Below are 144,179 nucleotides of genomic sequence, written 5' to 3'. Positions count from 1 at the left end.
GAATACCACACCAGTTCAACCGTTTGAGAAATCGAGCCCCCACAATTTGCCCTTTATCAAAGTCCGATAAATCCTTCCTTTTACCCATCACGATCGGAATTTTACTACCTACTGAACCACTGACACCTTGTCTATGCTACGCAGGTCGACTAACTGCGCACTATCGTACCTCACGTGGTCAACGGGTCGCATTCAGTTTTCATAGGGGTGGTCATAATTCAGTGACCATTCAGTGTATACAAAATAGTATAACATCCACTAATTAAAAACCAACTAATATAATAATATCAAAATATAATACAAATATGGTTGAATTCCAGTGTGCGAGGCTTACCCATGAATCTGTACTATAGCGATTCCTGGCTACTTGTAGCTCCGCCCACTGCTTCTCTGTGATTGGCTAATAACCACCGCAATTTTCTGTTGTACCGAGTATGTACAGTTCTGCAAAAGTCTTCAGCAGGCGTACTTTTCTTCCGTTTTTTCGTGTTAATTTCGCTAGTGATGCTAACTCACCGAAATCCCAGCCAGTAGTCTAATTACCCATTTGATTGTAATTTGAACAGCTGCAATCAATTGGCAGCTGCAGGAAGTATGATTGCAACAATAGAAGTATTTGATGACAAATACAGTACTGTACTTCCTGCAGCTGCCATTTATCTGAGATCTTACGGTGGTGTCGGTTGAGGTGAAGAAAAACGCAAATGACGTCAATTCGTACGGCAGATGGTTTTATGTGAAACGGCCTTCGTGTTTCTTTTAGGTATTTTGATTTGTATATATTGATTACGAATAAAAGAGCTTTTGTATTGTAAATATTTCATTGATCATTCATAAATTTCCATAATTTCAGCTGGAAGACAAGATACAATGGATTTATGATAACTAAAGCAAGAGACGTCAACTTGCGATTGCAACGTATCTAATAAATGTTTCTGGAAAACACCGTCGATTGAGGTACCCAATCTTCTAGTTGAAATTGAGAGAAAATGCGAGACGAAAAAAGCAATTGCTGACAAATACTTGTATTGTTGCAGTAATATGATAAAAACGTGTATTGTTGAAATCATACAAATGGCAATTCAACAGTCAAACGGGTAATTAGGCTTGCATTTCGCTAACCTGTTCACATAAAAATTCTTTCACACGCGGGTTTTTTTTTTTTTTTTCCCTCTTGAATCCCTCCAGAAAGTCGTATAAAGTTCTGTTGTGCCTTACAAAAAGAAGAAAAAAGAAGGGAAAAAAAAGAAAAAATTGACACCATTGAAAGTTTATTTTTCGAGAAATTAAAAACTTCCAACCCGACTTCCTCGAAAATATGACTTCCAATGAATTACAAATAATAATTACAATGAATAACTTTCAATGAATAACAATGAATACATAATTACAATGAAGAACTTTTAACAATGAATTACAATGAATTGTTTTCGTCTGACGAAGAGAATGAACAAATCCTTGGGTTTTAAAAGGTAAAAAGCAACGTGCATTTATGTAAAAAGAAAGAAATATATAAATGTACGAAGCGTATTCAAAAAAGTTCTGGGTTGAACTTGTATCTTATTATTTTGGCATCATAAAGAGTGGCGACTGTTTAGTAGGTGGTAGATGACTTTCATCAACCGGTGAAATACCACCACTTTGCTTATTGGAGGCTTGAAGTGGTGAAACCCATGTTTAGTCTCTAGAGCAAAGTTTCCGGCATCCCCCTCCCCCCATACTTCTCCTTCAACCTATGCACGGTACTAAGTACTATAGGTTTTGATACCTTTCGTGTTTGGGGTTTTCATAAAAAAAAAAAAAAAAATATGTTTGGTAATCATCTAGATAAAGTAATGCATTAATCACTTCATCTGCAGTCGTACTCGTTTTTCTCTTTCGTGAACTTCTCTTCCTCGAGAGAGAGAGAGTACAAGAAACCGAACCTCATTTAGCAATCATGTTGGCTTGAAACATGGTAATTCAAAGCGAGTTCCTATGCACCTTAGTGCCTGACCACTCGGCTTCGGCTTCCTTGCATTTTAAAATGAGCAATTCTACCGAGTAAGGAGATTTCATAAAATTTTGTTTCAAATTAGCCGGAAGTGCAACAAAAATAAATAAACAAATCTTTATTATGGTGCATAAAAATACACACACATCTCTTCAGGGTTAAAAAAAAGCCGAGTGGTATACAATCAAAGTAATATAATCAGAGATAACAAAAATAATTATATTGATAGGACAAAATAACAATAGGACAACACTTTTAATATAACACGATTAACAATTATGTTAATTGGACAATGATACATGTGAGATGAATTCTAACTTATGTACAAGAATCCACAATGAATTCTAACTTATGTACAAGAAACCCATGGGTGGATATAAACAGCTGTTTATAGTCAGTTGCAGGGGGGGGGAGCGGCGAATTAGATGATGATGCTGTTAGGCAAGGATAAAAGTCATCAGAAGCAGATGACTGGTAGCAGTAGAGCAGACTTCATTATCGTTGCATAAATTACACAGATGCTTCACCTTACAAAGAATCTCCTTCAGAAATTACTTTTGGTTGTTGTAGGGTTCTAGGTGCATAGGTCATCAGCAACTTAGGCCATATTGCGACATATATAACACTGGTCAACACATAAAATGTTATGAAAACGAAAATACCCAATCTTGACTAATTTTATGCTGCTGAATACGAAAATCACATTAAAATTTGTCGACTGGCTCTTGTTTTCGAATTACACTTGGGGTGCCATATTAGCGAGTTACTCTACATTATCAACTACGGCTCTCGGCAAAATGCATGGCAACACAGCAACTTCAGTAATACGACGCTCTTATCACGTGATCGGCAACTATCACCTCGCTCTGCATCATGTGATAGGTTGTCGCCTCAAATGCGGCTTCAACTCTGTTGCAGTAATCCTCGAATACGACTAGGTACAGCACTGGGTGATTTGTTCTCAGTTAACCGTTGTTCTCTGCGAGATTCCTACTTTTTGCGCAGTATTTTGGTCGTGTGAGGTTAATATGCCCCGAAATTGTGTGAATAGTCCGGATGACTTCTTCGGCGCCTCCGTAGCCAGGTGGGAAGGAGCAGCAGTGCGTAGCACACGCTTCTTGATTATACCGGGGTTCGAGCCCGTCACCACCAAATACGGAGGATGCGGAAAGGTCAGGGAATGACCACCGCATATCCCGGAGCAATATGGCCTTAGTTGCTAATGCTCCTAAAAACCAAACAACAAGCAAACCGGATGACTTCTGTCACTTATGTGGAAAAGTTACGTTAGCTTCAAGAAAGCGTCCCTTAATTCGAGCCATAAAAAGGCTTACTTCTTATACTTTGGGTGTAAAGTAGGCGATCAGGACAAGAACTGGGCTCAACACATATGCCACCCTACCTGTTCACCAAAACTCAACGCGTAGGTGAATCGGAAGGAACGTTTTAAGCATTTCGCAGTACCCATGGAGCGAGCCAACAAATCACGTCACAGTCTGCTACTTCTATATGGTTCCTCCTAATAGAAAAGGGAGACAATGAAGAAAAAGTAGACAGTGACGTACCCATCTGTAATTCGTCCCGTGCTTCGCGGTGAACTGCTATCTATTCCTGAACCACCCGACTGTTTTTCTGTACACTCTGACGAGCATCAACTTTATATACACGAAGTATAGAAGCCGTCTACTTCAAGGGATCCACCATTTTGTCCAAACCTGTATCCTTCTGAACCGCAAAGTGAGCCTAATGACCTCATCAGGGATCTCGAACTGCCGAAGAATAAGGTAGAGATTTTGGCCTCAAGTTACAACAGTGGAATCATCTAGAATTCCAGATCATTCCGATAGTGACATTTCATACTTGAAATGAAGACTGATAAATTCTATCAAACAGAAGGTGAATTCGCTGTTTGTAAGGACGTTGATGGACCATTAACGTCCATTAGACCATTAACAGTGCTGCCTTCAATACCTCTTGTGTATGCCATCCACAAAAAAGAAACATACGTGAACATGAAGAACATCCTCTTAGGTGTACCCTATCAGAAATATGAGTGGCAGTATGAGGTGATTCAAAGGTAATCTCCATTTTATTAGGACTACAAAAGGGTCACACTAAGTATTGTTGCTTTCTGTGCGAGTGGGACAGTCGTGCCAAGGATATACACTACGAGAAGAGGAGTTAGCCGCAATGAAAATCATTAACACCTGGAATGAAGAATATAGCATTTGAACCTCTAGTAGATCCAAAGAAAGTTTTGTTTCCACCACTCCACATCAAACTGGGACGCATGAAACATTTCATGAAGACGTTGGAAGTGAACGGTCCTCCATTCACATACTTGCAAGAGAAATTTCCAAGACTTAGTACAGAGAAGATTAAGGCATGCGTTCATTGGTCCACACATAAGGCAACTTTTCGAAGACGAATGTGCCCTTAGTGATAGCGAGAAATAAGCGTGGAAAGCCTTTCGAAATATTTCGACTGTTAAAGCCGGCAACTACAGGAAGATCTCATTACTTCTTACGAAAAACCGGGTTGAAACATGTGATTGAAGATGCTTTTCTTGCACTCATACGTGGATTTCCTCCCGTCAAACTATGGTGCCATTAGCGACGAACATAATGAGTGCTTCCATCAAGACATCGCAGCGATGGAACAAAGATTCAAAAGCAAATGGAGTGCCGCCATGTTAGCCGATTATTGTTGGATGGTGAAAAGGGATGCTCCCGAGCTGAATACAAGCGAAAGGACCTGTGTTTGATATAGGTACGTTCGTAGCTACATCTTACTGCCATATAAATGAAAACTACCTTGTATAAATATAAAAAAACTACTTTTTTCGAAAACAAGAGCCAATTTTCCATTTAAGCACCATTTTCGTGTTTAGCATCCCATAATCTATAAAGTAAACTTTCTTTCATGCTCGTAACAAGATATAACCAAAATTTGTTGTTCAGTGAATTATATTATGTGTGCATTAAATTAAACTTGCATACCCCATATTGTGAAAATATATGTATAAGCTTGTAAGTCATAATGATAATGTGCCTGTTAAGTGCATGCTATTTATAGTTTTCCCTCTTTTTCTGTAGGAGGTTTCATTCATGAAGTGGAAAACATAATTTTCGTGAAAGAAGATTTAGTTTCCTCCAAAGGTATTTTGATTGGAGATTTTAATATTTATTTAATGAGTTATACGAGAGGGATGTATAGAATTATTGTATTGAATTAAATTCTAATGGATATGAGCACTTTATTTATGGTGCTACAAGAAAACAATGTGCCATAGGTTGACATCATAACTGTTATTTGGAGCATATACTGACCAGTTTAAAATTAGATCAAGTTACTTCTGCAATTCTTACAATTCTTACTATTTTTTGACTTCAGTGATGGGTTTACTTTTAAAAAATTGTGTGCCTATGTTTTTAGTAACAAAGTGCATAGGTTGAATACTTAATATTTGAAAAAATTGTGTGCCTAGCACGCATAGCGGAAGTTAAGTGAAACTTCTTTAGAATCTTTTGAAACGTGTATTATTTCAGTGTTACAGTGGTTTAATATTTTACAATTGTTTTAGAAGTTTATTAAAGTTTTTACAGATCTCTACTTTGTAATCAATGGATGTGGTTTCAGTGGTCGTGCTTTATATGCCTTACAACGCCCACTATTACTGTTCGGCACGTTGAGTTCAAAATGTTTTATGAAATTTGGTAGATAATGACGAAAGAGACATTTTGGTTTTTAAATTTTTAAAATCGGACTGCTAGAAGCCGAGATATAGCGATTTAAAACGTAAACGCGACATGCGTGTGGTTACACCGTGGCCGCGCTGTACGAGTACTGATTGCGTTGCTGCTACGTGCGGTGCCATGTCGCTCGTGCCTGATGCGGAGTGGTAACGATGGTGGGGGCGATGAATCATTTCGTGTCGCATTTTCGTAGCGATGTTTGTCAATCCACCGAAACAGGTTACTCCTATGTGAAAACTACCTGGGGCTAAAGAAATTTCACTTAAAAAAAGAGAAGTAACTGTTAAGGATGGCAACGTATTCAGCTGAAAATTAGCACAGAGAAAGAGATTACCATGGGGACTTTCTAACTGGTCCCGTATTGTTTAATTTATGTCAATGTCCTCCTTGATGACATTCCCAATGTTAAAATGAAATATGATTTGCTGTTATATATCGTGGTACAAAGGTGGACATAATAGTACAACTTAATGGAAAGGATTTTTTCAAACTGCAGCTATAGTTAATAATCTAGTTATTCACCAATCTGAAACTAAGCAAATGTTAATTAAACGTTTGATTGGCGTTTATAATTAATGATTTCATAATGATAAATGTTTACGTGTTAATAAATTTCAACAGATGCACAGGCATCTCTTGAAATTGTGTAATCTTACAAATAAATCTACCTTGGTTGGTGGATGAACACAGTTTTCATTGATGTATGCATATTAGTTTTTTTAATTTTAAAGATTAAATTTTTTTGTTTACCTATGTTATCATATTAGGTAGAAGCTAATATGATAACTCTACTAATGTTTATTACTAATGTATTTAAACAGAAACTAAAGTATAAATTATTTTATTCTAACTTACCTTATATTATCAGAACAAATGGACTAATAGTATCTCCAATTGATTTCTAAGAATTCAGAGCTATTAGTTCTGCGATTTTCCTGTAATCTTAAATAAGTATGAAGCTAGACAAATGTTGGTAATAGTTTAATGGCATTTTGACTAATTTGAATTTTAAGTTGAAATAAAGTTACAAATATGATTTTATTGAATTCTTGACTTTGAGAAACATAATTTTTAATTAAATCTTTTCTTACTTCCCTGGTCTGTTAGAAGCAGTGTATATAATGTTTTGTTGGTTTTTTTCTCTGCATGATTTTAATTTTAACTTTTTGACAAGGGTTTTACTTATCCATAACAAGTTTCATTATTGTGTTTTATACTTGTTTGTGTCCTAATACAGTGTATTGGATTATTATGTTACCTTTCCTTGACGGGGTTCCACCTCCTGATGAGTACTGTTACCAAATGCACAGGGTGGTTGTTATGTCCTGTGTTACTGTTTGGAGGAACACTCAGGACTGTCTTACAGGTGGTCAGGATTGTCATTTTCTGGAGTTCCTTGCAGGGAGGGGCCAAAATTTGTAGGATATTGTTCTTGCGGGGCCCCTAGGGTCCTGTGCAAAAATAAATACAGGGTATTTTTGTAATACTGATTTTAAAATTTTTTTTATTTTTTCAAATTTTCTAAATTTCAAATTTTACAGCTCTTAGAGTAACGATAATGTGGATAACTAGACATTAAGACGGCGGTAGAAAGAAATGCGGAAAAGACGTGAATGATATTATTATTTAGACCATTTGACCGCGGGGCTTTTTCGACAGAACCATGTGAACATGCTTGTGGCCAGCTCTGTTTCCTTGTAAGTGTTCTCAGGGAGATCTATTGCTGCCAGGCTGTTATGTAGGATATTTAGCACCATACCGGTGGTTGACACGATAATCGGGATGGTCGTTACTTGTTGCGTATGCCACATAACCCCAGGGGCTCACATCTGGTGATTATGGGCTTGGCATACCCAGGCTTCTGAGCGCTGGATATCATCATTCTTCTTTTTCTTGATGATTCCCTTCTACTTCTGTCTCTCTCTCTCTCTCTTAGGGTAATTCAGAAATTTTTTTTTGGCTGGTGCAGCATAAGCCTCAGGCTTCCTTGCACCATATGGCTAATAATAATAATAATAATAATAATAATAATCTCATTGATCTCTGTCATAGGTCTGTGTATGTCCTGATCTTTCCCTCGTGGGTTTTCTGATGATTGCCAGTGTTAGGCACCGCTATGTTGTTCAGATAGGTAGCCTCCTCTTTCTTGTCCACGAGTGTTATGCCCGGCCTATTGTGTGGAATTATCTTGTGCATTATTACGGTGTAGTCTCTAGTATGGCCTGAGGTCCGTACTTGTGATACGGTACACCTTCTTTGATCAAGTGGTATTTTCTCACTAGCATCGGTTGTTTTATCCTGGCTATCTGGTCGTATCTACGAGTGCACCCCATCTGGGTGGTCACCCTGCATCCTATGATGATGTGTTGGATTGTTTGTGAAGACAGGTGGTATCGATATGTATCATATCGATATGTTCCCTGTAAGTGTTCTATGGGAGGCCTATTGCTGTTAAGTTCTAATGGAGACTGTTTGGCACGATGCCGGTAGATGACATGGTGATTGGGATGGTCATTACATGTTCCATATGACATATATCTTGGACTTCCTGTCGTAGGTCTGAGTACTTCCTTATCTTTTTCTCGTATGTTTTCTGTAGGTTGCTAGTTTTGGGCATTGCTGTGTCGATCAGGTAAGTAGAATTTCCCTTCTTATCGATGAGGGTTATGTCTGGTTTGTTGTGTGGGATCGGCTTGTTCGTTATTATGACACGGTCTCTAGTATGCGAGACTGTATACTTGTAACACAGTAAACTTTCTTTGATCAGCTAGTACTTTTCCACTAGCTTCTGATGTATTATCCTGGTCGTGTCTGTGAGTGTACCCTATCTGGGTTATCACCCTGCATCCTGCGGTGATGTGCTGGATTGCTTCTGCTGCGAATGCTCCAGAAAACCTTTAAACAACCAACCAGCATTCTGCGGCGCGGTGGTGGCATCGATGATATGGGTCCTCGTAGGTAGTACAGTTGGTAGGATCACGCCGGGTGGAAAAGACCTGAGTTAGAATCCCATCGATGATGGGAGGAAGTTTTATGGGCATTTTTCCCAACGTGGCTGAGTTTTTCGGCGCCTCCGTACCCCGGTGGGCAGGAGCAGCAGTGCGTAGCACACGCTTCTTGATTAGACCGGGGTTCGAGCCCGTGACCACCAAATACGGAGGATGCGGAAAGGTCAGGGAATGACCACCGCATATCCCCGGAGCAATATGGCCTTAGTTGTTAATGCTCCTAAAAATCAAATAACAAAACATTACAAACAAACTGAGTTATTCGTTCTCAGGCGAGGGTTTTTCTCCCAGAAACTCTGGTTTTTCGCTCAACAAGCAGAAAATCAACCTCGGAACACACGCAATTTACAGACAATATACATGAAGCAACATGGCGTTAGCTGCCGATGACCGTAAAACCCAATAATAACCAACCAACCGATGATATGTGTCATCTGTTACTCTGGGGATTCTTTTTGATATATTTCCTGTAGTTCCTTATGTTGATTTCCTGGTCTTGGATGGCGAGCTTGAATCCTTTAGTCTAAGTAATCCCGCAAGTTATTAATCGCTTTTCTCTTGTTCTGTGATGTCAGTCAATCGATCCCTTCTTTTTAACGGGCTATGGTCAGTCTCTTGATAGCCGACTTCAGGTGGTGTTGGCGCTTCTTGGTCATCTGATAATCTGATAATCTCCAGCTTGGTGTTGGTACAATCTGTGATCCTGAAGGAGTACTTTAGTACTGGGACTACATAAGTGTTTATGGCTGTGACAATTTTTCCACTATTCAGCTTTGATTTTTACAGATTTCTCAGTCTCTGATGGTATTTTTCAGTCACGCAGGCTATGATCTGGTCGGCCTGCATCATTCTCAGATTTTGTATCTCTCCCTATGTCATGTCTTCAGTCGCTTCACTGGTCTCCAGCTGGTTGTTTTCTGACTTGGTGTCCTTGATGCAATCCATGGGTCTTGCATTTGTCTATGCCAACTTGCATCCTGATGTCAGTGCTCAATCCTTTGGTGATGTACAGTAGATGTTGAAGTTGATTCTCGGTTGTGGCATAAAGGTTGATGTCATCCATGTACACCAAGTGAGAGAGAGCTTTCAAGTTCTTCTTCTTTTCCTGTGGGGTATATCCGTACTTGCTGTTATTGAGCATAGTGGACAGTGGATTGAGTGGGGTCAGTATATCTCCCTGACAGATTCCTCTTCTGATGGCTATCAGTCTGGTTTTGATGTTCTAGGTTCGTGGTCCTCCATTTTGCGGCGCCTCCGTAGCCAGGTGGGAAGGAGCAGCAGTGCGTAGCACACGCTTCTTGATTAGACTGGGGTTCGAGCCCGTCATCACCAAATACGGAGGATGCGGAAAGGTTAAGGAATGACCACCGCATATCCTGGAGCAATATGGCCTTAGTTGCTAATGCTCCTAAAAATCAAACAACAACAACAACCTCCATTTTGCTGTGGGTGCTTTTAGGAAGTGTCTGTGACGGATTGATTTTGTAGACCTTCAGTGTCTCTATCAGCCAGATATGAGGCGCGGAGTTGAAAGCCCTGTATTAGTCGATCGAAGCCTTGCGATGCTTGTTGTAGGCTTGCTTCATAATTGCATGGTCAGTGATCAATTACTCCTTGCATACTCTGCTCAGCCATGATGTTCTGGCTCTCCAAGTTGTCTGATATCTTATTAGTTATGCAGCTGGTCAGAATCTTGTACATTGTTACAGGTGATTGGTCTGTACTTTGCCATGTTTGTGGTGTTTTTGTCTTTAGCCTTCAGATAGGGAATTCCTTGAGGCAGAGGCTTTGGGACTGTGTCAAGATGTGTTATCATTTGTGTGAACTGCTCTGCTATTTGCCTCTGTGTGTGCGCGCGCGCGCGCGCAACTGAACTTCTTTTACCAGTAGTTGATGTTATCATCCCTGGGGTTCGCCAGTCGGTAAAACTTCCTGATCGTCTGTTGTATTTCTTCCTTCTGAATCTCCCATTCTGTCATCTCTTGTGTGTCCTCATTTTCTTTCGCTCTAGGTCTGTCTAGGGATCACAGCCAGTATGGTTAACTTCATTGTTCCTTAGATTGCCCTAGAAATCCTCGATCGCCTTCTGGTCAGGGGTCCATTGTCTTCTTGCTCCACATGTCTGGTGTTCGTGTAGAAGGTTATCTGTTTTCCTCTGGGCACTCTCCCTGTATCTGTGAAGAGAAGACTCTTGCTGAGGGCAAGGAGATTCTGCTTGAGGGTGTCCAGGTATTCTTCGATCCTCTGATTATAGATCTCGTTTGCAGTGGATGTTGTGTTCCTTGAGGATGGTCTCTCTTTTCTGATCAGCTTCTTATATTACTCCGTTTGTACTGGGTCATTTGGCCTGTCTTCACCTCTTATCGTCTGCTCTTTCCTTCTTTTCCAAATCTGGTTCCTTGCATTTGTGTTTTGTTTTCTTTTGCTTTATCTTCTGTTCATCCAGTTGGTTGCTATTGCGGCACAGTAAATGGCTGTGCGGATGGTATCTAGTGTTACTACGTTGTTAGTAAGGTAATCCGGTATTATTCGCCGATTGAGTGGTCTCTGACTTGCTACAGGATCTTTTGGGTTTCTGCTTCGTGTGGTGTGGGTCTTTTTGGGGCCCATCCCTGGAATTCTGCTAGCACCTCTTCCACTCTACTTTTATAATGGATATCGCCCCCTCGTCTCATTCCACTTTGGCTGCTATGGGTTGTATTTCTTGTAGTTATTGTTGTTTCGGTTGTACCCGTGTTCTTTGTGGTTCATCGTTCACAACCTGCTTGGTTTTTTCCAGGATTGCAGGAGCTATTAGCTTCTTCTTGATCTCTGGTTTGCTATTCGGTGTTTGGTGAGCTGAACAGTCGGTAACAGTTCCAACCACTTGGTGTGTAATGTCATCCTATCATATCGGTCATATTATCCTGTCATCTTGTCATATCGGTCTCTGGCTTGGTTACTTCGTGGTATGCTCGCATGATGAACGTATTCATTTCGATGCTCCACTTCGTGTGTTGGCTTTTTCCCTTCCTGGGTTTGGAAAAATTATTATTATTTCATGTGTGAATGCTCCAAGCTTCATGAGCCGTGAAGACTGTTTACAAGCAAAGGTACAAGGTTCTCTCCTTTGATAGCAAAGTACACTAGAGAGAATGATGGGTTATAATATATAAACAATAAAAATGGACAGTAATATGCTCACATAGTTTTTATGACAATATGATGCGGCATGCAGAAGACCGTGATGTGGCGAGTCTTTTGCTGTTTTCAGAGGTTTAATTTAAGGCTAATCGAATTAAGAAATTCGGCAATCAATATAGGTGCAAGGATCAGTTTTTTCATTCTATTAGGTTTTGAAGATTCCTTAAGTCATTTCTGCAGCAACCGGGAAGCTTATTATTTCCTGTGATTGATCTCGACATATTTTCACAAGTATGGGCGAGAGGTTGCCATTATATGGTTTTAGCCGGGTTCCTTTTTGAAATATAGCAACTCTATAGACCTTATTTGTCACAGTTAGTTTTGGAATCGGTTTATGATCTGACTTGTATTTGACGGAAGCATCCTATTTAAACTTTTCAACGCGGTTAACATGGAGCGTAGTGGTTCTATTTGCAGATCGCCGGGATGTCTCTGACTTTGTGGAAGCGAGATGCCGGAAACTACTGCAGCATCATATCTAGATGTCAGTAACTTGCCCAAGATGTGTATATTTGTCTTAATAAAAGTGAACTTCCACGGTGTCCACTTTATTCGCGTAGAAAATATTTCTTGGCGCAGTGAAAGGCGAAACTGATGACAGTTTTTACCCATCTAAGTAGCCGGTGTTCCAAGCTTAAAAAGGCTTTCACATGGGTTTTTTGGAGTAGATGGCAAAATCATCGAAGCATATAATGCTACTTGGGCAATATATTTAAAGAAGCCTTCACTACTTTAGCATCATGTGCTCTAGTCAGTTCTTGTATTTTCTCCATCAAAACAGAAAATCGACCACGAAACACTCGCAATTTACAGACAGTATATACGAGCAATATGGCCTTAGTCGCTGATATTCCTAAAATCCTACAACGACAACAACAACATTTCTTGTATAGAACTCCACATGGCGGCAAAAGATTTCTTTCCAGCGGTGGTGAAATGTTCTGTGGACAGCTTGTCCACTCAATTTATCCCCAGTTCCTCGTGTTGTTTGAATTTCTGGATAGACTCGCCATTTAGGAGTACAGTGATACTGTATTTCTTGCTCTTTCTGGAGGAAGATATTTTGCTGTTTTCAGAGGTTTAATTTAAGACTAATCGAATTAAGAAATTCGGCAATGTCAGTTATCTGCTGTGTGGCTAGTAGGGCAATTTTATGTACACCAGCACCGTTATATGATGGTGACTGATATATGTCGATTGTAAATGACGCCGGTTCCTTCTATTGCTCATTTTGTCTCTGTGCTACCGCATTGCTGTCTAAAATATTTCTAACCAACAGTTTGTAAAGAATGTTATTGGGTAGTGTTCGAATAAGTTTGGTGAAACAGTTACAATACTTTACATTTACAATACTGTTAGTTCAATTTCAGCTCAATAGATGACAGCACCATTCTTCTGGAGACTGCCTTTGTTTTAGTATCAGAAAAGCAGTGGTGGGGACTTTGTGTACAATATACAGTAAACTCCGCTAATCCGGATGTCGGATAATCCGGTTATCTTACCAAGAAGTCAAGAAGTCACATCATGACCGTGGTTTATGGAAGCACAAATTATTTCGATTAGCCAGAAAGTTCAGTGCAACTTCCGCAAAAAAAAAAAAAAATAAAATAAATAAATAATTTTAATTTTAGTAGCCTTTCTAATTAAATTGATGTGCATCTAAACTGAATGACAATCTAAGCCACTGATATTCAGGTTAGATAAACATAAATTTAATTGGAAAAGCTATGAAAATTATTTATTTATTTTTTTGCAGAAGTTGCACTAAACTGTCTGGCTAATCGAAATACTTTGTGTTTCCATAACCCACGGTTATGTTGTGGCTTTTTGGTAAGATAACATGTACCTTGGTTTTTCATTATCTTTTATTTATTTATTCATTAACTATATATATATATTTTTTTTTTTTCTGTCTTTTGTTATAATTCATTTCAATTAACCTTCACTTAGCCCACTGCGCATTACATATAAAATATACAATAATTTATTTCATTTTATATATATATATATATATATATATATGTGCCGGATATATATACACTTCCCTACCAATAATATACGGACACCCCTCCATGGATGGGGAAACAAGTCCTATGCATGCAACACGTTACAGAATCTGCTATAAATATGCACACTGGGCTTCGAACAGACAATTGCAAAAGTGGGCATGCAAGATGACGCGTTCAACAGAACTACCTCAACAGTTCAACAGAATTGATCACTCAACAAATGCTAGAAGCCGATTAACATGGTGCAAGGAGCGCGAATCCTGGATTGTAGAGCAGTTGAAAACAGTCCTATGGACAGAAGAGTCGAGGTTCGCACTCTACCAGTCTGATGGCCGTTCCTGGGTGTGGCAAATGCCAGGGAAACAGTTCCTTCCTGATTGCATCCTCCCAATAATGAATGAAGTTTGGTGGTGGCAGTGTCATGGTATCGGGTTCCTTTCATGGTTTGGCTTGGGCCCATTAGTCGTTATTGACAAAACCATGAATGCTGTGCAATACCAGGACAGCCTGGACAATTATACACTTCCAACATTATGGTAATACTTCGGGGACGGCCCATACCTGTATCAGCAAGACAACGCGCCATGCCATACTGCTCGGGTCGTAACAGAATTGTGTGAGGACATCGTCCTGGGAAAGTTTGGTTGGCCAACCCATAGTGCTGATCTGAACCCTATCGAGCATCTTTGGGATGTATTGGATCGTCGGATACGTGCAGCTCGAGATCGCCCAAAGAACAAGGCCCGAACTGGTGGCTGCGTGAAAGGCCGAGTGGAGAAACACATCATCTGACATTTATGAAAAGCTGGGTCAGAGTATGCCGCGAAGATTGAAGGCCGTCATAAAAGCAAAAGGTTTCAGTACAAAATATTAAATGACAAAATAAAAGCTCTTTTTTTTGTCTAAAGGCAAGTGTCCGGATATTAATGGTAGGGCAGTGTACATATAACATGTAACGATTTTAAAGAATTGTAAAGAAATTAACATAAGCCAAAATATCATTAGTGGATCGACACCGACTGAATCCGTACTGGCGATTCTAATCAGAAGGAAGGTTTCTATATAGTTTAAGAGTTGGCCTTTAATTGATTTCTCCATTGCTTCAGAAAGGGTAGAATTAAGTGCAATGGTACGATAATTTGATGGGAGGGATTTTTCACCCTTTTTAGGAACTGGCTAGATATGGACAAATTTCCAAGCAAAAGAGAAAACACCATTGGAATAAGAAAGTGAAAAAAGGCGACATAAAACAGGAATAAGTTCAGGAGCACAGATTTTGAGTGGAGAAATACCATCAGGACCTGGAGATTTCTTGGCATCAAGATTTTTAAAAATATTTCTGACATCCTTTTGATGGAAGGCCACAGGAGGCATTGAATAGTACTGGGAATGGTAGGAGTTAGTTTACCAAGATCGTCAATACAAGAGTTGGAAGAAAAGTAGGATGCTAGCAGGTCAGCTTTATCTTTGACTAAAGTGACAATAGAACCATCTGATTTGCCAAAGGTGGAAACACAGAAGGCCAAACGTTTCGGACAATAGTTTTGGCAAAAGACCCGAATACTCGACTAACATTTGGACAAGAAGCAAGTTTTCTACTGTTAGACTGTTAAAAATGTAGTTTGGACTGATAAATAACTGTTTTACAATTGCTGCGACCTTTGATATAGGTGGAAAATGAACTTGAAGATTTGGACACACGTCAGGGCGAAATGCACCATTCTTATTTGAACAGCCTTAGCACATTTATTGGAAAACCAAAGTTTAGATGAAGGACGAGATTTTAAGGTGGAGTGCGGAGTAAAGGATTTCATTCATGCAAGAATAATTTCGCTGGCGTGATCTAAGCAAACCTTGACATCAGAAGATTTGAAATAGTAATCCTACCAAGGAAAATGACTAAATTCATTGTCTGAAGATATGATAATTACTTGTGCGAATCTAATGAATAATATCCGTTTATATACATAGACGACCTCCTCTTGAAACCAGGTGAAAACCAGTTGTAATCAGCCTTCTGCACTGTTGGACTCTGCTATAGTCATCTTTCCTCTTCAAAAGCATCTCCTCGGATGCATGATGACTCTTCCTATGATTAAAGCTGGCACTTTTCAAAATCGGCCATGTGGTAGGCAATGGCATACCACCACATTATTTGATGCCACAGAGACCATAACAAAACCAACTCCAAAAACTGCTGTTAAACGAAGACCTGCAACTAGGTGGAAGGATGGGATCAGTGAACTTTTGGGCGTGACATTTTGCGATGTCGCTCGTATAGCACATGATCGATGCAGTTGGGGGAATTTGTTGGTGGGCACAACAGCTCCTCAGGGAACTATGTGATTGGAAGAGGAAGACCAAGGAAAAGAAGAAAAGAAATCTCAGATCATCCCATTTTGCGTTCTTATAATGCCAAATAACATGAGGTTGAGAATGGCCACGAGAGAAAGGCTCCATTCGAAAAGCGACCATCACCAAGTTGTGATCTGAGGTGCGTATAGGACAACTCACCTCCACCGTGTACTTAGAAGGGTTGTTTGTGAGAAAAAAATATCAAGCGGTTTGGCTGCATGGTTAGGACTCTGGTATTCTCGTAGGTTAATAAGCAATCTGTGCTAGGTCATTAGCAATTGCAAAAGCCTCAGCATCTCGACCAGCTGGGTTTGTGTGACTACAAAACGGAAGTCAGCTGGAGTTGTGAACATTAAAATCGCCAAGAAAAATTACTTCACTGTTAGGAAAGTTGGACTGGCAAAAGTCCAATTTCAAAGAGAGGAACTCAAAGAGTTCCACGTGATTAATGAAGTTGGGAGAAATAGAGGCAAAACGTTGGGAGAAATAGAGGCAAAAAGTTGGGAGTTGGGAAAATAGAGGCAACAGATGAAGTTGACAGAATGTAAGATTTTAAGCTAGAGAAGATCAAAAAGAGGAGAATCCAAATTACTAAGTCTCTAACAGGGAATATTAGAATGGACATATGCACAAGTACTACGTTTGAAGCGAAAGGAATCATACATAGAATAATTCAGATAGTTGAGATGAGCAGTGGTTGAATCACCCGATAACTGGGATGCTGTCAGAAAAAGTACATGTGGTTTGGCAGATTGCAAGTGGAAATGGAAATGACTGAGATTACAACTGAGACTATATATTAGCGAAATGAAGGAGGAGGTGTTTAGGAGGTTATCTTTTCACAGATAAGTTTGTTCTAAGGTGAGGAGTACATGCTGTATGAAGTCATGAAATTTTTCGATATTGCGTACGACAAGTGTTATCATGTTTATGATATGGCTTACGCAATATCGAAAAATTTCGTTACTTCATACAGCATGTACTCCTCACCTTAGAACAAACTTATCTGCGAAAATATAACCTCCCAAACACTTCTTCCTTCATTTCACTAATATATGGTCTCAGTTGTAATCTCAGTCATTTCCATTTCCACTTGCAATCTGCCAAACCATATGTACTTTTTCTGACAGAATCCCAGTTATCGGGTGATTCAACCACTGCTCATCTCAACTGTCCGAATTATTCTATGTATGATTCCTTTCGCTTCAAACATAGTACTTGTGGAACCCATGTGTAAAGGACTACACATTTGTTCCACCACTTCTAGCCTCCAATAAGCAGAATGGTAGTATTGCACCTGTTTATGAGAGTCATCTACCACCTAGTATTGTTTGGTAACACAGAGCGGCGGTATTCCTCCATATTATGTGGGCACCACACCTCAACACCTGGTTACGTTGATTCGCACCTGGATAGTCACCTCCAGTATGCTAAGTTCCTATTTCAGGACTTGCACATGGGGTTATATAAAATGGTGTGGGAATTTTGCCTATCAGGCACACTGCGAGTCGGGCGATCGCTAGGATGGCGACCTGCCTCCACATAGGGCGCCCTGGCCCTATGACTTTATTAATTCTCACACTATGTATAGTTTCACCTCTCCCAACTAGGTCCTCCCCACACCGGGTGGAAAAGGCCCGCGTTCGAATCCCGTCGATGACGCGAGGAACTTTAGTGGGCTTTTTTTCACTCCGTGGCTAAGTTAGTCGATCTCAGGCGTAGATAGCACGGTTTTCCCCCCAGAAACTGGGGTTTTTCCGTCCAACAAACAGGCAAATCGACCAGAGAACACACGCAATTTACAGACAAAATAAATATATGGGTAGATGTAATCATTTACGGGGACCCTAATATCATGATTTGGGTTTTTTTTTTCTCCCAACTAGGTTGGAGAGGTGAAACTACTTTAGCTTCGCCTGAAGGTGGGGGCCATAATATGTTCCCACCTCTACTTCCTTCTCCCAAACCCCAATTGGACGATGCTATTCCGTTCATTTACCCCATTATAACTGTAACCCCCTCTCCCATTCATGTGCTTTCCCCATTGCACTACTCTTCAACAAGGACTTCTACAGTGTAACAATGCAGAGATTGCAAAATGATGTGTGCCCTGGTGGTATTGCCCTGGTTGTTACGATTGTGGGCGATGTCTTTTTAAGCAGGGGGCGTCCAGAATGTGAATTTGATTATGTGAACAGAAAAGGCCAAATTTCGATTGGGATTTTTGTGTTAAAATCTGGCCAATGATTGAAAAAACTGTATAGATTGTTTCGGAAATTTCATTATTTTTCGTCTTCAGATACGTTTTATTTTGATTTTCATCCCTCGAAATCACTTCCTCTATTCTAAATAAATTGTTTAAAATGCGTAAATTAAATTAAATTAACATAATCTTCAATGTATTCTTTTATGTTTAATATATGTATTGCACATTAGTAGGGAGCTGGAGTTTGTTTGTTTGTTATTTGGTTTTTAGGAGCATTAACAAATAAGGCCATATTGCTCCGGGATATGCGGTGATCATTCCCTGACCTTTCCCCATCCTCCGTATTTGGTGGTGACGGGCTCGAACCCCAGTCTAAGGGAACTGGAGTGGTTATGCTCTTATTTAAGAGGCATATTAAATCTAAGGCAGTGCATCCAATCACCATGGGTGACTAGTGCAATGTTGAGTCAATCTGGGTGCGATATACACTGGGAAAACAAAATTGAGAGTAGGAGTGTGTAATAGGTCTAATGACTGTGATGAGTATTCCAAACAGCTGTACAGAGAAATAAAATGGGTCAGTAAATCAGAATGTCTTATAATGAGGTATTTTAACTTTCCAGATGTTGACTAGAATTTGTGGATTTCTCAATCACACACTAGCATGACTTTTGTAGATTTCTTAGATGACTGTTCTCTACAGTATCACGTTAAAGAGGCAACAAGAGGAAGCGGTACTCTTGATTTGGTTATAAGCAGTGATTCTATGGGCATTAAGAATTTGCAAGTAAAAGACACACTGGATAAGAGTGATCACAGTGTGCTAATGCGGAATTTAAAGACATTGATGAGAGATGATGAAATATAACTACTGTAAAGGAATAGGCGTTTGCTTTCATAAGGTTAACTACAGTGGTCTCAGATAATTTTTAAATTCTAAGCAGTGGGACCAACTGATGATATTACCAACAGGAAATTCTAAATGGGAAGCATTCAGGGACGTAATCAAAGAAGCTACTAGGCTTTTCATACACACGAAGAAATACTGTTCAAGGCTTAGGTCTAAATGGATGTAAGATGAACTATTGAGACACGTGGTATTGATATAAATTAGTCTGTAATCAAGTCACAAAGGAGATTAAGCAAGCTAAGGCAGATTATGAGAAGTCTCTGGTGAAGAATGATAAGAAAGAAAAGCAGCAAAGATTTCTTTGCTTATATTAATAATATAAAGGGAAGGGGTTGAATCACATTGGGCCATGATGTCAGTGGTTAACTGTCGACGACCCTGCTCAGATGATGGCAATTTGAATAGATATTTTGCCTCTACATCTATACATGAGGATGTCAGAAGTTTATCAAAGTTCAACGGGGAACTAAATCACTTTGTGATAACTTAAAGGAAAGAGGAAGAGAAATTGTTGAAGCTGTACATAAAAAGGCACCTGGGGGGTAGAAGGGATCTATCCAATCATAATTAATGGAGGTAGCAAAGGAGGTATGCAAACCCTTAGCCATAATTAAGAGCGCACCCGTGGATTCAGGGGAGGTCCCTACGGACTGAACATGTGCGAATGTATCCCAAATTCATAAAGGGGATCAAACGGCGACATGAGTAATTGCACACTTGTCAGCTTAATATCTGTACCAGAGAAAATAATGAAGTAACTGGTTAAAGACCATATGGATAAGAATGAAATTATACTGCAGTCACAGCATGGATTTGTTAAGGGATTGTCTTGTTTAACCAGTCTGATAGGTTACTAAGATACTGTGACCAAGGAACTGGATGCAAAAAAGAATTTTGATATCATATACTTGGATTTCAGGAAAGCTTTTGATTGCACATAAAAGACTGCAGTATAAACTGGAGCAATATGGCATTAAGGGCAAGTGACTGCTATGGATAAAGGGATAGTTAAATGGAAGAAGACAGGGAATGGTTATCAATGGCACTGCTCATTGAGGACTAATGTTATGAGTGGAGTCCTCCATGGTTCAGTGCTGGGCCCATTGTTGTTTTTAATATTTATTAATGATATCGATGAAGGTATATCAGGCTTAATGTCAAAGTTTGCAGATGGTACAAAAGTTGCCAGGGTGGTTAACGATAGTAATGACGGTATGATACTGCAACAAAATTTAGAAAAATGAAGTCAATCGGCTGAAAAATGGCAGTTGAAATTTAACATTGATAAATCCAAGGTACTGCATATGGGAAACAGTATTATCAGAGTAACTTATCAACTGCGTGGAACTACACTCAGAGTAGCAGAAAATGAAAAAGACATATGGGTGATTGTGCAGTGCAAGAAATGAAATTTTCTGAGCATTGCAGACTTGTTCCCAGGAGAACTCATGGAGTTTCGTCAATGATATTCAGAATATTTGCTAGTTGGGATAGGTGATTATCCCTTTGCACAAGACCATGCTTTGGCTGCATCTAGAGTATTGTATACAGGCCTGGAGGTTTCACTGCTGGAACGAGTGCAGAGAAGGGAACAAAAGGATGCTCTTACCTAGAAAGGCTTCAGTTATGCAATTTGCAGCGTCTGAAGCAGTGTGTATTCACAAACGGGAAGTTATTTCTGTTGGGTATATTTAATAATACACTTGTTATTTGTGTAATGTAGGTGAACAGATCTAGTACTAGGAATCAAAATGTGACTTCACATTGACCGCAGCAAGGCACTCGTATCGGCGCAGCATAAATAAACGAATTTTTTTGTTTTAATTAATTTTTATTATAAAACTTGGCTTTATTAATTTTTAAAAATTTTCTTTTCCGCGACATACTTGCAGCACACAGGTTGAGAAACATTGGTCCGAAGACTAAACACCTGAGGGGTGATCTGATTGTGTGTAAGGCCTTGAATGGATTGAATAAGCTGAAAATAAATGGGTATTCTTCCTCTTGCTGAGACTACACACACACACACACACACACACACACATGATGGGGTATAAGTTTAAGTTGAGGCAGGTTGGTTGCTCGATGGACGTGCGGAAGTTTGCCTTCAGCCAGAGAGTTGTTGTTTGTTGGAACAGGTTTCCATCTGTTATGGAAGTGGATGGTTTAAATAAATTCAATTAAGAACTAGGCAAATTCGCATCATTTGCCACTACTACTACTACTTGAGGCACCTCCGTAGCCAGGTGGGCAGGAGCAGCAGTGCGTAGCACATGCTTCTTGATTAGACCGGGGTTCGAGCCCGTCACCACCGCATCCTCCATGCGGAAAGGTCAGGGAATGACCACCGCATATCCCGGAGCAATATAGCCTTAGTTGCTAATGCTCCTAAAAACCAAATAACAACTACTACTACTGCTGATTTTTCATATATTTTCCTTATGTTAATTGTAAAATGTTTTGTTCTGCTTTTCTGCGCTAATGCAAAGAAAAGTTGTGAGGTGTGAATATATCGGGGCTGCAAACTGCATGTATTTATGGTCTGTTTGCTTAATAAAAAAAACCCGAGTTTCTTGCCGGAACGAGTCAGGAAACACCTGCAATTCTCCCTCAACTAACTCGGTTGTCGAAAGAGCCCACAAATTCCTTCCGTCTTGAATGGATTCGAACCAAGGCCTTCTCTATACTATATATTGAGTTTTATTGTCGCAGATTGGCGCTTGAGGTTGTTGAAAAGTCAATACTGAAATCGTTTTGCACAAGGATTTTCTATTATTTCAAATCCACAGCTGACGAGCTGTGGATTTGAAATAACGCAGTTTTGTATTTGTATACCATTTTTTTAAAGGCATATGCAATTCAATCCGGTGTCCTTAAACTATAGAACTAACCTCGTAGCTTTCGGGTTTACACTTGTTATGCTTCCATGATCGGTAATCATAGGGGATGAAGAAAAAAATATGTTGTATGACCATTGACTTTCCCACACTGGCTAAAACTAATTTTATTATTAATTACAAATAAAATAAACAAGTAATATGTGACGTAAGTAAAGGTTATGAACTGTCAAGTGAAAATGATAACCACCGTCTTAGATTACATCTTACTGATACTAAATGCATTTCTGTTGAATATATTTTTCCTGTGAACTACTTCATAACTGCTCTTATGGATTGATTTTTAAAACGGTTGTTTTAAAAATACCAATTCCGAACTTACACGTCTCAGCTTATGATAATGATTTGACCCTCACTGGAAGGACTTCTTTAACGATCACTAATATTAACACCATTTCCTTTTAGTGATTCTTTCTTCTAACGTGGGTACTCGCATGTTTAGATGTTTTTTTTTTTTTTTTTTAATCTCAATTTAGCATTCTCTGACACAGCTTTGAACACCAGAAATGAAATTAAAATTTCTTCCCTCCCCATGAGGAAAGCAGCAAAGAGGACAATTGATAAAAATATACTGGGGAAATGGAGACCGAAAAGGAATTGCCATCAAGCATGTAGGTTAAAAGATACTACCCGACAAACAGGTTATTCAGGAAACAAAACATATATGTATAAAGAACAGATTAAAACAGTTTAAATTACGATAGAAAACAAAAGTAGTGGACGAAATTTAAGGTAGTGAGCGAAGAAATGCATGGAAGGTAGACAGATGAAAGAAGTGAGGAAAATGAAACGCTTTTTGATAGAGGGGAAAACTCCATTTCCCCCTCTATTACAAAGAGGGGGAAATGGAGACCATGAAAAGGATAAGAACGGATGCCAAAAGTGGAGAAAGAGTATATAAAAGAAGAGGCAATTCAAACATAAAACAAAAAAATATATATATAATTAAAACGATTATGGAAACGGGCGACTTGTATAGTAATAGAAGAATTGAGAAAATATGTGTGTGTATATGTGAGAGAGAGAGAGAGAGAGAGAGAGAGAGAGAGAGAGAGAGAGAGAGAGAGAGAGAGAGAGAGAGAGAGAGAGAGAGAGGTGTGTGTAATTCTAAATGTAGCAATCGTTAAAACACGAAGTACAAATCAAAAACGAGATACAAAAATAGTTTGTATCTTATTTTATCAGTGAAATAGAACAAAGTAGAGGACATGATAATGGAAATTGATTTATTTTTTTTTTTAAAATGTTGAAAATAGAACAGAAGCGAAGAAGAATTTCAGAAGAGTACTAGTGAAGGCAGTAAGCGATATTATTATGTAGTGTGTTATTATATTTCTTTTCCTAATTTTAATTGTGAAGGTAATAAAGGAAAATAGAGAGAGCGTTGGAGAAGAACTGATAAAAAGAAACAGAGATAGTTTATGACGTATACAAAAGAGGAAAGGGAAAAAGCGCATGCCAGGAGAGAGAGAGAGAGAAAGAAGAGGGAAAGGCGGTGGGCTTGCACAGGCCAAAGAATATCGGTCAGGCCATGTATCACTCTTTTCACTAGAAAGGGAAAGTCCCTTTTTCAGCTGAACTAGGGAATGCTTATTCTTTTCTTGTCCTCATTTTTTCTTTTTTTTTTTTGTAACATAGAAAGGAGAATAAAATTCAGGACGGGGAGAGTTGACCTCAGAGTGGTAACAAGGTCAATGGCCTTTTTTTTTTTCGTGGGATAATTTGAGGAGAGGGACGTTTGCCGCAGGCAATATTTGAAAGGTAAAATTTCGCGAAAGGTACATTTCTAGAGAACTCCTCCAGAAGTCCTTAACGATCACAGGAGATCTGTGGTTAACACCAACAACACAAAAAGCGAGGCAACGCCCCTTCCTAAGAGGTCACTGCACGTTCTTTTTAGAATCGGCCATTACACAGCTTCGTATGTCTAATGATCGGGTAGCATATTGATCGGGTAGAAATTTAGCATAGACACCAGAACTTCGTTACACAAAACGAACAGTACTTTGTTATTCGATCGGCATTAAAATACACGAGTGAAAGTTCAGATATATTCAGAGAGGAAGGACCAACTGATACACCTGGTAAAATTAGCTATAATTGGAGGAGGAAAGCGGGCCAGAACAAGGGCACGCTTTCGTTGAGATATAGGTCAGTGGCATTAATGATGTTGGGTAATTGGGTTAAATAGTGTAAAATATTATAGGTGCAAAATTTTGTTAATACCGATGGAAGCAACCTGTGACAACGGAATTCTATTTAATAACACACACACACACACACACACACACACACACACACACACACACACACACACACACACACACACACTTTTCTATCAAAAATAATAGGACACTGTGGTTGGTTTTTTTTTTTTTTTTTTTTGTTATTCAGCATTGCTCCATACTATTAATAGTATCTATCATACACACTGTGTTAAGCCTTAAACACCTTTTTAATATCACGACATTCTCAGCTGGATTGACAGATTAGATATAAATGTATTTCAGATTAACTACTGTCAGATTAGATATAAATGGATTTCAGATGAACTGATAAGATTCTTGGCAGAGAATATAAAAATGCACGGGATGCATATAAATTGTCTGGGGATGCAGAAGCCGATGGTAGATAGAAACTAGTCTGCAATTAAGTCACAAAGGAGGTTAGGCAAGCTAGCAAATTATGAGAAGTATTTTGCAAGGATGCTAAGAAAAAAAGTAGTCTTTACGTATGTAAACACTAGAAGGAAGGGGAAGAATCACATTGGTCCACTTCATATCAATTATTGAACTGTTCATTATCTTTCTCAGGTTGCTGACAAACATAATAAGTATTCTGCATGTATATTTGCATACGAGGAATCCTTCAGATAAAGCAATGCTAGAAGTTTATCAAACTCTAATAGTGGGTTAACTCATTTTGTGATAAATGAGAGGAAAGTGGAGGATAAATTCTTGAAGGTAAACATGAAAAAGGAACCTGGGGTGATGGATGTGATGACCTATCAAATTATATTAAGGGAGGCAGCAAAAAAGGTACGCAAAGCCTTAGCCAATATTAATACAGCATATCTCTGGATTCAGAGGAAATGCCTGTGGACTAGCAATTTGCGAATGTATCCCCAATTCACAAAGGGGGGGGGATAAGGGTGACGAGTAATTACAGATCTGTTAGCTTGACTTCTGTTTCATGGAAAATAATGGAGTCACTGGTTAAGGAAGTAATGCAGGACCCTCTAGACAGGAGTGCGCTTATACTGCAGTCACAGCACATGGATTTTTGAGAAGCAATCTTGTGACCAATTTGATTGGATACTAAGGTGCAGTAATAAAGTAACTGGATGCAAAAAATAATTTCGATATCATAAAAGAATGCTGTGCAGATTGGAGCACTGTGGAATTAAGGGCAAGTTACTGCTAAAGGGATTGAATGGGAGAAGACAGAGAGTGATTATTAATGGACACTGCTCTTCGTGGACTAATGTTATTAGTGGGGCACCCCTGGGTTCAGTGTTGGGCCCGTTGTTGTTTTCTCTATTTATTTATTATATTGAAGAAGGCATATCAGGTTTAATGTCTAAGTTTGCAGATGACATGAAAATTGGAACGGTGATTAATGACAATAATGAAGATATGGTACTGAAACAAGATCTAGAAAAATTAGGTAGATGGGCCGAGAAGTGCCAGTTGAAGTTTTAGATTCACAAATGCAAGGTATATGGGAGGCGCCTCCGTAGCCAGGTGGGAAGGAGCAGCCGTGCGTAGCACACGCTTCTTGATTAGACCGGGGTTCGAGCCCGTCACCACCAAATACGGAGGATGCGGAAAGGTCAGGGAATGACCACCGCATATCCCGGAGCAATATGGCCTTAGTTGCTAATGCTCCTAAAAACCAAATAAACAAACAACAAACAGCAAGGTATATGGGTTGCAGTAATTGCAAATTAACGTGCTAATGTGTGGAACTACTCTAAGGTTAATGGGGAAAAAAAGTAGATATAGAGTTGCTTGAGCGAGCGCAGAGAAGGGCAACATGATTGGTGAGGGGAACGAAGGGGTCCTCTTACCAGGAAAGGTTTAAATTCTGCAGCGTCTGGAGACTAGGTACCCGCAAGGTGATCTGATTGAGGTGTATACGGCCTTGAACAGCCTCAATTCTGATGGGATTCTTCCGCTTGCTCAGATTACGAACCTGAGGGGGCATAAATTCAAATTGAGGAAAGACGGTTGTAGAATAGATGTGCAAAAATTTGCCTTTAGCCAGCGGTTGGTTTATTGCTAGAACAAACTGCCATCTGGCCTTGTGGAAGTTAATAGCTTAAATAAATTCAAGGAGGAACTGCACAAACTTTTAGAGGGAATGGATGTGTGAATTTTCTTTTTGGCTGATGCTGCATAAGCACATACTCTTGCTTTCTTGCATCACATGCCACTACTGCTACTACCTCTCCTTTGTACTCAATGGAGGTGGTTACGGTGGCCGCATCGCACGTATACGTGCTCTATACGCCTTACAACGCTCACTATTAGTCATCAGCATGTTGAATTATATGTTTTTTCTGTCGAAAGTTTTTACGAAATACGGTAGAGAATGACGAAAGAAATATTTTGGTTTTTAAATTTTTTTAAAAAGGACTGCTAGAAGCTGAGATATAGCGATTTAAAACGTAAATGCGACACGCGTGCGAGGTACACCCTGGTCACGCGCTGTAGGGGTAATGATTGCATCATGTGTCGCTTCTACGTATTTCACTTTGTGTCGCATTTTTGTTGCGATTTTTTATCAATCGACGGACGCAAGTATTCATGTGAAAACTACCTGGGGCGTGCCTAAAGAAGTTTCACTTCAAAAGACTTGGGGGTAATTGTACAGTCAGATATGAAGTTCTCTGAGCTGTGTGGACAGGCTGCCACGAGAGTTCATGGTGTTTTGTTAGTGATGGTGTATATAGGAATTTTGCTAGAAGGGATCAGGAAGTGATTATCCGATGGCATAAGGCTATGGTTAGACGGCATCTTGAGTACTGCATATAGGTCTGGAGGCTTCATTTTATATTTACAACTAATATACAGTAATAAATTTATTTTAGGAAGGACAGGATTTGTGAGGAGAACAAAACAAGATTGTGTTCTTACCAAGAAAGGTTTCAGTTCTGCAAATTGCAGTGTCTGGAGACTTAGGTACCTGCGAGGTGATCTGAGGTATTTAAAGATTTCAATGGATTGGGCAAGCTTAGTGCTGATCGTATTCTTCATCTTGCTCAGACTACACACATGAGGTGATATAAATTCAAATTGAGGAAGGATGGTTTCCGGGCAGATGTACGGAAGTTTGCCTTCAGCCAGCCATAGTTGATTGTCGGAACAAATAAGGCGCCTCCGTAGCCAGGTGGGAAGGAGCAGCAGTGCGTAGCACACGCTTCTTGATTAGACCGAGGTTCGAGCTCGTCACTACCAAATACGGAGGATGCGGAAAGGTCAGGGAATGACCACCGCATATCCCGGAGCAATATGGCCTTAGTTGCTAATGCTCCTAAAAACCAAACAACTTATTGTCGGAACAAACTCCCATCTGGCGTTGTAGATGTGGTTAGTTTGAATAAATTTAAGGGAGAACTAGAAAAATTATTGGAGCGGATGGACATATTATATGGAAAGTTTTTCTTTTTTTTAATTGGCTTATACTGTATAAACTTGCTTTCTTGCATGTTTTTCCACTCCTAATGCTAGACAACTTTTAGGATGTTATTTCCCATTCGGCACTGCCTTATATAATTATGATAATGACCATCACACGCACTTGCAGTGTTAAGCCTCAAATGTCTTTTTTCTGCCATGACATTGTCAACTGGATGGTTTGAGCTGTAGGCTGAGAATAGTACATAAAAGGTGAGGCAAAAGTCAGGCACCATAGGAAAATAGTTCAGATAATATATGAAATCACCAACGTAGAGAATTTTGCTAATAACCTTTCTATTACTGTATTAAACAATACGTAACATTTACGATACGTGCTAATATTTAATTTATTATTCTACTAATTTTTTGTAGGTATAAACGGCTACTAAATTGAAAAAAATGTGAAATTTAATTTGATGCGATTTCCAATGTAAAATTTTAGGTTGCTTTTATTGGAAATTTTTCTTAATTTTTTCAGTACGCGTGACCTTGTATATTTTAGACATTCTTTTATTCACATTTTATGGTAATCCCCTGGCATTTTCTGCCGTGAAGGGAATTTGTCATTTACCAATGTAAACCTATATTTAAATTTGGTACGACAAATAAAGATTTATTTATTTATCTAACTGTATTTACAACTGATATCTAACTGTATTTACAACTGATCAGTTATCAGTTGTAAACTGTATTTACAACTGATAACTGATCATTCATACAGGAATTGTATGAACCGCAATGACTCTCACAAATGTGTCAACTGTTGGAGGAGGAAGCTAGCCCTCTGACCATTTAGCAACTGACAAGTTGTGCCCTGAGCTTGCTCGGGAACTGGATATAGAAGAACTGATTATGGCGACTAAGAACAGATCCCATAATCTGAAGGTCAGAGGGCTGGGTGACCTCGCAGTTGGCACTTGCAGGAGGGAGGAATCTTTCCTGCATATGGTTGAGATACAAGGAGGATGACAGTGTGGAATTTAGTTAATTCTACTATGGAGGTGGCTGCAGGGTGGATGCCTTCAGTGCTACAAGAAAACTCAATCGAATGATTGAAAGAAAGGCTGAAAAGATCTGGGTTGCGGATTGGGTGAGGTTCCTCTCCCTCTGGCAACTCCAACACTGAGTGTGATCATGGCCAGTACCTGTCTGTGACAGGTGGCTATTTAATCATAGCAGTTATTTAAGAATTGTATGTTAACACCAAGAATTGTATTTAATACCAAGAATTGTACAATGGCATATCTGTTTGTCAAGAGTTGAGGCGATGCCGAATGCTAGAATGTAGAGACCTACCTCCCCGTGATGGGGACGGTAACTTGAGGTGGGGGTGTGATTGTCCATCCTCACCACAAGGCTAAAGGTCGAATTAATAATTTAACAATTAATAATCTATTGTTGTTTGAGTTGACCGGTAGGGTCTTTGTATTTTTTCTTTTGATGTTAAATTTAACAACTTACCGATTTGGTAGAAAAGGTACGAATGAGACTAAGTCGCATATGGGTGAGAACCCCGGTGGCGACTTGGGAAGGAAGCTCACTCAAATGGTGCCCTATATAATTATGATAATGACCATCGCACGTACTTGCAGTGTTTAGCCTCAAATCCCTTTTTTCTGCCATGACATTATCAACTGGATGGTTTGAGCTGTAGGCTGAGAATAGTACATACAAGGTGAGGCAAAAGTCAGGCACCATAGGAAAATAATTCAGATAATATATGAAATCACCAACGTAGAGAATTTTGCTAATAACCTTTCTATTACTGTATTAAACAATACGTAACATTAACGATGAATGCTAATATTTAATTTATTATTCTACTAACAGTATGTTTTTTGTAGGTATAAACGGCTACTAAATTGAAGAAAATGTGAAATTTAATTTTGATGCGATTTCCAATGTAAAATTTTATGTTGCTTTTACTGGAAATTTTTCTTCATTTTTCCAGTACGCGTGATCATCTCCTAACCGTATTTATAACTGATATATATAGTTTTAAATTGTTAGTAGCACCAAAATAGCTTTGAAAATAGGAGGATGGCAACGCACCTGTTGACTATCGTTGTCGGATTTTGGCTTACGAAAGCCGAAATTGAAGGATTCTTCGGAATTCAGATCCAGAAGTTGATGAATGGTTATAACCCAGTCTAAAGTAGTTTCTACTGTGAACCATGTTAAAATTTTAAGCGCACACTTAGGTTTTCTACACTCTCTTCTCGGTAGTGCTACTGACGAGATCTGAAAGGAATCAAGACTCAAGTTTAATGTAGGTCAGCGACGGACTCAACGTGGTTTTCCAATGAAGTAATGGGAACATGTTAAAGAATTCTGCTTATGTTTAGTACTAAAATTTCATCACTAGATCGTGTATTTTCCCATCTTTCCATCAGCCTTGATAATTAGATTACCGTGGATCTGGTATGAGGGTCTAACGGCTCCTGGGATTTCTCCCATCTCCGAGAATGTTCTATGTATCGGTGACAATACCCTGTCAAAGCCAGAGATTTAGAAGTGTGTGGGTCATGTGTAGTGTTGTATGTTGTGCCCATCGTTTATCCTGCTTATTGGCCGCCAGGCCCCTAATGGGAGCCGACGTTGCCCACACCTCGCCACGTGGAGGCTAGCCGGGTATTACCAGTGAGTCAGTTGTATTCTGGCAGGTCCTGCCACTTACTTTCCTGGGATTTTAGTGGCTAGGACCCAAATAAAATTGGAACGAGCGCGGTTGATTTTAGTTCAGTTACATTAAAGCGCTAATATGAGGTTTGACGCTGAAGGCCTGTTTCTGAAGTGCCTAAAAGGTCGGGCGAAATTTTTTTGGTGTACCGTATTTTAAATTTGGACGTGTAGGGCTATGCGCTGTGCAAGAGAAAGTGCTAAGGGGGAGAGTGAAGGCTGGGGGTGAAATAGGAAGAATAGGGTCGATAGGGTAGGTGTCCCCCTATTATTCAGTGAGGCATGCCCATGCCGCACCAGAGGGAAGGAATAGTGTGGCAGGGGAGAGAGGAGACAGCGAGCCGTCATCCCCCCCCCCCCCGCCGGGTGTGGGAGAAAAAGGGTTGCACTGCACAAGAGAGTGCAGAGCTCGAGCCAATATGGCTCCGTCAAGGCGGCAACTTGGAGTTTCCATGCAGTATGAGAACTTCGTCGGTCTTCTCTGTCATTAGTAGTCTTTAGCAATCCAGGTCTGCCCTCCTCAGCTGTGAACACTGGTCAGGTCAATTGTCAGTCCGTTATCAGTTGCTGTGGTTCTCTTTGTCATGGGAAGATCCTCCACATCTATCTCCCTTGGGTTATTCTTGCGTTCGCTAGGTATTAGATATTATTAGTAATGAGCAGGTTCCTGAGGGAGGTGCTCCCCTGAGTCCTCTCCACGCGTGTTCTATGTCTCATTTTTGATCTGGTAGCAATGGATGATCCGAGGAATCAGGGCCTCAGCAGATATTTAGCATAGTTGATAAAGATTGCGGGAGGCCCGTTACGAATTATCGCTTAGTTGAAGTGCAGCATTTATAATTTGGCCTCTGTCTGGCAGTATTTTTGGTGGAAATACTGCCAGAAATACAAAATACAAAAAAATAGGTAACTAGTCGTCTTCTTTCCTCTTTATCCTGCGACACCGATAACCTTTGTTATTTGTGTTTTACCCTCAGGCGAAGGTAATTCATTACTGATCTGTTTAAATTTATGTGCAGTTAACTTTACTTCTGCTTTTACGTTAGATAAATTTACTGGATGTGTGCTTGTCTTTTGATGATGATTGAGTATTTGAGGGGCATGCTGTTTCGTAAACATGTTTCCTTTTAACAATAAGCTAATATTTATTTTATTTATTTCATTAAAAAGCAACTAAAGAAATTTAAAAATTTATCCATTCTAGAAATATAATGTTATGTTAATCCTCACAATTTCTTTGAATAATTGCTTATTCTACTCTTATTCTCAATTTGTACGTAGCAACTTGCGTCATCTATAAACTGCGCTACGCAAACAATTAGTTTCTAAAGCAAAAAGCTACAATTCATCTTATCGAGGGTTTGCAGTGAAAATGAGGGCATGGGTAAGTCTGTTGTGGGGAGTGGATAATGCCTGCGGAATATGAGATTCTGGCTGATCCGGCTTCCTGCAAAACTTGAAGCCGGTTAGGTGACCTCCATTCACTAGCGAACAGAGCTTCCTCAGCTGAATTTTGAGAGATATGTATGTAGAAAGAGAGTGCAACAGAAAGAGCAACGAACTATCATGTCCGAGAGCTGAGGAAGTGTATTTAGTTTCCTATTTATTCCTATTTTTGGACGTTGTGAAGATGAATTCTTTATATAAACACTGTTTACGTTGAAAAAAAAAACAAAATTAAAGATTTGAAAATTATAAAAGGCATTAATACAAATGTTAAAGTCATTCTTAAATTACATATTCGTTATGTAATTCAAGTGTATTTGCTTTTTATTGTCTTTTTATACTAGTTTAGTGTCCGTGAGAGATAAATGACACCTTTTTCAAATTGCTTAATATAAAAATAACATAATGATAACCTGCTTATGAAAAGTTGCACAATTCAGAACATACCTTAGATTTGTTTACCTAGTGCTAAAATAAATTACTGTATATCCAACTTTCCCTACAATATTTGTTATTTTTGAGTGCACTACAAAGTACAGTATGTAAGTTAAAAATATCAAAGTACAGTATATATGTTAAAAGTATCAAAGTACAGTATATATGTTAAAAGTATCAAAGTACAGTATATAAGTTAAAAAAGTCACGCAGTACACCACAATATTATATCATATTAGCTGTTATTTAAGAATTAACAACACAAGGATGATATTTTGGGATCCATGCTAATTCTTGGTTGCATGCGGCTCAATTCACAGACCAAGTAATTGGCGTAATTTCCGTAATGCCATGCTTATTCTTCAAGAATAAACGTTACTTTTCAATCATCTTCTGATATATTGTGTAATTTAAACTTGTATAAATTTACTTCATGAATCTACCACAATAAGAATGCCATTAATGTTTGAAAATAAAAATTGTGGTTCTGCGCAAGCATCATAGATAAATCACATTTAAAGGATTATTTGGTTAGTTTCATGGTTATATGGGCTAAGGAAAGTTCATTATGCGGTTTGCATAAGCATGTTAGTTATATAAATTAAAAATATTATTTTCACGACTTTCAAGCGTAATTTATATTCGCATAGGCGTATTATATCTGTAGAAGTGTTCATGGGCTGATTTGCATGTTGTGTGGGCTGAAAAACTGGAATAACTCACTTTAGCCGATCACGTGAATCACACGAGCTGTCGTTAGCTGATTGGAGCCTCGATTGGAGGATTCTCACCAGTCATCAAGGAATCGAACCCACACCTTACCAAATGAGTGACAAGTGACGAAACTACTCTGCTGTCACGGAGGATCAGTTAGATAATGATAAGAATTATTATTATTTTAAAGATTCTCGGTTGTTACTCAAATCTCTATGTGTGTATTGTGTCTGTAGAATTATGTTCACAGGCCGATCTGCATGTGGTGCTGGTTGAAAACCCAGAGTTACTCACTGCGGAAAATCCTATTACCTCTGCTTGAGATCGGATTACTACAACCTCGATTGAAGAGGACTTTGGAAATTCCTCCAGTTATCGATGGGACTCGAGCCCAGACCTCTCCAATCGAGCAACGAGTGGCGAAATCACTTTATAGCGTAGAAGGCGCATGCCTCGGGTCTCGCCTATCAAAGCAGCTATGAAACACAGACCGTAACATGTTGTTCCGTTCATTTTAAATTTTTATCTCGTAATAATTGTACAGATACCGCGCAGTACCATTTTTGTACATGGTTATACAAATAAAAGCAAAAAAAATTACACTAGTAGCATGGTTGTACACTGCTCGACAAAATTAACAGAACAAAATGTTTTTCATAAACATTTTATTGTGAAAAGTGTCGCCGGAGGCGAATATTTGATATAATAGGCATCCTGGCATGCAAATTCCGAGAAGCCAATAGAAATCGATCTATCACGTTACAGAGGCACACATTATGCAAATTATTCATACCTATAAAACCACTCGGAGCACGTCATTTCATTCCCATTTTTTTGGCTTCAGTGGGACACCACATCTCCAGTACTCAGAATGGCAAGTCATCGTCGTTTTGATTATTCTTTGAGATGGCGGGCCGTTAGACGACTTGAAACCGGGCAGTCGCAGACTGCCCGCCTTCAAGACACATTGGCTTAATATGTCACACATTGTCGTCTCGACACTATGGAAATCTTGCTTTGCCAGATGTGGTATGCCAACATGGCGCTCTTTTTTGAAGACCTCCCTTGTTCTGCAAACTGGCTTCCTTCCCCTGGCAATGGGTGGGCCCCCAATGCCAGGGGGGATTTCTACTTCTCCCTCCCACATCTTTGCTTCACCAGAGGCCTTCCTTCCTCATCTTCCTTGTTCCCACTTTTATTCCAACCCTCCTACTATCTTCTCCATTCACTCTTTTTTTGTTTTGTTTTTTTGTTCTCCGTCAGGAAGCTCAAGCTACCCCTGACAAGAGTACTTATGGCGCAGATGTGGGAAACCACAGGTGGCGCCTTACCCAAACACTACTGATATCCAAATCTTTGGATCTTTGGATATGATATCCAAATCTTTGTTAGTGGGGAACCGGTGCAAAAGGTGACCTCTCATACTGATCTTGGCCTCACCTGGGATGTTGGACTCACTTTTCAGCCTCACTTTGCCAGAATGAGGCAGAAGACGTACGCTGCTCTTTGGGCAGTGCGTCAAGAACTCGTTGGTGTGCATCAGCCAGCGCTGCTAGTTCGGCACATCCTGAGGTGTATTTCGCCGATTCCTCTCTATGCTTCAGAAATTTGGTCATCTGCCCCTGCCTCATACCTTCAGAAGTATCTCAGTTTAGAGTACTGGTTGCTTAGATGGATGAACAGGGTGGTAGGCCACCCCCTAACTATCTCCAGATCTATCCTACAAGCAAATCTGGGCACCACTCCCTGGAGACATATCATCATGACAAAAAATGTCTTCACGCTCGCACGGCTTCTAACGAGGCGAATTGATGCTCCATCGGTATCCACATTAATCTCTGGCCCGAGGAGGGCAAGGGGGGAGCACCCCGACTCCTGTCTCCCTCTACGTCTTATGCTGTCAAACATCGATTCCCTGAGGAACATGTTTCCAGCGAACTGTCTTCGGATCTTCAATAAATTTAGGATCCACCCTGATAGGTTCTGTGAAGACAAGCCCTACAGGAAGGAAATCCTGAAGAACTGCTACCAGATTATGAAATTATAACAATCACCTGCTCCTGGATATGACAGACTGTGTGTTTTTTTTTTTTTTTTTTTTTTTATATTACTGTATATCTTGTATATTATTGTATATTTAATCCTGTAAATATCTCGGGTCGAGCACGCATGTACTCTTGTTTATTGTACATTGTGTTCCTCGCACCTTAGTCTGTAAATATTCACACCCTTCTGGCACAGAGCCGTCCCAGGGTGACCCAAGGTTTCTTGGGAAATAAACTGATTTAATAAATAAATAAATAAATAAACTATGCCACTATGGAAGCAATTTGTCTGCGTGGATAGCGCAGTAGTATCGTCACCATCCTCCCCGCACCGGGTGGAAAAGGCCCTGGTTTGAATCCTGTCGATGACGCGAGGAATTTTTATATTCTCGTGTTTTTAATAGGAGTACCGTATCTTCATGTTTTTAATAGGAGTACCGTAACTGCGCAGAGATATCGCAAACAGATTCACGAAGCATCTGTACGACTTTTATGTGGTACGGTTGGCCCAGATTTTCTTTTCATGCACGGCAACGCCACTGCACATAGAGCTCAAGTGGTGGAGGAATGTCTTGAAAATGTAGACATTTAACAACTACTTCGATCCTACTAAAAGGCACCCTTGATTTGAGAAGACCACCCCAAATCAAGGTCAGTGGTGTTACAGTAAAACTAAAAACAGAACTTAAATATCTAGGTTTGATCTTAGACAAAAACCTTTCCTTCACTCCTCATCTAGACCAACTCAGGATTAAGATCAGGAAGTATGCTGCCCAAGTCTCAAGAGTTGCCCGGAAGGACTGGGGCTTAAAGAAGAGAACGCTGTCACTCTTCTATAAGGCAGTTTTCATCCCGGTTATCACCTATGCTTCTGGAGTCTGGTACAAGAAGGCCAATACCGTAGTAAACAGATCGCGCCTAGGAACTATCCAGCGCTCTCTTCTCCTTCTGTCCTCGCGTGCCTGTCGCACTGTCAGCACCTATGCGCTCCAGGTCCTCACTGGATCTCTTCCACTGGACCTGGAGATTGTTCGTCATGGGTTGCTCTACCAAATAGCCAAAGGAAGAGCAGTTACTTGTGCAGGTTTCACCATTGACCCAGCAAATAATAGAAACGCTGAAAAGAAGAGACTTAATGAACATCTAACAGACACCTGGCAAGAAAGCTGGCAGACATCAACTAAAGGCGCTGTCACCAAAAGATTCCTCCCTGATGTCAGGGCCTCCTACCCCCTCACACCTGTCTGGTTTTCACCAGGACTCTATGCTACCTACCTCCTCACTGGACATGGCTCCTTCCAGAAAAAACTACATGACTTCAGAATTTCAGACTCACCCCGCTGCCACTGTGGAGAGGATCAGACGTGGGAGCACCTTGCCCACAGCTGTGAAATCTACGAGGACTTCAGGAGGATCCTAATAACAACACTACGCTTCAACTACCAAAATCAAGAACACCTCACCCTACAGAATGAAGAAACTTACCGAGTTCTGACTCAATTTGCAATGGACTTATTTACCAGGCAGAAAGCGCTACCACCACCTTAGTATCCGAATCAATAGGTCATAACAACCATGACTGCCAATTGTTGCTACGCATCATTGAGCCATGGATGCTAACGCCTTGGACCAACTTGCACAAGACTTGACCAGCAGTGCAATAAAAGACAGGGTCCGCACATACCTTGACAAATTCCTCATCATTGTTTTCTGGACAAACTTCTCTCGACCAGATGTGACACATATCATCAAGAAGAGGCCTAGCATCGATCCCTGGACTTGACCATCAGTCTTGGACTCCCGGTTTTGACCACCCCCACTGTTCGTTCTGATGGACTACTGGACCAGCCTTCAGTCTGGATGCGACACAGACTCACCAAATGGAGTCCCAATGACGGCACCTGAACTAGACCTTACTGAACATGACCCATCCACCATAGCAGCACTCACACTGCTGGATTTCCAGCAAGTTGTCGGCTCCAACTGACTGGCCGTGCTAGCTGTACCTACCCTGAACTTGCAGGGTATATCTCTCTCTCATTTTTTTTTTTTTTCGGCTTCTTTCTTCTGTTTCCTGCCATCCGTTCTTTTACTCCCCCCCCCCTATTTTTTTCTTACAGAATGATTTTTTTTTTTTTTTTTTTTTTTGTGGGGTGGTGGTTTTCGTCCACCCGCCACCCCCACTCCTCTCTCTGGTGAGGCACTGGGCATGCCACACTGTCATCAGGGGCCATCTTCCCTATTGGCCCCTTTCTTCTGTTTCCTACCCTCCAGTCTTCTGCCTTCCTCCCTTACTTTTCTCTTGCACGTTTTTTTTTATTTAGTTTATATATATATATATGTGTGTGTGTGTATATATATATATTTATATATACACACACACACGCATGCCCCACAGGTCTAAATCTAAAAACATCAAAATTACTGCCCGACCTATTTGGCCCTAGAACAAGTTATCAGCGAACAACCCTACGCTCTGTTAAAATTACAACCGTTGCTCAAGAAACAGCGATCATCTCATTCTCAAATCTGGTCCTAGCCACTGAAATCCCAGGAAAGTAGGTGGCAGGACCCGCCAGAGTACTCTGGCATTAGTGGTGCACCCGGTCAGCCTCCCCGTGGCATGGTGTGGTAACGTCGGGTCCCACTAGGGGCTAGGCGGCTAATAGACTGGAGGAACAAAGGGCACAACACAATATACAGCACATGACCCCCACACACTTCAAATCTCTGGCCCCGATACAATGTACACCCGCGGAGATTGGAGAAATCCCAGGAGCCGTTAGACACTAACATACCTTATACCTTAAAATTACCCTGGCCCACACAATCACTAGACTTCAGTCCGATCGAATATGTGTGGGACGGCTTTCGTCGCATTGCACGCCGACAGCTAACTCCTCGGTCACTTGGTGAGCTGAGGTTTGCGCATGTGGAAGAATGGGATTTGTTGCCACAGATTCTTATAGACACTATTTTATGATTCTATTTTATGGTAATAGATAAAAAGATAATATTTTATGGTTCACAGCATTGAACCATATATGATATGGTTCAACGCTGTGAGTCCCATTCTCGAGGGTAGCAGAGTGGTATCGTCACTGTCTTCTCCACACTGGGTATGAACGGCCTGGGTTCGAATCCAGTCGATGACGCGAGGAACTTTAATGGGCTTTTTTCACTCCGTGACTGAGTTAGGCGGTATCGGGTGTAGATAGAAATCGTTTTTCTCGAGAAAAACTTGTGTTTTTCTTCCAGCAAAGCAGGCAAATCGACCAGAGAACAAACGCAATTTATAGTCACAGTACACAAGGGTAGATGATATAACTTTCCGGGTGACTCTAATAAATACCTTTTTTTCGTTCGGTAAACGTGATGAAAGCCAAGGAGAAAACAACGTTGAATAGTGGATAACTTAGTTTGTACACTTTTAAGTTCAGTACGTCTAAACCAAAGACACTCAGCATAGGTAGTAACTGGGATTATCGCAGGATTATAAAATAAATGTAGGGTTTTGATGGTCAACGCTCAGTCTGGTCTGGTAATTCGGAGCTGCATTGCGGTAAAACTCTTTACTTTGACGGACAGGTGTTGAAGTAAAGAGATGTGCAGTAAAGGGATTTTTAGGAGTCATCAGCGATCGTCGATGATGACTCCTAAAAATTTGATGCTTCTGACAAATGGAAGGATTTCTTATCAAGTTTTACAACTGGTGATCTGCCATAGTCTAATTTGTCTTTAAAAACCATAATCTTGGATTTGGTTGGGGATAATTTCAATTTGTTCATAGAAGGCGAAGAGGACAATTCAAGAAGTACTTTATTGGCGTATAGTTCTAAATCAGATCTTGAGTTTCCATTAACTAAAATGACAAGATCATATACATATCCAATTTGTTGCACATTTTGAAATTCAGTCGTCCTACGCAGCCAATCAATAAGAACTAGGATCCAAACCAAGGAACCTAAAATTGATCCTTGGAAGCAACTATGGGAGACAACTGTGAACATTCATGATGTTATTGATGACAGTGCGATCAGCAAGATAATAACTCCTAACAAGTTTTTAAAGCTGAAGAGAGTAATGATTCGAACGATGTCTACTGGGCGCTCTCCCACCATAAGGTATCAGAGGCGCCCTCAAAGTCGATAAAGATCGCCAGAACATACTTGGAAGTGGTGCTATTAATAAGGTGGTGAAGTTATAATAAGGCGTCTTCGCAACCAAGCCTTTGCCTGAAACCATATTGAAGAGAGGATGTGGAGCTTGTAGCTCCCTGCAATGTGGTAATTTGATTAGCGATTATCTCTCTAACATATTGAGAAACTATTGAGAGGAGTTCAGTATTGACATGGGGGTTATATCTTGCATTGACGCTTTCGTGAGTAGCAGATTACCGTCCTCCCCTTGCCGGGTGGAAAAGATCTGAGTTCGAGTTCCGTCAATGACTCGAGGAATTTTTATGGACCTTTTTAAAACGTGGGTGAGTTAGTCGGTCTCGGGCGGTGTAGCATGGGTTTTCTCTCGGAAACGTGGGTTTTTCATCCAGCAAATCGAACAAAGAACACGCGAAATTTACAGACGTATTATACAGTGGCAAACAGAAAAACTGCATTACTTGTGAATTTTGCAAATAATGTGTTTTGCACTGCATTGTGGATTGCAGAAATTTTCGAAATGCTTTTGTTAGATGGGATATATATCTCTGTGAATGAAATCCAATAAAAAAAAAAAAAACTCTACCAGCATGTTAGAAATGCAACGAGAGAAGGCACCACTCTTGATCTGATTATTGTCAGCAGCTACTCTCCATGCATTAAGAATCTGCAGATAAAAGAACCACTAGGTGGCAGTGATCACTATGTGTTGATGTGGGGATTTACTTAAAGATGTAACTATGTAGTGGGACCAACTGACGATGTTACCAACAGTGAATTCTAAATGGGAAACATTCAGGGAAGTAATCATAGAAGTCACTAGGCCTTTTATACCAACTGAGAGATACTAGTCAAGGTCTATACCTAAATGGATGTCAGATGAACTGATGGAATTCTGGCAGAGAAGAAAATACATAAGATTCATATAAATTATCAGGTGAAACAGAATACTGAAATAGATATAAACTAGTCAGCAATCGGGTCACAACATTTAGGAGCTAAATCAGATTAAGTGGAGGCTATTACAAAGAAAAGCAGCAGTCTTCTTTTACTTCTGCAAACACTACAAGGGAATGAATCACATTACTCCACTAGATACGAACGGTTTAACTGTTGATGATCCTGCTCAGTTTGCTACTAGCTGAATAAATATTTTGCATCTATATTCACATATGAGGGATTTTTTAGGGATGAGGATGCCAGAAGTATATAAAATTTTAACAGGGAGCAGAATGATTTTGTAATAACTGAGAAGAAGGTGGAAAAGAAATTGTTGAAGCTAAACATGAAAAACCACCTGGGGTGGATCGGATCTGTCCAATTATATTAAGGGAGGCAGCAAAGGAAGTAAGGAAACCCATAGCCATAATTTTGAGAGTATCTTTGGATTCAGGAAAGATGACTATTGACTGAAGATGTGCGAATGCATTTCCAATTCACAAAGGGGGATCAAGGTCTGATTACAGTCCTGTTAGCTTAACTTTTGTTCTAGGAAAATAATGGAGTCACTGAATGCAGGGTCGTCTAGACAGGAATGCAATTATACTGCAGTTGTAGCATGGATTTGTTAAGGGCCTTTGAAGCTTTGGATACTGTTGTACATTTTAGACTACTATAAAAATTGAATTGTAGCAGTATGGTATTAGGGGCATGTTACTGCTGTAGATAAAGGGATGGTTGACTGAGAGAAGACAAACTGTGGTTTTCAATTGGCACAAATAACTGCTCTTCTTGGAATAATGCGATTAGTGGTGTACCCCTGGGTTCAGTGTTGGGCCAGGATATAGGGGAAGGTTGCCTGATTTGGACTCCCAAACTTTGCAAGCTAATTATTTTGAAACACGTTGGTAAAAGTCTTTGAAAATTTATCATGCGATAAAAGTCTGAAAAATTATCATGTAAATCAGCATACACACTTTTACCAAATAGTAATCAATCATATGAGTAATGGCATTAGAAAAACTTTAAAGAAATAAATTCTGAAATTGTAGAAGTGGTCCAATGTAAGAACCTTGCTCTCTGATTGGATCAGTAGGTGCCTTAGATTGTACCAGAGGTTGAATTGTTCTGGAACCATAAAATACAGTATTGTTTCTTATACACGATAGAATATAAAATACAGATGTACAATAGCATAATCTTAGAAAATAGAACATATCTTATTGTTTAATGGGCTTACACACAAAGCAATAGTACACTTTTGCTTTTTTTAACACCAGCGCATTGTTCGTGTACCTATTTCTGACCTGACTTGCATTGGATCGTATCGTGCATTTCTTGCTTTTCACAAATAAAGCAGTACCAGCTTTCATTATCTTGCTGTTCTTTAGCAGGCCACCGGAGTTCGAACCTTGTTGGTAATTAAGTTTTTTTCCCTTTAGGCTTTCGCTGTTTCATCTGAAGATATTACTTGTAAGGGCTGCTTGTAAGTTCAAGAACAGGTTGAGTGCTCCTCTTTGTTCTTTTCTTCATTGCAAAAACAGCAACAGTTGTTGGAGAAATGTTTCTTTAGGTGTACGCACATCAAATTTAGGGTTCTTGTTGGCACATTCAGGAGATATAGGCCTAGATATAATCGTTGAGACTGCAGTGAGAAACTCATTCCACTCACAGAGGCTTGGGAACTTTGAGCATGAGTGTGAAGAATGTTGCATTCTTGGAGAGAAGATCCTTCTGTTAGATTGCTGAGCACAGCAGATGGAGAGAAATTGTGATCTTGAAATACATTTATGTCAACTGGCCGAACTGGTGTTTTGGCAGATCTATTCATGGCAACAGAAATTGAAGCAGCCTTTGCTTCTCCAAACAAGCGGCATATTTTAAATTGTGTAACGCACCGGCCTGGATGAGCACGAATCCACTTCTCAGTGGCATCAGTAAAGTAGGAAGACAGGGGCTTGAAAAATGCAACATCAAGGGGTTGTAGTTTGTGAGTGGTATGCGCAGGCAATGATAGCATTATTACTCCATTTTCTCGAGGCTCTTCTAGTGCAGCAATATTTTTAGTATGGGCAGCATGTCCATCCAGTAAAAGAACTTTTTTTTTATCTTTGCACGGTTTAACAGTATCGCTGAAATGCTTAAGCTACATGAGGAATATGTCACTGTTTATACATCCACTCTTTGGATCAAGCTGCAAGCCGGCTAGCAGGGTCTTATAAAAAGAGCGGAGAAAAATTCGGTTCGAGGTAATCTAGGTTAAGAGACGCCTAAGGGTGAAGGTCAGCTCACTATTGAGCTTTTTCTAGGTTAAAGGCGATGTGGATCCTGGTTGAGGTTATTTTTAATAACCTTATCAATAATGAATTAATAAGTTACAAACATCAATAAATTTCCCGATTCATAATACTACACTGGTGTGCAAAACTTAAGGACCAACACTATTTCTAAAGGTTACACCACAAAATCTTTACTTAAGGTACTCTTTACTGATGAGAGTAGATTCAGTCTCAGCGGCGATTCTGGACGTCAGCTAATCTGGCGAGAGGTTGGCACACGGTATCACCCCGCAAACATCACTGAAAGGGATCGATATGGCGGTCAAGGTGTTCTCGTCTGGGGAGGCGTTATCTTGGATGGACCTACACAACTCCAGATACTGGAAAGCGGTACTGTAACAGGTGCACGCTACTGTACTGAGGTAATCCTTCCCCATGTACGTCTGTTCCGAGGTTCCATTGGCCCCGAGCTCGTGTTTATGGATGATAACGCCACACCCCATCGCACTGCAGCTGTTGATATGCTTTTGGAACGTGAGGACATTGTTCGTATGGATTAGCCTGCCTGATCCCGCGATCCCCAGAGCGTCCCATCGAACACATATGGGACGCTCTGGGGAGACGCCTAGCGGCACGTCCACACCCACCAGAAAATGTTCACCAGCTGAAGATGGCATTGAGAGAGGAATGGACGATGTTACCGCAAGAACTTAACAACGTTGTTCTAAGTATGGGCAGGCGGTGCAAAGCCTGCATCGACATTAGGGGTGGCCATATCTCCTACTGAGGACCACCTCTTCCCTTTGTTCCATCTTTGGCAGTGATGCATCTGTATCATGGCAGTCAGTGGTATGTTGCCATTTTTGAATAAAATCCCTCTGTACCGTTTTGTTTGCGTTGTTGTGTCGGTGTTGTTTCCTTCATCATTTCTGTACCTCACGAGGTTCCTTTGGTATGCTTTTCCCATATCCAGGCCACTCCTATGAGAAGCTACAGGTGAAAACCTGACTGGTCCCTAAATTTTGCACACCAGTGTATTAGTTTGCATTTCTGTAAAACGTAAATATATTTTTCTGAATTTTCTGTTTTTACGAAGTGCCAATAGTTAATTGACTGACAACAGTTATAGAGTATCTTTGAAAATACGTTTACTTCATTGGTCTACCAGTCCATTTTAGGAAATAGTATGTGGTGCATTCTAGGCAACAAATCAGAGTAGTCAAAATATAAGAAAGAAAGAAAATCGGCAGTAATTCGAGGAAGTTCAAATCTATTGATGAGGATTAAACAGTTAAAAAGATTCAGAAATCACCGAGAAATTACCTCGAAAATTGAAAGCCTTCAGATAAGATAAAAAGCATTAAAAACACACTTTTCAATTTCTTCAACTTCAAATACTCGCACTACTTGCTCGATGAAGACGAAACTATAGTGGCAGACTCTTACTGCTATAAACATATAACAATTCTCCATTAGATGCCAGCACAAAAGTTAAAATCTTATATTTAACTATGGTCCCATCCTAAGCTCTGGTCCATTTCAGGCAGCCTTCCTCTACTACTGCAACTTGATATACAAAAATTAGGCAGACAAGTTTAGAAGTGTCAAATGAAGTTTTTAACATTGCAAGGTACTGTATACTGGTAGCAGTGATTCCAGAATAACATACCAACTGTTTGGAATCACACTAAGGGAATTGGAGAATAACAGAGACCTGTGGGTCGGTAACTGCCGGTAAACGTCAGACATGAAGTTCTCTGAACAGTACAGACAGTTTTCTGAACAGTACAGAAAAGCTCATGAGATTTTGTCAGTGACATACAGGCAGAATTTTTCCAGCAGAGATAAAGAGGAGATCATTCCGTTGTATAAAGGAATGGTTAGGCTATATCTTGAGTACTCATAGAGGTCTGGAAGCCGCATTATAGGAAGGGTGTGGAGCTGTTGGAACGGTGTAGAGAAGAGCAACGAAGTTGGTGAGGGATACATAAGGGTGCTCTTACGAAGAAAAGCTTCAGATCTGCAAATTTCTTCGTCTGGAGTCTAGGAATCTGCGAGGTCTGATCTGAGTTTAAGCCATTAAATGGATTGAGTAAGCTCATTGCTGATTGACATGTTCCTCTTGCTCAGACTACACACACACATGAGGAGACATTAAAGGAGAACGCTTGCAGTACAGATGTGAGGAAATTTTTTCTTTATACAGCTCGTTGTTGATTGTTGGAAATGGCTTGCCTCTGGTCTTGTGGGAGTCAGTACTCACAATAAATTCAAGGAAAAATTGGACAAAGCTGTTACAGAGGATGGAGAGGTGATGGGGAAGTTTTTTTTTTTACTGGATAGTGTATAAGCTTGTATTCCTCCATCATTTTGCACTATTAATACTAATACACCATGTATATAAATACATACAAATTTAATGTAATTATAAACCTAATAACAACGCGCATCAGTTGCATAGTGTTTGCAGCTGAAGCCGTTAAGGCTTTGGCTGCGAGTAGTAATAAACTTTAAGAGTAATAAAACCATAATACGATTGAGTATCTGTAATGTGTATTAAATTATTTTATCCTAATTTCCTGTATGTAGATAAGCCCTAAATTAAATCAGTATTTCTCAATATAGTGTTCTTTCCGAAAAGTAAACCCTGAAAACAACTTCTGACCCATTCCATGAACTGTTTCCCCCCTCCCCCTTTGTTTTGATCTAAAAAAAAAGAGGAACAAATTCTTGGGTTTTAAAGTTTTTAAATCTTTAAAACCCAAGAATTATCTATATTTGCATAACAATATGTGTAATAAATTGTAAATATATTGGTATTAATTCATGTCTTTCTAATTCTAAGTGAGTTCCCTTAATTCAACCTTAGTATTTTAAACGCGCTGTATATGTCTCGACCTTAAAATTTTGGGCGTTTTTTAGTACTTCGGAAGTCGACTTATTCGCCAGTATATAGGGTAATAGAATATTTGATTACTAATGCAAGAACATCAGTTAAGTTATAAATATTACATTTACTCAGCATAAAAATAGAATATAATTCTTTTAATATATCTAGGAACGTGTGCTAATCTTAAACAACAAGATCAAATATAATTATAACCAATGTGAAAATGCTCCATAAAAATCGTGTAATGCTGTGATATGCTTCATAGAAATTCTTTCTCCCTTTTTGTTGGTGTGAAGGCCTAAACACTTAATAAAATTGGTCTGCCTAACCTTTAATAACTGGTATTGGGGATTATTATATGCCCCTCTGAAGAGGACCTTGGCTGACCCAGTAGCGAAGTGTCTACTATTATTTAACTTTATAAAATGCTACGATCAGACACTGAATAATTTATATATAAATAATAAATAATATATATATTATTTTTTTGCAATTTTTACAGCTTCGATAAATTTCATATCATCTTTAGTTTTTAAATAAATCAATCAAATTGCTGTTGATTCATAATGAATCTTCTGGAGTAATTTGAAAACAGCAGAAGTTACGTACCAAGCAGAACAGAAATGCATAACCTAACCACGTGTTAAGTAAAAAATAAAAATGTAAAAAGAGGGTATTAGATAAAATAAAAATCGTGGAAAGGAGAACTTAGTTGGGGGTTCATAGAATTAGAAAATTATAAGGAATTTAAATTCAAAAAAGGTGAAGGAGCTGAAGAGGAGAGTGATTGTTTCAGTAATCACTTTTGGTTATATTTTATTTGTACTTTTAAATTTCTGAATTCGTTCCCACCTATTTTACTGGTTTTTAAACAGAACCAATAATATAGGATGGAGAAAAATTAGATCTGTCACCAGTGCGAATACCTGCTCGAGGATGGATTCTTTGAATCTCTTGTGTGCATTCAATTCGACAGTTATTTTAAGCTCTTATGCCCCTTTAGAAACTTTGTTTCGTTAGTGTTTAACTTGATACTATTTACCTTTCTTTATCCAAGGCCTTTGACACTTTCCCTTGACTTGCTACTGGCAGAGCAACCAAGGCCTTTGACACTTTCCCTTGACTTGCTACTGGCAGAGCATCCAAGGCCTTTGACACTTTCCCTTGACTTGCTACTGTCAAAGCTTGAAACCTATAGTGTAGTCGCCTGTGTTTGGCTCTTCGTTTGTTGGAGAGTTTTTTAATTTCTCAAACGTTATCGATCTGCGTGAGGAATATTATTTCTGAATGGTTAGAAATTGGGAGAGGCATACTTCAGGGTTCTTTCTTGGAATCGATCCTCTTTATCATATTTTTAAAATGACATCACGATGTGCCAAAAGGTTCTCTCCTCACATATGCAGATGATATAAAAAATTATAAACAAGTTTAGTCCCCGGCTTCTCTCATACTGCATGTCACAGGATAACTATGTACAGTAGTTTGATTATACTGGTATTATTCTTAATCACGAGAATTTCCTACTGCGAAGTTCACAAAAATCCAGTATATATTTTAATTTAAAACTTTCCTATTTATATTTCAGCACGGACAAATCATTCATAGGCTAGAGGAATTTACAAATAGTCATTCAACAAAAATTTAACAATAATTTACCATATTTAATGGTCACATGAATTTTAACTACAATCATATGGAACACATGTACAAATGTACTTTGACGTTGATCACTGTTACTTCAGGCATAACTTTTGTTTACACTTGTTCAATTGCTACATTTGTTCTTATTGGAAAAATTAATTAGTATTAGAATGGATAAATTATGCAAGAATTTCGAATTTACCAAGCAGAAAATATTCCAACCACGCATACTTTCCTCGTTATCAAAAAGTGATTATTCAATCTATTTTGAACCTAACCAGACTCTCTCCTTCGCCCACCTTGGCAGGTAATATCAGACATAGTGTGATCCAGCCTTCTGTTACTATCTATGATTTTATATTTGTTCCACATGGTTTCTGTTTTTCATACCATTCAAAAATATACTTACATTGTTTATTCTACTGATTCCCTTCAGAGCCTTGTACAGATTAGTTAAGTTCCTCCCCCCCCAGATATCTAGTTGCCAAGCTTTGTAGACTATGCTTTCCAATCATCCCTCATCAATCTAATCACTTGTCTCAGAATCATCATAGAAACCCTATGTTTTTAGGTGTGGCCTGCAGGCCTATATTCCAAATACAATAAAAATACAATACAGTATTCCAAATGCAGCCACACATTCGCCTTATTCAGCAAGACAATGATATCCCTCTACCTACTTACAAAATTCTTATAAATCATAAACAGAACACTATGGGCATTCCTAGCCACGTGTTATTCATGGTAAATTTCACATCCGATTGTATCATAGCCTCGCACTTTTATCCCTCGTCTTTTTATAAATAACTGCTGTTTCTGTTCCCATGGAGAAAAACCTTACATTTTGGAACATTAAACTGCAGTTGCCATTTTTCAGACCATATCTGGAACCAAATCAAAGTCATTTTGAATCAGCATGGTCTACTTGTAGTTACTAATTATCCTTCGTACTTTTTAAATCATCAGTGCACTTTAACAACTTCCCCTCTACTTCATAGTCAGTATCATTAAGGTTGATTAGAAACATGAGGCACCCCAACACTGATTCCTGAGGGACTTCACTTAATATACTCTTCCACCTAAAAATGACTAGTTATGATTACCCTCTCTCTCCTGTCGTTTTGCCAGCCCCTATTTTGGTAAACTGGGATCTTACCAGTAATTCCAATTTTCTCCAGTTTATATAATAGCATTTCACGAGGAACCGTATAAAAATCTTTCCTGAAGAGAGAGTAAATAATGTCGACGTTATTTCTGGCATCCAACTGTTTTATGACTTCACTATAAATAAATAACCAGATTGGTCATACAGGACTTCCCCTTTACGAAACCAAGCTCTGATCCAGTAACGATACTATTCTTATTAAGGTGGTCCTGTGTGGTATCCTTAACTCACCGCTCTGTATATCTTTTGCCCTATCTTTGTGGATTGGGCAGACACTGGCGCTTTTCCAGTCCGGGGGGGGGGGTCGTCCTGGAATCTGTTAATTGTCTCATTAACATTTCACGTTCTAGCGGGCTGGTTCATTCATATTTAGCTGTTTTAGTATAACAGTTTTGCTTTTTCCCCAAGGCTATTGAAATGGTCTACGGACCAAGCTAAAAAACTCGCCATCTGGACTATCAGACAAGGAGTTGCTGGAATCACAGTATCTAACGTAATTATTTGTTATGTAACCAAGTGCTTCTGTATTTCTGTCATTTGGTCTGAAACTCCATTTATATATCACAAGCGATTTCTTTGCATAGAGTACCGGATATCTCTCTCTCTCTCTGTTACACTTTACATTCTTCGATGATGGTTTGTCATCATTTCCAAAATCTCTCAAATTCCAGTCATCCCCGACGCACCCAACCGGTTGCTCCTGATTTGCAGCCCTTGCGACTGCACAAATACACTGCTCACAAGAACTAGCTCCATTTCAAATATAGTGGTATTGAATGCATTGACATAATGCTTCTGACTAATAAAGTTACACTCGTCAATAGTCTTCCATCGATCTCTATGGATTAGTTCCATGAAACAAAAGAATTCTTTATAACTTGTATTAACTTCTCCCATATTTTAAGAAGTTTATACTGGGAAAATCTGTGATCCGGACCTCAAATTAAGTAAAATGCAATCCCAGACTTGATCATTATGTTGTTTTTGTTTTGATTTGTTTGTATAATTGTCTACTCGGCTCGACAACGCCAATGGCGTTGTCCTTGCTGGGTTTGCTCTACCAAAACTTATTTATGCAATCAATTGATTGCATAATTGAGTTTAATTAAACTGTACCTTTAATTTCATGATTGTGCTCATTGTCATTTGTAACTAAATTGTTTGCTCTTTCTGTTATTGCACATATTATTTGTAATTAAACCTTTGCTTACTGTTAGCCAAGTGGATGTCCAGCGAGTGGATATATTTCAGCGAACTTATTTATAATATTAATAATAGTGCCAAAATACTCACTTCCATTCATTTTATCTATATACTGTATATTTAAAGATCTTGCAGTTACTTTTTTTGTTATCAGTGCAGCCACATTATTAATATATGGTTAAGATGACTGTGCTATTACTAATAGTGCAGACAGAAAAGTTAGCTTTCTGAAAAGAATGTTTCCCGGCTTTCATGGAACCACGTTATGTCAGGATGTACAAAAATATTTTACATATCCCCAGAATGTGCTTATCCTACGTGGCCCCTAATGCATTTAATTATAGCTCTTTTAATTCTCAAATAGGACGTATAGAACAAAAAAAATTGCCTACCCCACTACCTTTTGTTTCGGAAACTAATTTTATTGTAATGATTATTTTCGCTTGTACAGATCTTTCTGCGACATAAAATTATTAATGCTGGAGTAGCTGACCCATTTTTACTAGAACGAATCAATTTCGGAAACCTGTTCTCCAGAGATTCTATGGTGATCCGCAGACCACATTTCTAGATCGTAATCCCCCTCTCCCCTCCAGCATCACAGTTTCATCATTCCAGCAGCAATGACTATGTTGCTTATATATTTCAGAAATTCATTGCAATTGGCGAATTTAAATTACATTTTATTTTGTAATTAAGTGGAGAGTGGAATTAATCAAAAAATTTTCAAATGAAGATTCAACAGTTTTCTAATAAATGTACATTTTTATTATTGAGCATAGTACACAGGTATTAATGTCACTGCTATATTTAACATCAGGGAGAGTTATGGCAAAAATAGACATTTTATACAATGGCATTTATTCTTAGTTAAATAATCATTAAAATAACTAGTTTTAGGAATTTTAGGCACTTGACAATCTCTATTGGTACGCAGTAATTTCTCTACACTGCGTATAAGGGTATAAAAACAGTTCGTTTAGCATTTCACCTTTGATTATAATGAAATTTAAAAAGATGAGAATTATTGATTTTCAGAGGAAAGCTTAAAATGAATTATTAAAAGGGGTATAAAGAACAATTGATATGGTAAAGAAAGCTTTTCTTTTAAAATTTCAGTTACTCTATTGCCGTTTTAGGAGTTTTATTAATTTTGAAGTCATTCTTGAAATTTAAACAAACTTTATATGTGCGAGAGTTAGTTTAGAACGGAATATGCAGAATTGAATTTTATGCCTATATAGAAACCAACAAATAAAAATTTGTAAGTTATTCGAATTTATTTTAGACTGTACACCTAGTATTTTATAAATATTCTAAGCTGTTAAAATTGCATATCATCTTTCCTTTAGTCAGGGCCGTGCAAAGGGGGGGGAGGAATGCATTGGATGCTACTCACCTTGGCCCGACACAGAAGAGAGGGATCCATAAATGTTTCTTAAATGGTTATAACATAGTTTAGTAAAAGAAAGGGATTTCATGTGAACTTTTCTTATTATGGTTATAACATAATTTAGTAAATGGAAGGGGTTTTATAAACATTTCTTATGTGGTTATAACATAGTTAACCAAAATAAATGGAGGGATGGTGGCTCAGATACCATTGCACGGGCCTGCCTTTAGTAACCATGAAGTGCAGGCAGAGCGACAGTTCCATTGCAAGAATAAAAACAATGAACTCTAACTGTATTACTATAAATCATGTTCGAAATTTTAAAACTCTTTCTTACAGGTATGAATGCAGCCTACAAAACCGGTTACAGAAGAGCTTTTACATTGTTCATTGTGCATAAAACTGTATGAGAGAAATAAACATATGCCTCTTCACCCTGCTCTTGCAATAATCCCTTAATGATATTATTAATAATTAACAATAATAATTTGACACAGCGGGGCTATCTTCAGCTCTCATTTTCTTCAAAAGTAGAAAAAAGAAAACAAAACATTTCCTACAGTCTTAAAATTACCTCAGTCTGACTTGGACATACAGAAGGCCGCTACAGGAAGAACGACACTTGTTTTCTGATAACAGTTTTCATTTGTTTTTTGGTCTTATCATACTCTACAAACCACCTTGAATGGGAGTAAAGGGATTTTGACTAGCTGAAAAGTCCAGTTATTCACTCAGGCTCAAAAATGCCTCTTTTAAAAATTACGGAAGATTACCAGCTCTAAACTGAGTTATTTGCGGAAACATTCCAGCAACGAAATCGCTGGATGTCTTGTAGAGGTTCTCCCCTTAATGTTAACTGTCCGGGAACAACTCATACTTGACGTAAAATATTTTATACAATTACAAAAAGAACTGCAGTATCTATCACAAGGGCAACTGGAATTCTCTGATGTAACCGCTGTTTAGGCGGGACATGTATCTGCTGAGTGGAGTTGTATCTCGGTTGGCTGCTGATGGTGCCGTGTGCCACTCCCTCTCGGAAACACCAACCGGAATCGTATTATTGTCATTTGCACTCTCCCATCTTCTTGGCACTCCCCGGTCAGCGTGATAACCGTGCATCCTACTAGAGTTGCGCGATACACCATTCTCTGAAGCTTCGTCAGGAACGAAGGCAGGATTTACATGATTTTCGCGTTCCCGCGAATGAGGCGTATCACTAGGTTGACCCACGGAGGTCAATTCGGCCGTACTGCCAGAGTTTCTTTGAGGATTATCGTTAGCTGCCTTCCAGCTGCCGTCGCTGCTCTCTTCGCTTGTTCCTATTCCAAGATCCTTTTCGGCATTTTCTGGTATCCAGTTCTTATCTTGAGCTATCGATCCGTAGTTTGGTCTTGGTATTAGGACTGCCACTTTGTTCACATTGGCAGCCATGAGGTCATCGTCTTTAGGCTGGATGTAGAAGGGATGTGAAAGCACTTCCTTAGGTGGTTCTTTCTCAGGCGTTTTCTTACAACAGCTATCCGAAATGGAGAGGAGGACGGGAAGCAGCAGGATACCGTGTAAGGCTCCAAACAGGATGACTAGAAATACAGTCTTGAAAAACACCAGGAATATGTAAGAAGGCGCAAAGGACAGTGAGATGATTCCCAGTATGGTAGACACACTTCCTTGTAGTATGGGCAGCCCCACGGAATGCAGCGCTGATTTCATTCGTTCGTCGCTCGTGTCTTTTTTTGACGTGATGAATGCGTAAGTGATGTGGGCAGAGTAGTCTACAGAAAAACCGATGCACATGATGAGGTTAATCATTGAGATCGAGTCCAAATTGACGTTCCACAAGGTCATATAACCCACCACTCCAATCTCTATGGAGAGAATGGAGAAGGCAACCCACATGGCACAAATGGTGCTAGGGATGAAGAGTAACGAGATCACCATCATTACAGCCGCTGCCACGCTCACAGCCTGTATAGAAGTGTCTTTTACCAAAATGAACTGATCAAAGAAGATAAAGAATTGGTGAAATACTGTCACGCCTACGGGGGCATTTGACGCTATCAACCTCAGTTCCAATACCATGTTTTTATCGGTTGTTGTGTCAGGAATGTTATTTGCCTGAACTACAAAACGTGTTGCAGTAATTTCTGTTTTGTCTTCATTGAATACTATATCATCTTTGAAAAATGACAATGCCGGTACTTTAAGAAAGATAGTTCGTAGGCATCGAATGAAATCGGACTTTTTTGTCAAATCAAATCCTTCGAGGAAGAACTGGGAACGTTCGTCCTTTAAAAATCTCAGATACATTCGGAGCCACGATTCTGTAAGCGATGAATCTGCAACGTATTTGGTGTCCTCAAATTTCGTTAGTATGCCTTCCATCATATTCTGGACTTCTGGATCGGCATAATTTAGAGTTTCGTTGATGACTATCTGGATTCGATACGGATACTTGCGGTAATATTTGTCTTCAAGGCGGTAATAGTACACAGAGTAGGAATCCTCTCGAGCGAGTTTGGATTTCTCCAACCCTTCCTTCACCTGCGTGCATCCCCACAGACCGACAGCCAGATAAGCTAAGAATAAAATAATAATGGCCGTTTTCACTGGTCCTTTGCTCAGTAGGTTTCCAAGTTTGTCACGTAGGAAAGACATCATCAAGTGCTCCTTATTATCCTCTGGGTTGTTTTGGTCATCGGAATTACGGCCCCCTGTACAAAACAGCCGAAAGCAGCATGATCGGTTCTCTGAAAAAAAAAAAATAATAAAATAAATAATCAATCAATAAATAAATAAATACATGTGGAGTAATAACTTATTTTATTACACTATTAGTGTTCAAAATTAAGTCTCTGAAGAAACTATCTGAAATTCTAATTATCAAGGCCCTTATATAATCAAGTCTCGATAAATGATAAACAATTGCTAATTAACATACTAAATTGTTTTATTTTATAATTAAAATATGACAAAATTGTACAGTGAGCCAAAAGTTAGAATTTACTACTCGACGCTGTTAAACTGTAGAAACGTAATAGAAACCAAACTTTTATTACTGAAATTTCAGAAGGATATTGCCAGAAGGCTTTTATTAATTTTTCTTATTAATCAGAAAAATTAATAAAAGGAGTCCAACACCTGAAATATTTAATTAGTTTATTGGTATAAAACAACAAATTGATACAACTGCACCCGTTGTATCAATGGCCGTTTTCACCGGTCCTTTGCTCAGTAGGTTTCCAAGTTTGTCACGTAAGAAAGACATGATCAAGTGCTCCTCGTTATCTTTTGGGTTGTTTTGGTCATCGGAATTACGGCCCCCTGTAATTCCGATAACATACTAAATTACGACTATATAAAATTATTTAGTTAAAATAATTTTAACTAAATAATTTTATTTAGTCGTAATAACTGAATAAAATTGACTACGTTTCAGATTTTTTATTGAATCCGTCTTTTGGCTTCGATTTTGGGTTCTGAAGAAGACTATGATGTGAGTATTTAAAAACTTATGGAGAAAAATTATTAGCTCACCTCCCTCCTCCACTTAACACAAACAATTATTAAAATAATTGACTACGTTTTTGGATTCACTGGAGAAACCTATCATCAGGACAGAATAGGATGTAGGAAGACAAGTGGATTGGTGAATTAATGAAGTTCATAACAGTTGAAGAGATCTCAAATATGAGTTAAACTAAAAAAAAAAAAAAAAAAAAGTTCAACATTGTTTAACAAAATTGGTAATTGGACAGACATTTCTTTAAATAGGAGTTTGCAACGAACTCAAGAAGTTTGATTGACTCAAGAAGCGAAACGTGCCAACCGTAAGAAGAGATTCCATGGCGTAGAACTGCCGTCAGCAGAATATAGTCTGTAGCACCGGGTTAGTAGAGTTGATGAGTAATCCCGCTCGGACAGATCCGAGCTAGCAGAGATGAAGGCTGAAGAATACTATACTAGCAATCAGTCTATTCATTTAATTGGAGTGATATTGCAACATCCCAAAATCAGTGGTGGGTATCATAATCATTAAAGGGAAACGCCAGGTGCTCCTACAATCGGGAAACTTTCTGGTAGATGGCAGAATACGTAGAATGAAATTTGTCAGAAGAGCTTGAAGCACACAAGTCAAATATCACGGCTACGTGATAACTTGTGCCAAGCAAGTCGTGTACAGCGTTGACTAATCTGTGCACAACCCATCATAATTGGTCTCATTAATGTGTTATGAAGTGCCGAATCGCTGTATATGATTTTCTGATCTGATCGCGTGTTACTCGGGTCTGGCGTATTCCCTGAGGACGTTATTTACCGGAGTGTGTCGTCCCATTTGCCAAGTTTATCGGAGGAACTGTCACCATATGGGGTTGTTTCTCATGTTTTTTTTTTTTTTTTTTTTATTCTGCTGCAGAACACCATAATGTCATGCACATACTTTATTATTAAAAATAAGATATTTTATCAATCAGCATTCGGTTTCGTAACATTTTCAGTTTCGTCTTGGATCACTGATTTCTGGAACAATGAGTGGCAAGTGGTACATTGATATTCTGGACATTTTGCTTTTCTTACACTGTGGCAGCAATGTAAGAAAAATGTGGTAGGGACCTTAACTATTTAAGAATGGCAATGTACAATGTCTTATTGCACAGACTGTAATGACTTGGATTGAAGACATGAGCTTGCATAAGCTTCATTGACCTGCCTTCCAACTTTAATCCCATTGAGCACGTTTGAGGTTAACCATTGGGGATGGACCACGCCAAAATGACCGCTGTTAGTAGCTAACTGACCGCTATATTTAAGGGGAAATGAACCAAAATACCTCCTTCCTATTGTCAAAAATTAATTCAGTCTACTGATGAGGATATACTGTGCAATTAAATGAAATGTGGGCTGACACGTTATTATACCGTTATTTAATAACATTATCCTAAGGTTGCTCAATAAATACCACGCCATTTCGCACATCAACTGAAGTGAGTGTTTTGTTTATAGATATTACATGATGTATTTTGTTATAAGTGCAAGGTAATATGTTGAAAGCCTAATTTCATATCAGTAAAGGAGGCATAAGGAGGTTTATTAGATGACAGTCCAGTGGTATGAGGTATGTTCGTGTCAGACGGCACCTGGGATTTCTCCCATCTACGCGTGTGTTCGCTGTATTAAGGACAGTACACTGTCAAGCCAGATACTTGAAAGTGTGTGTGTGGGCCATGTCTGTGCAGTGTGATGTGCTGTGCCCATTGTTTGTCCGGCTTATTGGCCGCCAGGCCCTTAGTGGGGCCCGACGTTGCCCATACCTCGCCACGTGGAGGCTAGCCGGGTGTATCCAGTATCACAACAAGTTGCTCTGGCAGGTCCTGCCACCTAGTTTCCTGGGATTTCAGTGGCTAGGACCTAAAAAAAAAAAAAAATCATACGTTTGACATTAATGTGGGATTGCTGTTTGGAATCGCTCGTTGGGGTTGAACTCTAGAGAGATGTGTTAAAAGGCCTAATAGGTCGGGCAAAATTTTGATGTTATTAAATTTAGACGCGAGGCTATACGTTAGATGAAAGACCACAAAAAAGGAGTGTACACTAGAATTTGGCCGAAAGAGATTTACATGAAAGCGCTAGAATTTAGACGTTGATTAGAATTTGGCGGCATTGTTAAGGAGTGTACCCGGTCGGTTTAGTGAGAGAGAGTGAAGACTGGATTATGTTATTTTTTTTTTTTTTAGGAGCATTAGCAACTAAGGCCATATTGCTCCGGGATATGCGGTGGTCATTCCCTGACCTTTCTACATCCTCCGTATTTGGTGGTCACGGGCTCGAACCCCAGTCTAATCATGAAGCATGTGCTATGCACTGCTGCTCCTGCACACCCGGCTACGGAGGCGCCTGAAGACTGGGTGGGAAAACAGATAGAAGAATAGGGATGAAAGAGTAGGCATCCCCAAAGAGGTCAGTGGAGACGAGCCCCACCAGGCGAAGTATGGGGGAAGGCAGGGGAGGGAGTGTAGAGTGTATTTAGTGTCAAGCGGCACCATGGATTTCCCCCATCTCCGCGTTGCTTTCATTGTAGGTGTGCTAGTTCACTGGAAAGGCCAGAGATTTAAAAGTGTGTTGATATTGTATACGTATAGTGTTATGTACCGTTGTTCTTCTGGCCATTTAGCCGCTGACCCTGCTGAGGCCCAACGTTGTCCACACTGAGCCCTGTGGAGGCAGGCCAGGTATACTAGCATTATAATTATTTACTCTGGCAGGTCCTGCCACCTAATTTCCTGAGATTTCAGTGGCTAGGACCTAAAAAAAAAAAAAAAAAAAAAAAAAATTTTTTTTTTTTTTTTTTTGATTTTTCGCGTGAGGGGGGGTTGAGAGCGCTAGGATTTGACAGGCCGAAACTATTGGGAAACAGTAATTTGGACATGATTAAATTTGGATGTGTAGGGCAATCGCTTGTGCACAGATAGAGTAGGGGAGGGAGACTAAAGACTGGGGGGGAGACAGAAATATGGAGTCAATAGGGGAGGCGACCCCAATAGGTGTCAGTGGGGCATGCCCATGCCCCACCAGAAAGAAAAATGGGGGTGGCGAGGAAGGGAGGAGACAAGAGGACAGGCACCTACCCCCTCCCTGCCAGGGAAGTGGAGTGGAAAGAAAGCCAAGAAAGAGTGCCCAGCTCGGTCGCCAATTGGCGCACTGGCAGCAAACCTGCTGTTCAAGGTGGGGAAAAGATATTGGTACAACGAAGCAGTCGGAACCTGTGCCCTGATGTCATTCATGGGCTATGTGTCCATCCAGGTAGGTTGAGGTCAGTCATGTTTATGGGTTATATACCCGACCAGGGTAGTGTCTCGTGGAGTGTCTCTTTTGCATCCCGGATGGGTCTGGTCCGTTGATCTTGTTTCCATCATCAGGGAGGGCGGTTCAGTGCCTTTTCCATCCAGTGAGCCCATCGTTTCTGTGGTGTGCGTCCTATTCAAGTAGGTTGGTAGGGTCAGACAATTTGGGTTTCAGTGCTGGTGTATTTGCTCATAGTCCGGTGTTTTCGAAGTTTAATGTCTGCTACAAGGCGTACTGTGCCCTTAGTTCCTGATCGCAGAACAGGTTCTTCTTCTGGCAAAGAGTTCCTGTGCAAATGTGGTGAGGTTCTTATATTCTTTACATCAGGTATGAAGCGTCGTGTCACCTCCCCTTTGGTTGAGTCTGTCCACCTGTTTTCCCATACTTGTTTTAAGTATGCCAAGAGCCGATCCTTTTCCATTTTTATATTGTTTGCGGGTTCAATCGTAAAGCCCGAGTAGGTCACAGAGATTCCTTTTGATACGTACTATGCTAGTCCGCATCTGGCCACTTCGAGATCCAGTGGTAAGGATCCAGTAAGAACCTGGAGCGCCTCTGTGCTCACAGTATTGCAGGCTCGGGTGGTTTTGAGCAATATTGTCCGTTGTGTCGAGTCCAGATACTTGAAACCGTATTGGTGCACCGTATGTGATCGCCGTGAGAAAAGTAGTCTTGTAGTATAGCAACATGGTTTGTTTACTCAGCCCCCAGTCCCTGCGTGAGACTCGCGCAATCAAGCCCGAGTAGTTCCTAATCTTGGGCCTGAGATGCAGTTGGAATGTGAGCTTGCTATCAAAAATGATCCCGAGGTATTTCATTTGTTGGGCGAATTTGATTGTAGCGCGATTTATTTTAATTTGCGGTGGCCTCCTTATGTCCAATGTTCCCTTAAGCAAGATGGAAGTCGTTTTGGCAGGCGAGATCTGTAGAAAGTTAGCAGGGGAGGGAGGGAGGGAGGAGACAGGTCTCTGTCTCCCCCCCTCCATGCCTGGGGATGTGGTTTTTAAAGGGAATCCGGTTAGAGTACCCAGTTCAGATCGCCATGTGGCGTGTCGGCAGCAAAGCCGCAGTATGTCTTCGTCGGTTGTCAGGTCCATGTAGTGTCGAATCCTGTAAGCAGGTAAGCTGCCCATCCCGCTCTGGGGGTGGGACATGTTAGCTGGCAGCGGGAACCCACCAGGCGAAGGGGTGGGGAGACACACATTTACTTTATTCATAATCTGTATTCTCATTCATTTTTTTTTTATTTTATACTTTTTTTCTTACATTTTATAATTTTTTTTTCCGAAGTTTTATATATATATATATTTTTTTTCACTCATTCGTCTTTTTCTCACACACCAGGGGTAAAGGCAATGATGTGTAATGTAAATTTAAATACTAATTAAAACTAGTGTTAGTGTGTACTTAACTGTAGCATTTATGGTCTGTGTTCTTTTTCTCACACACTTACACTTTCATTCATTCTTCTAGCTTTCATTTCATTTATTCGACTCTTAATTTCTGCACTGCACTCTCTGGGCACCTCAACTTACTGTAATTCTTCAGTTGTGGTGTAGGCCTAGCCGCAAGTTTTTTACAGGCCAGGGGAGAATGCAGTGTTTGTGTGGTTAGTAAATGTTTGTTAGTATATATAAAGTAATGTAAGTCATTCCTAATCTCGGCCAACCACATTTGCTCTTCCACTCATTCCCATTCACTCTCTCTTTCCCTCATGCTAGGTCACTCTTTCTTTCACCAAAACTGCCATTTATTTCCTTTTACCATAATTCCTGGTTCACTCAGTGCCCAACCTGTTCATTCTGTCTTTCATTCTCATTCATTCATTCATTCATTCTACATTGTTGCATCCCTTTGCTACCAGCTTACTGATATTTTTCAGCTAATCTGCTTCCCCGGCTGCCTGTACATCTCCCTCCCCTACATAGTATGTATTAGTGTAGAGGGGCAGAATATGACAAATTATGTTAGAAGAGGTGAAATGTTTTGTGTTATAGGAAAGCAGAAAACCTCCATACCTCCTGATATAACGTTCAGGAGGTGGAAAGAATAAGAAACAGACAGTACGATATCGGAAGCTAAAAGGAGGAAAGAGCGTAAAACACGTAAAACTGGTTTTTCAGGGTCCTATTTTCCTTCCCAAGAGCTGGGCCCCTAGATGGCATCCACGACCGGTTCCTTTCCTTGCTTTCTGTAATGGATAGGTGGATTCATAAAAAATAGTGCATATGTAATCCGAAAAAATCCAAATATATATGGTCTTTAGGACCAAACACAAACCGCTAAATATTGTATTCGAAATAGTGTATAATGAAAAGCAACTGGAAATAATGAATGAAACCAGATTTCTAGGAATCTGGCTGGATAGTAAGTTAAGCTGGGATAAACAAATGATTACCATAAATCTTTTCCTTCTGAGATTAGTCTTTCTCCCTTTAATTCAGTCCCACTTCACCTATAGGAATTATCTCATGGAGAACTAGCTGCTAAGAAACCTTTTCGAGATCAACTCCATTCTCAACGGTGGTCTTCGTTGAATTTGAGGCCTTCCCTGAAATGCCTCAGTCTGCACAAGGGAGAATGCAATACAAGAAAGAGGGACTCCTAAGCCATCTATCAACCGCTTCACAGAGCTTTGAATACACCAGACTTCCCGCCTCCCTCGAGATCCTTTTCTACAACAACATTAAGAAGAAGAAATAACGTGCAACTTAAGAAAGAAAGCAGACCTCAAATTCCATTTCTTGAAAACCCATCAAACAGAAAATCATAAAACACGGAGACTCAAAAACATAGAACAAACTTCCTATAAATATAAAAAATGGCAGTTCACTAACTTGGTCTAAGAAACTACGAATGCAGTACATTTCGAGAGAGGCTCGAATTAAAATGACCTCTATACCAACTCCTGAATTTTTAATTAGATAAAGAAATGTTTTACCAACCAATATATTAACGATGTAAATATGTTGATTTAAATGTACAGTGCTGAAAAGTGTTTGAATTCGTAAATGCGAACATTTCGTCATTTTAAATTGCTTTCGATTGCGAACTTCTTTATTTGATTATAAAAATGTTTACGAGTTAATCGTAAATAAACTCGTAAACTATGTGCATAGCTTTCCTTGTGCGTATTCCTACAGCTTTGCAGGAGGGTCTGAAAATTTTCAATATTGAAATGTGTATAAATTTTCCAATTTATTCATGGTCTCTCTGTTTTTGTAATACCTTTACAATTTCACAAATGCATAAATTTTATATTGTTATTTACACTGAGCGATCACTGAATTATGACCACCTACCTAATACTTTGTAGGTCCTCCTTTTGCCCTTAGTACAGCAGCAATCCGACGCGGAATTGATTCAACAAGATGTCGGAAGCGTTCGGGAGGTATGCCAACCAAGCTGTGTGTAATGCGGCTAGCAATGCAGGTATGGAGGTAATTGGTGTATTCAGACGCCTGATATGCCCTTCTGTAGTGTCCCCCCAAGTGTTCTATGTGATTGATGTCGGGGGAGTTCGGAGGCCAATCGATATGCTGGAACTCAGAACTGTGTTCCTCACACCATTCCTGCACATCAAGTGCCCGATAGCTCGGTGCATTGTCATCTTGGAAGACACCATCGCCATTCGGGAAAAAGTATAACATAGCGGGGTGTACACAGCAAGAAGTTGACGATAGCGGAGACTAGTGATACGTTGTTCCACATGCACCAGGGGTCCAAGTTCCTGCTAGTGAAACATGCCCTACACCATATCATGCACGGCACATTTTGATACCATGCATGGTGGATGAAAAGCCTCATGTTGTTGACGCCAAATCCGTACACGACCATCCACGGTGTGGAGTAAATAACGTAACCTATCCGATCAGCACACCTTCCAGTCTTCTAACGTCCAACTTGCATGCTTTTTGCACCAGGCGAGTCTTTTACGCCGTTGAACCTTAGTTAGGAGAGGATGCCGTAGGGATCATCTGTTTGTATAGCCCATACGTGCGACGCATGGTCATGCCATATATTGTTCCGGGTTGGCCCATGTTGTATTGAGTAGTCAACTCTTCAACAGTGCTGCGCCTTTTCGCCTGTTCCAGTCGTAGGACCCGGTGCTTACATTTAACATCAACCTTTTGGTGACTACAGTTTTGCCGTCGGGTCGTTGTTTGACCATTTTGACGCCAGTTCTGGTACAATTTAACTATGGCGGCCCTCGAACACCCCACCAGTTCAGCCGTTTGAGAAATCGAGGCACCAGCTCGTCGAACCCCCACAATCTGTCCTTTATCAAAGTCCGATAAATCCTTCCTTTTACCCATCACGCTCTGAATTTTACTACCTACAGAACCACTGACACCTTATCTATGCTACGCAGGTTGACTAACTGCGCACTCTCGTATATCACGTGGTCAACGGGCGGCATTCAGTTTTCATAGGATTGTTCATAATTCCGTGATCACCCAGTGTATATCTCTCTTCTGAAGCAATGTTACTTAAAAAGCCTTTGGTGTATGTGTTCTTCTTTCCGTTATGCTGTTATGTTCCAACAATTGTAACAGAAATGGACAACTTATTATTATTATTACTACTACTATTATTGTTTTAAATTTATTCTATTTAATTTTAATTTCCAAAAGCCTGGACGAAACCAAACATTTTTATTAAAAATGTTTAATTTTGCCCAGGCTTTTTATTATAAAAACGTTTACAATTTAATTATAAATATTCTTGTAAACTGCGTGAATAGCTTTCCTTGTGCTTTTCCTATAGTTTTGCAGGAGAGAATCCCTTTAGTGTTCAAAAAGGGATTCATCTCTTGCTTACAAAACAAAAAAAAAAGATTAATAATAAAGTCAAAGAAGTGCAAATTCAGCCAATGGAAAAATAAAGATATAATAACACTTCTAATTAAGAAAAGTGTTTTTCATACTTATACCAAGGGTAATTTTTAGGCGGGTTTGCATATATGTATATATGTATCCCCTATAGCCTAATTCCTTCTAGGTATTTTCACATTTAACTGTGACTTTGTCAGTGATTCGGTGTTGCCACGCGAATGCTTGGATCTGTTCTGTTATAATTGTTGAATGCATAAGGAGTCACCATTATTCAGAACCATTGCATTTGTGGGTCGAACGGTGTATCGGTTCAGCAATTTCAGGGATCTGTTTAGCGTTCGAATTGCAGTGATTCCCCTGACCATTATCCCCCATCCTACAAGATGCGGCATAATGATCAGTCTATTTTATTTATTTTCATTATGATGGTCACGTGTTGCAGTTGGTTTTCGTCTCCGATCTTAGTGATATTTCACGTAATTTGGACCTAGTGCTATCTTCCGGGCGCCGCTAAATTTGAATTAATTACCATGTTATAAATTCATGTTTATTATTTTATTAATTCGCTTTTTCTAAATTATCTTAGGAGCGTTCTCTCTGCAATACCCTTTATCTTGTTTACACCCCTTATTTTATTATGCATTGGTTTATTTTTCTCCCAGCTGGTACCTGTTTCATTTTCTTTCATTTTTATTTTAAATGAATTTTATTTTTATTTAAAAAAAATATATATATGCATTTGCACCGATTGTCTTCACTATATCTGTTCGTCTGCCTGTTCGTCATCATCCGTTCCCATGTAATAGAGGGACTAATATTTGTCAAGTCAGTCCAAATTTCATTAAAATTAGACAAATAGAAATCTTGCAATTATTATTTCTTTTTTATATACAAATTTTATGGAATGAATAAATTCCATAAAATGAATGAATACGGAGTTGAATGAATAAACGAGGAAGATGAAAAGTTGGTTCTGTGAGTTTCAAGTTGGACAGTAAATGGATGTTGGCAGGTGGCGGCACATTTTCGGACTAATTTGAAGGAGGGCAATTATAGAAGCCAATTCAGAAGAACAGTGCCCACGGAAGTATCTGTAGAAGAGGCATGCAACAAAAAAAACATAACATATATGAGACAGAGTGGAGAGACTCTGTTAGAGATGAGTCATTAATTAACCTAAATGCCCTCTTCTGAATGGAATCTAGAACCTGAGAGAGGTTTTGGGGACACTGCCCCAGATGTGGGAACAATATTCCATGGTAGGGCCAATTTGCACTGAGTGAACAACTGTTTGGAAGAAAAGTAACGCCGAGGGCGAAAGAGAAAACCAAATTTTTTAGATGCAGAGGAAGCAATTGTAATGCGCTTGTGCCAAGAGAGATTAGAAGTCAAGGTAATCCCCAAAAGAGATATATCATTTTGCCTAGAAATCGGAGTGTCACCAAAGATAAGCATAGGAGCAGAAGAATCCTTTTTGCGAGACATAAGAGAAGACTGAGTTTTAGAAGGGTTGAAATCAACTAAGTTGTCTTTGCCCGACTGGAGAATTACCTGGAGATCGGCATTTAAGGAATTTGTAGCGGATATTCGAGAAGTTGAAGCTGATTGAGCAGGGGCAAAGTTTCTCAAAATGGAAAGTGGAATGCAATATGCTATCATTAGCAAAACTGTGGATAGGATTTCCGGTCAATGGAGGAAGGTCATTAATATACAAGAGGGAAAGAACTGAACCTTGGGGGACACCAGCATTAGTGGAGAAGTTAGAAGACACAGCCATCTACCATCACCCTCAGTGAGCGGTCAGTGAGAAAACTGGATAACAAATTACAAAAAATAGTTGAAAACATAATAGATGGAAACTTGTTTAGAAGACCTTTATGCCAATCACGATCGAAAGCCTTTGAGATGTCAAGAGCAACTGCTTGTGTTTCACCGAACTTTTCATTGAATTTGTCCATAAATGGGTAACATAAGCCAGAATATCACCAGTGGATCGACACTGACGGAATCCATACTGGCGATCGTTGATCAGACGAAAGGTTTCTAGGTAGTTTAGGATTTGGCAGTTAATTGATTTCTCTATTACTTTAGAAAGAGTAGAAGTAATTGCAATGGAACGATAATTGAATGGGAGGGATTTGTCACCCTTTTTAGGAACGGTTAGATATGAGCAAATTTCCAAAGTAAATTTGCTCATATCATCAGAAGGAAAAACACATTTGGAATAAGAAAGTGAAAAAAGGCGACAAAGAACAGGAGTAAGTTCAGGAGCACAGGTTTTGAGAACAAGTGGAGAAATACCACCAGGACTTGGAGCTTTCTTAACATCAAGATTCGTCTAAATCCTTATGACATCCTTTTGACGGAAGACTACAGGAGGCATTGAATGGAGCGCTCTGGGAATGGTGGGAGGTGTTTTACCAAGATCATTAATACATGAGCTGGAAGAAAAATGGGATGCTAGCAGGTCAGCTTTATCCTTAGCTGAAGTGACAATAGAACCATCTGCTCTTGACTGAGGTGGCAGCAGAGATGGGCCAAAGTTGCGGCCAGTAACTTGGGCAAAAGACCAGAATGCTCGGCTACCATTACTGCAAGAAGCAAGTTTTCTAATCTTAGCCTGTTCAAATTCTATATAACTGCTTTACAATTGTTGAGAGCTCTTGATGTAGGCAGAAAATGAAACTGGAGAACTGGAAACAAGCCAACTACCCAACATATATGCAACATTCTTCTCTTGAACGGTTTAGCACATTTATTGGAAAACCAAGAGGTTTAGATCGAGGACGAGATTTTAAGGTTAAAGTGGAATATAGGATTCCATTCCTACACGAATAATTTCACTGACACGATCTGAGCAAACGTTGACATCAGAAGTTTTGAAACAGTAATCCGATTAAGGAAAAGAAATCTCGCAGGTCATCCCATTTTTCATTCTTGTAATGCAAAAGAACATTGTAATGACAAACAACGCGAGGTTGGGAGCCATGAGATAAAGGCGCCATTGGAGAAGAGACAATCACCAAGTTGTGATCTGAGGTGCCTAAAGGACCACTCAGTTCGACCGTGTGCTTGGAAGGGTTGCTTGTGAGAAAATGACGAAGCGTGTTGGCTGTATGGTTAGGATTGTCTGATATTCTGGTACGTAAATGAACAATTTGTGTGAGGTCATTAGTAATTTTAAAAGCCTCAGCATCTCGACCAGCTGGATCGGTGAGAATATAAAACGGAAGCCAGATGGAGTTGTGAACATTAAAATCACCAAAGAAAAATACCTCACTGTTAGGAAAGTTGGACTGCAGAAAGTCAAACTGCAAAGAGAGGAAGTCAAAGAGTTTCAAGTGATTAGTGGAATTGGGAGAACGGTAGAGAAAACAGATGAATTTTATAGAATGAGGTAGAGAGATTTTAAGCCAGAGAAGATCGAAAAGAGGAGATTCTAAATTACCAAGTCTCCGACAAGGAATATCGGAACGGACACATACACAAGTACCACCTTTGAGGCAAAAAGAATTATACAGCGAATAATATGGGCAACTGAGATGAGCAGTGGTTGAATCAACCAGTAACTGAGATTCTGTCAGAAAAAGTACATGGGGTTTTGCAGACTGTAACTATAAATAGCCATCATTGAGATTAGAACTGAGACCACGTATATTTGTGAAATGAATTAGGAAGTGTTTGATAAGGCTAGATGTTTTCGCAGTTTGCTCTATTAGTTTGACTATTCATGGTGTATTCAATAGTAAGAAAAAGTTGGGGGTGGCATGATGTATGAAGTAATGAAAATTTTGGATATGGGATACACATGGTAAGAATATACCCAGATCCTTGACATAACGTGGCCTCGACAATGCCCCCCCCCCGCATACACACTACTCGGACTCCCTCCAGTCTGGTGTACTAACTAGCGGCCGGCTTGCGAACAGCGTTTTAGAGCTGTACCCTCGAAATATAAGCAAGTTTGGATCTCGCCATGGTGTCGTCATAACCGCAAAAGACATCAATCATACTGCAAGATGGAAGAGATGGGGGAGGATTGACTGGAATTTAGCTCTGGAGACTAAACATGGGTTCCACTACTTCAAGCCTCCAATAAACAAAGTGGTGGTATTGGCAAAGTGGTGATATTGCACTGGTTGATGAGAGTCATCTATCACCTAGTATTGCCTGGTAACACAGAAGGGCGGCATTCCTCCGTGTGATGTGGGCACCACACCTCAATCCCTGCTTACGTTGGTTCACACCTGGGTGGTCACCCGCAGTGTGCTTGCGCATGTGGGTTATACCCAGATTACTAACAGTTCCAATATCGTGAAGGCGCAAGCAGAGGATTTGGCTGTAACATACTTTTCAGACTTCGCCGAAATTGGGTCTACTTAACTTGAGTGTCACCCGAATATCAGTTCCATCAGCGTTTTAGACTCCCAGATAGCAAGCACAGCTTGTCTGGCACATCTGAGAGAATGTCTGCGACAGCCTCAAGGACCAAAGTGCAGCTTCTCGGTATGCGGTGGGGACAAGTTTTGCACTGGTCAACTGCTTTCTATGTGTTCATAGCCAGCGAGAAGCATCAGCTGCATATTGCTGCTGTTTCCAGGGAAGCACCCTTACGTAAGACTTCTGAATGTAGTTCGCTTGAGAAGAGATAGGAGGTGTGGCTATTAAATAACGAGATTGTTCCAATAAAATAAACATAATGAAATATTTCGTACCTTACAAGTTATCCCCTTCAAAATAATTGCATTGTGCTTGCACACACACCGTTCCATACGTTTCTTTCAAGTACAGAAACATTTCAGGAAGTCATCATCTCTAAGCCGTTTTAATACTTCGGTAGTTTTTTTCTCAATGTCTTCTGTGGACTGAAAATGGGTTCTCTCAAGTACAAGTTTCACAACGTGGCTGAGTTAGTCCCTCTCAGGCGAAGGTTGCATGCTTTTTTCTCCCGTATATATATATATATATATATATATATACACGGGAATATCATATATATATATATATATATATAGTAGCATGACAAAACTGTTGAGTTTTGACATGACGGGGCGCCTGCCCATTATGGAAGGTGTGTTCGTGACCATTTGAACAGGCGTTTTGGGCGTCGATGGATTGGCCGTGGTGGACCTGTTGCCTGTCCCCCACGCTCACCTGATTTATCGAGCCTTGATTTCTTTCTGTGGGGGGGCCCTCAAATCTATCGTGTATGAATCGCCTGTGGAGACGGAAATGGCGAGACTCGTCTGCGCTGCTGGTACTGTCCAAGAAACTCCAGGTGTGTTCGACCGTGTCCGCCAATCCATGTTGCGTCAGTGTCACGCATGCATCGCGTCTCATGTTGGAACCTTCGAGCATATGTTGTAACATCATGAAATGTATCCATCTCGTACTCCATTGTTAATATTATGTCAAATAAATGTTTGCCACTAATTACTGTCTTGTGTCATTTCTGCTTCTTGTGCCTATGCTACTACTTTCCAGGGACGTTTCCGGTTATGGGTTCCTATGCGATTCACATTCCTTTAGATGTTACCTACCTCCCCTAAACGTTTGTACCAATATTTTTGAGACACCCTGTATGTATGTATATATATATATATATATATATATATATATGAGAGAGAGAGAGAGAGAGAGAGAGAGAGAGAGAGAGAGAGAGAGAGAGAGAGAGAGATGTGTGGCTATTAAATAACGAGAATGCGCGCAGCCGCCACTACACACCAAGCGCCCTGTTAAACAAAGACGCAGCAATTGACCTTGAACGTTTTGCTAGTTTTCTGTGAAGTCACGTTTCAACACGCTTTTTCGCTTTGCAGTGAGACAGGTTTTCATTACCTTGTGTTTTTGCATTTTTCGGAAAAATGACAGACAAAAGAATCGAACAACAAATCAACCTCAAGTTTTAACAAAACTAAAGAAAACACCAACCGAAAGTTATGTGTTGTTACGTCAATTTTATGGGGAAGATACTATGTCAAGAGCTCGCGTATTTGAATAGCATAAAAGATGTTTGGAAGTAAGAGAGAATGTCAAAGACGATGAATGGCCAGTTCGTCCGGTATTCATGAAAACTGATGAAAATGTGGACCGAATAACGGATAAGGATATTAATTAGAAGCAGTCGTCGTTTAAGCACCAAATACGGAGGATGCGGAAAGAGGGAATGACCACCTCATATCCCCGGAGCAATATGGCCTTAGTTGCTAATGCACCTTAAAACCAAATAACAAACAAACAAAACAATCGTCGTTTAAGCATTAGAATGGTTGCATCAGAACTCATTATGGATAAAAGAAACACATTTTAACTGAAAATTTAGGCGTGAGGAAAGCGTATGCAAAGATGGTGCCAAAAATTTTGAATGAAGATTGAATAATGAGAAGACTCCAAGTTTGGAAGACCTTTTGAAAAAAAAAATGGAGATCTAGACTTTCTGAGAACTTTAATTACTTGCAATGAAAGTTGGATGTTCCAGTACAACCCAGAAACTAAAGGACATCGAATACTGGCGCACAATCGCCTTCGTAGTCTCGGCTTATCTAAGCATCTAACCTTCATTTAAAACAGTGCTTATTAAATTCCATCTAAAATTATTGCATTTTATATGACACATTTCATCCAACAAATAAGATAAACTTTATAAATTTTATATTTGGCTCTTTTAGACAGAAATGTTCATGCCGTTCCAAAAGTTTTATTTAAAATCGAACCAACTGGTAATTATTATTTCTTTTCCTTCCAAATATAATAATTCGACTTCCAGTGACTAGATTTTCATGAGATTTTATATTTTGCTCTTTTAGAACGATTTGCTCAGCATTGTTAAATTTTATTAAAATTCGAACAGTAAAATCCACTAATTATTATTTCTTTTCTTTTTGCTAATACATATCACACAGACTATCCGTATATATATTGTAAAATCTGAGATGGCTCCACGAATTTTTCTGAACGAGCCCAGTATAAAATTTCATGAAACGCTATATATTCCAATTATTACATGCGGACGGGTGGACGTGGGGAAGACAATAGTCGCTTTACGCATAAAAATCTTTGGGAAATCTGTCGCAATTTTAGGTTCAGTACGGTCCTAGTGAACTTTCCTATCAGTTTACGGCGAATATCAAATTTAATTCAAAATTCCTACCTGGACAGAAAAAGGCAATGGCTATTTTCGAAGAAGAAAAGAAAGAAAATTCCTGCTATGAGAAAAACCTGTTTTCTTTTATTTTATTTTATTTTTTTCCCAATCAGGAAACCTGTTTACAAATTAAACAGTCTGGTGGTGAGCTTTAGTAGGACACACTTGCTTTCGTAAAGCCATTTTCCTTTACACGAAGGCTCTTTTGCACTGACGAAATATGAATGTTTTAGAGGAACACCGAGGGCAGGAAAAGAGATACTGTACTTGAAGACAATAAACAGACAAAAGAAATCTGTTGTATGAGAATTTCAGTATATATTTCAGATGATTATGTATTCTTTTCTAATGAATCAACAAGTCAGTTAAGCAAAATTTTCATTGGACAAGTTATTTTTGTTTCTATACAATCCCTTATTATTTCAATATTAGTCATATGCCTTTACAGATGATTTCAGTGATGATGTCATTGTGTCCTCATAAAGCTTCTCCACGTCATGTGTTCTTCGTCTCTTTCGACATCATCTCCCATTCTTTCTTATTAATCAGCTGCCAAGAACAGATTTCGTACTTCTAATACCGTACTTAAATACGGGTATGTTAAAGCAAATGAACTTTTTTTATTGAAAATGCCAAACGTTTTTCTTTTTTTTTAAAACACATCTACCATTTAACTTTTATAAAGGTTAAATTATGTTAACATAAAATAAAGCTATTATTGATATCTTTACTTGTGTATGTGAGGCTGTTGTCACATTGCAAAGCGATTTCAGCCGAATTCCTCATCGCGCGAAGCCTCCTGACTTGGTAGCAGCGTTAGCGATCGATCTCTGTTTTTTTAACGGCTCACGACCCACCTACTGAATATTCTTGAGCCAGCAGTTGTTTCGGCAGGTACAGAAAGCAAAATGACGGGGTAACATTCATTGCTTCAAATATTTATAAATACCTGGTACCTTAAAATGGATCATCAATTGCAATTTCTCCTCTGGGGAGCTTGTCAGTTACGACATAGTAAACAAGTTCTCATGGGTCACTGTTTCCCGTAAAAGAGACAATTCTTAGATATAATAAGGGTGGTGTATCGGTTTCTCAGGATCCTGTATACTTCGCTACAGGCATTCATCTCAGGCTGCCGCTGGAAGTCTTTCCGGAAGTAATGAACAGCCCTGCGGAGATATTGCAATTCTGGACACCACTGAACAGCTCTGTGATGGGGTTTCTTCTTTTTGATAGCTTGGTCGCAAGCGTGGATGATGATCTTCGTCAAGTTATTTAGCTGGTCAGAGGCCGGACAGAAGCAAGAGAGGCAACGTTGTCATCAGGAAGCTGAGACGAAAAATTACCATTTGGCAGATTTCAGGATGTATCGGACGATGTCTTGGAACTCTGGAGTGCCTGGTCCATAGACCCGCAGAGAAAAAATGGCCCTGTGATCACAGATCATCCAGATCTCTTGGACTTGCCAGAATTGAAAGCAATGGGTGATTGATCTCGAAGCAAGTGTGACGTCTATAGTACTCTCCCAAAGCTTTCTGATAAACGTTGGGAGATAGACAGGTTTATTGAGGACATCCAGGATGGTGGTAAGCAAGAAGTCTTCAAGCTGTTGTCGCGGTGGGATCCAGCTCTGTCAGGAGTTGTGCTGTGCCGTGCCACAAGGCCGAACGGCAATTCACATCCATGGAGGTAAGTAATTTGTCAGGTGAGAGAAGCGTGTTGACTGACTGAAGGTACTTTAATGGTGGCAGTGATATCTTCATTCGATCTTGTACAGAGAGAGAGACAATGTAAAGTGAGCCAAACTGTGTAGAGATTTGAGCACAGGCGGCAAGCGGAGAGCACAGAGAAGTTATTTTAGTGACCGTAATCTGGAAATTTCTGACAACAATTGCAGCCCAGGGCGATTCGCCATTTTGAATAGCCTTGAGTCTTTGGGAGTAAGTGTAAGGTTCTGCTGGAGTGCAGTAACTTTCAAGGAGACTTTTAAAGCCTAATAGCAGGTAATGGAAATTGGATCTTCCATTATGACCCTTAATGCTCAACACCAATCTGTGGGATGGACATATTCGTCATCTCTATCGAAGGAAAGAACCCTCGAATTTCCAGATCATCACAAAAAAATTATGGACACACTTTAGGATAGATAAGGCCCAATTTTGTTGTCTTTTTAGAGAAAAGTTAGATATAAATAGGGAAAGATATTGCCAAACACTTAGTAAGCTTATATAAATAAAAAATAAGGCTATAACAGGACAAAAAATCATGCTACACCATGATAATGCCACGACACACACTGCCCATTTGATTCTGATGAAAATTTCAGACCTATAGTGGAGAGTTTTGCCTCACCCTCACATAGCCGGACTTGGTTCTGTATGATTTTTTTTCTGTTTGGACATTTGAAGAGATATCTCTGTGGAAACACTTTTTTGAATGATGAGCAGTTGTAAAAGACGGTGGCAGGCTGGCTTCAACAGCAGGATCCATCTTTTAGCCACAGTGCATGTGTGAGTTGGAGAACAATGCAAAAATGTATTGATAAAAAAGGGCGGATATTGAATGTATACATGCTGCCAAACATTTCTTTAGTAATTTAAACTTTGTTTTATCTTGTCGTTGTATCTGCTCTGCTTTGAAAGTACAACAGATACAACAACACTGTTACATCTTGTACTTAGAACCTACTCCTATGCAGAATAACGTTTTACTAATAAGGCAACTAGTAGCCGTGTCATGTCGATACCTCATTTATAAATAATATCAAGTGATACTTCTATGAAGCAAATTTAAGTACCATCACAATAATGCTGAAATTTACATTTCTGTTGGTGGGGAATGTGAAGCTGTAGTCGTAAAGACTATGGAGAGAGAGAGACCTCAGGAGTGTTGGTTGGGGGGGGGGGGCAGCTTCTTCGGCATTTCGTTGCAGTCAACTCCGGATTTACACTTCTGACGGTGTTCATGTGTGGAATCCTGTCAATGTATCTTTTTCTTGCGATCTTTGTACGATTGTACAAAGATCGCAAGGAAAAGGCAGAGCCCATAATAGTTCAGACGGCTATCACATATGCTATCTGACTTTGCAACGTTTTGACACTCATGGTGGCAGTATTTGCTTGTAGAAGTCACTGAAACTCTTGACATTTTGGCAAGAAAATTGAAGGCACTTCAGACTTCGATCAGCTATCTGGCGTGTACCAGTCAGCCAGTGGATAATGATGCCGAGTCAGAGCACCATCCTGATCCTCGTTGGTAGCACATTTGGTATAATCACTGTCCTCCCCACACCTGAAGTGGTGAAGACCTGAGTTCGAATCTTGTCAATGACGCGAGGAATTTTTATGGGTGTCATTTTCACAACGTGACTGAGTTAGTCGGTCTCAAGCGAGGGTAGCATGATTTTTTCTCCCGTAAACTAAGTTTTTCGTTCAGTAAACAGCAAATCAACCGGAGACACAAGTTGTTTACAGACATTATATACGGTGCAATATGGCCTAAGTTGCTGATGCGCCCAAAATACTAAAACAACAACAAATACTACCAGCCTTTGCTGTACAATTCACAATTTTGGTTTAATAGAGAAGCAAAAATTGTCACATTTTGTCCCTGGTGAAAAATAACTATCTCTTTGTATAATCAGAACGTGAGAGTGAGACACTGCATGCTTCATCGATATTTTCTGGTCGTGAAAGCACTTTCCCTGCCCTAATCGATGTGTTTCTCTGGGATTGTTAATATTGTTAATTATATCCGAGTCACTACCACAAATTACAGCCACCAGAGACAAAGTGATCTGCTCAGTAGTTCCTTTAATGTGGAAAATAATAGACCATATATTTATTTTAGAGTTGGTCTTACTTGCATCATTTTTCTGAGATCAATCTTTTGAAGTTCTGTGTAAAAGAGAATGAATTAAAATTCTCTTATTCTATTCTATTATTCTAATCACATATTCTATTATAAATATGTGATTTACCAAATTTCTCGAGATTAAGATACATGATCTGAAATGATTTCGTTTAACACTTTCTGAATTTCGCATTTGCATAAATATATGAGATGTTTTCAGAATTTGTTTCCATTATGCTTCGTAAGTGCAAAACTTATCCAGCTCAGTATTCAAGTAGTTGAGCAAGTCGACGTATTTGCAGAGAAGAGTTTCTTCAATATGTTAATATTGTTCAAACTGAATGAATGAAGGTTATCGCAGGGAAGCGGGCGCATAATTGCATGATCTTCCCACAACTTATGGACTAGAGATAATGCCCTCTAGAGTAGAATGACAATTCCTTGTATAGATCTGAGCTGAGATGAGTATATTCTTAGCCAATACTTGATGTCTCTGTAGTGCTGCATTTAGGTTGATGTAAAGGATTGAGCTGGAGATGTTCGAGGGTTTCTCCCCACCCTGTTTATCTGTTGTAGCAGCCAGTATTCCAGTGCAAGAAATTTCTTTTAATATGATTCAGGTGCCGATGGCCAGATGACTAAGGGATTGATGTTTCATTGAAGTACGTATGGAAGTAGTCTTAATATTTGCAATCCTAGCACTTTCTGTTGAAATGCTACATTCTCGAATAAGCCTTGGTCTTTGCGTAGTGAATATTCCCTGGGTGTGGAATACGATGAATGTTGGCCATTTCAGGACGACAGTATATTTGCATTTTCACAGGTTAAAACGGTACTTGAAGTGACCAAAAGGAGTTTAATTTTCTGGTGATATCATTCGTTATTTAATTTCCAGCAGAGTCCACAGCTGATACATTTCCAGTCTGAAATACTATGAGATGAATGTATGGATTGTGCGATCTTCCTCTACTGAAAATGAGGCGAAATTAAGATTTTTGGCATGTGAAAAGATACCACAATAAAACAGACTTTCGGGATTTTGACTTTTTTACTATCAAAAAATTAATGGGGAATATCCCATTCTCTCTCTTTATCTTTCAAAACGCTTTCAAAGTTATTATCCCATTTTCCACAACATATCGCTGTAAGGAAAACTCTTCTATAGCGAAGAATGTTAAAATGAAGTAAGGAAAAATTAGGTCTTACCCATGAATTTTTTGTTAATATTGGCTTATTAAGAAACAGTAATAAGACGCAGCTACGTTGATACCATCGGATGTATGTATATCCATTAACTATAATAGGCACAGCAAGACTAGTTTTATCAGTACTCAGCGTCATTTATGAAAGGGAAGCGCCGAATTTTCTTTTCGCAGCTAGTTATAGTTTTTGTCAAAAGAAAATCGTGAAACTTTGCGAAATTTTTTCCAAACTTAGTATACAAATGAATGTTTATCACAATGACAAGTATGTAAGTGAAAAAGCATTCAACGAAGGACTTGAATTTTTGACAAGAACCCCATGCTTGGCGACCCAGAATGTCTGTGAATTCTGCGATGTCAAAGTTCATCTGTATTAATTATAATCAATAAATCAAAAATCAAAATTGGATTTTGATTTTTGATCGGCATCAATTTCCTCCCCGAAATAATTTCTACAGATTCGTAGGAAATAAATTTAAAAACTGAGATATCCGCTTAAAAAGTTCTCATTACCCTCGGTTTTCAGATATGTAGGTTAATGGACCGAAAATCAAGGTCTGTCGTTAAAGCTTCATTTCCTACATTCCTATTTAGACTTTTTTTTCCTGAAAACTTGGCAGCTATCTCTGATGAACACGGTGAAAGGTCTCACCAAGATATTTCTCAAATGGTAAAAAGATACCACGGAAAATCGAGTGCCAATATGTTGGCATTAGACTGTTGGCATCTCGTACAGGGAACACCAATGGACGATTATAAAATGCAAAAAAAAAAAAAAAAAAACCGACAAAATAAGTGTTTTGTTATCAGTTAAACATTTTTGTGAATATAATAAGGTTAATAGACCCATTGTTCAATATTTAGTACTGTATGTAACATTTTCTTAAAATATATGAAGTCTTTTTTAATAGGAACTTAGTTTTTGACTTAAATCTCTTCCTTAAAATTGGTGAGTGTTACAGCAATATGGTTACCATATTTGAATTCAGCAACTTCAAATCTAGAAGGATCACCCTGAATTTTAACAGAGAGCGAGAAAAAAAAATTATAATTCCTTATTTAAATTAATATTGAAAATGTGCCATGCTTGAAGTATTGTGCAGCCGTCTGGTGAGTGTATTTTTAATCGAGTCAAACGAAGAAACAGAAATTATTAGGGCAAAAAATTGTGCAAACGATGAGAATAAAATACTGAGATATATATTTGTGCAAATGTTTCTTAATAGTGGAAGACAAAGTATAATTTTTTTTTTATCAGAGCCACAAATTGACACTGTATGACCACACTTTTAATTGTTTTACTATATAAGAAATGCAAGTAAAGCACACACCACAGATATTAATGCGTGCAATAAAATTGATTTACTTACTGGCTAATGATCTGGGCATCGTTGGAACGCATACTATGGAATGAAGATTTCGCCGTTCTGCGTATCCGTAGACAGCCAGGCAGCCTCCAAAAAAAGTGATGTGGTAGATGTAGGTGAAGAGAACAGCCATGGATGTATAAATACAGAAGATGCGAACGGACGGAAAAGGGGTTATCACTCCAATCCAAAATGAAATGAAGTTGGTCAGCGATGTGATTGTAATAGAAACTCCTGCGTCTCCGTAACACTGTGCTAAGCGTTCGGGAACGCTCCGATTCTGGTCTGTACGTCGCCAAGCGGCCAGTAAGACAAACGTGTCATCCATTCCAATACCTAGAGAAAAGAAAAAGCCTAAATTAATACCTGCTTCTCATCATTATCCGAAAATAGTCTTTACTTTCAGTTTTTTAAAATTTTACTTTGTTTCGCAATATTTAAAAAATAATCAAATTCATTTTCAGTTATTTTTAAAAATATATTTTAACAATTCCACATAGCACGTAATGTATAAGTTCCAGAAGCGAGCAATAAGGACAATTTTTTTCATTAATTGCGTAAATATAATATAACAAAAGAAATAACAAAGTAAATAAAAAAACTAAATAATTTATTTATTGCCGTTATTTTTATGTAACCATAGCCGGTTTTAATTCATTGCTTAATTCTATTTACTTGTTAAATTCAAGTTAAATGCTTTTGCTTATTTCCCCATCTTGCCGTTATGAAAGTACTTCGTCACTAGTTTTAACGACTTAGAGACAATTGATTTATGTAATACATAATATGCACTTATAAATGTAATTCATTCAGTTACGGTAATTGATAATTACTAACAACACCCCAGTTCGCATTGCATGGTTGATCGTTGTTATCTCAACATGGAGGCTCTCCAGTAACTGTTGTTATGATCATGACTGCTGTTTTACGCGTGGCGAACTACGACATGAAACACGATTCAAATGTTTTAATAATTAATTTTTGTTTGTTTTTTCTGGGTAATATTTCAGCTCTCCCTTGACTAATTACATGAGCTCACGCTGTTCAGCCACTTGCTCTTACTAACAGTGATGTGGCACTGCTTTGTTCATTTTAGGCAGTATCTTCAGTTTATTGAAGTTATTTGAATCTGCTGTAACTCGCATTACACCGCTAAGATAACTGCTGGATATTTAAAAGCATGAGATGGATGGATAGCTTTTCACTCGTGGACAGCACAAGGGTATTCGGCGCCCTAGGAGGACCCCTCTAGATAAGTGCTCTTGGGAAGTTTAGAAATGCTCATGGAGGATCAAAATGTTGTTGACAGTAATGTTATTTTAATTATAACTGATATTATTCCTACACGTTCCGCCCTTACGAAGTTAACTTTTCTCATTTTTATTTATATTAGGTAAATTGTGCGGAATTTATGATTTTATCCGGATGTTGGTGTCTACTGGGTAGTGCAATCGTGTTCTCACTAGTCATTAAATAAATAAAAATAAATTTTCTGTTTATACTCCGGGACGACCAAACGATCAGAGGAGTTCGCATGATAGATTGAATACAAGAAACAACACCGTATTCAGTAGTCACGGGCTTGAACCCCGGTCACTCAAGGCACATGTACTTAGGCACCCGCGCGCCTGACCTTATAAGGTCAATTCTGGTTACACTTTGGCGGGAGCCGCACCTTTCTCGGTAATTAAACGCCGCATGAATGAAAGCACATACACTGAGTGATCACTGAATTATGACCACCTACCTAATACTTCGTAGGTCCTTCATTTGGCTTCAGTACAGCAGCTATCCGACGTGCTGCTTCAGTACAGCATTGATTCAACAAAATGTCAGAAGCTTTCGGGAGGTATGGCCAACCAAGCTGTGTGTAACGCGCCCAGCAACGCATGTATGGAGGTGATTGGTGTATCCAGATACCTGATATGCCTTTCCATAGTGTCCCACAAATGCTCTATGGGAGTTCGGAGGCCAATCGATATGTGTGTGTGTGTGTATACTGTGTCGGGGTGGTTCCCAGGCATATGCCCATCTCCACCTAATTCTTTAAATAAAACAGATAACTGTAAAGTGGGCCTGAAACATAGCTAAGAAATTGAATATTCAAAACAAGAGCATTTTTAGATATAAATTACACTAATTATATCTAAAGAAAAATAGTCAAATTTTGTATAGGAAAGGTTAAACTTGTATTAAAGAAATGTTTATGAACTTAGTATGTTGTTTATGTCAGGTCACTCTGCCATCAGGAAACAGCTGATATCTTCAGCTGTAGGCTGATGCCCGACCCTGGGCACGTGGAGCCGGACCTGTCTCTACTATTGTATACTGAAGTGCAAGGCACTAACCTGCACCCAACAGAGGAAGTGCAATACTGTTGGGTGCCAACATCCCTGGTCTCAGGCCGCCCAAACCCGAGAACCAAGGAAAAAAAAAAAAAAAACCACCGTAGTGGTACATGTTCAGGAGCCACAGACCGGACAAATAGCTTCCCCGACTGAAGCACCCGAACCCAGATGCAATCATGCATGATTCACATATGCTGCCAACTCTAGATCTGAAAAGTTCCTTATGATTGTTCTTCTGGCAAACACAGCGGCAGCAAATCTCTGCAGAGCCCGGAAGCTAGATGCATCTTGTAAAAGGATCTCCACGTTATCCTCAGTAAAGGGAGAAACCTCGTCGAAAAGTCGACGACGCTCTGATCCATAAAAAGGACAAACAAACAACACGTGCGTCCAAGTTTCTGCATCACCACAAGAACACCACGGATCAGGCTCCAATCCTTTTGAAAATAGTTTGTCACGAAAAGATCCGTGTCCGGTCAATATATAACTTGTAAACATCGTAGGACAAAACCAAGAAGACACTGTCTTTGACATAGCAAAATCCGCCGCTGGAATAATTCTTCTTGTTGTCTCGCCAAATGCAGAAGAGCTCCATCGAATCCTCCACATGGCAATGAGGGAGTTCCAAATTCTGACTTTTTCCTCTTTAATGTTGGCAGTCAGGTCAATAGATGCCCAGGCACTGAGCCGAAATTCCTTTTCTTAGTGCATATAACATACCACGGTACAATACATATAAATCAACTGGAAGAGCACCTGCGATCACCTGCAGTGCAACCGTCGAGACAGTCCGAGGAGCATACAGCAATGCTAGCAACATAGATCTCTGCAGCGACATAAGTTGATTTTTAATTTTGACCTTGATCACAGCATTCATCCAAACTCCCGCAGCATATGCGACAATCGGCAAGAAAATGGTCTTGTAGTATAATAGCATCGTGCGTTTATTAAGACCCCACTCTTTCCTGGAAATACGCATCACGAAAGAAGTAAATTTCTTTAGTTTATCCCTCAAATGTGACACGTGCAGATGAAAACCCAGCCGGTCATCCAAAATCAAACCCAAATGCTTAATAGGCCAATCGATATGCTAGAAGTCAGAACTGTCTTCCTCAAACCATTCTTGCACAAGTGCCCGATGGCTGGGCACATTGTCATCTTGGAAGACACCATCGCCATTCGGGAAAAAGTGTAACATAGCGGGGTGCACACAGTCAGCAAGCAGTTGACGATAGCGGAGATAAGCGATGCGTTGTTCCACATGCACTAGGGGTCCAAGTTCCTGCCAGTGAAACATGCCCCACACCATACAATCGCTTCCACCAGCCTGCACTTTTGATACCATGCATAATGGATCAAGAGCCTCATGTTGACGCCAAATCCATAAACGACCATCCACGGTGTGGAGTAAATAACGTGACTCATCCGACCAGCACACCTTCTTCTAACGTCCATGCATTCTCTTTGCACCAGGCGAATCCTTTGCGCCGATGAACCTTGGTTAGGAGAGGATGTCGTACGGGTCGTCTGCTAGTATAGCCCATACGTGCGAGCGTGCGACGCATGGTCATACCAGATATTGTTCCGGGTTGGCCCACGTTGTATTGGGTTGTCAACTCTTCAACAGTGCTGCGCCTGTACGAATCTTCGGACTCGGCGCTCTCCTCTGACATCAACCTTTCGTTGACCTTTGCGGTTTTGCCGTCGGGTCGTTGTTTTACCATTTTGAAGCCAGTCCTGGTACATTTTAACTACGGCGGCTCTAACACCTCACAAGTTCAGCCGTTTGGGAAATCGAGGCACCAGCTCGTCAAGCTCCCACAATCTGTCCTTTATCAAAGTCTGATAAATCCTTCCTTTTACCCATCACGCTCGGAATTTTACTACCTACTGAACCACCGACACCTTATCTATGCTACGTAGGTCGACTAACTCCGCACTCTCGTACCTCACGTGGTCAACGGATCGCATTCAGTTTTCATAGGGGTGGTCATAATTCAGTGATAACTCAGTGTACGTAGCATGTTTTCTTGCTATTACAGGATGCTGAACACTTTTGTTGCCATTACGTGAATAAACCATAATAGCTATCCTATTTGAAACTGCTAGCTCTGTATGGTGCAGTCAGTTCAAATAGGACTGAACATCCCCACTGCCCTCTCATCCGCAGAATGGTCTGACACTCTCCCTTGCGACCTTCAGTTATTATTATTATTACTACTACTACTACAATCTGTTTATTTTAGCAAACGTTTGTTTTCACCACTTTTATATACCGGCTAGAATGGTATTCAGAAAGAGGCAGAATAACAATCGTTCATAATATTTACAGTAATATCCACTGTTATTTACAATAAATTGCAAAAATCGTGGTTAGACATTAATTTTATGTTTCATGGTTCCACTAAAGATTTGAATAAGCTGTTTTTATATTGTAGTTCCCGTTGCATAGTACTGTATCATCTGTCTTCTAATCTGAGGAGTTGTGGTTGGGCAAAGCTGAAATAGATACCTCGTTTCCTTCTGTTTGGGCCTATGAATAAACATTTGGCAGAGAATCGATTTGAATGACGACAGAATTAAACGGTGTATGAAACCTTGATGAATGGGAATGTTCCTCCAACAAAGTGCCTTAATGTGATGGATAACTATATCGAAAAGTAGTGCATTCATTTATCTGTCGTTTTATTGTTGAGTGTTTCTTTTTCACAGAAACATCTGTTACCTTTTCAAAAACTTTTCAGTTTTGGTGAAAATGGACCACTACATTCGAAAATGCGTAAAATACCTATTATTTTCACCTTATCTGTCTCTGTCTGTTCGCATGAAACAATTCGACTTCCAATGGGAATTTTATATTTTGTTCTTTTATCAAAATTTCTATAAGATTCACCAATTTCATTAAAGTCTGACAAATAGACATTCAGCAATTATTATATGTTTATTTTTCATATATCTTGCATAGGTTATCTATATGCGGATCTCTGACAATTGGCTGACACTACACTAAAGTTGAAACTGCTGTTTCACTTTTTTCTACGTTCTACAAATATTCAGTTTCTGTTAAGATAAACACAGTACGTTTTTCACCAACTTTTATTTGTGTTTTTCTGTTTATCGCCCGCCCCTCCAGAAAGGGTGTTCCTGGACACCCTTTTAACTACCAGTCCTCCCTAGACTCTAGGGAGGACTGGTAGTTAAACTGCTCTAGGCCCTAGAGCATGGCAGCCATGCTCTAGGGCCTAGAGCATGGCTGCCATGAATATCATGAGAGGCGCCTTGGAGTTATCAAATTTTTAGTGAGCGCGAAGCAAGCAAACCATTTGAAACAAATAAGCCAGTACAGCATGTGTATAGGATCGATGTGTTGACTGTAACACAGTTGGTCTCTGAGTAAGGCGGATAATATTCAGAACATAGACACGCAATTCTGCGCAACTGCATCTGTGCTGCTGTCGAGAGCATCGTCCCCATAAACCTGTAATCGAATATACAGCTAGGCCTCGCATAACGCGAGTTCGATTAACGGGATATTCAGTTAACGTTATTTGAAAAATGATACCACTTTTCACTTTACACGATTCAAATTTCCAGTTAACGCGATCTTTTTTTTTTTTTTTTTATGCGATAGTTGAAAAAGATTTGAATCGCGCGTTAAGCTTACCGCGAGTCGTACGGTCAATAAACAAACGCTCGCCTGCTGCCCGCCTCGGTGTGTTCCATCAACCATCGGAAGAAGACGTGTTTGTCTCCTGCTAATAAAGTCAATGCAGACTTGCATTTAAAAATTCAAATTTTTAAATGAGCCAGATGAAAATGTTACCGCGAAGGAGATAACGGTAAAAGAATTAGATGAAATCTTTCGTATCGCATAGAACCTCAAACAAAAGGTTTGATGTTCTCTGCGATATTTATTTCGCCAGGGCCCAGAGAAGATTGTTGTCGGCTATCGGAAATTGATTGATGAAAAGAGAAAGTCAACACTATTCAAATATTTCCCCAACAGTCATTTCTTCATTGTGTATTTTATGTCAGAGGTTCCCAAACTTTCTCGGTTCACGGCGTCCTTAGTGTCTCAGTAATTTTTTCGAGGCGCACCCAGACCAAAAGAAATACCCAACAGTTTCGTTTAGTAGTTAGGTCCAAACAACTTAATAAGAAATGCTGAAACTGTGAACTACCTCGAGCTAGTAGTTCGCGCGGTGTCCGACAGATGTCGAGTATCGCTGTGTTTCCCTCGAAAATTTAAAATATTCCGCGGCGCACAGTTTAAGAACCGCTGTTTTATGCAATAAACATTTAATTCCATAATTATTTTCATTATCTTTTAAAAAGTTAAACAGTTAAAAAGTTATTTAAAAGGTATTTTTAAAATTCTTTATGTACATTCCAGAAGGTCAAGGACCAATTATAATTTTTCCTATTGGTTATTATATTCGATTAACGCGTTTCCGTTTTGCGCGATGCACTCGCGGGACGAATTAATCGCGTTAATCGAGGCCCGCCTGTAAATGTTTCTGCTAGACTCTTTTTCTAGCAAACTGACAACTCGATATCTTACTAGAGCTTCTGACAAATATTGGTGAAGGAAGTCACGTTGATGAAGTCATTTTCTTAACATGACGCAAGGATGTATTACAGTTACAGCATTTTAAAACAGGTATAGCTTTATAAAAAAAAAGTTGTTGTGCATTACTTTTTGAGTGACCCTCATAGTAATGCAGCAATGTGCAGGTGGCTGTCTACAAAGATTGCTTCAAATGCATTTTCAATGCTCAAGTGCGCATATTAACACCGATATTGTGAACAATCTGTTAACAGGTGCTTCATTATTAGTTCATTGAGCATGGAGCGAATAGCACTGCTCTTTCACACCGTTTAGACAACTCATCTCCCTGTTATCGGAAGTGCATACTTCGTTGTTGTACACCACCATGCTTGACTGTAAAATTTGGAAAAGTAGAGAAATATCATAAGCCTGTAGAGAAATATATTTAATCTCACTTGAGTCTTGGAAATGGAAATAAAGCCTGCTTTTAAGTTATCTCATTTGAACATTTGATATTCGACACATTAAATCTGCTTAACATCTGCATTAGCAGTAGTGGATGGCACTTCAGAAACATAAAGATAATTAAAATGCTAATTAGAAAAGTTTAAAAATTAAAAAGCAGAATCAAAAGGATGAACTATACAGGGTAATTTTTAATTAGAAAAAAAGAGAACAATCATGAAATGAAAATGAAAACGTTGAATATATAAATGTGGTGCGAAAAAAAAAGTACACACCCAGTAACAGAAAGCAGGAGGAACAGAAGTGCATCCATAGAGTGATCACCGTAATCTTGGTTATACTTTTCTTAGATGCTTTACTAGCATCAAATGATCGCAATATTATAATAAACATAATGCTATTAGTCCTGATAATCTAATTCATTGTACATTGCAAGAGTTTTTGTCATTAATTTTAGACACAACAAAGAGGATAGAAAATCGAAAAATGATTCATATAATAATAACTAAGTGATTTGATTCAAATAAAAAAACAGTATAGGTCTAGATATTTTGACTTTCGTGTATCAGAACATTTCCATATAAATTATCCCTTCCCCTCTTCTATTTTGTTGTGTTATGGGGAGAGTCTTGTATTATATAAATGCATTGTAATCATGGCGCGTGGCGATAACATTATTCACTTTTGAATAAATGGTAACACCAGTCTGCATTTAAGAAAAGTTCTGTGATGTTTTACTGCTGATAAGAAATCTCAACTACATTTTTAAGGAAAATTTCTGAAGTTACATGAAATTTGCTCTATCATATCAGAATTTTTTACAAAAAAAAACAGCGAAAATACTGGTCGTGGTATTTCGGGTTTTATTTTGTGATTTTACAGATTTTACGTATAGGTTATTTTTATATAAACATACCGATAAAATACGTAACAGCAGAAATATCAAAGGCTTCGTCCTTTATTTTTAAATTTATAAGGTTTACGTCAAATTAAAACTTTTATATGGCTAATATTGTCACTAACGAATATATCCTCTTCAAAGCTTTTTTTTAAAGTGCCTTCTACCGATAGGGGCATTTATACAGCAGAATTTCATATCATTCGTTTATGATATTAATTACTAATTAAACTACGTAATACCATTAAGTACTAGATTGTATCAGATAGAACATAAAAGTTTGATTTTTTTCTCTCCACACGTTACTGAATTATCAAATGGAGATGATGAAAACCAATTTATTACAACTAGATATGAAATCGATTTCTTCAGTCAGTCAGTTAGTTTTCGATTCCCTTGGTTACGAACACCGTCATTTGTTTACTAACCACACACACACACATTGAGCAGTATTCAATACTTGCGTCCAACCAGCAAAGACATCGACCTCAGCTGTCGAAGCTTACAGTGCACATTACATGTATCGTAAACATCGCCTTCTTAGATTCAGTGCAGTTACCTCGTATATAGCCATTCAGTTTGTTGTTGTTTCTGTAAGGAAGAATAAGGAGGTCTAATATCCGGTTCTTTCGATGTGATGGTCGTCATATTTCAGTGTTGTTAAAGTGGGCGAATGAAACAAAAATACCTTGTATTGGATGGAAGTACATGATTTTCAAGATGGCCGATCAGAAGAAAAAATAACAAAAAATCAACCCATCAAAGTACCCTACACCTTCCCCCATACTGTATATTTCATTTGCTAGGCATTAATGGAACCATTTTCCAGAGGGAAAGAGGAGGGGGAAGAAAATACTAAAAATGAATAAACAGTATCATTCTAAAAATACCAGAATAGAAATATTGAAGAAATTTCACTTAACGGCATTGCATTTACCTTTTCTCCTATTGACTGCATCCCTCATGGTCGTGTTGCCTTCTTCCGTTTCCAAGGCAACTGGACCACGTGTACTATAGTTATAATCGCATGACTGCGACCGTCGTTTCAGTGTCACGCATAGTTTGCATTACTGCTCGAGTGTATAATCGAATGGGGAATTTTCAGAATTTAGTATTTTTTTTTCAAATTTCGTTCGGCTTTTCATCTTGTTGATTGCTACAAAAGTGGGTCATAGGAGACACATCTCTTACATTTACACCTGACATATTCATAAACAATTCAATAACAAGAAAAAATTCAATTATTTTATCGTTTTAATGAGGGCGTTTAATTGCTTCGTGATATTAATCATATTAATAAGACAGTAAAACTGTCGAATATTCTAATAAGTGACAACATGTTTTATGGTAAAAAAAACAAAAAAAAACTTAACGATCAAAGCTGTTATGTATTTGATCCTTCCTTCCGCCCTTCGACTCAAATCTGTAAGCCATTTCTGTTTTAAGTTTTTGCTTTTATTTTCAAATTAGACTAACCATCGACAATAAAGATTGAATAAATGAGTTTATGATACACATATTGCCTCATACGAGAGGGTGTGATACATGTGGAATCCTAACCCCTATTCTGGTGTGGTGTATAGCGCACCAAGCACTTTTCGTTAAATCGAACCATTTTTTTTTTTTTTTTCGGGATCGTTGAAGTTGAATATAGTAGAGACAGCTTTAGTAGTCCAATAGTTAAACGTTCAGTAGTTATAACAGTAGTCCTTCTATATATCCCGAGCACTGAAGAATGATATGGGAATGACGACCAAATATCGCTATTCCCATGTCATCATCAGTGAGTGAGAAATTTCATTGATTTGAATATCATTGAACGTCCAAGAGATTCAGTATTCATCCTACTCGAGGAAAATAACAAGTAACTCTACATGAATTCAATTTGGTATTCCCATGGTAATACCATGCCTTCGTGTTTTATTTATTTGGGGGAGGGGTTTAGTATAGGAAAATAAAATATCCGGAAATACCTTCACAATTTTTTTTATAATATTACAATTAAATTTAATATTATTTATTATTACAAATAGGAATAGTTCATAATTTTTTATTATTCTCTTCCCTTATATTCTGTGATTCTGCTCTTTTTTATTTATTTATTATTTATTTTTTTTTATTTTGAGATTGGCATAAAGAAACATGATAGCTTTGGTAGCCAATGAATTTGCACACTTTTTTAAATATTTTTTTATTATTTATATAATACAGGGAAAATCTCAACACTTTATATTTTATTTTTTCATGCATTGTAATTAATACATGTATTGATTGGTGCGTTTATGCATAGGAATAGTTCATAATTTTTAGGAGCCACCAGTAGCATTTGATGAGGGTCCACAAAGTTGAAAGCGCAAAATTTTGTGACAGTAGGGACCTCAAACCTCTCAGCTCTTTGGGGAGGGCCCAACTGATCTAAATGCTCTACTTATCAAAAAACATGATTTTATATATCTTGTCACTTTCCAATCTACTATGCCTTGCGTTGATCGTTGTATCCTATTTCAAGAAAATTCTCTCGCCTGGAGTTGAAGTTGCAACTATGCAAAATCTGGGATAAATGATTTTTTTTTCTTTTCACCAATAGATTTTTGTGTCTTGAAAAGGGACTGCTGATTAAATACAATTGTATTTCGGCAACACTCGATGCTCTACGATTGAATTTGAATGTTTGAACAGGATATGCCACAGTACAAGCAAATTCTTGCCATACTGAGTTGAATCCATTCTTTTATTTTAAAACTTTGGACATTGTATGTTGTTCAAAGTGGGGTTGATAACTGGAGCACTGGTATTACGGCTGTTGACATTGGTCATCAGTAATCTGACTCAGTGATTTGAGTCAGATTACTGATGACCCAAGTCAGTCATTCAGCCAGATGAATTGAGCCACTCACTCCACAGCTGGCACTATTTCAGATCTTTCTTTAACAGATTGTGACACTCAGGTAGAGTGGTCCTAACAGCATAATCACTGTCCGAACAACCTTGCGTATGAGAAACGCATTTTCACTTTTTCATGATCCATAGCCGAGGACAGGCTGCTTTCTACTCTCCGTTTATATATAACGGTCACCGTGCAGTCGATACAAATGCCACACATATTGGGGAGTTCACTCGCTCAAACCATTGTACCCTGGAACTTCCATATAGTAAACTTCTGAAATGATCTTCGTAAATGTGATTTTCTCTGACAGGTGATTAAAGAGGTATGAATGAAATGAAGCAGAAGAGAAGAGATAAAAGGGATGAAAAATAAAAGTAAATAAATATAGAGGCGGAAAGAAAAAAAAAAGAACGAAGGAAAAAAAAGAAAGAAAGACAAAAAAAAAAAGGAGAGAGGAAGAGGAGACAAGACGGTGAACCGTTGAAATTTAAAATATAGTAATGTCTACCTTAACGGACTTCGGAAATAACAGAGAGCGTTCGCAATATCCCAGGCTCTTCGTCAGTGCGGAACCCAGTGGCATAACGACCTCATTCTGTTGGTATTTACCATTAGTTAAAGTATTTTCACAATAACGCAAATTTAACTCACAGCTAATGAGACGCCTGGCCTTGCTTCACACAAGTATAGTACTACGGCATATAATGTTTTTAATTTAATAGTACATCATATTTTCATAACGTTGTAGCAACTTCGGAGACTGCGTATTTCTTTCGAGTTTAGTGGATACTGATTACTCCCATATACAGGGCCGGATTTAAACTAGTTGGGGTCCTAAGCTATGTATGAAGCCCTTCTCTCTTACAGTTCACCTGTGACAATATTAAAAAAAGGATTTTTTGAGATGGAGCGATGGCCTAAGCTGTAGCTTGTTTAGCTTATTTGCAAATCCGGCCCTGCCCATATAATCCGTTATAGTCAGGTTTTTACTAAACAACGAGAGCTGCGTGAAGAAAAAGTTAATAAGAAATAAGGTACAGAATAAGACCAGTCAAATGAAATGTGAAGTTTGTCTTATTCAGATTTCCAAAGAGAACTCTGGCTCTGATTTGTCTGTTCATTGAGTGTAAACTGCACGTATTCTAAAGATCGGCTTGTCTGTTTTCTGAGCCGAGGAATCGAAATTTCCAATTTAAATCTTCCGTCTGAAACTAACTCAGTCCATGTGACTGGAGAAACATTTTCTGAAGAAGTTGCTCTGGTTATTGAAAGATTTCGAACCAACACTTGCCTGTGGAATTAGGAAAATGAAGAAATCAAATCAAATCAAAATAATAAACTAATAATGAAAATAAAAGAAATAAATTTCTGCCCCTCTTGAAGGAGATCTCAAGCTTCCCTGCGGCTAATGTTTCCCGACAGCTAGTATGGCAGGCGCAACTACAACGTAGCAATTGAAAACTTGCAGGTTGCGTCATGAACGACCACGGTGACAGAATTATCATTGGAAAAATTTGCTTTCTTGCATTACACACACACACGCAAGCACAAAACAGCACTGAGTTCCGTGTTAGGCTTTGCAACTAAGCCAGTACGATTAACTGACGAAATCAACGTCGTGAGTCGTTGCTTTCAAAGAAGCATCGCAGAAAAGTGCCTGTGGTGCAGGAGGAATAGAACACAGAGATTGTGCGTGTGTGTGTGTGCTGGAAGAGGGAATAGAAGACATGATTTCAGGTGTCAATAGTTCCTCATTCAAATAGAGAAATCCCCCGTTTCATTTTCAGTTATTTGTTATCGTGACTTAGGTGAACGCAGGTGAGAGAGGAAGTAGGTCACACTCATACGTATTAGGTAACGGCGACTACTTTCTGGAGTGTCGGGTTATCGCACCTTTTGTAACTGGAAAAGAGGAAGGATAGCACTCTCTTTTGTTATGACTTTACATAAGTGTATGCAGATATTGAAGCAAGAAATAATCTACGTGCCTCTCACTTAATTAAGGTAAACAACTCGTGCCTTTCTGCTTCAGGCTTCCTTCACACGCAAGGACTTCTGCGAGAACAGACTTGTGTGGTAAGAGGCAGACCTTCGGACTGACACATGAATGACTTTCAATGCCTGACATGAAAACTGAACAGGGGCCAACCAAGGACGTTGTATAGTTCAAACACGGGTGTCCATCAGGAAAAAAAATTAATACTCTCATCCCTTAGTATGTAAGGTATAAAGGTATAAATTCTCGGATGTTAAGGTTGATCATACTTCAGATAGCTGCTACCAGAAAGCTAACGATAAATTTCTCATTCAGAGCTGGTTAGTAGTTGACCTTTCTTGAAAATCTCAAAACCACTTCACAACTTGTTACCCTTCAAGCTACGAGTGAAGTGAAAAGATAATGAGATCTCAATATAAATACTGTTTTCAACTCCACACGAGTCATTTCTCTGTATCAACCTCGACCCCAAGGTCTGCTCTTAGATAAAGTCCAGGAATTTGTAAACGTGCAAATGTGTAAAGTCCAGGAATTATTTTCCATATGTAAGTATAATCATGGTAATGTATCCAGGAATGTTGGTATAGTCCTATTAATAACTGAATTGTTGAAGAATGAAAATTATGGAAGTAGAAATTAACACTTCACATGAAAGCTACTAAATGAAGAATTGATTAAAACACCGAGGCAGCCAGTTATTTGGAATGTAATAAAACGAATGTATTTATAAGTTATTAAATTAATAAAGAGACAATGTATGAAGGGATGGAACAGTGATCGAACAAGAGAAATTGCCATCACTGGCAAATTAATGGCTGAGTAGTCAGCATAGGTTGGTAATGAGCCCATATTTGTTTTTAAACGTTCACTCAAGGAGGCAGTAGAAGAATTTTGGACTAAAAAGGAAAACATGTGGGATAGAATGTCGAAAGAGGAAACACTTAAAATGAATGCATATGAGAAAAATCCAAATTAGATAGCCTCGTTGAGAGATGTTATCTCAAGGAGTATATTAAAGAGGATGAGGATACATCTGAAGAGAAGTGAATACCAAAGCAGATGAGAAAACTACATTATTATAGATGTAAAAATGTTTATAAAATGTGAAAGAGTAAATTAAGAAAATATTTAAGCAAGAGAGCAATGGAAAAGATTGCGAACCATCATTTCCCAAGAAAAATTTGTGGTTCGCAAGAAAATTTGGCAATTGCGTATTTTTCAGTTTCTTGTTTTTATAAGTTTCATTATTTTAATTTCCTTCTAATTTGTTAAAACATTTATGAAAGAAAATAGGAATTTTTCGCATTTTTATGAGAAAACAAGTCAGTACGTTTATTAGGCTCCTCGTCTCCATGTTTCTACTATTTTCTTAATTATGAGAGATCAAGCGAGAAGTTCACCTTCCGTTCGATAACTTAGCGCGTTATTGCTGTTACAGACATGTGTGACTGTGCCGTCTAAAATTATTTGTAACTAGTTAATTCAAACAAGGACGTCAAGTGTACTACTGAGGCTGCATTGGACTTCTAATGCATTTGACTGGACACTTCGGCGTGGTTACGTATTCACAGACTGATGTCAGAAGAAAGTTCGGTTCATATATCTTGTCGTAGTAACAAATTGATGATCATAATCTAATCTGTGAACTGTAATTATCCATTCTAAACTCATATACAGGGCAGCATGAGCATGAAAGCATTGCATCTTCAGTAACAGATATCAAGAGAAGAAAATAAATAAAAAGTCATTCAAAAAGACGTAAACTTCTTTGTCAATCAGTTTCAAAAATTATAGAAATGAAAATTGGCATTTGTCATTTTTAGGTCATATACGGATGCAGATGGACAGAGAATCTCTTAAAGTTTCCTGTGAACTGTACTAGCCCTCGTCATGAGTCCCACGAATGATACGCAATTCAGTAATTGCACGTTTATATATGTTCATAGAACGTGACGGAATTGATATATCTGCATAGCAGATATATCATTTGCATCACTATGCACACGTGAGGACCATTTTTGGCACACGTTGCCGATTCTCCTTTTTTTAAGCACTTTATATCTATACAGGGTGTTTTAAGGTGCGTGCAAAATCTTTTGTGGATCTTATTCTGGAGCCAACGATATAAAAGGATATAAAATGTTTTGTATCCGGGCTCCAGAATAAGAAAAAAAGTCAGTGTTCAATTCTGAACAGTTACGGAGCTATGCCAAATATTGCTGTGGAATTTCGAATGGTAAAATAATAATCAATTAATAAAAATATGAAGAAATAGACACTTACCTGGTAAAGAAGTGTTTATGCGTTTATTCTTATAAACGCATAATTCTAATTTAAATATTCATATTCACTTTAAAATTCAAATAACCACAGTTCCATAAACGTTCAGAATCTGACACGTTACGTAGTTTTTTCTTTTTTTTTTTTTTTTTTCTAATTTTGGAACTCTGAAATACATCCTAGAATTTTTTTCGCATGAAACACTGTATGTGTGTATATTATAATAATTTTATTATTTATTGGGTGATACAGAAGCCTGCGGTAGGTATAAACTAGTCTACAATCAAGTCACAAAGGAGGTTAAGCAAGCTAAAGCAGATTATGAGAAGTCTCTGGCAAAGAATGCAAAAAAACAGCAGCAAAGGCTTATATGTTTATATTAGCAATAGGAGGAAGGGATCCAATCACATTGGGCCACTTGATGTCGATGGGTTAACTGATGACAACTCCGCTCAGGTTGCTGACATACCTATTCAGTTTGTCAGGTTGCTCACAAATTGAATAGGTATTTTGCATCTGCAAAATAGGAATTCTTTAGGGAAGGGGATGCCAAAAAGTTATTACAATTAACAGGGAGCTAAATGATTTTGTGATAACTAAAAGGAAATTGTAAGACAAATTGTTGAAGCTAAACATAAAAAAAAGGAAAAGCGTGCGTACTCTGTAAGCACAAAGGATGTTTTATGTGAAAACATCCTTGGCTTAGAAGAGGTTAGCGAAATCCAAGTCTAGCCTGATTAGGCAGTATGATTTTAGCCATTTGTTGAATAGTAAAAAAAGGTAAACTGCAGCCATTATCAACCCACTGCAGGATGGAAACCTCAACAATTCATGTTGAGGGAAATGGACCATAATCTGCCACTCTGGTCCAGTGTTGGTTGGCAGGTCGACCGTATATAGCAGTCAGGGGCTTGAACCCCGGTCTACTCAAAGAGCGTGTGTTTCTGCACTCCCGCTCATGACCACTCGGCTACGGAGACCTGTGTTGATAGTATGGCATCACGATCATACTTTCTGCAGTCACTACTGCAGGAAGTGCAACAATGCAAATATTTGTCAACAATTACTGTTTTCGTCTCGCATTTTCGTTACACTCCATTGTTGGGTGCCGTTATAGATGTTTTCACATTAAAAATGCGCATATAGCGGATGGAATCTATCCAGTTATATTAAGGGAGGCAGCAAAGGAGGTATGCGAACCTTTAGAGCCTCCGTAGCCAGGTGGGAAGGAGCAGCAGTGCATAGCACACGCTTCTTGATTAGACCGGGGTTCGAGCCCGTCACCACCAAATACGGCAAAATGCGGAAAGGTCAGGGAATGACCACTGCATATCCCGGAGCAATATGGCCTTAGCTGCTAATGCTCCTAAAAAAACGAAAACAACAACAACAACAACGAACCTTTAGCCGTAATTATGAGAGCATCTGGATTCATGGGAGGTCCCTAAGCATTGGAGATGTACGAATGTCCCAAATTCGCAAAGGGGAATCAAAAGGTGGCATTAGTAATTACAGACCTGTCAGCTTAACATCTGTTCCAGGGAAAATAATGGAGTAACTAGTTAAAGAAGCAGTACAGGACCATCTCGACAGGAATGCAATTACATTGCAGTCATATCATGCATTTTTTATGGGGCAGTCTTGTCTGGACAATCTGATTGGATACCATAACATAGTAACCAAGGAACCGGATGCAAAACATAGTTTTGATATCATATACTTAGATTTCGGGAAGGCTTTTGATACTTTTACACATAAAATGATGATTAAAACTCGGTGATTTCCCTGGACACGGTTTTATCGCTCCCCTTCCCATTCAGAAAATCCTGGGACCGCTAGTATAGACACAGATATTGTTTACCAAGGTACTTTAGAATATGAAGATTTTAATTGAAAGCACCATTTCATTCGTAAGTTTCACAGATTTCATTTAGCTGCACGAAGGAAAGGTTCCACAAAGTTTTAACTTCGTGGAATCTTTCCATGTCATCGTGTACTTCTGTGTATATTCAAATTAGTATTAGTAACGGCCATATGCCACAAGGAAGCCCAAGGCTTATGCGGCACCAGCCAAAAAAAAAAAAAAAAAAGAAAAAAGAAAAAAAGTAAAATAATAAATTAAAATAAAATAAAACAAATACTTAATAAAAGAAAAGGGAAAAGACAACCTATGCATTTCCCTCCTCCCGTAGGTAACTATCCAATCGACCTTTGAATTTCTCCAAACTGTCAGCCTCAATCACGCATGTGCGTAACTTATTTCAGTAATTTATAACTCGGTGGCTAAAATAAAACTTCCTGCAATCCAGTCTAAACATCTCCCCCGTAACTTTAATTTATGGCTCCTAGTTCTAGAATCATTTATAACCGTGAAAAATTCGTCCGCATTCATTTTACTTTTGCCTTTCAGAGCCTTAAACACCTCTCCTTTAAGGTGCCTACTTTCCAAGCTGTGCCACCTACATATTCGAAGTCGTTCTTCATATGGACACCCTTTTGCCGATCTCACCAGGCGAGTTACCCGTTTTTGGACCCTTTCGAGAAGAACAATGTCTTTCTTTAGGAGCGGTCTCCATACTTGATCACAGTATTCCAAGTGTGGTCTAACAATGGCCTTATATAATGGGATTATGACGTCCTTATCTCTACTAGCGATTGTTTGATAAATCATCGATAGGACATCTTGGGCCCTCCTTGAAACCAGTCTACAATGCTCAGAGAACTTCATATCTGACAGTATCGTAATACCCAAGTCCCTTTCCTCCACTACCGGCTTTAGTTCAACTCCGCCAAGTGTATAAGTTATCTTGGGGTTAGTGTTCCCAGCTGCAATACCTTACACTTTGCTGGATTAAAGCATAGCTGCCATTTTTCTGACCATCTCTGATGAAGAAGCGCTGCCTGGCGGTGATCATTAACTACTCTACTAATCTTTACATCATCTGCAAATATTGACATCACGCCCTCTATCCTTTCATCGATGTCATATAAGAAAATCAAAACGAATAGTGGTCCCAATACTGATCCCTGGGGAATACCACTTCTTACATTAACCCAATCTGAGGAATAACCATTTATCACAACCCTCTGCCTCCTGCTATCCATGTAAGGATTTTTCCTGTGATTCCAACCTGTTTCAGCCTAGAAAGTCACCGGTCATGTGGGACTGAGTTAAATGCTTTGCTGAAATCTAAATAAACAATGTTTATTTAGATTTATTCGCTAAATCTAGCTAACGAGTGACCCTGTCAAAATAGTTAAACAGATTTGTTAAACTTGATTTTCCCTTTACAAAACCATGCTGCGTATCTTTCAGAATTACATTTCTATCTAAATGATCTTAAATTCTATCCTTGACCATTGCCTCCCTGATTCTCCTGCTACTAAAGTTAGACTGACTGGTCGGTAATTTCCCACTACACTTTTAGAACCGCCTTTATGTATTAGAGATACATTAGCACTTTCCCAATCCAACGAAATCTCTCCAGGGTCAAGTGATATTCTTTTAGTTATCCTCAGTGTTCAGTGCACTCACTTGCCGCCTCTCTTAAAATTATAGTGTATATGCTATCAACCCAGTTCTTGTAGGTGGGAAAGTTTTTTCATTAAATAATCATGTAAAATTTCAACATCATTAATACACATTTTCAACTTCATTTCCATAATTTCTCTTTGACATAAATGGTTTTTCTGTAAATATCGATGCAAAGTAATTGTCGTCTGCACCAGCAGCTGGGGTATCTAATACTATCCCACGTCCATTACACAAGGGTCCGATCTGATTTGTCCTTCTCTTCTTTGCATTTATATAAGTGAAGAATTCCTTAATCCCACTCTTTCCTCTCTTTGTCAGCCTAACCTTTTCTGTGGCACTATTACAGATCAATTTGTAACTGTTATAGCTTTCAGTACTTTTTATTTCTCTGTAACTTTTCCATGCCATCTTTTTCTACTCAAGTTATCTGGTAACTTCAATATTCATCCAACTTGGAATTTTCCTCATGGAGTAATTTTTAATAGTATTATACGCATTCATGGCTTCTGTGATTAATGTATTAAAGGTATACCATAATTCAATTGTATTCGCTCTCTGTGAGATTTCTACCTCATGTAGCACCTTAAGCCGTCGTAATTTCCTTTCCTGAAATTATAATCCATTCCTTTGCCTTTTACTACTGCTATTTTTCTCTTCATCGTCCACCATAGAACTCCGTGATCACTTCCTGCTACTGGTTCCTGTACTGTCAGCCCTATTAAGTTATATGGTTCATGAGTGATGATCAGGTCTAGTATATGCTTTCCCCTAGTACTTTCCCTGACATATTGATAAATACTATCGTTCATTTTATAACTCGATGGACCATAATAGGTCTTCGATTTAATTTTGAACTACTCAACTGGTCGCAACCTTACTTATAATTAATTCATATGCTCGGTAAAGAAGCCAGACAAACAGAATGTTCACCATATTCTGTAGATCTGACCACGGACAGCTCAAATTTTTATCTTTCTGCGTTTTTTAAATATTAATAACTTTGGCCAATTTATGAATATCAAATGTTTTGCAACTTTAACCGCCCTTGCTGTAGCACAGTTGATAGAATCGCTGTCTTCCCCACACTGGGAGAGAAAAGACCTGATTTCGAATCTCGTTGATAATGTGAGTAATTTTTAATGTGTCTTTTTTTTTTTCAGAATGTGGCTGAGTTAGTCGTTCTAAGGCGTAGTTAGCATGTTTTTCTTTTCCTCCTGGAATTGGGGTTTTTTCGTCCAGAAAACAGAAGTAAAGTGTAAAGTGTATTCGTGTCAAACGGCACCAGGGATTTTCCCTCATCTCCGCGTTGTATACATTGTCATGTGAAACAGAACACTGTTGAGGCCAGAGGTTTAAAAGTGTATGGATTTTTGTACATGTGTACTGTCGTGTACCATGGAAATGTAGCGAACTCACTCGATTTACAGGAATAATATATATATATATATATATATATATATATATATATATATATATATATATATATATATATATTGCGCTATATGGTTTAAGTCGCTGATGCCCCTAAAAATAAAAAAAATAATTTTAAAAAAAGCCCCGAAATCCACTACTTTCTGCGGGACAGAAATAAATATGTAGTTTAATATATTTATAATTAATTCTGTTTATAATTCGGGACGACTACATAAAGTCAGAGGAGTTTACTGGATAGAGAGAGAGAGAAAAAAACATTGTATTTAGCAATCACGTGAGCCTGACGACATGACGGTCAGCTCAAACGGGCGTACAAATTATGGATATTCAACATTAGCGAAAATAGCATACAAATTATGGATATTCCTTGAATATCCATAATTTGTATGCTCAAGGAATTATGGATATTCATGATGAAAAGAACTTAAAACGATCGAATAGTTGGCTTTGACCTAATTACGGTTATATTGTATAGGTAACGAAATGCACTTTGTCCTTGCTGCTGGTTGAAGGACTTCCAGCACTTCCTCAATGAAAAACATTCAAAATATCATTGTGAATAACATAAAAACTTGCAGTTTTTTCTTAAAACGTTGCGCATTCTACTTCAGTTCACTAGAAGAAGGTTTATTTATGAAGCAGCAAGGAGCAAGCTTTGTTGTTGAAAAGGGTAACTTTATTTCTTACTATTTTGTAGACAACGGGCAGGAGGTCATACCCCACTCGGTTTTGTCGTTCTGCTTCGTGAAAACGTCATTATTAATAACACAAGGTTTGGATTTAAATATTGAATGAAAAAAAAAAATGTAGACTGCCACGTGGTGTTTAGTAAGAAAATCGTCAAATGGTCATAAAGTAAAAGTAAAGTAAAGTGCAGCCATTATCAACCCACTGCAGGATGGAAGCCTCCTCAACAATTCATGCTGAGGGAAAAATGGACCATAATCTGCCATGCTGGTCCAGTGCGGGTTGGCAGATCGACCGTATTCAGCAGTCAGGGGCTTGAACCCCGGTCTACTCAAAGAGCGTGTGCTACTGCACTCCCGCTACTGCCCACTCGGCTACGGAGGCCAGAGATCATACAATCTGCGTTTTTTTTTTTTAAGGAGGAATTAATTTACCTAGCAGCAATGTTCATTGAAATCCGTGGTGAATTTAAAATATTATAACTTCAATTGTATATTATGAAGACAAACACAGACAAACTCCACCATGGGAACCGATGTGAATGAGCATCATGCTGTGTTGCCACACCGCTTCGGCAGTTTCATAAGAAGGGCCGTGGATGATTTTCTTCGCAACAGAAATAAATTTCCGTCGACTCCTATGTCTCTTTCAATTTATATGAAGGAATGCTAAAAATTTGAAGCATTTGTTGGAGAAGATCTACTATAAAAATTACAAGTGGGACATCACAGAGACTTCAAGACAAGGATTCCTTCTTAGGTTACAAAATATTAGCGAAAATAAAAGGCAGCATATTTATTGGACCACAGGTTAAACAGATGCTAACATCGTGACTCGACAAACAAATTAATTACTGTTGTAAAGAATTCTTGGCAAGGATTCTTTTCAACAGCAGCCATTGGCTTGCTGTGTGTGAATTTAGCAATCTTTTCTTTTGATATTATTTATATACGAGTTAGGTAAATTTATAGATAATAACAAAAGTGGAAGGTTTGAAATTTGATTGAACAAACAAACGTACGAAAGACTGGCGTGCAGAATATCCCGAAAGTTACACTAGTTTCACTGGCACTTGGACTTTTGAGGCCAAAATTAGATGACCTAATTTTGGAACATTCAATATAAAGGGAGTATCAGAAAAGGTAGATATACTTGTAGTTATCATGGGTAGCTACATCTGGTATTTGATAATATATGAAACAGTATTTTATGCAACATTTTGGTATTACATTTTGAACGCTTCAAGTGATATCAAAATGTATGCGCACTGTGGATAAACTCTTCGTTGGAAAAGTCGATACTTCTAACATAATTAAAGTGTTGTCTAGTACCATGGCTACCCCCTTGGGATTACCCTTACAAATATTCCCAGACTAATCTCATAAGCATTATAAATGAATTAGGAATGAATCTGGATGAATTTACTGAAAAAAAAAATATACATAAGAAGATAACGGAGTATCTTCTCCACCTCAAGCATCGAGAACCTTAGTGTTCCAATGTTCTCGATGTTTGGCCGACCGTAGTCCATCGAGTAACAGTAATAGTTGCCTCATACAAAATGTGAAATATCACAAAAAAATGCATTCGCTATAGTAATTTGACTAACGAAAGAAAACTATTAAATTAAAAGGAAGTAAAGACAGCCACCTGAATATTTTATTTTATTCTCAGAAAGCCACAGCGTGAGAGTGGCCGCCAGAAACACAGTATTTCAATAATTATGTAAATTAGTGCTTCGCAGTTGATTCCTCCTCCAAAAGTTGCTAGCAAGACAAGAATAATCAATACGGCAAAGATTATACATCTGCAGGCTGTGGCAAAACAGAATCAAATCAGAATGAATTTCCGATAGATTTCTAGACTACTAAAATAGGAAAAATTAAGTAGTGGGCAAGCAACACTGTCCATCCTCCATCGAGAAGGGGGGAATTAATTTCGGAAAGTAAGAAAACAAGGCAGCGCATAAGCAGCTATGTCTTAGTGTTGTTATGATAAACTATTGAAATAGTAAAAAGATAAAAATGAAAAGACCGAAAAATTTTACTTAAGAAGAAAATAAAGATATCAGAAGTAACTAAAACAGCCATATTCTGAATGTCGTCATAATCTAATCAAGTAATTTATCACTATTTCAGTCAAAGTACACATAATAATGCATTTTAATCATTTTGTTCAGAATAAAAATTACATGACAAACGCGGTTTACAAATTTTTATATATAATATACTATTTTTAATTACAGTAAAATCAAGAAATTAAGCATAGCATTAAAAATGTTACAAAACGTAATGTGTGAACCACAACCGGTAAATTTAAAGGCTAAGGTCTGTTTTACAAAACGTTTACTTCATTGAGAAGGCTTATAAATCGATTTGTTTATTGCTTCCTAGAAACTGAGCACGCACATGCCAGTGATGTTGTACCATCGGGTACAATAGAACTGGGTATAATGGTAAAAATAATGATCTAAGAATAATAAAAATGGACAGACTTCACGGACTTGGCGGTCTAGATGATCCCATAAAAGCTCTACTGGTTTTAAGTCAGGCGATTGGAGTGGCCATAATTTGCAGTACCCCCTCCCTACTCCTGTTGTTTACTTGCTAGTCTGCGCGGTAGCACACGTCACCGTTCTCCATACACCGGGTGGAAAAGGCCCGCGTTCGAATACTGTCGATGACGTGAGGAACTTTAATCGGCTTTTTTTCACTCCTTGGCTGAGTTAGTCGGTCTCAGGAGTAGATAGCAATGTTTTTTACCCCAGAAACTGGGGTTTTTTCGTCCAGCAAAACAGGCAAATCGACGAGAGAACGTACCCAATTTACAGACACAATACATAAAAATGTATATGTAATCATATATGGGCGACCGTAATATAACAATTTGTTGTTTAGTTGCCAGAAAGTCCCTGCACAGCTCAGAGCTGTGCTTGGGATCATTGTCTTCTTTGAAATATAAATTTTCTTCCGCAAAGTCGCAGTCCAAAGGATATTGAATTATGTTCAAGAATCTTTTATAGTTTTCTTTTCTTCAAATTATGACGATGTCACCTACTCCAGAAAAGCAGAAGCAACCCCAAATCTTGATGGAACCACCACTGCTCTTGACTGTAGACACTAAACAGTTGGCCGCCATTTTTTCTTCAGTTGAGCGTCTCAAATAAATTCTACTTGGCTCCAAAATTTTCAAATTGGGATTCATTCGCCCACAGTACGTTTTTCCACTCTTGAATTGGCCAATGTTGATGGCTTTTAGCCCAAACCAATCGTTTCCTTTATTTTCAGGTTTCAGTAAGGGTTTTCGGACTGCTACATGACCCTGAAGTTTTGCATGTTTAGGACGAAGTTTTATAGTGGATGTAGACATGGGAATTTCTCTGTGCCTATTGAACTCAGCTCGGATTTCAGGTGCAGTAAGTCGTCGATTGAGTTTAGAAATTAGTGTTATGATCCTGATCGTGGTTTGTCTTTTAAACTGCCAGTCTCCTTGAATCGTCGATTGGTAGTTTGTACTCGTTTAAGTGAAACACTTATCTTTTATTTTCCAATACATCTCATGGAATAACTTTCTATATAAAGAGTTATAATAGCACCTCATTTTTCAAAACTCGGTTTTCCCTATTTCTTGCCATGTTTATCACGAAACACACAAAATTTACACCAGACACTTTCTGAATGACAAGCGATCGATTTTATAAGTTATAGCTCTTACTCCTAAATTTCTGTTATTGCTATCTAGAATCATCTACAATCTTCTGTAATATTGAAACTATTCTCCCACTTTCTAGAATCATCTACAACATTCTACCACAATCAGGAATCTTACAACGTTCTACCATATTCAGGAATCTTACAATGTTCTACCACATTCAGGAATCTTACAATGTTCTACCACATTCAGGAATCTTACAATGTTCTACCACATTCAGGAGTCTCCTGCACCTTTCTGGACTATTCTGGAATATTCTTGAAATTTCTTATGTATTTCTTAGGTATTATTTCAGTTTTTTGATTTTTATACATAACAGAAAATATTTTAATAAAAATTGGTAATAAAGTTGGACCTATTTTAATAAAAGCTTTGAAAATTAAGCAACGTGAAACGTGATTCCAAAGCTTTGGGCAAGAGTGTATGCGAGAATGTTCTACAAAATTTTTGTGATAACTATTCAATTTCTGAATGTTGAACACTAGGCTGATGGAAAACGCTACGTAGATGCAGTGATACTGTCGATAACTTTTTCCGAGATTTTGAAGCTTGGAACAAATTTCCAAATGCTAAACATAAACACACCATTTGGACAAGCATTAAAATTTTTTCTGGCAAGATTTTGTTGTTTGCTTGGAAGATAATCTTCGGCTGTAAAATGTGTCGAAGGAAAATTTGAAATTTGTTTTTCGTGAAATCTTTTATTGCTAATTTTTTAATGGAAATTGTTTTTTTAAAGAAATTGAACTGTGTGAACACTTTTTCCGGAAAGAATATCATAGAAATGAAAGTCTTCATGGCAGAGTCATATCTGTGCATAATTTATTTTTGTGGTTTTTGATTTATTTAATGGTTTAGTTGGCTTTAGCCAGGTGGTTTAGATTCATAGTTAAAATTTTTCTTTCAAGAATGCAATCTTGGTCTTCTCTTAGGTAATTCATGACCTTAGTGGTCTCAAATTTCATACTATTACCGCATGTTTCTAACTATAGATCATTCTTCCAAAATTATTCAAGTTATGGTTCACTCTAAATATTTATCCAAATTTTTAAAGTGAAATGTATTTACCTATATTTGTATCCTTTTGTGTAGCATTCAGAAAATGCTATAAAAAGATAATATAATCGAAATGAAGGATGTGCGTGATATTTTGTTATAGTAATATATATATATATATATAATTCAGTCTAGAAACAGGCTTAGCAACATGCACTGGTTGCCTATTGCAGTTTTTAAGATAAATTTCTCACTTGGTACTGCTGGTGATATCTCCGGTTTTTTGTGAAAATATAGATCGATAAAACTAATTTCCAGATTAAAATTGCTGAAACTGGCACAGATTTAATTGGATCTTGTCATCTAATTTATATGTTAATTTTATTTTGGGTATAGATGTCTATCAACCCAAACCTTTGGTAGAAGGCCTGCACGCCCAATTGTACGTAAAGAAATCGGGCAGCGAATGACCCAGATCATCTCAACGTATGCGAAGTTCAATTTGTTTGTCTCACTTCGACAACTCGCTCTTTTTCCTTCCTTTTTCTTTTATTCGCTATTTTCACCTAATTCGTAGACGTCCAAGTTACGTGAACCGTAACTTGTTGCTCTATTGAGCACCATTGTTCGAAGCAGATGTTGCTTTGATCCTAGCTACGAAATTACAAGCGGGAGAGTTATCTCTTTTTTTAATGATAAATATTTTTATTCTATAAAGCTCTGTTCTCGTAATTAGGAATTCACCCTTGGATACACTGAATAATCGAAGCGATACGCAAACACCCTTATATGTACTGTGCGATCGTGCACAGGTGGAGTTACAGTTGTTGATGTTTGGTGTTATAGTTGTTAGTAACATGTGGTTGGGTTACTTTTGTGTGCTCCTTTGTATTCTTTATTATTGTGTAATTTGGGATCACTCAGTTGTCAGTTTTATTCTGTGTTAGTTATTATCAGACACTTTCTCTGTTTTTCTGTTCCCCTGTAAGTGTAAATTAAATAGGCAATTTGGATATAGTTTTCAGAATTATATACTGTAATAACAAAAAGGTAAGAGGGAATACGGAGAATAAGAGAAAGAAACTGAAAAGGCCAAATACTGAGATGTAACTTGGGTCTGTGGTGGTTTTCTATTTTGCTTGTTTGGTAATTTCTGCATTATAATTCTGAAATTGGTATTCAGTTTTCTCCATCGTATACAGATTTTAAAAAAAAACGTTGCTTTAATTGAACTAAGTCGTTGTCATTCAAATCAGATCATATTTCATTGTGCTCCAAATATAGATTTCTCTAATATAATTGCAACTCAAGATTTTTTTTTTTTTCCATCCCTGGCTTTCTCGTTAACCTATGTTTTCTGGGCAGTTTCCTTGTTTTGCTGGATGAAAAAACCGAGTTGCCGAGTGAGGGTAAAAAATAAACTTTTAATATTCCTTCCTTTATTCCTTTCCCCCTGATATATTTGTGGTAAATCTTGTAAACAAAAGAATAACATTATTCGTGAAAAAAAGCGCATTATGCGTAATTTGAAATTAAGCCTGGAGCTTTTACAAATCACTGGCCCTACGCAAAGTGTGCAGCGTTTGTGTAGGAGAAATGAGAAGAGGGACTGAAGGTAATTAAAAAAATACATTATTTTTTGGAATTCCATATATCTAGGAACCACGGAGATGACTGATATTTTTCTCGTATAATGGATTTTTACAGCAGTAAAAATAAAAAGGAAATTTCATATTCAATCTGCTATCTTTGCAGACCTTCCTTGTTCTGCAAGATGTCTTCCTTTCCCTGGCCTTCGGTGGGTTTCCAGACCAGGGATGATTCCTACTTCTCCCTTCCCACCTCTTCTTTCCTCATCCTCCTTCTTTTGCCTACTTTGACCCCACCACTTGTGCTATCTTCCCCACTCTCTTCACTCCTTTTTTTTTTTTTTTGTCTCCGTCCAGAAAGCTCAAGCGACCCTGGCGGAGATCAGCCAGAGTATGAGAGCAGCCTGGCTCACCTCCCAGTGGTGGTGGCGGCGGGCAACTTGATTCGACTGAAATCGTGTTTCTTTTATGCCCTGTTTAAATTCTGCGAATAGTCAAAAGTCCCTTGGTGCCAAATTAGGCAAATAAGGTGAGTGCTGAACTGCGAGAATGCTTTTATCGGTCAAAAATTCCCAGGTGGCATGTGATGTGTGATACAGGTTTTCTTAATGAAGGAGCCAACGGTTTAGCCATGTTTCGAGTCCGTTACAGCGGATTATTTTTTCCATTTTTAAACATCTTGGTAGTAGGCTAATTAACTGAAACTCCTCACGGATCAAATTGTCATACTACCACTTCCTCCTCAAAAATTCAATTATTTTTATTATTACGTCGTCATCCATTTATTGAAACACAAGATTTTGGCTCTACACAGCTTGAAGAACTTAATACAAGTTATAATACATTCATGATAGAATTGAGATAGGAGGTTTGAGACAAACATAAGATCATGCTAAAATTTATGCTTTTTACAGGTAATGTTTTTAAATATATCACCAGGATAACATTTACATTTATTCACAGTTACAAATTGTGGTTAGGAGTACATACAATTTTAGAGAATGTCTATATGTCATGTTCACTAACATCTCTTCTGGAAACACAATGCGTGCTTCATCATGCTTTTAATACTATATTAATACTAGATTATTTAATGCAAGATAATTAATATAATACTTAATAAGTATTATACTCGACTTTGAGTATAAGTTAACCCTATTTTTAGTCCTCGGGAAGTCAGAAAATGTATGGATCCGTGTATAAATCGATATTAGAAAATGTTCTTTGAGTACATAACTAATTCTACTGATTTTGTATAATTGATGAAATATGCAAAACATTTTTTTATAGTAAATGAAAGGAATATTTTTATTAATTTATTTTATAAAATCAAAGGTACTGTTTATCACTTACATTAATATTAAATGATTAAGCAACTGTTTGAATTTTTTTCAAAACTGTGCAACAAAATGTAGTGGCGATTAGATATGCAGTAATCTATGCACGGCACTCACTTTATAAAAGAACTGAGAGCAGGATAAAATTTCCTGGTGAAATTAAAAAATATATTTTAGACATTATTTTAAGTTATTAACGTAAATTCTTCTCCTAACAAGAGATGTGTATAAAAAGACCTCTTGCATTTTGATTTTGAAAATGGCCAAAGTTTCTTCGCTTATGCTGAAGTATCTAAGGTATATTGATTGACATGTACCTAAAATATAATAAATAAAATAAAATGAATAATAATTTGCTGAATTTCTGTTTTTTTTCCCCCGTTTTAATGAAATTTGTGAGTGCTTGACAAATCTCTCTAAAAGAGTCAAATATAAAATTTCATGGAAATCTGGGAGTGAACGGAATGTGAAGACAGTAGGCGCATATTATGTATATATGTTAATGCGCCTAATATCTGAATGCTATTTCCGAATCAGTATAGTCGAGTTATGGAAAATGATTTATAGAAACAAAATGACTTTTTAAAAGTTCAACTTTGCTGGCCTGCTTATTAGGTATGAGTGTTTTGCAATCAGATTGAATGAAAACTGAAACCACTTAGGAAAATTTTGTTGTCAAACTTGTCATCGCTATTAAAAGAAATCGAGGTCATTGAAACCAATGAAACTACTAAAACTAGTAGTTCCAAAGGAAATTCTTTTTTTTTTTACGAAAAAGGAAAGGTTTAACCTTAAAGCCCAGTAATCGTTCTTTGAGTAATATGGTCATATAAAGAACCGCATCTTTTATTTATTTATTTTGTTTTCTTGTAGGGTTTCAGGCGCATCAGCAGCTTAGGTATGTAATATATTTGTAAATTGCTGTGTTCTGTGGTGGATTTGCTGTTTTATGGACGAAAAACCCGAATTTTGGGAAGAAAAAAACAAACCATGCCACTCTCTCTTGAGATCAACTAATTCAACCACGTTGTCCAAAAGACTCATAAAAATTCCTTCCGTCGTTGATGGGATTTTAACTCTGTTTTTTTTCAACCAGTATGAGGAGGATGGTGATTATACCAACTGTGCTGCTGGCGAAGGCATAGATTCCCATTTTTATCGACATGACTTTACCGGAAAACTTTGCTTACGCAGTGTATATACTGTGTCCTAGTAAGGTCTTGTATATCTGCACGTTTTAATATTACTGAGTAGTTGTTTTGCAGACGCAAAGTAGACTTTCCCATTAATTCAGTTTTTATTACCGCGTTAGGTGCTTTTCTTCGAAGGAACTGGGTTTAGTACTAAGGAAAACAAATGAATTGCCAGTTTTCCTTCTGTGTGTATAGGTTAAACACTTGCAAATTTTCAGTAATAGTAACCCTTTCGTCCATTTTATTCCGGACTTTGACCATGTAAAACATCACGCAACCTTCGTGTGTACACTCCTGTTTAACTGTGAACTTCATGTATTGTTTATGCCGTTACCATGGGAACATAACGTTTAGAGCAGATGTAGTGAGACTTTCTTCAGAGTCAGAGACATATTTTTCTGTGAATTTCTTGGGACATTCAGCCCTAAAGTGACAGACAGTATTAGATTAAAGCAGCTGCGCAATAACTTATAATATGAAGTGTGGGTAGACAGACTACATATTTCTAGTTGTTCCTGTTCCTTCGATAATCATATGTTACTACGCTCATAGTAGTTGTTTGTAAATGAAATAAAAATATATATATATGACTCTTACCAATGTATAAGCCACGAAGGAGCATGGTATGGTATATGTATAACATTAAGAGAGAGAGAGAGAAATTGGTGAGGGAAAGGAGACGAAGGGTTGGCAAATTAACAGGACGCTGAAGTAATACAATGATTTACAGTTATCGTATACATATTTTACATATGATTACTGCTAAATAAATTTTAATACTATATATCATTGAATTATTAAAGAAATTAATAGGCTATAATTTAATAAAATAAGAATATTTTAGGTTTATGGATTTATACACGTAGAGTATGATATGTATACAAGGGTATATATTTGAATGGCATAGATAGTAATCTTAAAAATATACTATTTTTATAATAAAATAGTATATATATAAAATAAAATTTATATTGTGGTTTTTTAAGTTATAAAAGGGCCTACAGTACATAGCAAATTTCAATATATGTTGTGAAACATAGGTACAGTATTATTATTAATTCTCATTTATATTAAACGAGAAAAAAAAACAGCTTTTATTATCGTCTTGTATGCTTTAAAATACTAAATAATTGTGGCATTAGCTTTCATTATCTAGAGATCCTCTACCGAATTCCATTTAAGCACTAAACTTTAAAAACATTTTGATGTGAAATTTGCATAGTGCAGATTTTATGCCAATGTGAATAGTGTTATATACTACTCCATTAGGATATAAGTTTAGTTTAGTATTTTTTATTATATTAAATCAGAACCGATATCATTCTTCAGACGAGAGCAGCAAAGCAAAAGGCACAAGGTAGTGGGAGTGCCGTTGGCTTGGGGAGAACTGAGGAGGTTATCCTCCGAATCACAGTCTTATGAAATATACTGCTTGTTTGATGTTTGTGGGCCATCAGGAACAGGATATGATACTGTCAAGGGTGATGTGTGTGTGTGCTCGATGTAAAGATTGTCAGGATACTAGGCGCCAACTTAGCGTTGTTATGGGCCATTACGAGAGCTTGAAAAAACAGGGTGGATGCCCTCGAAGGATTTAAATTGGGGGTCCCATCAAGCTCTCAGTTGTTGCCCACATCAAAGCCAGAGCTTGCACTTGATCATCAGGCAACACAGCAGTAATGCCCAAGGCAGAAATGCGCTAGTCCCACAGGAACTAGTTGTTGTCGGTGACGCTGTTGTCAGGACAACTGGAAATATATTGTGCAAAAAGGATAGGTGGAATAGGGTCAGGGTATGTCTGCCAGGGGCAAACGTTTGTTGACGTTGCAGAGCAGATATCTTTTAAGAGTACAAAAAGTGATATTTTTCTATGTGTTGGCACTAATGACATAAAGAGTTAGAGATCTGCGGACTTACTTAATAAGTACAGGGCAATGTTGAATAAAAAAGTCGCGAGTTAGGGTTAAATTTGAAAGTGTCTGGACTTCTGCCCAGACACAATAGCAGGGAATATATGATGAGAGCCTTGTCAATCAATTCGGTCCTGGAGAGACTCTGAAAGGCTCATGGGGTAGAATTTTTCTCAGCGTGGTCTATGCTTGATAACAGGAGAGTGCTTCTACAGGGATGGGATACACTTAAATAGAAAGGGTGCAAGAATATTTGCTGATGCTATCGAGGCAGTGTTAGGTCGGTCAGAAAACTGCTAGTTTGGGGAGATACACAGAATAATAGATTAACGATAGCCGCAGGCAGAGGTGAAAGTGATTCTTACGCTGCTTCTATTGGAATGAGCAGCAGCCCTGGACAGCAAGGTGGTTGAGATTTCAAGAATTTCTGGGGATCATCATGGAAAAAGTAAATACATGGGCTGTGTTAGGGTAACTAAAAGTAAGAACAGGTGTATGTATACTTGCATGCACACCAATGTTAGGAGTACAGTAAATAAATTTGATGAATTTGAACTGTTGGTCAGGACATCAAAGACGTTATTGTTGGGATATCAGAGACGTGGGGTCACATATATACAGTATAAGGAATGCAGAATTTGAATTTGTGGAGTACAATGTGTATAGAAATTACAGGATAGGGGTTAAAGAGTAAGAGCTCTGTGGACTTACTTAGTAAGTACAGGGCAATATTGCAAGTCGCGAATTACGGTTCAATTTGAAAGTGTCTGCATTTCTACCCAGACACAACACACAAAATCTAAGGCAGTGTATCTTGTTAACATGGGTGGCGAGTGCAATGTTGAGCCAGTTTGGTGTCACATAAGCACTGGGAAAGGAAAAATGAGTAGGTGTGTGTTATAGGCCTACTAACTCTTATGAGTACAACGAACAACTGTACAGAGAAATAAGAGTGCACCAGTAAATCAGATTTTCTTATAATGAGGATTTTAACTTTCCAGATATTGACTGGAACTTTTGGTTTGGGCATTCGCACACTAGCTAGACTTTTGTGGATTTATTGGATGGCGTTTTCTCAGCAGAACGTTCGAGAGACTACCAGAGGGAGCAAAACTCGATCTGTTTATCAGCAGTGATTATTCATGTATTAAGAATCTGCAGATAAAGAAAACCACTAAGTGGCAACGATCGCAGTGTACTAATGTGGGATTTACTTAAAGATGTAATTCCATCAGGGTTACAGGGAAGGGTTTTTGTGAAGGTGACTAGGGTGGTCTCATTTTTAAATTCTATACTGTGGAACCAATTGATGTTGTTACCAAAGCAAAATTCTAAGCGGGATGCGTTCAAGGAATTAATCTTGGAAGCTACTAGGTTTTTCATACCAACTGAGAAATACTGTTCAAGATTTAGACCTAAATGGAAGTCAGATGAACTAATGAGACTCCTGGCAGAGAAGAAATTTATATGCATGGGATGCATATAAATTTCTACCAGATTACAGACTAGTTTACAGCCTAGTTTATATCTACCTAGGGTAGATATAAACTAGTCTGTAATCAAGTAACATAGGAGGTTAGGCTAGCGAAGAATGCTTCGAAAAACAGTAAAGACTTCTTTATTTATGTAAACTCTAGAAGGAAGGGGATGAATCAGTTGGTCCACTTGATATCGATGGTTCGACTGTTGATGATCCTGCTCAGGTAGATGACAAATTGAATGAGTATTTTGCATCTACGTTCACACTTAAGGAATTCTGTAGGGAAGTGGAGGCCAGAAGTTTATGTAATTCTAACAGGGTGCTAAATGATTTTGTAATAACTGAGAGCAAAGTGGAGGAGAAATTGTTAAAGATAAAAATAAGAAAGGCACTTGGAGTGGATAGGATCTATCACGGTAGCGTAGTTAGGGTTGTCGACTCCTGCGGGCAACATTCCTTCCTGACACCCCTGAGTGTGATAATGTAATGTGATAGATAATTTCTTCAGTTTTTGCCCTTGAAGCTCTGCGCCCGGGGAAACTTCCCCCTTCTGCACCCCATCGATACGCCTCTGATCTAGCAAGTTGTAGTATGGGAGGCAGTAAAGAAAGTAAGCAAATCCTTAGCCATAATTATGAGCACATCCTTGGATTCAGGGAGACCCCCATGGACTGGAGACGTGCAAGTGTATCCCCAATTTACAAAGGGGGACAAAGAGTGACACGAGTAATTACAGGTCTCTTAGTTCGTGGATTCTAATAACTTACGGGGATTATAAATTTAAAAACTAAGTTATGGGCTTTAAAAATTTTTCTAAGAAAGGAAAATGCACCTTCCATTCTATGGTTGTCTAATTAAAATAAATTAAATGAAGTGAGATAAAAGATAATAGCCGCGCACGAGCGACTTCGAAATCGTCTTCAGTTAGCTGTAGTGGGGTTCTAATCGTCTAACTGAAGACGATTTCGAAAGTCGCTCGTGCGCGGCTATTAGCTTTTATTTCACTTCATTTAATTTATTTTAATTAGACAACCATAGAATGGAAGGTGCACTTTCCTTTCTTAGAAAAATTTTTAAAGCCCATAACTAAGTTTTTAAATTTATAATCCCCGTAAGTTATTAGAATCTCTTAACCACTATGCACGTGGCAAAACTTTCAACCAACTAAGCGGATTATTATGAGGTGAGTGCTGAAAAATTAAGCTAAGCTATATCCACGATCCACTAATTACATCACAGCACATAAGGACTCCTTAAAATATCATCAGGTCTGTTAGTTTAACTTATGTTTCGGGAAAATAAGGGAGTCACTGGAGAAGCAATGCAGGAACATCTAGTCAAGATTGCAATTATAGTTCAGACACAACATGGGTTTGTTAAGGGGAAATTTTGCCTCATCAATCTGATTGGATACTGCGATGTAGTCAGAAAGAAAATTGATGCAAAAAAAAATTTATATCATGTACTTGGATTTCAGGAAAGATTTTGATACCGTTGCACATAAACGACAGCTGTACAAATTGTAGCAGTAAGGCATTAAGGGCAAGTTGTTGGGATGGTTGAGTGGGAGAAGACAGAGAGTGGTAATCAATGAACACTACTCTCTGTGGAGTAATGTTATTAGTGGTGTCCCCCAGGTTTTGGTGTTGGGACCATTGTTGATTACTTTAATTATCAATGATATTGATGAAAGTATATCAGGTTTAATGTCCAAGTTTGCAGATGATACAAAGGTTGGCAGGGTTGTTAATGATAGTACGCTATTGCAACAGGATCTACAAAGTTGGGCAGGTGGACTGAGAGGTGGCAACTGAAGGCTAACATTGACAAATGTAAAGTCATGCATATGGGTAGCAATAACCCCAGAGTAACGTACCAACTAAGCGGTACTACATTCAGGGCAGTGGAGAATGAAAAAGGACTAGGGGTAATGTCAGATATGAAGTTTTCAGAGCTGTGCAGACACGCTGCCAGAACAGCTCATGAGGTCTTGTCAATGATATACAGGAAGTTTGCTAGCAGGGATATGGAGATGATTATCCACTTGTATAAGGAAATGGTCAGGTCACACCTTGGGTACTGCATATAGGTCTGGAGGCCTCATTTTAGGTAAGATGTAGAGTTGCTGGAACGAGTACAGAGAACAGCAACGAGATTGGTGAGGGGAACAAAGGGGTGCGCTTACCAAGAGAGGCTTAAATTCTGCAAATTGCAGCTTCTGGACAGTAGGCACCTGCGAGATGATGTGATTGATGTCTATAAGACTTTGATTGTTTGAAGAAGCTCCATGCTAAGGTTTTTTCTTCTTGCTCAGATTGCGGATATGAGGGAATATAAATTCAAACTGAGGAACGATATTCCTCCTAGATGTGCGAAAGTTTCGCTTTAGCCAGCGTGTGGTTGATTGTTGGAACAAACTTCCATCTGTCGTTGTGGAAGTTGATAGCTTAAATAGATTCAAGGAAGAACTAGAAAAAAATTTGAAGTGAGTGGATAAGTGAAATGTGAAGGTATTTTTATATTTGCTGATGCTGTTTAAGCTTCCTTTCTTGCATAATATACCACTACTAATGCTAATTTTTCTGTTTGTTCCTTGTCCTTTGATCACAACTCTAATTTTCCTATTAGTGGTGTAGCTTTTAGAGCAGAAGAAGAAGCGATTTATCAGATGTAATATTTAGAAACAATCTCATAAGTATATTAATACAGCGAAGCATTTCTGAAGCGGCACCCCTGCGTCAGAGAGGAGTGTCCACTATACATCGGTGTCCAATTTGTGAAAGTCTGTAGCCAGGTTCAATAATTCGAAAAAATAAAATTTACTGATTGCTTATACACAGTTTTTTTTATTAATTGTCATTGCACACTTTTGCGTTTCAGTTAATTGACTTTCAGTAAATAATGCATAATTAACTTTTAGTAAATAAGATATAGTTAAATTTTAGTAAATGTATATAAATTACTTTGCTTTGTTTAAAGCCTTTCATTTTGACAATTTTATTTTTATTGTGCTTCTTAGATCACTCGTTAGATTAAGTCCATATTCCTCGTTTATGCTGACACAAAATTCCTAATAAGTGATACCCTTTAACAGGTCAAATCCCCCTCCATTTTTAAATTTCTACATATAGCGCTGAAGAAATTTCCTTTTTCCTAAAAAGCACAAAATAATTGTAACACAGAAATTTTTTTTTCTGTGTCACAATTGCCACGAACTGGCAATAATTTTATCTTTCAAGTCTGTAATTCTTAATTATATACTTAAGATGCTGGTTTACCCAATGTTGAAGCTGTAATTTATCCCGTTCAGCAGTAAAATAATCTGACAATTTTAGCTTGGACCGATTTTTGACGTTACCAAACATGACATTTTTGAGTTGTGCCAGTATTGCAGCCCACATGCGATAAATTAAATCAGAATTGATACATATATTTACACACATACGCACCTGCATGCCTGGCCTTTAGGGCTAGTTTTCTGTAACTTCAGTACTTGTTCTAAACGGTTGGTTTGTCTAGATTTTCCAAGTGTATTGCTATTGTTCGATGTATCGTTCCTTTGATCGTGCGTTTATAATCTGCTTAACATCATTAAAGGAATAATTAACAGGAGCTGTTGCTGTTATTGAAAGATCTGTACGTTCGTTTCCCCGAATTCCAATGTGTCCAAAGAACCCATCAGAATTGGACAGTATATTTTCTCTGATTTTGTTTTGTGAGCGTTATTCAAATCTGTTGAAGCAGAGAATTGGTTTGGCTTGAAAAGCACTGAGAATGCTTGTAATTCTTGTATAATTCGTCAGGATAAATGTTATATTCAGACCAAAGTTATTTAGGCTTCAGTACGTTGTAGAGCCATCTTTGGTCAAAATATTAATTTTGGTTATCAAAACTATATGAAGGTGTACAAAGTTTTCTTGTGAATGAGACTCCACCCCCCCCTTTGGATGCGGTACGTCTGTTTGCTAGTATTTTGAAATTATTAAATAGGATGAATGAATAAATGAATTGCTATAGGAATATTCTTTAATGCAACACTCAAAGAAGTTTTTGTCAGTTTCTCTCGATCTCTCTCTCGCCAAGCTAAATTTACCTACACTACCTTTAAATATTAATTTGTTGAAATTATTACATTTACTATTTCCATTATCGTTTAGGAAACACATACAGATGCTCGATATTGTGAAAATCTCAACATTGCGTCCAGTAAAATGCACTATGAGATTAACAAAGACTTTCTGAGGTTCCTGGTATGCATAATGCAATTTCTGGATACCTACCCCCATCCCCTCAAATTGGCTTGAAGATGGTCTTCATTATTAATCCAGAAACGCTATATTGAGACACTAAAATTTATAAATGATTTCACATCATACGATGTGAGATGTTTCCAACCAACAGTTCTATTGTGCGCACTAAAGTAAAAAAATGATTAGTTTCTAGGAGTTAATCGGGAATGGAATTCCCGACAGGTCAAAGCTAGTAGAGACATGAGAAACCGAAACCTACATGATATGATAATGGAAAGACTGTTTAAGGAAAGGGTCTTAGGAAAGTGATAATGATGTCAACCTATTTAGAAAGCACTTTTTTATTTTGCTTGTTTTTTAGGTTGGTACGCCTGCGACTGCTGACACACTCATATAATGGAAACTCTCCACAGCAATGTAAAAACTGGTTTTTCAGACCTCTCGGATTTATTTTTATCATGTTACAGAGACTCGGCAACACTAGGAATTTTAAGAAGAACACTCGAGGAAATAAATGATTGTGAAAGAGAAAGGGGGAGAGCTTGGATGTAAAGAGATATTGCGAAGTAGGAATCGCAGAAAAACATTTCTTGGATACAGCAAGCCTAAATCGCTATGCAGCAATCCTTTTCACTCATTAAAACTCTTTCCAAACCCTTAATACAAGTAGATTTACAAGAGTATAACTGATTTCTGAGTATTAAGACAAAGGAAACTTTGTTTCAATCAAGCAAAATTATGCAAGATTCAAATCATTCTTTACAATCTCATGATATTATCTCCCAATTAGACCAATATACCATGTCATGTGATACAATTTTCTTATCTGGGTACACAAGCCACTTCAGACTCTGAAACGAATCTTGATTATAATTCATTTTATCGTCTTCAAATTTTAATGCTTTGGCATAATCTTTTGTAGTACTATCAGATTAACATCACCTACTATAAGTATTCTGAGGCACTTATATGGGAACAGAAAAACAAAAATTAGAGCAATATGAAATGCACTGTGTTATTAAATATCTCTGGTTAAAGAAAACGATTTATAAGAAGTGAATTCCGACACCTAATATGCATTAGGGAGCTCTGCTTCATCATATTCAATTTTTAAGAAATAAACTGAATATGAGCGAGGCTGAGTTACGGTGCTTATTTGTGCGAGTGGCCATTCATGGTTTTTTTTAGGAAACCATAGAAAAAGTAAGTGATCATTTCATTCATCTATGCTATTAGAATAGCCACTCTTAAATCCGCAGGGCGGCAAAGAATGGCCGATCTCAGACGAATAGAACAGAGATTTCCGCTTATGTTATTCCTAGTATTTAGCTTGCACAATATGGACATTTGCACGATAATACACGAATACATTCAGCATGTACTAAATGTTGATTGCCTTTCTCTCCACAGGAATTTGGGCTTTGCATAATGATTTTTTACTATAGCAATACTAGTACTAATGCACTAACAGAGTTTCTGTGCTTTCAACCATTTCTTTTTAATGAAATACAGTATCCCCACGCAGTAATGCTTGGATGATGTTCCAGATGTTTCTCCACCTTTTACGAAACTGACAGTTGTGGTAGTGCATCCTTTATGCACTTCTTGCATTTCGTGGGTCACTGCCTGTTTATTACTGCAATTGCCTTGAATCTGATTATTTTAACCGCCGTTTTCTCTAAGATGTCGAAACTGTGTAAGAGTGGTCAGCTACAATCTATCATTGGTGGAGTCAGTGCCACCCTCGGTTAGGGTATTTCGTAATCATTTTATACCCTGTAGAAATATAAGTAATTCTTTCAGTATCACAACTTTTCAGGAAATATAAATAACCAACGTATCTTTAGTTATAAATACGGTTACTGATTGTACTCATTGTTGAAATAATTAATTTTGAACTCCTCTAATCTAGTGGTCGTGCCGGAATATATATAAGCTTATTCGTGGATTCGTTTTCACATATATATTTACTTAGTTTACCTTCATTGGGAAAAGGCTGATGAGTTTCTCTTCGTCAGAATAAGTTGTTTTCGTGTTGTATGCACAAGGATGTCGCATGTTAAATAACGAGTAGCTATAAAGTTTTTTTTAAGGAAAACCTCAAACACAAAGGATATTAGACTCTATAATAGTTAGTACCGTGCGTGTGTTAAAACTTGTTGATATTAGACTTCAATTTGTGTAGATTGTAGTCTTCAGGAAGGTTGTTCCAGAAAATAGATGTTGAAAGGGGGTTAAATGAGGAAAAAGAAATGGTGGTTTTATGAGTTCGAAGTTGGGCAATAAATGGAGACTGACTGGTTGTGGCACGTTCGGACAGCTTTTGAAGAGAGGGGTAAGGAATTACGGATGCCAATTCAGAAGAATAGTGTCCATGGAAATATCTATAGAAAAGTCGGGTAGCAGAAACAGAACGTCTATGAGACAGAGAGTGGAGACACCTTGTAAGAGATTGATCATTAATTAACCCGACTACCTATTTTGAATGGAGTCTAGAAGCTTAAGACAGCTTTTGGGTGCACTACCCCAGATTGTGGGAACAATATTCCACGATACGGCGGATTTGGGATTGGTACAGTGAATAGTTGTTCGGAAGTGAAGTAACTCCGAGAGTGAAAATGAAAATCCATTTTTTTAGATGCAGAGGAGGCAATATTTGTGATGTGCTTCTGCCAAGAGAGAGAGAGAGAGAGTAGAAATCAGGGTAAATCCGAATAGAAATATGTCATCTTGTCTAGAGATCTGGGTGCCGTAGAAGATAAGCATAGGAGCAGAAAACCCCTTTTTCCGATAGTTTTGCTGTCATAAGTTTTTCTGATGATAATACATTGCTTTCCACCGTCCCTTTAAAAAAAAAAAAAAAAAACAAAAAAAAAAAAACACTTTTCCCTGTGCAAGAAGCTTCATACTCCAGAATATCCACCACTAATTTCTTTAATTTTGGTCCCAAGGTAATTCTCTAATGGGAAAAAGATAACAGAAAAAGATAACTTTATCTTTTTCCCCTTAGAGAATTATCTGCAGACCAGCATTTAAGAATTGGTGATGGATATTATAAAATACGAAGCTTCTTATGCAAGGAAAAGTTTTTAAAACGGGAGGGTGGACTCTAATTTACTGTCGTCAACAAAACTATGGATAGGATTTCCAGTCAGTGGAAGAAAGACATTAATATACAAGAGGAAAAGAGTAGGAGAAAGAACTGAACCGTGGGAAATACCGGCATTAGTGGAAAAGTTAGACGACAGAGTGCCGTCTACCATCACCCTCAGTGAGCGGTCCGAGAGAAATCTGGATACCCAATTGCAAAAAACAGTCAGAAGTTCATAAGATGGAAGATTATTTAGAAAACCTTTATGAATTTCACCAGACTTTTCCATGGATAGGTAACATAAGCAAATATATCACTGTTGGAATCAATATTGGTGATCATTGATCAGATGGAAGGTTTCTAGATAGTTTAGGAGTTGGAAGTTAATGGATTTTTCCATAATGGGACGGGAGAGGTTTTTTATCTTCTGGGAACTGGCGGGATATGAGAAAATTTCCAAGCAGAAGGAAAAACACCAGCGGAATAAGAAAGCGTAAAAAGGCGACGCAGAACACGAGCAAGCTGAGGAACACAGGTTTTGATAATAAGTGGAGGCATCGCGATTGTTCAAAGAAACTAGAGGTTTTTTCGTCCAGAAAACCAGGCAAATCGACCAGAGAACACACGCAACTTACAGTCATAATACATATATGGGTATATGCAAGAGATTATGGGTGGCCCTAATATAATAATAATTTATGTTCAAATTATGTGTCTATACTACCCGCACAGACACATAATTTGATTAAAGCCAGCCCCTTTCAAAATCGGCCATGTGGTAGGCAATGGCATACCACCACATTATCTGATGCCAGAGACCATAACAAAACCAACTCCAAAAACTGCTCTTAAAGGAAGACCTACAACTAGGTGGAAGGATGGGATCAGTGAACTTTTGGGCGTGACATTTTGCGATGCCGCTCGTATAGCACACGATCAATGCAGTTGGAGGAATTTGATGGTGGCCACAATAGCTCCTCAGGGAACTATATGACTGGAAGAAGAAGAAGCGGGTAGCACAGTGGTATCGTCGCCGTCCGCCCCACACCGGGTGGAAAAGGCCCGGGTTCGAATCCTGTCGATGACGCGAAGAACTTTAATGAACTTTTTTCACTCCCTTGCAGAGTTGGTCGGTCTCAGGCGTAGAGAGCAAGATTTTTTATCCCAGAAACTGGAGTTTTTTCGTCCAGCAAAACAGGCAAATCGATCAGAGAACACACACAATTTACAGGAGAAAGAATAGGTCTTGAGAACAAGTGGAAAAATGACATCAGGACATGGAGCTCTCTTGGCATCGAGATTTTTCAAAATTATGTGCGCCTGGGAAAGTCTTTCCCCGGCCACGATAAGCTGGAAGGAAACAGGGGAAAACATACCTTTCGGCAAGCCATGTATGGGTAAATAAACCGTTAGGATTGATTTTTCTGGACGGGTTCTTGCAATTACAAGACAACCATGTGTTGTGAGTGCAAGAACACAGTAGTTTGCGTTTCTATGTGCTTCCATTGAAATAGTACTATTATTAGGTAGAAATGAATCACCATTTTATCAGAAAATTTTGGTTGGCGAAGAACGTTGCGTTTTTCTGTAAACTTCAAAATAATATGGAAGTTCAGAGGAGCATATTGTGCTGTGTGATTTGAATCTTGTGTTTTCATTTATGTAGGGCGGCGGCACCTAAAGTTTAGTTCAACACCTCCATGGTACACTGTGATAAATACAGAATTCTGTAAAAATGGCTGGAAATGAATATGTCTAATTTCTCGCCATTAAATGGTGTATGTCTGCGAAGGCGTGTGACGGGTATTAGAGAGCACCCTTCCTGGGTGCTCCCTAGTACTTGCTCAAAACGGCCTCCGTAGCCGAGTGGGCAGGAGCGGGAGTGCAGTAGCACACGCTCTTTGAGTAGACCGGGGTTCAAGCCCCTGACTGCTGAATACGGTCGATCTGCCAACCCCCACTGGACCAGCGTGGCAGATTATGGTCCATTTTCCCTCAGCATGAATTGTTGAGGAGGCTTCCATCCTGCAGTGGGTTTATAATGGCTGCACTTTACTTTTTTTTACTTCCTGGGTGCTCCCTAGTACTTGCTCATTACACGAGATAGGGAAGACCGCAACAACACGCGTACTGTCAAAAGAAAGTGACAAGGCAATAATCCGCATACACTAGAGGAAGAATCTGTTCGAGTGGATGCCAGTAGATCCTGTCTTTGGGAACCCAAACCTGTTTTTTTTCTGGCGGTACTAGCTAAAATATATATACAGGGTGATTCACTACCAGTGCGACAAACTTGCAGGAGGTGTAGGGGGCACAAAGAGGAATCGGAATCACATAGCATTGCAGGGTCCGAAATGCCTTCGTCATGCGGTAGAGGACGTTGAACGGGAGGTCGCGTGAACAGCGATCCCGCTGGAAGTCAACATTTGCGAACCGGTTCCCGAGGCAGTAGGATGGACGAGTATTCAAACGTTGAACTGGCCGACATGCACCTTGCGGACTGTAACGGGCGCGCCGCTCTGCGCTTGTACCAGGAACGTTTCCCGCACAGGCGTGCTCCTCATCATGCGATTTTAATCGTATGATGAGAAGGTTACGTGAGACTGGTTGTTTCACGAGAGGTACCATGAATCGAGAGCGAACGACGAGGACGCCAGACAATGAGGAGAATGTCCTACGTCTTGCAGAAGGCAATCCGAGTAAGAGTACTCGAGCGATAGGCCAACGATTGGGTATTTCCCAATCCACTGTATGGAGGATACTGTCAACAAACCAAATGGGTTCATACCATCTGCAACGCGTCCAATCATTGGAGCCTGCGGATTATCCACTCCGGAGGACTTTTGCTACTTGGTTTCTTCAACAGAAACGGTTCGCAAATGCTGACTTCCAGCGAGATCGCTATTCATGCGACCTCCCGTTCAACGTCCTCTACCGCATGACGAAGGCATTTCGGACCCTGCAATGCTATGTGATTCCGATTCCTCTTTGTGCCCCCTACACCTCCTGCAAGTTTGTCGCACTGGTAGTGAATCACCCTGTATATAATAATAATACCGCAAGTGTAGGCGACTAATAGGCCGCCGTAGTCTAGTGGTCAGGCAGGCGGGTGCATAAGTACACGTGTCTCGAGTGACCGGAGTTCAAGCTCGTGACTGCTGAATACTGTGCTGTTTCTTGTATTCTGTCTATCTTGTAAACTCCTCTGACCGTTTGGTCATCCCAGAGTATAAACAGAAAAAAAAAAAGAAGTGTAGTGACGAAAAACATTGTTGGGGCCGGGAAATAATGTAAACAAGGTACCGGTGCCGTCGTTGGTTTCAAAATGCTGGTCCACCGTTACGGCATAGTCGATAAAGTTCCCTGTCAGGACGACTTGTTGAATTCGACAGCAGTATGAATGTCACAGTTGAAGCTAGTCCCATCGTAACAATTAACAGAATTTGCTGAGCAACTCAGTTCGACTCATTCCATCATTCATCACCGCTTAAAACGACTGCGAAAGTGGAAAAACTGGGAAAAATGAGTTCCACGAGAATTGTCTTCGAAAAAGCTGCATATCATGAGTAGACATTGCATTTCACTGCATTTTCGTCATCAAGCACATATTTCGAATCTGTTACTAGGGTCGAGAATTAGGTGTGTAGTTTAACATTAAGCCTCGTCGACAGTGTATTAATCTCAAGGTTTCGACCACGCCACAGCGAACAGGAAAACTGCAGTCCGCGAAGGTTTTACTATGCCCTTGGTGGGATATGCTTGGTGTAGTTTATTTTGAAGTGAAAACTCTGAATAAACCCAATAGACGATCACAACTGATATCCATTGCCAACAGCTGGAACGTTTGTGCACTATATTGCAACTGAAACGCCCTTTGATCAATTCAAAACGTGTTTTGTTTCATAAGAACAATGAGCGCTATGTACCAAAAAGAGGAACATAGTTGAAGAAAAAAATGTCACGCCCGCTGTATTCTTGATACTTTGCACCATCGGACTGTACATTGCTATCTGTTTGGAGAGGTCTGGGTTCGATTCCTGTGGATGACTGGAGGACTTTCTAAAGTCCTCTTCAGTCGAGACTGTGGTTAGCGATCTCAGGCAGAGAGAGAAGGAATAGGTAACATGCAAATCGATTCTTGAACACACAGTATGAATATGAGCGACAGGCAATCGACGCCTTTTAAAAAATAGTAATAACATTTATTCTGAGGCGAAACCTACAACTGTTAAAATGGTTGCAGATTTCCAGTCGGTCAAACCCAAATTCTTCACCTTCTTTGCTTCAAAACCAATAGAATTTTAAATCTTGAAAATTATTAAATTGACATATTTTTTTTTTGAGGATAGTGAGCTTCCAGGAGGTCATGCCTAAGTTGACTAGGAGAATGGATTTCGAGATGGTGAATGGGTTCCCTCCCAGACAGTTCAGTCACCGCAGAATCCAATATTCCATTGACAGAAATTTGTTACATCGAGAGGTAGATGCAGAGGACCAGATTTCTGAGGCATATAGTAGTATAGGCGTGAGACATCTGTTAATGTATTGCCCGATCAGTTTGGTGTTGTGACAGCCTGCGAGCTTCTGGCGGATAGCCCAGAAAGCAGCATAAGTCTTCTTCTTTGCCTTTAGGAAGTGTTCCTTGAAATTTAAGTCTTCATCCCACGTTAGTCCCAGGTCAGTATGAGATTAAACTTTAGGGGCTTGTCTCACCATTAACTGTAACTCGAATGTCATTCTTGACCTTCTTCTTCGTTATTGTCATGTGGGCTGACTTGGCATTGTTTAGTTGGAGTCCAGCTTGCTGTAAAAAGTCAATTAACTGTCGAATTTGCTTGGAGGTTTCATTATTAATTTCATATATCTGTTTGGGGTCTTTTGAATTGATAAAGAATTTTAGATCATCAGCGAAGGAGCTAAAATTTGGATTTTTTGCGAGGAATGGTTCAAGTAGGATTGCGAAGAGGGTTGTCGACATCACCCCACCTTGAGGTTCACACCCCTTGTTGGCTATAATTAAGTGTCTCCGCTTTAGTAAGGACTTCAGAATGCTGACAATTTGGTTAGATACCCTGAAATATTCTATTAAGATGCCTATAAATGGAGACAGTATCGAAAACAGATTTGATATCGAAGAAGGTTATATCCAGTTGGACTCTGTCATCCAAGGCTTTTTGTGCTCTGAAGAGAGTATCGAGGAGATACGCCTATATGAAAATAAGACGGTCATAATAGTCTGCCCCAGAATGGTGGCGTAAATACCTGTTTCTGGCTTTATATGGAGGTTAACAGCACTATAAGGTATGCATTTTTCACCTAGACTACACGATGAATTTTCATTCTCTGCGAATGCTCCCCTCCAATGTGTCACTTCCTGCAGCACTCTGTGAGCAAACACTAGGATTTCCTCCTATGTCACTACAGGAAACAGGAGGTTAGTGACGCATGTTTAGAAATCTTTGTGGTGTGGTATCGTCCATTGCTGAGTACCCGCACTGAACGCTCACGAAATACATTTAACAGAGGTGCTGATTTCCTGTTTGTCATCGACAGGATCTGACCTCAGGAATACAGAGAAAACAAGATTAGTGAATAACAAAGTGGACAGTTTATTTGTTCATCAGGGGCCTTTGGAACACAAAGCTACAGGGATTCTTTTATTCTGGTCGATCGGTCGTATAACATGCTCGAGTTCCGTCGGGGTGCTTGTTCTAATATGGATTGCTGTGCTGTGGTACAAATACGAAATCTAGACAAATTCAGCTGAATTTGTCAGTTACTGTTATGTATTGTAAGTGTCTGGTTTAATTTATATATATATACATTTTCAACTCAACAGCGTTTTTCATCTTGGATATGCAAATCTCCTTATCTCGAAAATTTAACACTGTTTATCTGTAGATCAGTGTTTTTCTGAACTGTTCGGAAGTACTGAAATATTTGTACATGTACAAAATTTGTATATGAACAAAGACAGGGTATGAAGTAGATTGCTGTCCTTCCTCGTGTATGCTTTCCAAAATCCACTCGAATTCTCATAGTATACTTAATGCGTTTTACAATTGAAAGTGTAAAGCAAATTTTAAAAAAAAAATTATTTGTGACGTGGGTATTGTGTATATTAACATTATTTAATCGACTGTAAAACATTTTTCTTAATATTAGGTAAAAAAATATATATATACACACACATACCCACATTGTGTAATAAAACAATCCATAGACCTGTGTGTAAAAATCCGAAATATACTATTGTGCCACGCCATCGTTTAGAAATCATCTCTCTAGATTCTCTACTGTATAGAATAATAAAGAACAATCGAAAGTATTTCCTTCTCATATTATTCACTCAATAAATAAATGTATGTGTTTATCTTTATATTATTTTGGGAAAATTAGGCAAATTCAGAATTATATTCTTTGTTCTGACTACATCGAATAAAAAGAACAAATAATGTTTTTTGAAAGAGCAATTTCATTTCATCCAGAATATATATACACACACAGACATAGTTTATAACCTATGTACAGGTTGGTTTAAACTCTTGGTTCATTTTTAAAAATTAAAACTAGAAATGAAATCCGTAGAAAATCCCTTAGTTCTCTTTTGAGAAGCATTATAATCTATGTTACACAATACGACACCATAAACCTGACAGCCACTATGATAATGCATCATCACTAAGAGATGGGTCCTCGCGGTAGCACAGTTGGTATGATCGCCGTCCTCCCCACACCGGGCGGAAAAGACCCGAGTTCGAGTCCCGTCGATGACGGGAGGAATTTTTATGGGTCTTTTTCACAACTTGTTTGAGTTAGTCGGTCTCGGGCGAGGGGTAGTATGGTTTTTTCTCCCGTAAATTCGGGTTTTTCGTCCAGCAAACACACGCAAATTACAGACAATATACACGGAGCAACGTGTCCTTAGTTGCCGATGCTCCTTAAACCAAAACAACAACAAAACAACTAGGAGATGGGAAGATGACTTAGTTGCATATTTGGAAAAAGACAATGGTGATTTAAATTGTCATAGGTTATTAGCATTAATAATGGGAAATGAAGCAAGAAAGTATGCTTGCGCAATATCAGCAAAAAAAAAAAAAAAACTCCCACATCACCTGTCTGTTCCTTCTGATAATTTCCGTAGTTGTTCCTTAAATTTATTCATGCTACTCACTTCCACGACACCAGATGCAAGCTTGTTCCAATAATCAACTATCCCCCCCCATGTCTGAAAGCAGATTTCCTACACCTGTCATAATCCCCGGCAACCCAAAGGTCGCGGGTTCGATTCCCGCCTCGGGCTTGGATCAAAGTACTGCAAAAACCTTGGGAGGTGCAATATGGCCACAGAAGCCGATGCGCCAACAACTACCAAATCAAAACCAAATCAATCCTGTCATAATCGTATTTTTAATAGGTATGCTTAATAATTCTGCGTCGAAAAGTTGTCTACTGCAATGTTGATAAAAAAGAGTTTAATTTGACTTTCTTAAAACTGTGATGTGTTGTTATGGACGTTATTTATATACTTTGTACCCTTTCTGTGCAATAAAGAAGATTTATTTGTTTAATAATTACAAATAAAATTGGAAACGATAATGTCAGCAGGTCGTGTATCTCAACGAGGAACACAATCCATATCAAACTGGAAGAGAGAAAATTAATTGGTTTCCCTGCTTTTCCTGTTCTCTGGGGCTGGTTTGTAATACTTTTGACCCATCTTGCAATTCGGAAAACCTGAAGCTGTATTCAAAAGAAGGAAACTTTTAAAAGTGTTGCACATTCTACCAGCTGTGCGATGACAGCAAGTATAACGGTACAGATGCACTGTCTGCCAAGATATCCGGGAGGTTTCGCCTGTTCCATGTCACTAAGACGATTCCTTTAGCTTTCTATGACAGATAAACGTGACCTGGAACTCTTTCTCTAGACTTATTGGTTCGACCTATAAAACAGGAACAGCAAGACACCCTAGTTCTTGGGCTACCTGCCTTACAGCTAAACGTATTGAAATCGACTAAGAACGCACCGTGATCATTCACTCACTCACGCGCAAGAACCTGTATACAAGAACCAGAAGTAGTAAGCAACCAATCGAAAACGCCAGACTTATGTAGTGACCTACATACCCCAGCCTTGGTAACATCATTAAATGTGGACACTGCTGTTTTCGAAAGGAGGAAAGTAGATAATAGAGAGAGAGAGAGAACGGGGTCTAAATGGGATGAGACGGACAAATATCTCGGCTGCTTCACTAAAATACAATTGAAATTTCTTTGGTTCACACATTGCTTCTGTGGAATTTCAGGAATTTGTGTGTATATCTGACACTTTTAAATTTGTTTCATACAAAACAGGGAAAAACCCTTTTCAGCATTTAAACAGGTTATACAGAACCATACAAAAACTTAAAAAATATTGTCTTTCACATGATTAAGTGCATTACGCAGAACATCACTCAGATACAATAAACTCTCAGTTTAACGGACCGCAATTTAATGGACTTTGGGAAACAGGAATATGGTCCGCTGAACCAAACTTTTCATCGGGACCGGACACGCTGATGTAATCCCCAATTAAGGTATAAAATTTTAACAATAAAGCGAATTTATCTCACAATTAATGAGAAGGGGCTAAAATACTGTATGAAGCATTCTTCTTATCTTTTATGGGCGTGTGGTCAACGAGAAGTTTAAAGTAACTTCTTGTTGAAACACAGACTAGTTCCTGCTATTATCAGGAAACTATAAACAAGTCCAACTTTATACGATCTGGAAAGCTGCCCAGTGTAAGAGTGAAACTCGTTCATGAGACGAGAAATTCTGCATTTAGTATCACCAAGGAGCAGGTGTAAAGTTTTCACCTTTACAGCAAGAGCGTCGAGAGCCCCTGTTTGTGTATGTGCATGTATAGGTTAAAAAGCGGCAACTCATTGCTCACATATAATGAATTAAACGATTAAAATTAATAAAATAAAAACATTTTTATTATTTTAAGTTGGTAGAATTTTTTGCCGATTATCAAAACTGAATTTAATTAGTTAAAAATATAATATTAAAGTTTTGACCGGTCCCCTTGAAGAATTGCCAGGAAGAGCACTATGATCCTCCTAACTCCCCCCTCCCCCAACTTCTCTGTCGGGCCTGCTTCTACTTTACTTTCTGAAAATAGTAAGGCCTGTAAGGCCGAGAGTTTACTCCTGGGAGAAATCTTAGCAAGGAGGGAATGTCAGCTATGCTTTTCAGAAATGATGATGGTCGCAATCCACTTGAGTCTGTTGTCGTGGAAGTCATGGCGACCTCGAGTGCTGAAAAATATCATCTCTGAACTCTCAGTCATTTGTTAAAGTTCATCCAGTCTTTGGTTCGCCCAGAAGATTGCTTCTGACTGGTTCTACAACCTTTCGAACTTGCGGTTCGGCGTTATGAGATTCACGTCCATAATATTCTCTTCAAGGTTGTGTAGGCTTTGTTGGCCATTCAGTACTCCTTCACATCGCCCAATAGAAAAGCACTCAGGAAGATGATGTAAGGTGATAGAAGAAATGTTAGAGAGCCCTCGGATACGGTTAGAAACATTGGATGTAACAAAAGAAAATAATCCGGTTAAAGCTTGACAGTTTCTTCGAGTTTCCTCTTTGAAAGATTTGCATATTTTGTTACTATTAATAAAAAAAATAAATAATCACTAAATAAATTAATTAAACTTTAATTAAATTTAACTAGGAGAAAGGCTCGTTATCATTTTAATAGATACGTTAGAGTATAAAGTACGCAGGACGCTGCTGTAACAGTACCTTAATATTATTGGCTCTTGATGCTAAAGAACCTCTTGTATTTGAATTTGTAGCAAATGATCAGAACCTTCTAGAGTATTTCCATACTTGGGTAAAATATCTCTTATCAGAAGCAAGAATTCTGTCTTTAGTAACTAACATTAATAAATATTTGATTTATTTATCTGTTTGATGTGCTTTTTCCTCATACAGCAATTCAGCTAGGTGGAAGTACTTTTAGCATAGAATAAGGTAATTAATATTGAGATAATTGAAATCAGTAATTACATTACATTAGGAATCATATGACTTGAAGAGAGCCGATTTACAACATTTCATAGGTACACTCGTCATTAAAATAAAATATGGGATCATGCATTTGTTAAATACTAAGCAGGAGCTATAGGGTATCTTTAATTATAGGTATCGTCTAACTTGGCGATAATGAACATTTAAACAAGGGCATGTAATTGAATAATGTACTGTATTAGTGCTTCATTTGAATATTCATATTTTAATTAGAAGCTATCATTATAATCTATACTACATACAAGAAGATAAATAACTATCGTCATTATATTAATACAATGTTATACCTGTAAATTAAAACACAGGAAAAATTAGTACACATTAGAAACAAAATATATCAGTCATTGTGTGAAAAATGTCATATTAACTGATATATTCATGTGTACAATTTAACATAATCTCCACAATGACGGATACATTTTGACATAATCACTTATTGTAGAAATTGTCAGATTGAAAATATTCTTCGTTTGTGAATGCTAGAATGAAGATAAAAAGAGTTTTAAGAAAGCGGAATATAATTTAGCCCTATAGCACGCCACTCCCATGCCCTGCCCCTCTCCAACTGTCTTTTGAGAATGGTTTGGTGTATTTCAGTCTAATTAGTTAGTGTAACTTTATCTTTGTTAAAAAGAAGAATATAGGGTTAAGTTTGATCATGAGTATGGTCATAGGAAACTGTCTATACTTCTTTTTATTGTTAAATAGCAGATCTTTAAACACCATTTTGGATTATAAAGGTTTGTTTAAGTGAAACAAAGTATATATGCCCACTAACGATCAACTAATCTGCTGTATAAAAAATAAACAAACAAAACAGATATATATATTACTTCCCACACTGGTGGTAAAGGCCCAAGTTCAAATCCTGTCAGTGATACGAGAAATTTGTATGGATCGACTATAGAACACACAATTTACAGGCGGATATATACGGCGCAAGATCTAAATCGTTGATGCGCCTAATTCTTTTCCAATACATTAAACATTAATTATTACTTATAAAACTATGTAAAACGTGCTTAAAACATTCCGTAACAATTGTACCATCACCGACATGAATACGGTTATTCTACTACATGGATTGCAACAATAACCTTGACTCAAAATCAACTAAAAACATTCCTGAGTCTATTATTTGAGAGGCTATGATAACGAGGAGGAGACGGGCCAAAGCTTTGGGGTTGTGAGCGTAGAAACTGGTTGGTGGACAGTGGATAGCATTATTATTATTGTAGTTGTATTATTTTTCCCTGATGTGGTTTCCATCCCGTGGCGAGTACTGGTACAAAGTGCACAGGGTGGTTGTGTCTAGTGTTACTGTTGGTCGAGGAACTCTCTGACTATCCTACAGGTGTTCAGGATTGCGACTTTCTGGAGTTCCTTGCTGCTAGGCTGTTATGTAGGTTCTACAAGTGCTGTGTTAGATTGTTTCTCTATGTGGTCTTGATGGAGGTCATAATGATGTCTACCATGTAATGTCTTCCTTACCCAAATATTTTAGCTTCATTTGTTACATCTTGGCGGGAGGGGCTCCTCGCTTAGGTTGAGTGGGGTTATGACGCTTGTTTTAAACGGAGGAGCACTCTACCTCTGGCCTGGTAGAGTGCTGCTCCGTTTTTTTTTTTTTTTTGGAAGTAATCCTCCAGGTTAGCTATCGTTATTTTCTGTTGCTCGATGAGGTCTATCAGGCCTCTTCCTTCCCCTTTCCGAGCTACTGTCAGTCTTTCCACGGCTAACTTCGGGTGGTGTTGGTGCCTCTTAGTCATCATTGTCCTTGTCTTTTTCATGATATCCTCCAGCTCAATATTAGTCTAATATATGATCCCGAAGGAGTATGTTAGCACATGTTTTTATGGATTTACTGTATTCTTTCCTTTCAGCTTTGCTTTGAGCAGGCTTTGGAGTCTATATTTTTCATTTTGGCAGGCCTTGATCTCCTTGTGCTCTAACAGCTGAACCTGCATTATCCCTAGGTATTTGTAGGTCTCTGCGCCTGTTATGTCTTCAATCTCTTTGCCAGTCTGTAGCTGGGAGTTTTAGCCGACTATTTTCCCCTGAGGCAATCCGTGGGTCTTACATATGTGTAGACCAAATTCTATTCTGATATCATTGCTAAATTCTTTGGTGATCCGAAGTAGTTGCTGGAGTTGTTTCTCGGTTGCTGCATAGAGCTGGGTGTCATCTGTGTACATCAGGTGAGAGAGGGTGTATAGGTTTCTCTTCCTTCTTTGAGGTTATATCCATACTTGCTGTTGTTGAGCAAGGTGGATAGCTGGTTGAGTGTCAGACAGAACGACAGTGGGCTCAGGGCTTATCCCTGAAAGATTCCTCTCCTGATGTGGATCGATCAAGTTGTGATATTCTTTACCTTGATGGTGGTATTTCATTTGGCCACGGTTGCTTCTAGGAAGTTTGTCACTGTCCAATTGGCTTTGTACACCTTCAGCGTCTCTATTAGCCAGCTACGAGGAACGGAATACAGGTTGCGGCACTTCTTGTAGGCTTGCTCTATAAGTGTGGCATCAATGGATAATTGCTCCTTGCATCATTTATTCATCTGTTTGCATCCTTTCTGCGATTCGGCCATGATGTTCTGGCTCTCCAAGTGGTTTTAAATCTTCTTACTTATGCAGCTGGTCAGGATCTTGTACATCGTTGGCGACATATGATCGACCTGTACTTCGCTTAGTTTCTTGTACCTTGGTCTTCAGCCTTCAGATATGTGATTTCTTGAGTAAGAAACTCTGGGTGACTTATCATTCGGTTGAACTGCTCAGCTAGATGCTTCTGTGTGCAAGTCAGTTTCTTGTACCAGTGGTTGCGGATGTTATCTATTCCTGGGATTCGCCAGATGTGTGACTTCGTGATCGACTGTTGTACTTCTTCCTCCCGAATATTCCATTCTCTCTACTCTAATATGTCCTTGGTTTTCTTCTGTTCTAGTTCTATCCAAGGGGGGCTCAGCTGTTATATCTTACTCCATTGCTTTAAAAGTTGACCCAGAACTCCTGGATCGTCTTCTGCTCTGGTGGCCCGTTTCCGTTTTTCTCTTTTCCGATACTGCTCTATAAGGCTCATTCGGTTTTCATCGAAGATTCGGTTGTTTATTTTCTTCTGGGCGCTCTCTTTGTATCGGCGTAGTCTCTTGCTGAGTACGAGGAGGTTTTGCTTCAGTATGTCTAAGTATTCTATTCTCTGATTTTTGGTCTCCTGTTTGCTGTGGACGTCGTCGCTCTTGAAGATGCTCTTCACTTTTTCAATAAATATCTTACTCCTATTATTGGAACTGGGTCAGTTAGCCTATCTTGAAGTTTTCGTTTCCAAGCTGGCGGTTCCTTGTTTTTTTCGGTTCTTCTGCTGCTGGTTTCTCGTTTCTCTTTCATTAATCCTAGTGGCTGCTAAGCCATACACCTGTTCTCTAGAAATTTATAGCAAGATAGTTCTCTAGAAATTTATAACGATAAAAATTGACATCGAATTAATAGTAAAATAAATAATGCAGAGCATTCCCCCTGCTTGGTGATCCACTAGCTTTTATGGGAATTTTTTTTAAGGATTTTCCATATCTGAAATAATATAGTATTTAGTCGGGAAGTTTTCATAGGCAATTGAATCTCCATCCTGAAATAATAATGAGATATGACTAACTTAACATTAACACACCTAGCTGTTAACTGTGCATATTTAATCAATATTTTGCATTATTTTGTAAAAAAAAAACCCTGAAACTTACTCTTTGATTTCATGAAAGTACGGGGTTGCTCATGCCACGTGTGCGAATTTCACCCCCATGTTCGAGTATAAATAGAAAATGACTTAATTGCATTTATTATTCATACTCTGCTTTTAACTTTATTTTTCTTGCAATTAGCAATATAAGTTTACTGGTTGCTGGTTATCATTTTCTTACGCGTAACGTTAGTTCATTACGTTCACAGTGTGCCATATGTTCTTCGTCGTTTCTCTATCTCCCTCCTCATTTCCAGAAGGAACATACGAAATAAGTATCAGCAAACCAGTTATAATGCTAGAAGTAAGCGAAACACTTCAATTCGGGACATATTTTTAATATCACAATCTTCTGTATCCAGTGTTTGACTTCGCTAAATGTATTAACCGCCAGAACGTGCCCTCATTCATCGAAGCGTTTTCTACAAGTGGCCTCTTTCCTTTGGCAAACTTTCTTGAAATGTAAGAATCGTCAAAAAGTAGGCGACAGGAAAATCATAAATAAAAATTCGCTTTCTTTTATTTCTCTAGGTGGGCACAAAAATAGACTGGTCATAGCTGATATGTGATAGAGCTAAGGTGGTGTTTTTGTTTAGTTATGCGAGTGGTTAGGGCTGCAAAGATACTAAACGGGCTTCTGTCCAGTTGCGTGATTGGATGAGATCCCTTAATTTTAAAATTATCTGTTTCATTGCGGAAATAATTACATTTTTTGATATTGTTTATGCATTATCCTATTGCTTTATTAAAAATATTGTTTCCCTAGCATTTTAGTAAATATAGACGAAGAATCTTAAAACATAACTGTCGGTTCTCTAATTATCAATTTTACACGTGATTTATCTAATGGTGTTTTTGATGAAAGTATAATCATCAAGCAGTTACAGAGTTGCTTTTATATAGAATAATTCTTTTGTAATGATAAAAGATGCTCGTAACAAGATTAGCTTTATTGCCAGATTACAGGTTAAGAATTACAGGTTATACAGGTGCATAAATGTTGAGGGATAATGCAAAAAATTGAGAAAATCTGTTGTATGCTCACTTCTAATCACAGTTCATTATAAGATTCATAAGAATATTTATTACAAACAGTAAGATAATAAAACTGGCTGTACCAATATGCATTCAGTACCTCACAATTTCTTCCTCTTCCTTGGAGCTCATGATTGTTGTTGAGCTAGTTAGACTATATTGCGCCTACCAAAGTAACTTGGAGAACTTGCCAGGGAGAATGGATTACTGTATAATGTCTCTATACTTAACTTTATTAACGTGAAAGCACATTTAATGCTCATTATAGCCGATTTTAATTCATTAACAGAAGTTATAGTATGTAATTAAACAACTTTTATTGAAAAATAATAAGAAAATATTTTTCCATTGGGTCGTAAGCTAAGCATACATATAAATTACACCTTCATATTGGAATAACAATATTTGTTTGCTTGAATAACTTTTTTTCTCCATTAAACCCACAAAAACTTGTAAATTAATTTACCGTATGCGAATGCATATATGATCTACTGTAATATGTCACATTTGTTTTTCATTTTAATCAAAGATTAATTTTAATTTGAAGTTAGTTTTGTTTTTAGAAATGAAATTTGTCCTTTCAAAACAAAATATGTAGTAGATTAATTTTAGAGAAGAATGGATTTGTGGTAAGTTTGGATGACAAAAGATAAATGGCATTGGGAAATGAGTAAACGAAATTTAGCTTTGAGTGGGGTTGGTTAACAAACATCAAGTTTATTCATGTGCTTTTTTTTTTTTATTTTTCCCTGACTTAAGTATGGGGAATTAACAATAGAGGTTTGCTAATGTACTGTACAGGTATTTCCATTTATGTCGGATACGTGTTCCTGTGAACAGCAACGCATGTCGAGACGATGTAAATCGGATATATTTTTTTACACATGTACATTTATATGTTGTAAAGGGGTGATGAACTTCCATGATTATTTTTTTTAGATTTATTAAATTAATTTAAGTTTTCTTAATTATCCATTAAAATTAAAAACAAAAATTAAAGCAAATCAACATTAAAACACGAAAGCAATAAAAATAAACACATGTATTGTACTGTACTGTACAATAAACATTTATTATTTACATACTGTGTTAGTCATACCAAATTATTCCATTTTAAGCAGCCAAGTATTGAAGTCAGAATACAATTTTTCTTCTTCTTGTCTTGACAGAATTCATTATAGCAGTATAAAGGATCATTCACTACTCGACTGAACTTTTTGCTCCATTCCATGTTTTGGTTATGTTCACTGAGAATGGGCATCCCCTTCGGGAACATACTGAAGGCTTAAGTCAATCGTTTTGTTCTGAGCTGTTTCATTTAACGGTGCTGACTGAATTTTCTATTCCCTCCTGCACTTTTACATTTTGTTGTTCCAGCTCTGTCAGATCCTCGTTGGTCAGCCCAACACTGGTCAGGTCAGCTCGAGCGACTTTTCACCATTATGACTTCTTAATATTTTATCCCCTCCAAAACTCCCGAAATGAGGTCTAGTCTTCACCATTTGTTTCGATGATCATTTGTCGCATGGAAACATTCAAAGTCTTTTTGACTTTGAATGTTTCCATTACCCCTTAGTCCATCAGTTATAGATTAAAATCATCGGCGCTTAAACGTTTAGTCCAAGGAGGATAATCAATTATCGATTTTAGATTTCAAAATTTAAAAACTCATTTTAACAATGAAAAGTTCGTCTTTACAAGGATCCTATTTCAAAAAAAGTTTTATTCTTTTGATGCTGCCTTTTTTTGGAGACATTTTTGAATAGAACAGCCAGTGTTTCATGAAAATTAAATTATCACTTGTTCTGGATAATTTACAACACAATCGACTAAAATAATTGCTGCGATAAAGAAACATCACGATGTTTAACCTTTTACATAAAGAGCTATGAAGCACCTAATGAAGAAGAGAAATTTGAGCAGTTGGCCTCATTCTGTAGTCATTCGTTAAAAAATAAAATAAAAGATGTGCCCTGAAGAAGTAACACTTTGTTGATTCTATATGTATGTCATTCGTTGTTGGGAATTTTAAAGTTTTCTTGTATTATGAGCGTGCGGACGGTTATATAAATTTTCGAACCCGAAGAAAAATTCGTACGTGGACATCTGGGATGGGGTATCCAGGAGAAAACTTTCAATAATTTCCCATAAACACGGGTCCCAGAAACAATGAACTTATACATCTAGGTGTGTGTGTGTGTGTGTGTGTGTGTGTGTGTGTGTGTGTGTGTGTGTGTGTGTGTGTGTGTGTGTTAGAATTATTATCTTTTCACCGGGCATAATGTAAGGTTTCCTTGGGAGTACTTCAGGGGTAGGGTAGGATTCATCTTAGCAAGAAAAATGCCTATATGGAATTGAGAACCTAAACAAGCATTCGTGATCACCGAATGTGATGCATAAATTTATGGTTGAGATATGGTCGTGTAAGATAAGAGTTGCAAATGAGTCCTAGTGACAATTGCCTTATTGGTCTTGGGTAACAGAAGTAATAGAGAGGAATAAGAACAAAATGGCCCTTGTGAATAGCGAGGTGGATCTCGTCGCTTCTATACCATCTCATACATAGTGCGGAAACCTGTATTCGATTCCTGCCACAGGGATGAGATATGTATAATTCATAGACGCAGTATACTGATGGCCAATTGCCCCGGCGTATATTCTAAAACAATCTAACCTAAAAAAGAAATATTAAGAGAATTTAAAAAGACGAAGGTGGGAGGGAGGAAGGAAGAGAGAGAGAGAGACAATTACATTATATCTTAAATATTACAATACCTATATTTATATATATATATATATATATATATATATATATATATATTATTATTTTTTTTTTTAATTTAAGGGTATTTCGAAATGGTTACTCACCGAGCATTAGAAATGGGGCTGCCATATTGATTCCAATAAATTCCATTCCAGAGTAAACCATGAGACCAAATGCTGCTGCTACAGCCATACTTGAAGATAAACATCCGATTATTCCCAACCATGGCTTACTTCGAACCCAGTCGACCATCATGCACGTAGCTACGGAGAAGGTCAGCATGATGATGATGGTCACACTGAAGAAAGGCACCACGCTTTGGGTGTTTCTCTCAAGTTCTCGCGGCAGTGTGAATGAAGTGAACACAGCAACGGTGAAATTTTCGAAATCGTTACTATTAATGAACTCTACGAGTGCATCTTCCCATTTTATCGAGGTTGCTTTTATCTTTGGAGTAGTATTGTCTAGAAAATAATACAGCGTCACTGCTTTAGCCGATTCTATTATTCCTAATTCGTCGGTTTTCACGCCTCCCAAGAAGCCACCTACGAAGAAAACTTTAAAATTGGCCTCATCCATCATTAACGGATATTTCAGAAGGTACGCTCCTTTCTCAATTTCAGGTATTCGATCAAATATTTGCAATATTTCGTTGTTGAAACACTTTCCCCTCTTCTTGGCACACAGCTGAAGGTAGGTCCACGTTCGATCATCGTTCTCAACGGTGATATTATTAACCATATCGCTAAGCTTTACCACCTCCTGAAACACTCCCTGTTCTAGTACTGATCGATCATCTTTGGCCTCTATAATAAGTCTCCCAAAGGGAAGAATTTTGGTTATACGTCCTGGATCAAAGTTGTAAGATAAGTTCATCGGAAACAGACTTTCAATAATTTTTCTTTCGTCTTTTGCAGGCCCGGTTGTCGGACTAAACAAATATTCTGGATCCTCCTCATATACCATCCTTTGAAGACCGCTAGCTAGCAAGCCTGAAACTAGTAAAGGAACGATGATAAAATATCCTGGATAACGACCAACAACGTGGCCTAACTTTCTGAACATCCACGTGAAGGCTCTATCGATGCAGTCACACCTCATGTTGAAATCAGGACGAAAACGGAGAATGGATTATCAGGTTTTTTTTAAAAGCGGCGTTGAGAATGCACACAGTGGTTTGAAGTGATGAAGAACAAGGGCAGTGTAGAAATTAAAAGCCTTCTTCAATACCAAGATTAATATTCCATAATGTGCAGTAGCAAGCCAGGCAGTGATGTCGTAGCACAGCTGCTTATACACCAATTGAAAAATGAACTCAGTGTATCAAGCGACTTGCTTGTACAGGTGGTTACCGGACTGCCTCTAGCGTGATGAATAGGAACTTTAGTTGAATTAGCTGAGCAGCAGCAGACTTGACCAAAACGTGTAGCACATAACAATGTTGTCGTGACAACAGCAGCGTTTCGCACTTACTTGGTAACAGTGCTACAGTAACGAACAGTCATCAAACAGTTTTCACAGTGAATTCACCCTTCGCATTGAGGCAACTGTGTAGGCTTAACTTCTTAAGTATCCAGCGCACTATTCGTTTGCTTATTGCTAGTCCCAGAAGTTCCCACACGACTTAAGTGTCCTACTTCTCTTTTAACTTCCTCGACAATGTGTGCGTGGCGCTGTGTGCATGCTCCTTTACCCACTGCCTCGGTTAGCAGCGAGACTGGCATAGAAATAAAACTAGGCGATTAAGCAGACTTGTTACCTTTAGGCTACAGAAACCGGTTGGTCATTGACGTCACCGCATAAGTCAGCGAAGTAAAAACGACAAGATGGCTATCTGTGTAGCAAAATTTCCTTGCAATGAACCAAGGTTAGGGGAAGGGGGAAAATTTTTCATTAAATTCATTTCTAACGTCATCCTATTATTCCAGTGACGTAGTTAACCATTAGGCATCAATATGTTTATTTCAGAAAATTCCTAGAACTGTAAACAGAAAAAGTGAAAATGAACCCAACAAGAGGATAGAAACTTAATATCGCAAGCAATCCTAATCAGCATTTTCTCATTGCTTAATTCATATAGATGTTGTTTTCCTGAAATTAGTTAACCATTGTTGTTGGTTGATTTTGCACCAAGGCACCTAAAGCCATGACGTTTCAGTGTACTGTACTGCGTCAGCAAATTTTGTATTCTGTGATCAGTTTGGCTGTTTACCGGTTGAAAAACCAGAATTTACGGGAGAGGGTGGGGGAAACTTGCTATACTTACCCGAAGAGTGTGCGGTAGTATCGTCACCGCCCTCCCCACACCCGGTTCGAATCCTGTCAATGGCGCGAGGTCCTCTATGGGCTTTTTTTCACCCGTGGCTGAGTTAGTCGGTCTCAGGCGTAGATATCAAGGTTCTCCTCTCTCCCGGAAACTCGAGTTTTTCGTCTCCAGCAAAACAGGCAAATCGACCAGTGAACACGCGCAATTTACAGACGCAATACACATGATTAATTGAAATTCCAGGTGACCCTAATAGTTTCTTAATCCTTGCCCGAAACCAGCTAACCCTCTCGTTCCATATAGCTTTCACGCACATAATTGGGGTTACCGACTGTTTACATAAGCGATGCGTTTCTTAGACCAACAGTTTGTTGTTAAAAAGGGGTGGTATTGTAGCGTGAATGCTTCGTAAATGATCTTGACCACCTGTAGAAATTTTCTCAAGTGTAGTTAACCAGCTTACACTAAATTTCCATGTATTAAACGGAAAACAAAATTTTACTAGGGAATACCCATTACCAGTATTTATTACATTCAGCACTAAACTCCAGTCCAGAATCTCTTCTGGACTGGAGGAACTTTAATGGGCTTTTTTACCTGTGGCCGGGTTAGTCGATCTCGCGTGAGAGTTGCGTGTTTTTTTCACTGAAACTCCGGTTTTTCATCGCGAAAGTAAAACCAACAATAAATGCATAATTTTTTTTTTTTTGAAAATTTAAAGAGCCTAAACCAGCAACTTATATTTTATTTTGATTTTTCTATTCTTATTTGTTTTGAAATCTTTGTTCTTTATAATGAATTGTCATTTTAAAAACCTGATCCCACCAACAACAGCTAATAATTCAAGTTGTCGAGTTTCGGAAGTGGAAATTTCTGAGAACTACGTTTTCTAGTTTAACTAGTAATTTCTGAAACCAGTTGTGTTGTTTTTAATCCTTGAAAGCCTAATAAAAAGTTTTCAATGAAGTTATCCTTACATTCCTGAGTAAACCGTATACTTACATATCATACATAACAATAAAATAAAAGACAGGTGACCATGAGCAGAAATTAATTATATCGCAATATCCAACGACCGATTATATGTACAAGTGGCATCTCTAATTGCCATAGCGTGATAGACCAGGAGAGATTGATAGACCAGGTCTCTCATGATAGACCAGGAGAGATTCTGTCAGGAAAAAAACTTATAGCGACAAAACACTGAAGGACACATGCATTTATCCAGATATAAATCCTCATTGAGCACAAGAACCAAGAACACTACCACCAGATCTTCAGGCGAACTACCCATGTGCTTTGCTGGACAAAAAATCCCAGTTTTCAGGGGGGGGGGGGTAAGGAACATGAGCTGAATACTTCCTAAAATTGTAAATAATGATAAACCTCAAGGAGGAGGAAAGGACCGCAGTGACCATCTTGTTCTGTGAAATCGTGACCATGCTGCAAAATAATAACATAGTTGGTAAGGTGCTAGACCCGCCTTACATTTGAGTTAATAAGTGTAAAATAAGGATATCCCGGACTTCTCTGTTGTACGAACTCTTACAGTTCAAGTTGAAATTTATAAATTACTGTATGAAATCGTTGTAAATTGAGTTCATTTTTTTGTGCAGTTAATTTTTTTTTTTTTAGCTTAATTTGGTATGTGTCTATTTAAATCATGCAATTTTATCCAAATTTTACCATTAGAATATGCTTATAGCAGACATTGCTGTTTCTGGGTGAGGCTGCATTTGCCTAAAAAACGAAATAAATAATAATTATTATAGTGTGACATTCGCTGTACAAATTTTATATTAAATTTCAAACACTTTAGAAGTAAATTCTGTACATACTTAGCAAATATATTAACCTTTCTGGTTTTGAAACTGTCCAGGACTGCCTTTTACTGATATAAATAAACTGAATTTTATAATAATAATGGCATACATTATCTATATGAAGATGATGTTAAACAGTCCGCTGCCATAGGAAAATTTATTTACTGTTTCACAATATACTCACAATATACTGAGATAGTTTTGCATTAAGAATACCCTCAGCCGTGACTTCCTGCTCGGCTTCTACCAATAATGCAGCAACGTAGCGCATAGTCTTTGTATAATTTTTTCGAGCCTGGCACTGCATCATTCAGTGTTCCGCGCGAATAATGCTGGAGATGTGATGTAAACGAGTTCCAACGGGAATGATCGTTGGAGTCAGTGCCTTGGAGACGGCCGCTTTCCTTTCGTGTTCGTGCACAACCGTGTCTCATGTGTATCAAGAGTGGACCAACCGCGGAAGAAATGCCAGCCAGAGGGCCCATATAGGTCAGTTACACGCCGTTGACCAAAGGGATCGGAGGATCCGACTTGTTTCCACTGGAACAGACGTACCATAGTAGAGCAACTGACTGTGCAGAAAAACAAGGGCGCGACACAACCCATTTCAGTATAGACTGTGTAGTCGACAGCCTGTTACAAGCAAATGTGCCTACAATGGGCAAGGGAGCGGAGCTACTGGACAGTAGTTGACTGGAATTGGTTTGCCTGATGTGTTTAATTGTTTTCACCTGCAAAATGCAGTTGGAAACAATTTAACAGGGAATGGCAAATTTAACATGAACTCGAGCTCCACTGCACGGAGGGGCTTATGTAGGCTGGAGTGAACAACGTCTGCGGCTAGTTTCGATGGAAGACCTGTCCCCTGGAACCTATCTATCAGCATATCACTGGAGACGTGTAGAGATCCATCATTTCTAATGTATGTAACAATTTCTCATCAAACTTGGGTTTTTCCTTCGACAGAGGTAAAAGGGAAGAATACATGTAATTTTGGATATTGTACTGACACTACATGACCTTTGCTTAGATCACAATATTACAGACACGTATGCACTACAACACTTACGTGTACATACAAAAAAAGTGCTGAAATGCTTTTACTTCGATATAATAATGATGCAACCAGGTCGCAAGAATAACACATCAGAAGCTAGCGAAGAAATTCCAGTTGATCAAAGAAAGTATACAGTATTACAAGCGCGAACCTCAGGCAATACTAGAGACCAGACCTCTACGCACGAGTTGTACTGGGACCTTGCTATAAAAATGGACAAAATGAGCCCACAAGAGACTGGGCATAACTCTCACTGATAAGAAGATAAAGATTACTTACGTAATCGACCACAAGTGCTCAAAGCAAGCAACCTCCAGAAAATATACGAGGAAAAGACCAGGAAAGTACATAGACCTTGCAGAGGAAGTCAAAGAGGTGTGGTATACGGAATAAGTAACTACCACTCCGAACTGTGGGAGGTTTTTCTTTTTTTTTATTTGCTTATTTATATTATTTATTTTATTTTACCCCTGTACCTTAGCATTGCCATCAATGCCAATTGTTGCTATTATTTTTTTTAGTGAAAAAGCTGCCCTCAAAGAGTAAGCCCACAAGCTACCTCACTGCTTAAAATTATTAGATTTTCCAGGAGCTGGCTGAGTGATTTTTCCTCCATAGTAGAATATAAGCTGCCAGTATTTCATAAGCAATGACACCAAATTTAAAAAAAAAAAAAACAAAGTCATTTTTATTACGCTATGCTATTTACGTATACCAGGTGGTTTTAAATTAAGTTTCCCTATTCAGGAAACCCTAGTGTCAAAACGGTTAGAGATAGCGCTGTGAAAATCGGTGGGTATGTCATTTAGGGTGTGGGAAAGCGATTTGTAGAAGGAAAAAAAATTAGTTCAAATTTCCGCCAGCAGGGGAGAAATTGGAACTTTAAACACGAGATGGAATACCTAACTTATGATTAGATTTTAATATCAGAACTTAGAAATCTACAGATATTGTTCTATGTGCCTTCCTTCACTTGAGATGACATTCTGAAAACGGAGGACTACGTGCGACAATTTCGTGGTAGCATCTCATTGGGGATGTTGGCTACATGTGGTTTAATGCTTGTCGTCACGGTAAATTCTGTCTTTCAGGTATCCCCATAGCCAGAAATCACAGGGATTGAGATCTGGTGGGATTGAGGGTGGCCAGAACTGCAGAAAGTCTCTAGAAATGATTTATGAATGTTGAACGGAGCAGTTCCTTCACTAGTCGACCAACGTGGAAAGGGGCACCATCTTGCATCTACGGTCTCCAAGCATTGCCTTTCTTGCAAAGCGAGAATAATGTGATCTCTTAGAAGAGCGTCTTTACTAGTACCGTTCACTAGTTACCGTACACCTTACGGGGCCATGAAGTGTAGACCCTTCAAAGAAAAATGGTCCGATTATAAACTCTGCTGTGAATCCACACCATACTGTAACGTATGGACTTTGTAATGGTCTTTTATGCACAGCAGATGGACGAGAATATTCGGCAGTTTTGTGCATTTACAGCCCCATGAAGAGTGAAATGTGCCATCATCAAGATCATTCGAGCCCATGAATCGCCAAGTTCCATACGAGGCAGAAATCGTAGAGCAAAGTCTATTGGATGTTGCTGATCACAAAACTTTAGTCCTTACACTACGTGAATCTTGTACAGGAACCAGCGTAAAATTATTCGAAGCACTTTACGTACAATAAACCAAGAAAGGTTCAAGTCTCTTGGCACACCTCTGGTAGGCACTACTGACTGGTAGTGTTTCGCATTCTGACCATTGGTCATTCGCATTGGTCTTTCTGCTTTTATCTAACCGGATATCATTTGCGTAAGCATCGTGTCTTGAAGAAATGACAACTTTTACATATGTGCAGCGCCGTTTTCCCCTGGTGGCGGAAATTTGAACAATTTTTTTCCTTCTACAAATCGCTTCACCATAACCTAAATGACATACCCACCGATTTTCACAACAATCAACTCACTCTAACCGTTTTGACACTAGGGTCTCCTCACCCGGTATATGCATACTGGTATTCATTACCGCAAAATTATCCATTTCCTTTAACATTTAAAATCGTTTAATAATGCATTAACTCTTGTCTTTCACAAGAACATCTTTAAATTATACTATGCTGCAGCTCCAATTGTAATCTTCCATTGTAATCTTTCATCCATTGTAATCTATTTTCCTAGCTACTTCCATAAATAATTCATCTAAAATGCTTTTAGGGCACATTTACTATTACTAACAAATATTCTTTCTTCTCCCATACAATTCCTGTGAAGAGCTCTTATGGCACATTTACTATTACTAATAGATATTCTTCCTTCTCACGTACAATTCAACTAATTTACTCTTAATGCACATCTACTATTACCTTATCATATGCATTCACATTCCTACATTTTTTTTTTATGTAAACCCCAAACACGAGAGGTATTAGAACCTATAGTACTTAGTACAGTGCTTGGGTTGGGGGTTGAGAAGACGAAAGAAGATATTTTTTGACATTGGACTTGAACTTCTGTAGATTGTAATTTTCAGGAAATACGTATGAAGGAAGGTTGTTCCAAAAGACAGCAGTTGAATGAATAAACGAGGAGGATGAAAAGTTGGTTCTGTGAGTTTGAAGTTGGACAGTAAATGGATGTTGACTGGTGGCTGCACGTGTTCGGACTGTTTTGAAAAAGAGAACGAGAATTATAGAAGCCATTTCAAAAGAACAGTGCCCATGGAAATATCTGTGGAAGAGGCATGCAGCAGAAACAGTACGTCTATGAGACAGCGAGTGGAGAGATTCTGTTAGAGATGGATCATTAATTAACCTAACTGCCCTCTTCTGAATGGAATCAAAAAGCCTGAGAGAGGTTTTCGGGGTATAGTGTGCATAGTGTTAGGGTCGGGCGCCACCTGTGGTTTCCCACATCTGCGCCATATGTACACTGTGAAGAAATACAGAACACTGTAAATGCCAGAAAAAAGTGTAGTGTGTTGAATGTGTAGTATTGTGTTGGGTTCTGTTGTGTGTCCTGGCATTTGGACGCGGGATCCCTGATGGGATCCCACATTGCCCGCACACGCCACTAAGTGGTAGCCAGACTGCCCATTATTCTCTGGCAGGTCTCCGTCAGGGTCGCCTCAGCTTCCTGAACGGAGACCAATTAAAAATATATATAATAATAATAATAATAATAATAAAAATAAATAATTAATAATAATAATAATAATAATAATAATAACAAACATATAATGAAATAAATAAAAAATAAAAAAAATTAAAAATTAAAATAAATTTAAAAATAAAAATAAAAATATATTAAATAATAAAAAAATAATAATAATAATAAAAGATAAAATAAAGAAAAATAATAAAAGATAAAATAAAGAACAATAATAAAAAAAATAATAATAAAAAATAAGGTAGAGTGCGGCAGTACAGGGTGTACGAAAGAAGATGGGGGATAAAAGTAAGAGTAAGCGGATGGAGGTGAGGGCATCCCCTAAATTGACAGTGCAGCGTATACCCCACCAGGAGAAAAGGGGGGAGGGCAACTCCAGAAGGGTTATTTGGTTTTTAGGAGCATTAGCAACTAAGCCCATATTGCTCCGGGATATGCGGTGGTCATTCCTTGACCTTTCCGCATCCTCCGTATTTGGTGGTGGGCTCAAGTAGCGTGTGCTACGCACTGCTGCTCCTTCCCACCTGGGAAGGAGCAGCAGTGTGTAGCACACGCTTTCTACCCTTTTGGGGCGCGGAGGCGCCCCAGAAGGGTAGAAAAGCCACTCAGCGAGAGTGCTGAGTGTGACTTATATTTTGCGGTGGAGTTGCTTATGCTGCACCAGTCAAAAAAAACAGAATAAAACAATGATAAAAAAAATAATAATAAATAAATAATAATAATTGATAAAAGAAAAGGAAATTAAACCTATCATCCTATGCGCTTGCCTGACCCGAAGGTACTATCCAGATAACCTTTGAATTTCCCCAAACTGTCAGCCTCTACCACCCATGTAGGCAACTTATTCCAGTAATTTATAACTCGCTAGCTAAAATAAAACTTCCTGCAGTCCAATCTAAACATTTCCCCCTGTAACTTGAATTTATGTCCCCTAGTTCTAGCATCATTTATAATCTTGAAAATTTCGTCCTCATTCATTTTACCGATGCCTCTCAGAGCCTTAAACACCTCAATCAAATCTCCTCTAAGGTGCCTAGTTTCCAAACTCTGCAACCCACATACTTGACGTCTTTCTGACTGATTTTAAGAAGGATTGAAATCAACTAAGTCGTCTTTGCCCCACTGGAGAATTACCTGAAGATCGGCATTTGAGGAATTGGTAGCAGATTTTCCAGAAGTTGAAGCTGATTGAGCAGGGCAAGGTTTCTCAAAATGGAAAGTGGAATGCAATGTGCTATCATCGGCAAAACTATGGATAGGATTTCCAGTCAATGGAAGAAGGTCATTAATATACAAGAGGAAAAGATTGGGTGAAAGAACTGCACCTTGGGGGGACACCGGCGCTAGTGGAGAAGTTAGAAGACAGAGAGCCATCTACCATCACCCTCAGTTAG

At 38.5% G+C, this 144,179-nt stretch overlaps 1 protein-coding gene across 1 annotated transcript; it reads right to left on the bottom strand.

Moving 5' to 3' along the window:
- Positions 1 to 50,385: 50,385 nt before the first annotated feature.
- On the bottom strand, positions 50,386 to 136,187 carry LOC150090990 (patched domain-containing protein 3-like). The gene is made up of 3 exons (XM_090373725.1): positions 134,585 to 136,187; positions 76,230 to 76,562; positions 50,386 to 53,733 (listed from the first exon to the last, which is right to left on the bottom strand). The coding sequence occupies exons 1-3, from the start codon at positions 135,579 to 135,581 to the stop codon at positions 51,908 to 51,910; spliced, it is 3,156 nt and encodes a 1,051-aa protein (XP_090229851.1). The 5' UTR covers positions 135,582 to 136,187; the 3' UTR covers positions 50,386 to 51,907.
- Positions 136,188 to 144,179: the final 7,992 nt, after the last annotated feature.

Source organism: Mastigoproctus giganteus, chromosome 1 (assembly GCF_048544385.1).
Source record: "Mastigoproctus giganteus isolate SK-2022 chromosome 1, ASM4854438v1, whole genome shotgun sequence".
NCBI classification, from domain to species: Eukaryota; Metazoa; Arthropoda; class Arachnida; order Uropygi; family Thelyphonidae; genus Mastigoproctus; species Mastigoproctus giganteus.
This window is presented reverse-complemented; position numbering and strand designations above follow the sequence as displayed.

Excerpts from the sequence above, each read along its gene's own strand:
- LOC150090990 (XM_090373725.1), bottom strand. The coding sequence starts at position 135,581 with ATGAGGTGTGACTGCATCGATAGAGCCTTCACGTGGATGTTCAGAAAG. Across the intron at positions 76,563-134,584 it reads AGCCCCATTTCTAATGCTCG|GTATTGGAATGGATGACACG; the intron begins GTGAGTAACCAT and ends TCTTTTCTCTAG. Across the intron at positions 53,734-76,229 it reads GATGCCCAGATCATTAGCCA|AGAACCGATCATGCTGCTTT; the intron begins GTAAGTAAATCA and ends TTTTTTTTTCAG.